General features: G+C 35.2%; 3 protein-coding genes and 5 long non-coding RNA genes across 19 annotated transcripts; 4 read left to right on the forward strand and 4 right to left on the reverse strand.

Annotated features, from left to right (window-relative positions):
- Window positions 1–6,603: 6,603 nt before the first annotated feature.
- LOC147391177 (uncharacterized) lies at window positions 6,604–29,401 on the reverse strand. 2 transcript variants are annotated; one of them, XR_015182885.1, is made up of 5 exons: window positions 29,166–29,401; window positions 7,405–27,495; window positions 7,227–7,306; window positions 7,039–7,116; window positions 6,604–6,918 (listed from the first exon to the last, which is right to left on the reverse strand). It is a non-coding gene; the product is annotated as an uncharacterized LOC147391177 (long non-coding RNA). The 2 variants fall into 2 exon arrangements; XR_015182884.1 differs by having other exon boundaries at window positions 7,039–7,125.
- A 17,508-nt stretch (window positions 29,402–46,909) lies between these two features.
- Window positions 46,910–95,513, reverse strand: LOC147391178 (uncharacterized). Of its 3 annotated transcripts, XR_015182603.1 has the most exons (11): window positions 94,559–95,421; window positions 93,899–93,955; window positions 93,275–93,519; window positions 91,340–91,409; window positions 90,260–91,055; window positions 89,730–89,808; window positions 66,781–66,926; window positions 50,248–50,353; window positions 49,968–50,122; window positions 48,166–48,292; window positions 46,910–47,294 (listed from the first exon to the last, which is right to left on the reverse strand). It is a non-coding gene; the product is annotated as an uncharacterized LOC147391178 (long non-coding RNA). The 3 variants fall into 3 exon arrangements; XR_015182602.1 differs by lacking the exon at window positions 94,559–95,421 and adding an exon at window positions 95,474–95,513 and having other exon boundaries at window positions 46,911–47,294; window positions 49,968–50,353; XR_015182604.1 differs by lacking the exons at window positions 66,781–66,926; window positions 89,730–89,808; window positions 90,260–91,055; ... (2 more) ...; window positions 93,899–93,955; window positions 94,559–95,421 and adding an exon at window positions 50,510–51,607 and having other exon boundaries at window positions 46,945–47,294; window positions 49,968–50,353.
- On the forward strand, window positions 53,126–58,075 carry LOC147391179 (uncharacterized). 2 transcript variants are annotated; one of them, XR_015182606.1, is made up of 4 exons: window positions 53,126–55,832; window positions 56,476–56,599; window positions 57,431–57,855; window positions 57,929–58,075. It is a non-coding gene; the product is annotated as an uncharacterized LOC147391179 (long non-coding RNA). The 2 variants fall into 2 exon arrangements; XR_015182605.1 differs by having other exon boundaries at window positions 53,138–55,832; window positions 57,431–58,037.
- Window positions 58,835–66,256, reverse strand: LOC147391180 (uncharacterized). Its single transcript, XR_015182607.1, has 5 exons — window positions 65,651–66,256; window positions 65,500–65,561; window positions 65,232–65,331; window positions 59,524–59,587; window positions 58,835–59,063 (listed from the first exon to the last, which is right to left on the reverse strand). It is a non-coding gene; the product is annotated as an uncharacterized LOC147391180 (long non-coding RNA).
- Window positions 68,941–78,248, forward strand: LOC147391181 (uncharacterized). 4 transcript variants are annotated; one of them, XR_015183142.1, is made up of 6 exons: window positions 68,941–69,290; window positions 72,305–72,477; window positions 77,307–77,419; window positions 77,516–77,766; window positions 77,856–78,062; window positions 78,156–78,248. XR_015183142.1 is itself a non-coding variant. In XM_086459694.1 (5 exons), the coding sequence occupies exons 1-3, from the start codon at window positions 75,725–75,727 to the stop codon at window positions 77,626–77,628; spliced, it is 309 nt and encodes a 102-aa protein (XP_086315820.1). In that variant the 5' UTR covers window positions 75,643–75,724; the 3' UTR covers window positions 77,629–77,766; window positions 77,856–78,062; window positions 78,156–78,248. The 4 variants fall into 4 exon arrangements, 1 of the variants encoding a protein (XP_086315820.1); XR_015183143.1 differs by lacking the exon at window positions 72,305–72,477; XM_086459694.1 differs by lacking the exons at window positions 68,941–69,290; window positions 72,305–72,477 and adding an exon at window positions 75,643–75,807.
- On the forward strand, window positions 78,377–79,321 carry LOC147391182 (uncharacterized). The gene is made up of 3 exons (XM_086417188.1): window positions 78,377–78,393; window positions 78,544–78,906; window positions 78,993–79,321. The coding sequence occupies exons 2-3, from the start codon at window positions 78,550–78,552 to the stop codon at window positions 79,032–79,034; spliced, it is 399 nt and encodes a 132-aa protein (XP_086273314.1). The 5' UTR covers window positions 78,377–78,393; window positions 78,544–78,549; the 3' UTR covers window positions 79,035–79,321.
- On the forward strand, window positions 79,465–88,863 carry LOC147391183 (uncharacterized). Of its 2 annotated transcripts, none has more exons than XR_015183146.1 (6): window positions 79,465–81,706; window positions 83,466–83,524; window positions 84,538–84,599; window positions 86,045–86,125; window positions 86,429–86,527; window positions 88,503–88,863. It is a non-coding gene; the product is annotated as an uncharacterized LOC147391183 (long non-coding RNA). The 2 variants fall into 2 exon arrangements; XR_015183145.1 differs by lacking the exon at window positions 83,466–83,524 and having other exon boundaries at window positions 79,465–81,491; window positions 81,637–81,706; window positions 88,503–88,854.
- Window positions 95,514–110,408: 14,895 nt separating the features above from the next.
- On the reverse strand, window positions 110,409–127,315 carry LOC147391184 (uncharacterized). Of its 4 annotated transcripts, none has more exons than XR_015170322.1 (3): window positions 127,155–127,315; window positions 126,008–126,054; window positions 110,409–110,940 (listed from the first exon to the last, which is right to left on the reverse strand). XR_015170322.1 is itself a non-coding variant. In XM_086417388.1 (3 exons), the coding sequence occupies exons 1-3, from the start codon at window positions 127,269–127,271 to the stop codon at window positions 119,429–119,431; spliced, it is 357 nt and encodes a 118-aa protein (XP_086273514.1). In that variant the 5' UTR covers window positions 127,272–127,315; the 3' UTR covers window positions 118,057–119,428. The 4 variants fall into 4 exon arrangements, 1 of the variants encoding a protein (XP_086273514.1); XR_015170321.1 differs by lacking the exon at window positions 110,409–110,940 and adding an exon at window positions 118,057–119,948; XM_086417388.1 differs by lacking the exon at window positions 110,409–110,940 and adding an exon at window positions 118,057–119,621.
- Between the last annotated feature and the right edge of the window lie 16,864 nt (window positions 127,316–144,179).

The raw sequence follows: 144,179 nt of genomic DNA on the forward strand, positions 1-144,179 counted from the left end.
AGTAGAAGAAGAAGAAGTTGTAATTTTCTCCATGAAATGAAGAAAAGTTCTTTCATCTCTTTTCTTCCCTTTCTTGCAATGACATTAGGCTAAGTTCCCCTCCATTGGAGAGTGAAAAAGCCTAGAGCAAGTTCTTGTGTTATTTCTAATTTTATGCCTTTCTGTTATTTAAAATGCTTATGAATTCTCTTTAAGTTTCTTGCACCTTTTATTCTTAATATAGATACTTTATGCTTAGATTAGATCAAGATAAAGTATGCTTAAATTAGATAATTTGTAGTAAGAAATTTTCAAAGAATTCTACTTTGTTTTTGTTCCCTTAGTTCATTTTATTTGTAAAATTTTTCGATCTAAGGAGCTAACACCAAGCCCTTATGATTGAGTTATAAAAAGGCTAGAGACTAAGAATTGCTCATTAACATGTTTTAGGTAGATCCACAACCAATGGTGTTTTAATTCATAAGTTTACTTGCTTTTAATTTCATTTACTTTAGTTTATTTTCTAGTAATTTTACATCTTCTTATAAGTTCAAAAATACAAAGAAAAACAGTTTTAATTCCTTTTAGTTAATTTGGATTTTATATTCTTAGCTTAGCTCTATTCCTCCTTTCTCTTGGGTTCGATCCCCTACTTGCCCCACAAGTAAGGTAAAAGTAAGATTATTATTAACTCCGGTGAGAAGAACAACGATAGTCTCATGAAATAGATATACTTGAGGCCAAGTAAGTAAAAAACCTATTTTCTTTTCATTTCAAAAGTTTCACATCACAAAAAGAAAATACAAAAATATATGGTGCCAATCACACGTCTCGATCAAATATCTCTTTCAAAGCACGAATTCAGATAGCTTACCCCATCATCACCACCTTGGCGTCCGAAGCATCACGACTCACTAGGTAAGACACGAAGACATCGAAGCAAGGACCTTAAGCAAGTCCCTCCTGAGATCACTCTCCGGGCTTATTGAGGTAGATAAACCATTGATTATCGAACTTACAGTTGCAGCAATAGAAGAGCTTATAAGAATGGCCCAACTAGAAGAACCGTTGTGGGTGCATGGCCTTGATCATGCTTATGAGATTCTAAGTGAAGATGAGTACATGGAAACATTCCCAAGGGGAATAGGGCCAAAACCATTTGGATTGAAGTTAGAAACTTCTCGAGAAATTGCCATTGTTATCATGAATCACATTAACCTTGTTGAGGTCCTCATGGATGTGAATCAATGATCGAATATATTTTCTAACATTATTTTAAGAACCATGACTCTAGAAGTCCTATCAACCAGCGTAGCAGGAAACTATAATGGAGTTCTTCAAGTGATGACAACAGAATTTCAAGTCCCTTCACCTCTAGTTCCGACTCGAGAGAGTTTCTTTGTAAGGTATTGTAAAGAAACATGCCAGGATTTGGGTGGTGGTCGATGTTTCCTTGGATCATCTGCGTCCTAGCCCGATATTGAGATGTCGAAGAAAGCCATTAGGCTGTTTAATCCAAGAAATGCCAAATGGTTACTCTAAGGTCATATGGGTCGACCATGTAGAAGTGGATGACAAAGCAGTTCACAGTATATATAGAACACTGGTTAACTCTGACCATGGATTTGGAGCAAAGCGATGAGTTGCTACCTTAGATCGACAGGGCGAACGCCTTACAAGTGTTATGTCTAGTAACATGTCAACTAGAGATATTGATATGATAATGAATCAAAAAGGGTGAAAGAATATGTTGATATGGCAAGAGAGTAGCATCGATACAACAGGCTATTTCATAGTTTATGCTCCGATTGATATTGTTGCAATGAATGGGGTTCTAAATGGGGGTGACTCAGACTATGTAGTTCTCCTGCATTCAGATCTTGGTTGATTCAACTCCAATAGCAAAACTCTCTTTTGGATTTGCGACAACTATTAACAACCTTATTGCTTGCACCATTGAAAGGATCAAAGGCGTTATTACAAGGTACAATGCATGAATTGAGAGGGTTAACTTATGGTAGAAATAGAGTAAAAAAAAAAATTTCAAAAAACCTTTCGAGTTGCACTCAACTCCGATTTGTCAAAACACGACCGGAGAAATAGTCGAATTTTAAAACTCATCAAATTTTCATCAAATCCAAGATCTCACACAAGCTCCGCTCCATCGAGATCAAGGAATTAATAAAGAAAAACTCTGTTAGACCCCGTGCTTGGGTCGCCATTTTTTATAAAATTCATCAATTCAATCGGTAATTCGAATTCATGTTTTTTATAAAAAAATTTCGGTCCGTACAAATAGGGGTTTAATCTATTATTTGCTGTTATTTGCACGCAATTCCTGCATAGAAAGGCAGCAGTAGACACCCAAATTTGAACGGGTCCCCACTCGAAAGGGCCCAAAAAATAACAAACTTTCAATAAAATTGGTCAACGGGCCTCAAGAGCTCGAATCACTCAAATATGACATTTTGATCGAACCGAAGCCCTTAAGACCTCCAATGGTCTAGCGGGCCTACCAAAAAGAATTGGCGCACCCCCACCTTCACCGCTCCACGCCTAAAGCCCAAATCTTCAAAAAACTCCATTTCTTTCAATAAATGGCCTAAGGTTTTCCGCATGGCCCATGGATCCCAATTCCTCACTACCTTTCTATACTCTTCAACCCATTCAACATAAGCCCAATTATTCTACCCATTACTTAAGCCCATTCAACTCAACCCATATCTATTCCTATTCAACCCACAACCTAATCCCAACACCACACTATACCCAATCCCAACTCATTGCCCAAGCCCAATTCTCAACCTAACCCAACATCACAACCAATCAACACAATCATCAAGGTGCGACACATGTCACCACTTCAACTCACCTCCCTAATCCCACTAACCATACTATCACCTTTTCTTTACACATCATCTACCCACACCCCAACCTATACCTACCCTAATCTACCCACATCAACCCATCACCTTTTCTCTAAAAAAATCTAATCTACCCATACCCCTAACCTATATTTCCCCCTAATTTACACTTATCATTTCTTACAAAACCCATACCTACAATCTAAATTCACACCCCTCCTCTAAAATAAAACACTCATACTCTCCCATCAATTCATCTCAACCCTTCATTTCCACCCATTTTAACACATGGCATCATCTCCCACACCCTCTCAAAATATTATCAACCACCCTCTTACACAACCCTTCTTTTAATTAAAATCGCATCCCCTTAACTCACTTCACCAATTAATTACTCTCTTACACAATCCCATCCTCTTAATCACTCTTATTTATTTTATTCCATCTAATACTCAACCCAAATGGGTTGAAAGATCCAACCCATTTGGATTGTAAAACAACCCATTTACCCTTCTTACACAAATGCCCTTCAATCATCTCTAATTTACCCCCACCTTTCTCTTAAATCCAACACCATTCTACCACTTCTCTTCATTTCATCCCATCTTACACCTAAAAATAACTCCCAAACTCATAAAACTCCCCTCATTCTCAACTCTCATTACCTAATGAAAATTTGAGAAAAATACCCTCTAAAAAAAATTCCTATACTCACCTCACTACTCTCAACTCACTTCCATTAACATCAACTCTCAACTTCTTCTCAAGCAAATTTAAGAAGGTAAAAGGGATTCATCAAGAAAAGATAAAGAAAGTCAACAAAGGAGCATGGTGGGTTTGGAAAAAAGAACACCCCTTCCAACACCCATTTTCTACTTATCCCTTTCTTCATACCTTCACACATACCACCATGGTTTGAACTATCAAAGGGCTCATTTTTCAATAAGGGTGTCCACAATGGGTTGAACCAAAATCAAAGCCACTCATACTTGAGGGCACATATCGTATTTTTTGATTCTTTTCATATTTTATTTTTATTTTCAAGATGGACCGAGTTCGAGGTTACCACCAATGGTAGATGGAGTAGGGTGCTTAATACCTTCCCTACTCCATAAAATGGACCCCTTACCTTGAATCAAAAGTTGGACCAAATGAGCCATATCCGTACGAGAGTCATCAAATGCCAAAAAACATGATTTTCAAGAAAATGCAATCCGGGTGACCATTCACACCCATTTCAAATATGAATGGTGACGACTCCAAAATCCCCCAAAGTGGATGATATATTCAAAATTTAATAAATCACGTGTCCACACTTATCATCATTTCTCTCTTGCATATCATGCATTTTCTATAGCCATCTCATCCATTGCAGAACTTTAATGCTTTCGTCAAGCTATCACTAATCTTAAATGATGTGAGACTATGGCTAATGAGATTAATGCTTTCGAGGCCAACAATACTTGGACCCTCACTTTAATTCCTCGTAATAAGCAACCCATTGGTTGTAAATGGGTCTACAAAATAAAGTTCAATTGTGATGGTTCCATTGAAAGGTACAAAGCCCGCTTGGTTGCTAAAGGATATAGCCAACAAGAAAGTTTAGATCCTATTGCCAAACTAACAACTGTATGTGTCCTATTAGATATTGCTGCAATTAAACACTAGCATCTACATCAATTGGATGTCAACAATGCTTTTTTGCTTGGAGATTTAAAGGAGGAAGCTTATATGCAACTTCCTCCCGGTTTTGCTCGAAAGGGGAAGACTCGTGTATGCAAATTGAACAAATCATTGTATGGGTTAAAGCAAGCTTCCCACCAATGGTTCACCAAATTTTCACCTACTTTGCTTGATGCAGGTTTTCTTCGATCTAAGGTTGACCACTGCCTTATCATTCGATCTGTTGGTTAAACATTCACTGATGTGCTTGTTGTGTGGATGACATCATTGTCACAAGCAATGATCTTTCCACCATTACTACCCTCAAAACCTTTCTTCATAATTCTTTTAAATTGAAGGATCTTAGCCATCTCAAATATTTTTTGGGATTAGAAATGGCTCAGTCTAAGAGTGGTATTTATTTGTCTCAATGCAGGTATGCCCTTAAAATTTTAGAAGACACTGGCTTTATCTCATCATGCTTGGGAATATCTCCTATTGCTGTGAAGTCAAGTGGTTACTTTACCAGTTACGTGATTTCTCACCCCAAACTGATCTCCTTATTTTGTGATAACAAGGCTACATTACATATCTTGGCTAATCCAGTCTTCCACGAACATGCCAAACACATTAAGATCGATTGTCATATCATTCGTGAGAAGTTTCAAAACAGCATCATTCGAATTACTCACATTTCATCTGTACTCTAGCCTGCTAACATCTTCACCAAACCACTTGGTGGTTCCCATTTCTATGAATTCACTCGCAAGTTGGGTGTTCATAATATTCACCTTCCAACTTGAGGAGTATTAGGAAGTTACCATGTATATCTTACCTCTACAGATCTGTATAGTATATCTTATCTCTACATATCTATACAGCTTGTATAGCTTGTACATATCCCTTCAAATCTCTTGAGATCTCTACAAGAACATTTTTGTTTTTCTTTCTTTTTACCTAAGATCCCCATGATACATTATGTAATCTATATAAAGACATCATATACAACGACCTTTAAATTAATAAAAATTTTAAATCTATTCAAAGATTTATTAAACAATAGAGAAATTTAAAAAGTGAATTCAATGTTAAGGTTAATGGCTTCTTCTTCTCTCCATCTTTCCCAATGTTGAGAGATTGAGAGATAACTTTGAGAGATCAGAGACAGAGACAGAGACAGAGACAGAGAGAGTGTGAGTTTCGCACGTAGCATAATGTATTTTGAGGGAAAAAAACAAATAAATTTGTGGGCCAATGACCACGGAATCAGGGGTTCTAAAATTCGTTGGACCAAGCCCAACAAAAAATTTCATCCATTTTTGCATTTTTCACATAGTGCAAGCTTCATAAATACCTTCCATATATATATATATATATATATATACAAAACTCAAATCTCCATCTTAGCCTCCTCAAGCTTCCTCTTAGCCCTCTACTCCTCATATATCTCTATCTCTTTATTCATCCTTGCCCCTTCATGTTTTGAAATTGATGACAAACCTTTCTAAATTTTGGACACAATTCGGATGCTCCCTTGATGACAGTCTTCTATTTTAGAGACTACCAAAAAAGATTGAAATACCCTCACCTTCAATCTCTCTCTAAGAACCTAATTTCTTTCACCAATACCCTTCTTTAACAATGGGTTATTGTTTTAGATATCTTCTTAATAAGTGGCGAGAAAATAAGTAGGGAATCTTCCATCACGGCATTCTTGAGGTCTTCAAATTCCTCTTGGCATCGGTCCGACCAAGACCATGCAATGTCTTTCTTCAACAAGTCAGTAAGAGGATATACATTAAAGCAAGGTTTAAAGACAGGGCATTCTTTGGGAATGAGCAAGTCCTAGAGTAAGCCATAAAATTCAGAAAGCATTTTTATTCCCATAATAAAAGAAAGAACATAATACTAATGGCTCAATAAAAAATTTAAATTGTATTACTACTTGCTTTCTTATCAAGCCAAACAACTATATATTGATGTATGAAATCAAAAATGTAATGCTAAAGTAGATAATGGACAAACATATAACTACGAGTAGAAAATTTTAAAAAAATAATATAACAAATAGTAAAGAAAAATTTATTCACCTCATTGAAAGTTTTATTGAGGGAGTAGATCATTATAGTGTAATGTTCCTACATAATCAATAAAAAAAAAGTTCCTACATCAAAACAAAGACAAATGACAAAAACAAATCACATCTTTTAAATGTCTTTCAATCACATCTTATACATAAATGTCTTTCAATCTGCTATATTACATCTTTTACATTACTATTTCCACTTAAAATCTACTATAGATGTGAAAGTTTAAAAGAAATCTTCATGATCAAGAGAAAATCCTGCCATTATTGGGGCTATTCGTGGGTCAATCGACATGTCCGTATCAATTCTCAGCACGCCTCGGCCTTCTACTAACCAAAATATTTCACACAATAAGTTATATTTGATTAATATGCAATATCCGGACAAACCAAGAAAAATAATAATAAATAATTGTTTTATTTATTTAAAAAAGAAAGAGCTGCTACCTTATAGTTGCTAAATGACCAACTTGGTATCTGTTGCAGCATTGTCCATGATGAGTCATCATAACCAAGCATTTTTCTCTGTAATTACTATAATTAAAGTTATTAAGTCATACATTTATCAAAAGAGTCTAAAATGTTAATTTTGTCATGGATTATTGAATTAATGGTATCAAAACATTGTAAACTACCTTAACTCTATTTAAGGAGCTTGCCAGATTCCCTAGATACTGATTTCACTAAATCGGTCCAGTACCAGTACTTGCCGTTCCTTGTTGTTATGATAATTACGATCGATAGTTAGAACCAATATCCGATTTAATGAAAAATTTCTTAATTATGCAGAATTAATTAGAATAAATTTTGTACCTGAAGTTGCTGGTATGATGGTGTCATCTGTTGCATAGAGAATCGAGATGGGCTGTCCATTGGATTCCGAGCCGCCAAGGTGTTGAATAAGCTCCAAATCAAGTATGCATTGTTAACTGTAGTTTAGTGAAAATCTAGTTATTCGTGTTATGTAACATACTAACTATAGATATGCATGCTTCGAAGCCTTTGAAGGTTTCAGCTTATCTATTTGGGTTTTGGAGTCGCCACCATTCAATTAAAGTGTAAATGGATATCTTTCAAAATATGTTTTCTTTGGCTTGTAGTGACTCTCATATCCTAAAGGATAGGGGGTTATGTCTTCCTAGAGATTCTAAGTAAGGAAGGTGTTAGGCACCTTTTCCCTCACATCCTCAATGGTTGCCATGGATTGACCATAAATTAAACATTTAAATTTTTTTTTATGGTTTTGAAAATAAAGGGAACTTTCTGGATATAAAGTAGAGAATTTTAAGAAAAGTTGCCTATAGTTTAATTTTAGAAAATGGACAAATTAAGATAATGACCAAGTTAAAAAGAAAAGGTGGCTTGTTGGAAATTTTTTGTGAGCCTAGGATTTTGGTGGGAATCCATATGGATTCCACCATTTTAGAATAAAAGGCTCTTTTGGAGACTTATGTGCTCACTTGGGAATAAATTTTTTTTAGTTTAACCTTTAGGAGGTGCATTAATTGAACACCGTCATTAAAAAGTCTACATACCTTATGCATGATTTTGTGTCCTCCATAGGACTGTTTTTTGTTGGTTTCGAGGGTTAGGTCAAGATCTAGAGTAATCACCACCTTTTACTCTTAACCCTTTTGAAAAATAGGATGTGGTATGTGCAAATGTATATGCATGGGATGAACTTATCAAGAGAAGATTACCTCCAATAAGGGTTTACTCTCTAGCTCTATTGCCATCAAGAAAGGCATAAAAGAATAAATGTATTCTAGAATTTAAATTTCATGGGATTAAATAAAATAAAACATCATCTATACCATGAAATTTAAGTTACATGGAAAGTCAATGGAATTAAAGACAAAGTAACCTAGAAATTTAAATTTGCATAGAAGTAAAGAATGTAAGAACAAACTGCTCTAATGCTCTCAAAGACCATATTTAGGGCTTATTGGAGGAGATCACCTCAAAGAGAGATTGCTTTCTACCCTCAAGCCTCTAGACTAGAAATAAAAAGATCAACATTATTAAACTAGAAATCATGTAAATAAGGGAAAATTTCTTGAAAGATACAGAAAAGGTAGTGAGAGTAGGGGGAATTAGAAGGGAGTTTGAGCTAGAACTTCTACCCACCTTGGTCTCCTTTTTCTTCTTCTTTCTTCTTAGGGGATAGCTTCTTGAGAGAATAAGTGGCTATTTGGACAGAATTTTGAAAAGGGTTAGGAGCTTTGAGAAGGAATTTTGAGAGAATAGGTCTCTTATTTATAGGATTTTGAGAGACCCAAGAGAATAAATTTGTCTTAAATCTTTAAGTTCTCAATATTTTCACTAATACCTCAATGAGAGAACTAAATTACCTCTCCTCTCTTTGGCTTTGATAATCTTTCATTCACCTACGAGTTTCACCAATCAAGATGATCAAGGGATATATTAATAAAAACCCAATAGTTTCTAGAAAATTCTAAATGAGAGATAGAAGTGTCCTAAGACCTTAGATTTGACTCAAATTCTAAAGACCTAGGTTAGATGGCATGTAAAATGGAGGGGTGTTTTTGGCCATTCCTGACAATTTGCCAGGCTAGCTCTCTAACGACTTGAGGATAGATTGGTCATTAGGCACAAGTTTTAGGGACTTCTCTAGAGTGGACGAAATGGTCATGGCCTCTTGAACATGATCAATCTATATTGAATGCCATGAATTTTTATAGTGAATGCCATGAAATTTATTTGAACATTGAAGGAGGTTAGAAGAGTATGGAGGTGAATTGCTCATAATGGTTCTCAACAAATTGGGGTTAGAAGAATAATTCACCTTAGGTGGCAACCAAGAAGGAAATTAGGTCAAGTTTAAGAGACAAGGGAGATTACTAAAAGAACCTAGGTGAGGTAGAATTATGAGGTTTAAGGTATGGGTACTTAGGGAATCAAGATGAGATTAAAAGAGGGAAAATCTCAATGAGGTCATTTCTTAATTGAATTGAATGTATGCTAGGTAAGGCCAAAAAGAACTTAGCTTTGCTTTTCTTGAGGAAAAGACAATGCAAGTTGTACTTGCACACATCAACAAGACAAGTCAACATAAAAATTGGCTTGGCCATATGCAGCAAACGGCCAAATAAAGCTATGCTTAGCCATTTAGCTCATATGGCCTAGCAAAACTTGTTTTATGAAGATCCTAATTGATCATCTCTTATTGATCTAAGTGGGTTCTACTTTTTTATCGAAATTGTCTCGATTTGATTCTTTATGCTAGGTTCAAACGAGTTCTTGGTTTTGTTCGATCAAATTGAGGTGTCTATACTAATAATATTCTTCGTAAGCTTATTTTTGTGCTCCATGGCTAAGTAGAAAACTTGGTCATGAATGGGATGAGGAACCTAATTATAAAGAAAAGGAATCTAAAATAACATTGAAAGATAAACAAGAAAGGAATTCGTATTACCAAGGCCATCTTTACTATTTCCTATGTCATAGGAACAGTAAGCAATTTTGAATTTTGATATGTTTGGGGTCAATTTGGTTTATTTCAGTTGGCGATTAGTATAACACAGGAATCCTTGCGTATTGAAATATTTTAGGGAAATAATTATTTAATTTAGAGGTACTTATGGAGTTTCATCAAGATAATTCATGGATTGGAGAAACACAACCCCTTTCATTATATTGATTGAAAAAAATATTGATTTTCTTTGAGTAATTTCGTACTTATAAATTTAGTAGAAAGTGTTGACAAGGTCATTGCTAAGATCAAAGGTTCCATGGTAAGGACTATATTGTCTTCAATGATTTCCCATCCCAAATGAATATTTGTTCAAGATAGATTGGTTTTGGAACTCAACATAACGGCTAATGTAGAACAAGAGGTTTCAATTTGAGGCAACTATTCCAATGGTCATACAAGAAAATAAATCTGTTTGCGAGGGTAAGGGGTATCCCCTACCTATGTACTTTAACAAATTAGCTTTGTAATTGGAATGGAAAAATATGATATTGTACCCTTAAGTGTAAAGGGACATTAATTTTGGCCTAGATCACGAGGATTTCATCATTGAAAAATGAATCCTAATCCATGTCTTGCCTTAAAGTTACGATTTTGAAAAGTCTAGGATTTTCTTGTAATGGGCCCATTTTTATTGAAAAAGAGTCCCAAATACATTTAACCTTAAAATCATTTTATGTGGTGGGTGCAAAGTGTGTATGGTTTAAGGAAAATATGATTTTTGAAAAGGACTCCAATCCCTATCCTTTCAACAGAGTTGAAGCCCAATTGATTAGGTGTAGGAGAGGGTATTCATAACATATTAAGGTTTTTCTAAACAAAAATTAAAGAAGGAGGGGGGCATAGACCAGACAAATAGAAGAGGCAAAGGGGAGTAATTGGACCACTCTTTTCCTTGACCCTACCTTTTTCTTGTCTTTCTTCTCTTCTTAAAGTCTTCTTGTTAGTCATCAAAGTAAGGCTTCTTGATCTTGAATTTAAGTGTAAAGACTTACGGTTGAGGGTTGAGAGGGTTTTAGTGTAGGGATTTGAGATTTGATATGGTTAGTTTAGGGATTTGGGATTGAGAAAGAGAAAGAGAATTGATGAGATTTGAGGCTTGAGAGAAGGAGTCCAAGCATGAGATTAGTGTGGAAAGAGGGTGGGTTTTTATAAAGTTTTGAGATATCTTTTAGGGTCAAAAATGTCCCAAAATAAGGTTTAAAGGAAAATGGCATGAGGTTGGGGGATTTGAGGTTAATGGTCGGTAAAAATGGTGTATGGATCTCTTTTTGACCCATTTCAATTGGTATGATCCAAATGGCTTGGGTATTGCAACCCATAACTCAGGTGAGTTTAGGTCAAGTTAAGAATAGGGTAGGGTAGTTGATTGAAAGAATGGATAAGGTAATGTGGTTAGGTGATTTTATTTTGGCAGGGTGAAGGAGAGATTGATAAGTGACAAATTCGTAGGGTGATTTGTTAGGAAGTGTTGCTTTTTGGAGGATTTAGGTGAGTTGATTAAGGGAATATGGTGTGGTGTAGTATAAGGGTGACTTTTGAGACATTTTTATGTTTATAGAAAATGATGGTATTAGGTGATGATATGTAGTATGGTTGATGCATGGTTTGGGTAATGATGACACTGCTTTTGATAGGGCTAAAGTGGTGATGACATCCTTTTGTGGATCTTGACCTTGCAACATGATTCTTTGAAACTTTAACACTCAAGTAATTTTCTTTTCAATTACAGACAATATTGTATACTTTTTTACATAAAGCTTATAATTAATTTAAATATTAAAATTCGTTTTTCTAAAACCATTTGAGAAAAATGATGCAAAACGATAAAATTTGGGTTTCTAAGCTTATTCACATAAGGTCGGACGAGCAAACCCGAGAAATGTTGAACTATCATTATTTATATGGGGCTCTAGGTGGGTCGATCGAGGGTAAAAAGTAGCTCAACCGAGCTTGTTGGGTTGACCAATTTTGTTGGGTCGATTGAACCTGAAAGTTGCATCACTTTCCAGTTCTTCATGGGACGAATGGTCGATCAACCGAGATGGGAGGTTGGTCGACTGAAGTTTCATTGATTGGTCAATGGAACTTTCGTTAGTCGACCAAGTAGAAAGGATTTTGTTATCTTCCTCAACGTTCTTGCCCCAAATTCGTCTAACTCTTCAAAAATCAATTTCAAAACAATATTCAAAAAAAAAAAAACACATCGAGCCACCAATTCTAAACATGAATTTTGAAAAAAATAATTTTTCCCTAATCTAAAACAAAAATATGGGATTTTGAATTGAAAATTGATATTCATTGAAAACTATGACCATCACGAAGATCTAAAAGTGCCCTACCTTAGATCCAAGCTATAAAGTCCACAAAGAATGTAAGAGATCGAGTTGAATCAAATGTTTCACTCCCGAAAGTAATGAAAGGCTCTACTTCTTCGATTATCCTCAAAGTTTGCGACTAGTCGATCGATTTTCTATTTTACGTTGAAACCTAATGGAACCTCTAAGTAGATAAAAATCGAAGTAGAAGGTAGAGGTGGCTAGGTTTTTCTCTAGGATTTATTTTTCGAGAAGAAAATATAAACCTATAAATTTTATCTAATTTTAGTATTTATAGTAACCTATGGATGTAAGAGCCATTTTCAAATTTGTTTTTCCTTTAATTTGAAAATGCCATCTCCCAAGTTTCAACTTAATGAACTTATAGTATATTTTGGGTCTTTTTCAATACCAATGCATGTTAAATTTCTAGTTCATTACAAGTCCATAGGTAAGTTAGCTTAGGTTTTAAATGAATGGGCTTTTCTAGGTTGGGTATAGAAGTTGGCTATGGTTAAGATTAGAAAATGGTTAAAGTATTGGAATGGATAAGGATTGGGAACTTGGCTATGGAATTAGTTTTGGAATTGAATTGGAAAAGTTTTGGGAGTGATGGAGGGGTAGTTTAGAAATTGATGCAATGATTATGCTTGGAAGCAAATGAGAAATTAAAAATAAAAAACCAGTCCACAGGCCAATTAAAAACCTTGGATCATTTTATTAAAACAAAAGGTGGAATTTTGAAAAGTTGGGCCCTTAGGCCTTGTTGCTCATATTTTTCTTCTTCTTTTTTTAGCAAGTTATGAATTCCATGTACTTTATGCTCATGCAGTTTATGCCCTTACTAAAGAATAATATACAATATTGGATCTTGTTGAAATGCAACATCCAATTTAAATTCTTGCTAATGATTAACAGGTAATTTAAGCTCTTACTAATGAGCAATATGCAGTTTAGGCTATTCTTAAGGTGTAATACATAGTTTAGACTCTTGCTGAGGAGAATTATATAGTTTTGTCTCTTATTGAGGATAAATATGGAATTTAAACTCTTGCTAAGGAGTAACATGCAGTTTAAGTTTTACTAAGGAGAAACATGCAATTTAGGCTCTTAATAAGGACCATCATGTAGTTTAGGCTATTACTAAAGAGTAATACAAAGTTTAAGTTCTTACTAAGGAACAACATGCTAAGAGAGTGTTCCTACAAAAGTAGTTTTGATAATTATTGGCCTCAAGTAATTCAATATTTTTTCAAAGAAAAAATTGAATTTTTCATCACATGCCTAAAATACTAGTAGGAAGGCATTTTTTAGTAATTTGACAATTTCTTTTTTAATTTAATAATTTTTTTAATGAAAATTATCCCTTTAGTATGAGACAAATGAACAGATCAAGAACTCAACATTGTTGAATACTGACAGGGGTGTGCTTGACAAATAGAGAGTAGTTTTCCTCTGTTCTTTCTACGTTCTTTTAGAGTCATCTTTGCCATCAGATATTGACAAGAGGATTGAAAAGGATTGGATGGTGTTTAATCATGCTATAAAGTGTTGTGTGATGATTGGTGATTGATGGTAAGCTTTAGAATTTACTCGAGATATAGAGGGATTGTAGACACTTAATAAGTGTGTAAATTTCCAAACTTTCACCAAGTCTTAATCTGCAATTTTTGCGAATCAACATCTTTCTAGTTTTTTATCATGCCTATGGTTTTTCATCATTCCATGATTTGATTCTTTTACCAACATTTCGGAATTGTTAATTCCATATTTTGTCAACTACAAGACATATGTTGAGTGTCGGATCGATTTACCATTGAAGACTAATGAAGACTCCGGTAAAACTTCTCAACTGCACGTGGCTCGACAAAAAACCTCTATTGTGTGTACAAGAAGCCCAAAAGGTAATGAGACCACTCAAGACCGTTTTCCCACATTTAGATGAATGATAGGTCGACCCATAATTATTAGGGAAAATCGTTTTTTAACCCATTCCATCATCGGACTTTTCGGGATCCAAATGGCCAGAGAGGGGACATTAAAGATTTGACCACCCTAAACCCATTTTATATCCTTGGTACTTTATATGTGTTATTATATAGGTAATACCTAGCACACCTTCGAACCATTTCAGCACCAACCTTCTCGATAGCTCGATTTGACCCAAAAAGGTAAAAAGGCTTTTTCGAGAACCGAAAAGGGCTACAGAGGGGACATTAACGATTTAACCATCCTAATACCATTTTCTGACCTTGTTGCTTTTTAGGTGATATTATATAGATAATATCTAGTACACCTTCGAACCGTTTCTGCACCGACTTTCCCGAAAGCCCAATTTGACCCAAGAAGGTAAAAAGGGTATTTTGGTCATTTCACTCATTATTCTTAGATCTTATCCTTTCTTTCAGTGTGGGGATGTTCTACATAGTAATCTCTATCACTTCGCCGTACGGCATGCAAAACGGACTTACCGTTTGGAAGTTATGGCCAAAACACCCCTCCAATGGCATTTCTGTAATTTTCACGGTGGTATTATTCATTAGGCACGGTGGCACCAGCAGCAACTGCCATTTGAGCACGGTAGAACACTGTTGGAGCACGGTTCCACTGAAAGAGCCGTTGGAACTTCAAAAATGACTTTAAAAAGGCATTTTTGGCTCATTTCTCTCATGGTTCTAGCCCTAGAGAAAGCTCACACTTCATATCTACATCCTCATGCTCTCTTAAGCTTGAATAGGCTACATACTTAATTGAACAACCTTAATCCAAGCCTATTCAATGGTGAACCTCTTCATCTGACCATACCCTTGCTTGTAGACATATTTGGTGAACCCAAAAGGAAGCTTGAAGCATCTCTTTGAAGCAAGGAGTACAACAAGATGAAGATGTCACTTTCAAGGACATGAAAGAACACAATGCTACATCGTGGTAGATCGATCCATTGAGTCGAGTCCTTGTGAGTATGATTTGTTGTTGTTAGATTTGTTTTTCTTTCTTCAACCAAAAAGAAGTTTCTTGGTTTCATCCTAAAACCAAGCTCTTGAGAAGAGTTGAGGACTCTACTCAAGAGAATAAGATTCTAAGTTTTCCAAAGAACAAAACTTAGTGTTTGGATGAGGTGGTACCTTATTTGAACAAATCGGTTTGAGGATTCTACCGATAGAAAAATCCCATTTCGAGATAAAGTCATGTTCTTGATCTTAAGGTTTAGAATTTATCCTAGGCTTAAAAAATTTTGTGTAAGGTTTCGAGGTGAACCATAAACCTCCATTTTGATAGTGGAACTCAAGACCCGAGAGTAGGGTACTTGGTAGTAGATGTAAGCAAGTTGTCGAACCACTATAAATCATGTGTTTCCTTTACGATTATGCTCTAAGCGTTAATTTATATGAATGCAACTACTTGTTCATCAAATGCTTGATAAAATGCTTATCTTGTGATGTATGATGTATGATGTAGGCTTTAGCTCATAAGATATGATTTTTGTTCATTTTAAGTTGTATACATTTTAGTATAATCGAGAAACTTGAAACTTCGTGGGTGATTTGTAAACTTAAATTTTAATTAACCTATTCACCCCCCCTCTAGGTTTAAACACGATACAAAGCCCGTAATTTCAATTGGTATCAGAACGGGTTGCTCTTGAAAGGTCTAACAACCTTGAGTTGATCCTATTGGCTTTGAATCATGTCTAAGTCCGAGAAATGGAACTCCTCTCGACCTCCCATGTTTGATGGTTTTAAATAACAACCTTGAGTTGATCCTATTGGCTTTGAATCATGTCTAAGTCCGAGAAATGGAACTCCTCTCGACCTCCCATGTTTGATGGTTTTAAATATGCCTTCTGAAAAAATAAAATGATGATATACATCAACTCCCTAAGTAGGGATGTATGGAACATGATTGAGGAAGGTTGGGAACCTCCTATGGACACCATAGAAGTTAATGGTATCTCTACTACTGTTCCAAGACCATCAAAGAATTAGTCTGAACAAGACAAATTTGACAGTAGTAATAACTTTAAAGCACTTAATTCTATAACTAGTGCTATTTCCGATGATGAGTATCAAAGGATATGCACGTGTTTATCGGCCAAACAAGCTTGGAAAATCTTAGAGGCCGCACACGAAGGAACTAGTATAATTAAAAAGTCCAAACTCCAACTCCTCCGAACTAAATTTGAAAACATTAAGATGGAGGAAAGTGAGACTGTCCAGGAATTCTATGCACGGTTAAGTGACATATGCAATTCCATGTTTTATGTGGGAGAGTCTGTCCCACAGGGTAGGATATGTGCCAAAATTCTTAGATCCCTACCCAAGAGGTTCGTCTCTAAAGTTACCTCAATCGAGGAATACCGAGATGTGGAAACCATGACTATTGAGGAACTCATGGGTTTACTCACAACCTTTGAACTCCATCTTGAAGGTCCTCCCTCTAAAGGGAAGACATCGATCCTCAAGACCTCTTCATCCAAGGATCCATCTAAACGGTTTTCTCATCATTCTATCGAATCCTCCTCCTAAGACAATAGTAAAGTCGTGTATGAGGAAGATGACGAGAGTGACCTTGAAGAAGAGGACTTGGCCTTGCTTGCCTCAAAATTTAATAAATTTTTCAAGAGGAAAGGATCCCATAGCACTAGTAGAAAGAGTCATCCGGTGGATAGACGACCAACAATAGGAAAATCTTCGTCTAAATCCAAGGAAGATACCGAGTGCTTCAACTGTGGTGGAAAAGGGCATTATTCCACTGTTTGTCCCTCCAAACCAAAATCTAAAGGTACACAAAGACCTAAGTCTAAGGGAAAAACCATGGCTGCAAAAGCCACGTGGGATGATGACTCAGATGAGTCAGAAAATGAGGAACAAAAATCATCAGATTCTGAAGACTATAAAACTCTTCGAATCCTTATGGCCTCCACCACAGTCTCCATCCCAGATGAGAATGAAATTGAAGAGGGACTGGATTCTAGAAATCAGAATCACCCTCAAGATGCCTCTTCCTTTGATGAGGAAAGAGAAGATGAGGATGACGATGAACTCGAACTTCAATCAGCATTTGATCAACTGTTCATCAGTCATGTAAAACTGACCAAGAAACACGGTCAAGAAAAACTCCAAAAAGAATAGTGGCAGATTAAATATGATCATGTCTGTGAGGAAAAATGCTCCCTAGGACTTCAATTAGAAGAATTAAGATTCAACTCGCAACAGCCTTGGAAAGACAGTTTAGCATGCTCTCTATGTCTGAGACAACCTCGAATGAGAAGGATGAGAAGCTCAAAAATCTTCAACATGTCAATAATCTTATTTCCATGGCCAACTCCACAATAGCCCGTCAAAACTTAGAATTAGCAAATCTTCGTGATGACAACAAAGTTCTTAAATTTGACATCAGTGAACTGTAAAATCAAAAGACTAGACTTGAGTATAACTACACTCACGGAAGCTTGGAGTTACAAAAACTTTTAGGAGTTCAAAAATCCTATGGGGACAAAGAAGGCCTGGGCTATGATAGGTATACTTCTACATCACCTCCATCTCCCACTGTGTTTGTTCATGGAGAGTCATCAAACATTAAGAAAAACTCCAAGAAAGTTATCACATGCAACTTCTGTGGTGGAATGGGTCACATGAAATTTGAATGCATCGAGTTCAAGACCATCTACCAAACAACCTCACAGACCCCTATTGGCAAATCATTATCGGTTGAAAAGAAGAAACATGATAAAGGAATGTCTCCTCTGCAAAACCAAGTTGAAAATGTTAAGAAAGAAAAGTTTCCAAAGTGGAAGGGAGTAAAGAATCCATCACCTCCCAAACAAAATAACAATATTGGGGAACTCTTCAAATAGATTGCTCGCCTGAACCTAAAAGCTAAAGAACTTCCTGAATCAAGTAGAGGCAATCAAGGTGGAAGAAGGTATCCAAAGAAAAATTCACCTTCGAGATCACCCAAGAAGAGTAGGTCCCCTAAGAAGAACTCACCTATTCAGGAGAAAACTGAGTCGAAGAGAAAAATTCCTTCCCCTCCTAAATGTAATCCTCAACCCCCCCAAGATGACCTTACAATGGAAAGTCAAAAATGCGGATAACAAGTGCCTTGTAATTCACACAACCCTCAAGGCTGGAAATCTTTCGCGATGGTACCTTGATAGTAGTTGTTCCCGACACATGACAGGTGACCGAAGTCAATTTAGCCACTTGGTTGATTTTGACGGAGGGTCAGTCACCTTTGGTGATGGTAGCACAACTAGGATTATTGGGCGAGGAACTGGCAGTAGTCTTGGATTGCCCATGGTGGAAAATGTGTTGTGCGTTGATGGTTTGAAACATAATCTTCTTAGCATATCCCAAATATGCGACAAAGACCACCGGGTGAGTTTCAATCGTGAAGTCTGCGAGATCTCTACCCCTAATGGTAAAATTATTATGAGAGGCCTTCGCACTTCTGATAACTGTTATGTTATCGAAAACACAAGAGAAAGCACCGTCTCCTGTGTGAGCAACGTGGCTCAAGTTGATGAATCCAGTTATGGGATCAACAACTCGGTCAACTTACCTCAAAAGGCTTAGTTAGAGGATTACCTAAGTTGGGTAAACAAGCAAGAGATGTCTGTGGGGAGTGTTAAATTGGTAAACAAATTCGAAGAACTCACAAAAAGACAACGACTCTTGCAACCTCAAAACCCCTAGTTCTTTTACACATGGACCTTGTAGGCCCCACTAAAGTACGAAGTCTAGGTGGTAAGAGACATTTCTTGGTGATAGTAGATGATTACTCGAGATTCACCTGGGTTACTTTCTTAAGAGAAAAATCAGATACTTTTGATGAATTCAAAAAGATTATTAAGCGTATCCAAACAGAAAAAGAATCTGTCATAGGTAGAATTAGAAGTGATCATGGTGGAGAGTTTGAGGATAGTCGGTTTACACAATTCTATGATGGAAATGGAATCCGACATGAATTCTCAGCTCCTAAAACCCCTCAGCAAAATGGAGTTGCTGAGAGGAAAAATCGCGTTCTTCAGGAAATGACCACAATTATGTTGCATAGTAAAAATCTTCCCAAAAGTCTGTGGGCTGAAGCTGTAATTATTGCCTGCCACATTATTAATCGAGTGTATCTTCGAGCAGGCTTAAATAAAATAGCTTACGAACTGTGGAACGGCAAAACTCCCAGTGTCAAGCACTTCAGAGTCTTTGACAGTAAATGTTATATCTTAAAAGACCGTGAACACTTGGGAAAGTTTGATTCAAAGAGCGACCAAGCAATCTTTCTGGGATATTCTTCAAATAGTCGTGCTTTTCGAGTCTTTAATCAAAGGACCTCCTCCATCCAAGAATCCATAAATGTGGTAATCGATGATCAACCCATCAAAGACAATGGTCCTTTTGATCTAGAGGTTGAGGACGAGGGTGTATTCCCAACTCCATCCACACCTCCCTCAATATCTCAGGTTCCGGAAACATTACCTGTAATCAAGGATCATCCCGCCAGTCAAATCCTTGGAGATCCTAAAATAGGTGTTAAGACCCGGAGACAACTTGACATGTTGAACAGTCATCTCTGCTTCACATCCAAGATGGAGCCAAAAAATGTTGATGAAACCCTCACTAATGAATATTGGTTTCATGCCATGCAGGAGGAACTTCTTCAGTTTACTAGAAATCAAGTGTGGTACTTAGTACCAAGGCCAACTAACAAGAATGTTATCGGAACCAAATGGATATACAAGAATAAATCTAATGAACTTGGCAATGTTGTCCGAAACAAAGCTCGTCTAGTGGCTCAAGGATATTCTCAGATTGAGGGTGTTGATTTTGATGAAATATTTGCCTCTGTTGCTAGACTAGAGTCGATTCGGATTTTGATGTCCATAGCGTGCTCCATGAAATTTAAACTATTTCAGATGGATGTCAAGAGTGCGTTTCTGAACGGCATTTTAAATGAGGAAGTATATGTTGAACAACCCAAGGGTTTCATTGAACCTAAGCATCCTCACAAAGTTTTCAGACTAAAGAAGGCACTCTACTGCCTTAAACAAGCCCCTTGAGCTTGGTATGAACGGTTGACTCAATTCTTGATCAACCATAACTATACTAGGGGTAGTGTTGATCAAACACTATTTGTTCAAAAGGTCAAGGGTCACATCCTTATTGCCCAGATCTATGTGGACGACATCGTGTTCGGATCTACAAATGAAGAGATGGCTCACAAGTTTGCCCATTTGATGCAATCTGAATTTGAAATGAGTATGGTGGGTGAGCTCAATTTCTTCTTGGGGTTGCAGGTCAAACAGCTCAAGGATGTTTGTGTCACAGACTAAGTATGCACGAGAATTGGTAGATCACTTTGGTCTTGAGTCTGGATGAATTCACCACACCCCTATGAGCATTACACTTAAACTTTCTAAAGATCTATCTGGTAAATGTGTGGATCAGCACCTCTACAGGAGTATGATTGGCAGTCTCCTCTACTTAACAGCCAGTCGACCGGACATTTCCTATTCTGTTGGAGCCTGTGCCCATTTTCAAGCCGATCCTAAGGAATCACATCTCACGGCTGTCAAACGGATCATTCGCTATATAGCTGGCACCTCCGAGTATGGTCTCTGGTACCCTTTTGATTCATCCTCTATTATAGCTGGGTACTCTAATGCCGATTGGGCCGGAAATGTTGATGATTGAAAATCCACTAGTGGTGGTTGTTTTTATGTTGGTAACTGTCTCGTTGCTTGGCAAAGCAAGAAACAGAATTCCATTTCTCTATCCACCGCTGAGGCTGAGTACATTGCTGCCGGAAGCTGTTGTGCACAACTTCTGTGGATGAAGCAAATGCTTTCGGACTATGAGTTACCTCAAGATATAATGAGCTTGTTTTGTGACAACACTAGTGCTATCAATATTTCTCGGAACCCTGTCCAACACTCTCGGACTAATCATATCGACATTCGTCATCACTTCATACGTGAATTTGTTGAAGATCACGTTATATCTCTCGAATATGTTCCAACCGAGCGTCAACTTGCTGATATTCTCACAAAACCTTTTGGATTCGATGCGGTTTGAACACCTTCGAAATTCCATTGGGGTGTGCTCCCTGTGAGCCCCTGATTCAAGATTTTGGCAGAGTGCTTGATAGCACTCCCAAAAATTCAAATTTTGAATTTTCACCCACTATGGGCACTTTTGAGTCCTATGACTCATTTTTGAGGCTTACTAGTTACATCCGAGGTTTTTGACCTCTCCTTGTCGCCCACATACTTTTTGGTAGTGTCGGTCAGACAAAGGCACCGTCGCTTGAATCTTCACAAAATTATGAAAATTGGTATATTTGGGTTCCTAGACCCATCATAAGTTGGTTCTTCCACCTTTGTCGTCTTCCTTGAAAATTATCTTGCAAATTCTTTATCTTTCAAATTTTTGACCGAATCTCATCGTGCGACATTTTTGTAAAAATTCTCTAGCCTTAACGAACGAGAGTTGGGGGACGTACAATACTTTTTTCTCTAAGTAAACACCTTGGGAAATTAAAAAAAAATTACAAAATTTGGGCAATTTTTTTTCACCTCGGCAGGACAGTGCCCATGCATGGCGGCTCACGGTGGCACCGTGCTACAGTGACGGTGGCACCAACAACACTCTATAAAGTGCCTCTTTTGCTGTTTTTTCTTCATTTTTTCTTGCTCAACTTCCTCTCCACTCCTCCTTCTTAGCTACTCTCTTTAGGTATCATCTTTCTCTCTCTCTCTATCCATTTTCATCATTTCCCTCTTCTCCATCATCATATTCACATCTTTTGGTTATGTTTCGTGCGCAATGGATCGATTCTTTACATATCATTTTTTTGTGCACACACATATGCATGTTTTGACACGACTCTATCTAGTTATATATGTTTTTTTTTTGTGTGTCATTTATCATGCCATGCCCATGCTTCAGAATCATACTATCTTTGGCATTTCTATATGTGCTTCCGCCATGCATCTTGCTCTGATAGTCATATTAATTGCATGCATGTGTATTTTTCCCCTGTGCTTATTGGTATATATTTTGTATCGGCATTGGGTTGATTATGCCCTTTGTCAAATACTGACAAAAAGGGAGAAAATATTATTTCCACCCGTGTGTACTGTCTCAATTGACTTTTATAGGTAAAACATTCAGGGGGAGCAGTACCAAAGGGGGCGCGAAGCAGTTAGAATCTTACGTTTTTATTTTTAAACACTTTTGTAAGATTTTAATCGGGTGTAAGTCGTGTTGGTGAATCTGGGAATGTTTCCCAGTCTTTTTGGTCTACTTTAAGTTTTGTCTCATAATTGACAAAGGGGGAGATTGTTAATTCCACATTTTGTCAATTACAAGACATATGTTGAGTGTCAGATCGATTTACCATTGAAGACTAATGAAGACTCTGGTAAAGCTTCTCAACCGCACGTGGCTCGACAAAAAACCTTCATTGTGTGTACAAAAAGCCCAAAAGGTAATGAGACAACCCAAGACCATTTTCCAACATTTAGATGAATGATAGGTCGACCCATAACTATTAGGGAAACTCGTTCTTTGACCCATTCCATCATCGGACTTTTCGGGATCTAAATGGCTAGAGAGGGGACATTAAAGATTTGACCACCCTAAACCCATTTTCTATCCTTGGTGTTTTATATGTGTCATTATATAGGTAATAACTAGCACACCTTCGAACCGTTTCAGCACCAACCTTCCCGATAGCTCGATTTGACTCAAAAAGTTAAAAAGGCATTTTTGAGAATCGAAAAGGGCTACAGAGGGGACATTAACGATTTAACCATCCTAATCCCATTTTATGACCTTGGTACTTTTTAGGTGTTATTATATAGATATCTAGTGCACCTTCGAACCGTTTCTGCACCGACTTTCTTGAAAGTCAAATTTGACCCAAAAAGGTATTGGGGATGTTCTACATAGTAATATCTATCACCTCCCCGAACGGCATGCAAAACGGACTTACCGTTTGGAAGTTATGGTCAAAATACCCCTCCAATGGCATTTCTGTAATTTTCACGGTGGCACTGTTCATTAAGCATGGTGGCACTGGCAGCAACTGCCATTTGAGTACTGTTCCACCGAAAGAGCCGTTGGAACTTTGAAAATGACTTTAAAAAGGCATTTTTGGCTCATTTCTCTCATGGTTCTAGCCCTAGAGAAAGCTCACACTTCATATCTACATCCTCATGCTCTCTCTAAGCTTGAATAGACTACATAATAAGTTGAACAACCTTAATCTCAGCCTATTCAATGGTGAACCTCTTCATCTAACCACACCTTGCTTACCTTGCTTGTACACACATTGGTGAACCCAAAAGGAAGCTTGAAGCATCTCTTTGAAGCAAAGAGTACAAGAAGATGAAGATGTCACTCTCAAGGACATTAAAGAACACAACGCTACATCGTGGTAGATCGATCTATTGAGTCGAGTCCTTGTGAGTATGATTTGTTGTTGTTAGATTTCTTTTTCTTTCTTCAACCAAAAAGAAGTTTCTTGGTTTCATCCTAAAATCAAGCTCTTGAGAAGAGTTGAGGACTTTACTCAAGAGAATAAGTTTCTAAGTTTTCCAAAGAACAAAACTTAGTGTTTGGATGAGGTGGTACCTCATTTGAACAAATCGATTTGAGGATTCTACTGATAGAAAAATCCCATTTCGAGAGAAAGTCATTTTCTCGATCTTAAAGTTTAGAATTTGTCCTAGGCTTAAAAAATTCTGTGTAAGGTTTCGAGGTGAACCATAAACCTCCATTTTGATAGTGGAACCCAAGACCCGAGAGTAGGGTACTTGGTAGTGGATGTAGGTAAGTTGCCGAACCACTATAAATCGTGTGTTTCCTTTACAATTATGCTCTAAGCGTTAATTTATATGAATGCAACTACTTGCTCATCAAATGCTTAATAAAATGCTTATCTTGTGATGTATGATGTATGATGTAGGCCTTAACTCATAAGATATGATTCTTGTTCATCTCTAAGTTGTATATATTTTAGTATAATCAAGAAACTTGAAACTTCGTGGGTGATTTGCAGACTTAAATTTTAATTAACCTATTCACCCCCTCTCTAGGTTTAGACATGGTACAAAGCCCGTAATTTCAGTCTTAATCCGCAATTTTTGCGAATCAACATCCTTCTAGTTTTTTATCGTGCCTATGGTTTTTCATCATTCCATGATTTGATTATTTTACTCACAGCACCTTTGCAAGTTTTCATTATGCCCTTTTAAATCATAATACATTTCTTGTAAATTTCTCACGAATAGTCATTCCACCATGGTTGACGAGAATTTATAATAAAAAAAAAATTTCAAATCATTTTTTATTAAAGAATGCTTAATTTTAGGGCGAAACATGGATATGGTTTAGGTTCATGCATAAATGGTATAGGCTCAAAATATAGAATCTAATATGATAAAATTGGTTGAACTTGTGGTTTGCCATTTATTCTATTTTTTGTCAAAAGAAAGTACATCTCCCTTCTTGCACGAGCTAGAAAGAACTTGTTGAACGACTGAGAGCATCGAGTGGGAGGATGGATATTGTAGAAGTCATTGCCCAAGCACCATATTTGAGATGATTTAACATCTTTGAATTCCTTGATTTTGTGGCATGGAGCTATTTTGAAATCTTGGATTTAATGAAATTCGATGATAAATGTTTTTAACCATACTTCGACAAGTCGGACTTGCATTGTCTCTAGAAATCTTTTTTTTTTTTAAGGAGAAGAATAATAGAACTTTGACGTTTCAAAGTCGTAAGCCTATTTTGGGTGGTTCAAGGCTCTCAATTTAGAGTTGCCCCTGTGCGTTTGTTTAGCCTCCCTATTTTTGTTTCAGGATTGTTCAAGGCTCTGAATTGAAGCTGTCACTGTGCACTTGTTATTCTTCTCTTTCTATTTAGAGATTGTTCAAGGCTCTCAATTGGAGCACCATTTTATGATAAATTATGATTCATTTTCCTTTCTCATCGACTCTTTTCGAAATGATTTTTCTTTTCTTTTTTACTTTTTAAAAACGACCCTAGTGTGGAGTTGCATACCCCGGTTCTACGTTATTGAAGGATGATGAATGCTCGAATGGGTTGACTAGAGCTAAATATATTAAGATAGTAAAAGGAAGGACTCCCTTGATTTTGAGATTTGATTTTTCAAGAATAACATATTTTGACGACTTATGATATTTATCGACTCAAGATAAGATAGTTTGTAGGCTCGAACCTTTGAATATGATAAATCCTTTGTGGTTAGACTAGAATTTCTCTTAGAATCTTCTTGTAGACAGAACATTTTTTTCTCGTATTCTATTATGTTCTATATTTTTTCATGATCCTCTTGGGTGTGCTTTCCAAGAACGCCTCAAATTTTCTTTTTTAGATTTTCCCTTGAATTGGTGCAAATATTTTTCCATTCTCATCTCAGGTCAAGGCTTGGAAGAAATCATGTTGACATAAGCTTCTTTTTCAATTTGTGACATTCACTTGAAAATTGGACTTTAACGATGATCGAAAATGGAGTTGGTATTTTTAGAAGAAAGGCTTTCTATCGATGAATGAGATTTTTGATTGCCCTGGACTGAAAAATATTGGAATTTCCCTAGTTATGGCATGAAATTTTCTTTTATTGTTTTTATTTTTCACAATTTATACCAATGTGAACCAAAAGTATTCAAAAGATATTGGAAGAGGATAAGAGGAAATCTTTAAGATTTTTGGGTTATCTATATTCCTTCGATCGAACTGAGCCTAGCTTTTCAATATTTTATATGACACCCATGTCATTTATTGACTCCAATATTCTTTGTGGTCATCAAGCTCATATTTGCAGGATGTTTAAAAAACAAAAAATTGAATTTTTTAATTGTTGTAAACTTTTGATTTATTTTTCAAATTTTAATCATTTTTATTTTTAATTTTATTCTTGTAGTGGACCTTATAAATTAACTTCCTTCCCGAGGATGAAGACCTGATAAATATTCCCAGGAAGGGATGCAACTTTTTATTTTTGAAGTTGTATTTTTTTTATAATTTTTTATGGTGGACCTTCAAATTAATACATTTATTGAGGACGAAGGTTCAATAAATATTCATTGGAAAGAATGTAAGTTTCTTTTTTAAGATTTTTTAGTTTTGTTGAATGTTGATTTTTGTAGGTGGACCATCTGGCTTCTTTTGCGTAAATCATCATGCTAATGTTTCCAAGCTTGCAAAATCAAAGATCAAATCAATTCAGAGCCTATCCTCTGCCCGGTCTTCCAGTTGGACTAATGGTGAGGAATTGGTAGTTGTGTGACCCCCAAGATAAGTGTAGAATGAGTGCTCCACTGTCAAGACAAATGTGGTGTTTATCTCTTGGCCATGGATTTGTGACTTAACTTGAGAGACAAACTCTCGCCATCTTTAGGCATACTTCATTACACTTTCTTGTGGCATTTTGGTTATTATTTCCATGTTGTTTCTATTTAGCCCAATGTTTGTATTGAACTTGTAATTGGTTAGATGTTCGGATTTTTTGTTTTCAGTTTTCTCTGAGTTTGTTTCAGAGTAAGCTTTGATGTTAGTATGAGGTTTCACCATCTTTATTTATTGGTAGATTTTCTTTGAGTTCTAGTTTACATTTCAGTTATTTTGTAGTATTAAGATATTTATATGTTAGACTTGTGAAACTTTTGCTACAATACTATTATTTATCACCATACTTCTTTATTTATGTTATTATCATTGTGGGAGTGTTGTTTTAGTGCCTTGAGTTCTGATATGTAATCAAGGAGATTCGTGTTAAAATTTGGGGGGGCCACATAGAGATTATGTTTTACCTCACCCTTGCTTTCGTAGGTTTCGGCCCCCAAGAATTTGGGGTGTGAATTGTCTTATTGTATACTTGCTTTCTTATCAAATCGAGGAACTCTTGATATACAAATACAAAGTATAAAGTAAACAAATAATAACAAGTACAAATAAAATAAAATTAAAGATAAAAAAGATTAAAAGAGAGTATATATTCACCTCATTTGGTGGCATTTCTAAATATTATACTGAGGGTGTAGATCATTATAGTAAATTGTTCCTACATATCAAAAGCCAACATGAAGTAAGAAAACATAAATCACGTCACATAATTTAATAGCATGAAAATAAAATGTATATATTTGTTAATCCATCAAGGTAGAAATTACCAAACAAGTTCAATAAGATGTATCCTTAGAAACTTGTCATTTTAGGAAATCATGTTTTACCTTTTGTCAAGAATACTTAGTTCACTCTAATTCTATTTTAGTGTAAAGAATACTGTTTCTTTTTCTAGGTCAATCTATTAAAGAATTTATCACCAAAAAAAATCTCCCAAAGTAATATATGTCTATGAGAGTGTGTGTGGTAATATTTAGGTAGTTAGAACAATTACAAATTTGCTTAAATTAACCAAGTTATAAACACCTTTGTAAAGGGAAGTGATTGGAGGAACAAGAATTGTACAACTAACCCCCAATTAATTTGTAGGATAAGGCTTTAATAATGATAATTATAAAGTTAATATGGTAATTAATATGATCTAATGGAGTTATTTTTTCTCTCTAAAAGGATACTTATGGAGTTGATCTAGTCATATTATCTATTCTTTCCTTCTTCCATTATTAGTTATCTAGGTAAAAAGGTAACAAAGATAGAACAAAAAAATAAATATCAAAACCCTCATTGAATTTGATGATTCCACTATGAACCTGAAAATAAATGCATAAAATATATCAAGTTACAAATATATTTTATTGATATGGACACTTCGAAGATCCAACCTCCATACATCTAGCCTCTTGGATGGGGCAAAATCTCCTAAAGGATTTCACCCAAATACTAGTAATTTCTTCTCTCTTCTCAACCTAAATCCCTAAACCTTATAGCCTACTTCCTAAATATAACATTACAAAGTAAATCAATCACATCCTTAATCAAATCTATGAAAATCATAATCAAATGTAGCTGTCTAAGCATATTATAATATATATTGCTTAGCGAAAGAAATATATTGATTAATCTTATAATTACTCCAAGTTTTATTTAAGTTACTAAGAAGTGACTATAAAAAGTTCTTCAGAAAAAAGTCCGATAATTTTGAAAATTTTAAGAGATGGATTTTCAACAAATTGATATTTCTTGCTGAAAAGATTGATGTTCACCATTTAACACAACCATTATTTTAGTGTTGTTGGATCCAAGTTCTCAAAGAAAGAACGGTTGGAAAGCACAAATAACTATCAAACAACGGGAGCATTAAAAGAAATTCGATGAACCCATTCCTCAATCAAATCTTTAAGATTCGCAATGAAAAACAATCGGATGATCATATTATAATACGTATTGATAAATCTTAGTTTTATTTAAGTTAATAAATAGGGACTATTTCTTGAGAAAGAATGAAATTCAAAAAGTCAAAAGAAGGATTACGAATCAATTTCTTTATGAAAGGATTGATCAATGTTTACCATTCAGCATGACAATTATTTTAGTGTTTTTTGATCTAAGTTCTCAAAGAAAGAACAGTTGGAAACACAAATAACTATCTCAAGAAATCGAAGAAACAAAATAGCGAATCAAAACGGCATAGAAGCCTACAATTTACATAGAAAAGCATTCTAAATAACATACATCAATAATATTTTCCAAAATTACCATGTATAAAATTAATTTCAAGTGGTACAGTAATAGAAGGAGCGAACAGAATATTAACCTTAACAAATCTACCTTATTGAAAGGAATATCGAAAGAAAAGAGAGAAAATTGAAGATCGCCTGAAGAACTATAAAATCAAGAACCATAGCTTCATCAGTTATAAACATGGAAGTCCCAAGTAAAATCATAAATGTGAGACTAGTTTGAGGCCTCGAACTCCTCCCCAAGACCTCAAGCACAATCTCCAAACAAAATCCCCAAATGCAAGACCTAGGGTTAGCATTTGGGCTTTTTAATATTTTACCTCCTCGAAATCATAAATGAGCGTTTCTTGTTTCATCTCTGGAAAATTAGGGTTTTACTTTCTTTGACATGCAAAAAGACATAAATACCCTTACAAGTAACAGTTTAACTTAGTAGTTCTAACCTTCTTCTCTCTTAGTCTTTAACAAATTTGTCAAATTTCCAGCTTTCCTCCTATTATACATCACTTTGGCCGCACAATTCTAAACAACTTTGTGTTTGGAAATTAGAACCATTTTGGACCATCGGAGCTCCATGAGCAATGGTTGAAGCAATTTTAGTACTTTGAAGGACCCAAATATGAGAAACTAAAGGCATAGACCATAATTTTGAAGGCCAAAATGATAGATGAAAAGGGGACTTAAGTGTTAAAATTTGTTTTATAGCGAATTGAATTCGTTATAAATAAAAAAGCGAGGGAAGATTATTTCCTTTTTAACTTTCTTTTCCCTTCAATTGTAAGGGCCCCACTTTATTCTTCTATAAATAGAGGGGGGCCACCTTGGTTCAAGGATCGAAGTTTGAGAATTCTATAGGGAAACTCAATAAATTTTTCTTTAGAACTTTAATTGAATAAGGAATCAAGAATTTTCTACAACTTTTCTTCGTCTAAGTGATTTGAGTACAAATCTAATTTGGTGAACCATTTTTTTAGTTTATTTATCTAAATAAAGTTTTTTTGGGAGGCATAATTCAAATTCCTTGTAGATCAAGTTAAGGTGATTAGATCCAAAGTGGATTTAACCACATCATCACTTGTCAGACCAAATCCCTGATCTGTTCTCCTTGTGGTGAGAACAAGATAAAATACTCAAGTTTCATCGTCTCCCTCTATGGTATCCCTAGATGTTCCGAAATCAAATTGTTGCGTCGTACCAGTCTCGAATAGAATAGATCCAAAAGAAGAGGAAGAAAATGGTGCTTTCCTTGATTGTGGATTTTGTATTGAATGTATGCAAATTCAGTGTTGTTGGACTTCCTTTTGCTTGCCTTTACTGTTTGAACTTAGGAGCACTTTGTTCTTTTGCAATAACATAAAATTCCAATTTTACCCTTTTGAGGGTATATTTTTTTAGGGTAGCATATGGACCATGGTTCTCATTCCACAACGTGAAAAAAGCCTATATTTGACAACCCAAGGCCATTGCATTTCATAAAATTTGACGGATCAATGCGTCAAAATTTTCATTGTCAAATTCTTTTTTACGGACTGAAACTGTTAAATTCATGGAGGTTGTAAGAAATTTTATGGCTCTAAGCTGTCCAATTGGGGATCATAAAAATTTGCAACGACCATAGGCCATCAAATTTCACTTTCTAAAATTTATGGGCTTTAGCCCATCGAATTTTCTTGTCAAAATTTTCAATTTTCACATAGTGTTCACATGGGTTTGGACAACTTTTGAGAGTTTAAACTCTCTAGGGTGCACTTTACAAGTTGTTTCTACGAATTTTGTTGGGCTGTTTGCCAAGGTTTTTCAATTGTTTTTTGGGTTTCAATTCATTGCTCTTAGCTTTCTTTTACTACTGATTGTTCAAAAAATGTTGGGTTTCATGCTTTGCTTTGAGCTTCACTCGGTAGGTAAGCATCACGGAAAATTTATGTTATATCTCATTTTGGATCCATATTTCTAAACCACTTTGTGTCTAGAAACAAGACACTATTTTGGACAATCAAAGCACCTTGAGAAATAGTTGAAGGATGTTGTGTACTTGTTTGGTGCAGATATTCAGTAAATAAAAATAAGAAAAAAAGAATAAGCCTTGGTAAGCAAGGATCGATCCACAGAGACAAAATTGATCCATAGTTTCTGACTTAAAAAGATGAAGATTTATAAGTAACTAAGAAAACTGAACTAACTTTAAATTAACAAAAATAAATAGGAATTGAAACACAATGTAAAGAATTAGATCGGTCAAATCAACCAAAAACAATATATGTCATAAATTTATTTTTCTTTTTATTAACTTGATCCAATCAACAATCCAATGTTGTTGGATCGGAAGATGAAATCTATTAAACCCAAATATTAAGTCTAAATTCTATGATTAGATTTAATAAGATGAAATCAAAAGATTACATATAAAATCCCTGACAAGGCATAGTTTAACTTGAACTTATCTAAGATAAAATTATCAAAATTATGAAGACAAATAGTAGATTTGATGATCATTACTTAACAAATTGATCTCACAATTAAACAATGAAGCATAGATAAAAACAAATTTAAATGGTTAAGATAATCTTGCTCAGGCTTCATCGACCCTTCTAAGGGAGATCTAGCTATAGATCATTCCAACTATAATAAAATAAAATATTAGAGTAAGGAGAAAAGAGATTGAGAAGAGAATGATGCGTCTTTTATTAATTTTGGCCTGAAACTGGCATAAAACTATTTCTGTTTACAAAGCTTAAAATAGAAAAAAACCTAATAACATAAAAATTGGAAACTAGAAGAAAGGAGGAAAACAAAGAAGATTATCTATGACTTTTGTCCGGTCTCTTATTTATAGAAGCAAGACTAGTGTTTCATAAATTTGGAACACTTTTGTGTTTTACAAGGAGACTAAACTCTACTTTGTTACATCACAAATCATGTCACCATAAAGTTGCACAAATCTTGAGGTAACTCTTGTCGACATTACCGCAGCATGGCTCTTGTTGGTCCAATGGGTTTGGTTTTTGGTCCGTGATCTTATCTTGGGTCCTAGAATATAATATACTTTTCCAATTAACTTATTTTATTCTTTTGGATCTCGTGACTTTGACCTATCACAAATAAATAACCAAATTTAGGCCAAAAAATAATAAATGGATGTCTAATTTAATACTGGTAAAGGACTTTATCTATGATGCTCCAACTTACTCACGTTTTTACCATTGACGACTTTCACTCTGCTAAAACATTGTATTTGACCTCATTGGGCTCTTTTTTGCACTTTTAGTTTTAATATTACTTTGGTCATTTTTGACTTTTTCTATTTTTTCTTTGTCAACTTCTTTTCACAAATCCCCATTTTTTTCAATATAAAATAGGTAGTCGTTTTTCAAGGTATCCAATCTAATCCTATGGATCCTGTTTCAGTCATACTAACTCCAGTTTTGTTTTTCTTCTAACTAGCCAACCAAAGGACAATGAAGTCAAAGGTCATTAGACTTGGTTTTCCCTAACACTCTAAACAGAGATGAGGGTCAACTCTTGTTTAGTGCAGTCTAAATTTTTAAGGGATTTAATCTAAACTGACGTGAATTTTTTTCGAAGTAATTTTTTTCTATGATTTTCTAGCGAGTGAAATCGCCTCAACCCTTCTTCACTAAATAGTGGATAGGGGTCTGATTTATTAATGGGGGACTTTTGAAAAATAGGAGTCGCCACCTAGTTTAGGTCTAGGAACCATAAATAACTCCAAATGGATATGGGTCGATCCACGGATCAAATAAATGGGTAAGGGGTCAGGTTACGGGTTTCGGAAGGTGTTAGGCACCGAACCCGCCCGATCAAGATGATCGGTCTCTACTACAATCCAAAATCACCCTATGGTCAACATACAGAGACTACGGTCAAGGTCACAGTCCAATCATCATCATCATCATCAATTTATGTTGGGCTTTCCAACCAAATCCTATGGCTAAAAAATTATCCCAATCATCACATGGTTCTTTCTTGAATTCCACAAAATGTAGAAGGGTTTGAAAAAGCCTTAATTGACTCCATGACCTGTGATCAATTAAGAAACTCCACCTGCAAATATTCCTTAAACTGTCCTAAATAGAAAATCATGAGAATATTCTGAATCGGAAGATTACAAATAGAAACCTGTCAAATTGGGACTTAATATTTTCAAATTAAGAATGTAAAATTTCCTAAATTAGGATTCAAGAGATATATGCTAAACCCCTAAATTAAAAATTTAGAAAGATACATTTTCTAAAATAGAACATTCCAAAAAATGTAAATTTCCAAATTTGAACCTTCTAAATATGATAACGTAAAATCTTTCAAATTGGGAAAATTTTGAAATATGAAACTTCTAAATTAGAAATCTGTGAATGTACATTCTCCTAAAATAGAAAAAAGTCATGCAATCTCATGTTAGAAAGTTTCCGAATACAAATCTTCCAATGATTCACCAATAATTTTCTAAAAGAAGAGTTATAAAAAATGAAGTCCCAAATTTGAAGATCATGAATTTTTCAGGAATCAACAAATTGGAAATTGACAAATATTATTGCAAGAAAAATTTCTAAGTTTAAAAAAAAAAAAAAAAAATCATAAGAAAATTCTCATAGTCATGAATCCCTAGAATAACCAAACGGGCACGCACGCATGATTTTTGACTTGGTCGAAATAGTTATCATTCAATAACATGCATAGCTATCAATTCAAGGAATACATCGATCACATGGAAAAATCTTAAAATAACACAAAGAACTCGAACATCATCATAGACCATGCAAATCCGACTCGATCCTAACAATCATGATAAAAAAAAATCCTATAATCCTACCAACATGCAAAGATAAAAATGAAATACAATAAAAACAAACAAATAATAAAAAAAAAAATTAAGTAATATCAAGCCTAAAAATATCCCCCTAACCTATTAATATGCAAAAACGATACGAATAAAAAAATAAATTAAGCAAATATACACAACGAATACTTGGGAACCCTATTGACATACAAAGATGAATAAATAATGAAAAATAATACAAAAGAGAAAATTCTCCTAATAATAAAAAATGCAAAAAACATAGAGAAGAATAAAAAAACTATCCTAACTTATCAACATAAAAAATATATAAAAAAAAAAACTTCATAGAAAGAAAACCTCCTAGTCCTACCTATAAAAAATATAAAAAAAAAACTAAAACACATAAAATACATATCTCCCTAATCCTATTAAAAAAATATGAAAATAAATAAAAAACATAAAGAAAAGGGAAAAAAGAAAAGATATATAAAAAAAATAATAAGAAAAATGGAGAATACATATATGAAAAGAGGAACAATACAAATAAATAAATATATAAACCAAAACATAAACTTACCTATCGAGCTGAGAACAGTGGGTTAATTCCTTCAGGTATGACCTAAAGACCTGTGAATATTTGTTGTTGTGAGGATGCGAGAGACAAAGGCAGAGAGAAGCGTTATAGCAATGGCATGAAGAGACTGGGTAGCCAAGGGGCTATGTTACAGCGCTATGAATGGCTGTGTTACAATGAAGAATACGATGACTGTGATGGTTGTTGGACGGTGATGTGGATACAGCGAGGCTGTTGAAGGTGTTGTAATGGAATCGATGAAGATGAAAGGGGCTATTGTAGGATAGAGCGTGAAAGAGAGACGAAGGATTGGGCGTTGTAGGTGCTATAATGGACAAACTACAGCACAGTGGTGTGACAGATTCAGCCACAGAAGAAGGTGAAGGAGCTGTTGAAGGGTAGAACGTGAAGGAGAGGGGACTGTGTTGAAGGCTGTGCAGAACGTGAGAAAGAGGGGGCTGTATTGAAGGGACTACAAGGGAGTGTTGCAGCAATGTTAGAGGGATTTGGGGTGTTGGGGCAGCCAAAAGAGGAAGATGTGTGGGGGTAGCAAGCTTGGGTCGTCCAATAGTGAGATAAGAAGAAGAGATGCAGCAAGGGCTGCTGTGGGTGATGCTGGAGAGGAAACGTGGACTGTAGAAGATGTGAACTATGAGGGCTGTTGCAGACAATATGGGAGATGTTTTAATGGTGTAGCAGGAAGAGAATATAGCAGAGAGAAAGAGGAAGATTGAAGAGAAAGGTTTTCTCCCCAAACGAAGAAGATAGCCGGCTGGGTATGCTGTAGAGGGCCTGTAGAAGACAACGTGGAGAGGGAGAAGGGCAGAGAGAGTCCAAAATCGATGGAGAAGAAGAAGGTGTTAAGGAAGAAGAAGAAATCCCTTTTTTTTTTTTTTTTTATAGAGAGAGACGTCTCTCTTTAAATAGAACTCAACTTCTATTTCAGTTTCTTTCTAATTCTCTCTTTTACACGTTTTTCACTTTCCTTCTTTTAAGAGAATGGAGGTGGGCTGATCCCCCGTTACTCGTAGCGCATTAGTAGTCCCCCGTTAACGAATGGCGATCGGTAAATCTAATTTTGATTCTAATTGGGTTTTCTTCGACGTTTTGATTTAAGTTTTAATTTGATTTTTCATTTTAGTTGATTATATAATTTTATTTTAAGTTTAATTTTAAATATGAATTTTGAATGAGTCGATTGATTAAAATTTTATTTTGGTTGATCAATTTTAATTTGAAAATTTCTTAGTTGGATTTAATTTATTGATTTGATCGATTGTTTGATTAGTCAATTTCATTTTCGTTGGGTTAATTGATTAGGTTTCGTTTGATTGATTGATTTTGATTGGATTTGATTTTGAATTTTAAATTTGGTTCAATTGATTGATCGATTTTTTAAAATTTTTTGATTGGGTTCAATTTTGAATTTTAACTTTGTTGATTAGATTTCGATTTTATTTTCATTGTTTGTTTTTTTATTTTTAATTTTAATTTTGATTGTTTAATTTTGGTTGATTAATTGTTTAATTTTAATTACTACTTGATATTAATTTTAATTTTTTTTTATTGTTTAATTTTTAATTTGAGTTTGAATTGTTTGGAATTATTTTATTTGAATTGTTTGATTTTTTAATTTAAATTTTAGTTTTTAGTTTAAATTGAATTTTTAATTAGGTTTGAATTTTGTTACATTTTCCTAACGATCGAGGTCTCTAAGTTGAGTTTGGAGGTCGAGGGGCATTTCGGTCATTTTTATGATTTTTCCTAAATTTATCTATTTTCGTCAGTTTGGGTCCCGTTAGACTCGAAATCATATTTTGAATGCAATGGAGGTACTTTCGAGGTCTTTCGGAGGTCCGAAATTTATGAGGGTATTTTCGTCATTTTGTCGATTTTTGCAGATTTTTACGAATTTTAATGTAAGGTTTCTTTCAGTTTCAACGTGATTATTTCTATATTTCAAAGTCGTATTTTCCTAGCATAGCGAGGTCTCTAGGTTATCAAACTGTGTAGCGAACCTAAGCGTACGTGCTTGCTAAATCGGGTGTGACGTATGGCGATCCTAAGCATGCGTACATTTCTATGTCGGGTCGTAACGAGTAGGGGAGATGAAAAGAGTGGAAACGAAGGGAATTAGGGACAGTACTCACAAGCCTTCGAGTTCTTTGTGATCATCATTAGGAATTCACGGTAACCGGAAGACGAATTGTCGAATTAGGTAGATGCAAAAATGGGGTGTCTACAGCGAGGAATACTAATAAGGACTCATGATAAAAAATTGAGGACATGAGACTGAAGTTTGAAATTCATATATAAAAAGTACATACAAAGATTTTGAAAAAAAATATTTTCAAAATTTTTTGTATTTTTTTGATTTTTCATTTTTGGAAACTTGAAAACAACTAAAAATGCAATTGTGAGCTAACCTAATGCCCCCAAACCTAAATTAAATATTTTCCTTAATATGTAAGCAAGAATACAATAGAGAGAAAAATTAAGTCACACCTAAAACGAATTTGGCATTAATGTGGAAAATCTTGTTACAACTTGTGTGGTCAGAATCTGGTGAATGGTGCTGATGGATTTTGCTTCACTGATCTGAAATCGCTCCTATCACCTCCCACCTCATGCTAGCGTGGTACCTGTCAAAATCACTTCGACGCTCAAGTTAGAGAAGTGGAGGAATAGTCTAAAGAACTGGTTAGACCTCCAATCCGCCCAAAAAGATCTTTTCTTTTATGTAACTATGCTATTTATGGACCTTTGTTGTAAATCAGGATTTTACCCTCTCAAGGGCAGTGATCCTGGGAAATCCCTTGATTCTGTGGATCCTCAAATAGAATGGAGATCTTCTAGATTGGTTATACTATATTGGACATCTCCTCTAAGATCTCTGGGCTTGACGTGCGCATATTAGAATTATGATTATTCTATGACTAGGTCTCATTCAATGTTGTACTGCAATTCTAGCCAGACAAGGGGAGATCTCTACTTTGACCTGTCCTGCTAAAGGGTAGCACCCGTATATTGATCTGCGCATAGTACCACTTAATCAGTTTAGACACGTATACAGCTCAGATAATTGCATAGTTATTTCCCTCTATAATTACCCCCTCTCGAGGAGACGCGAAGTCTCTTCGTCTTCTCGAGACACGTAACCACTTTCTTATTGGGTACCTTAATTCTTTATAATTGCCTCTATCCTTAATGAATTGACGCATTTAATGAAATATCATTTCAAATCATCTCTGATGGCTAAGATGAGTCAAAATTCATTTGTGTCTATCCACATGCCCTACTATCATCTGCACTACCCTCGAATTGCAATGTTTAGGTTGTCCTCTCAAGCGTATATACTTATTTACTTTTTCTTATAAATATGAGACTTAGTGCTTATTTACCTTCTTATTGTGATATTGCTCTCTGTGACTTCGTCTCTTTGCATTTTGCGAAAAAATTTCTATATCTTTTTTTCTACTTCACTATTATTATTACCTCTCTCAGACTGAGGTAACTTTCTTTCCTTTTCTTCTCTTTTCTGCACACTTACTTTCTCAATAGCTATTAACATAACCCAGCTTTAGATGAGACTCTATATCCCTGCCTATGTGTCTCTTTAGGTTAGTGATGACCCCAATAACACCGACGAATGTCGTGAGGGAGAAATCTTGGTCTATACCAATCAAATTAAGGCTGGCCTTAGTTTCCCTCTCTCTCCCTTCCTTAGGGGGGTATTGAGTAAGATAAACTGGGCTCTAGGCCAAATGTTTAGGAACTTCTAATATTTGGTGGAGATTGTGGAAAAGATGGGCATAACCCCCAACAACTTCCTCTCCAAATACAATCTGAAAGCCATCTCCTAACGCCCAGGGTACTACTCACTATCCTCCAAGAGTGCAGTAGTGGCACTGGCTCCTTCTCTTCCCAGTACTGACAAAGGATGGTACAAGGAACCCCTTTTTATCTCTGAGAACTAGGAGTTCGCCCCTGGCGTTCCTCATGAAGGACTTAGAGTTCCTCAAACCTTTTAGGCTAAGATCGACTCTTAGGTTTCTGGTTGTTTCTCATTTTTCTATTCTATCTGCAATTTACTCTATTTCTAACTTTTGTTTTCTTTTTTTTCACAGATTCTTTTGTCATTTCTACTACTGAGGCTAAGAAAAAGTAGTATAGAGCATCGAAAGATTGAAGGCTAGTGACAGTTGACCTCCAAGCCAGAGCGGCTGAGGGGGTGGTGATAGAAGATCATATTTGCCTTCTTCCTTCTGGTTTGCAGCCACTTGCACAACGAGTCTCCTTTGATCATGCTGAGCAGATCTCCCTTCTCCTCTTGTCTCTATTTTCCTTTGGCCACCTACACAATGGGCCTTAACTGGTCAGGCTTCCTCTGGTCAGGCCGAACAGATCCTGAAAGATCTTGATCTTTCCTTGGCATCTATTTTTGATCTTTCTTCACCTCCAATTCTACCAGGATCCTCCAACGTCATGAACATTGACCTCTCGGAGTTTCCTTTCTCTTTTTCTCCTACCATCAGGGTTGTTCCTCCCACTGACCCAACCAAGAAGAACAAGAAAAATAGTCTATCCTCTCAAGGTTCTACCCTCACTAAAGAAGCAGGCCAACTGGTCTTAGTGCATAGGGAGCAAGTCGCTTCTATTTTTGCTGGTGCTGGTGTGGTTACTGTTGCTACCGTTGTAGCTGTTACTGTCCCTATTGGGCTTTCTAAGGAGATTTATACTTAGGTAGGGCAGAGCTCTGTCTCCATTAGGAACACAATCGTGTCTTTGATTTCCAGCCGCACAAGACGTGTAAGCTGATCAAGAAGAGTTTAGAAGTTTTTCCTCTTTAGAAGAGTCTGACTAGGAAGATCCCAATCACTGCATGACTCCTCTAGAGGAACCTGCATTCTCCTGGAGGGGTCGTGGGGCCTTCTTCTAGGATGAGAACAAGAATAATATCTTTCAACCACATTTTCACGTATACAATAAGAGCTGCCAGGTAAAGAACCCTATTGTTGCTGCCTCTTTGCTCTCCCAAGTACTTAACAAATTAGTTAGATATAGACCTTATCTCTAAAAGACCTAAGTAAACTCTAATCCCTTCAACAAAGCTCTTTAAAAAAGAGCCTGCACCACCTAATTTCATAGGTATTGAGAAACCCTAGAAAACCTCTTCAAAGCCTTTCCAAAACCTAAAATCTAGAGTCCCAAGTCAATACCTAACACCCAAGCCCTAATTTTCAATCTAAAAACACCCAAAAATCCTAATAAACACCCCACAAAGTAATAAAACTATCTAGATCTAGAAAAAGAAAGTCTCATCTCAAAGATCAGAAGTAGATATAAAAATAAGATAAAGTGAAAAGATTTACCCGTGGAACGCTCACCACCAACTTCTGAGGAAACCGATCACCGTAATCACTCAGGTAAAGAAAATATAATTTTTTATTTATTCTCATTCTGAATTTAGACTATTTTTTACAATGTAAATATCTGAGAGGAGTAAAGACTGATTTTCAGTGGGATAGATTGGTGCCCAATACCTTCCAGTCTTTTAACATGATCCTCGTATCCAAAATCTATTTGTAGTTTAGTATTTTTTATCCATTTAAAATCATCATTGATTCCTTGACCATAAAACTAGACGGCGACTCCCAAGAAAGGAAAAAACGGATCCGTACCCATAGATCGTGGGCGCTTTCAACCAACTTGTAGGTCACATTTGTGATCAAAGTCTACTTTCTTATAACAAGTGGAATTACTTTTACTAGTTCTATTATCAGTAAGATGATAGAATTTCCTATTTTCAGCTTTATCTGAGCCTATTTGAGAGTAGGATTTGGTGTTAATACGAAGTTTTACCATCTTTGTTTACTGGTAGATTTTCATTAAGTTCATGCTTACATTTTGGTTATTTGATTGTTATTTACACACTTATATGTTAGAGTTGCTAAAATTTCCACTGCAATATTATTATTTATCACCATACTTCTTTATTTTTGTTATTATCATTGTGAGAATGTTGTTTTAGTGCCTTGGGTTCTAAAATTTTAGTCAGGAAGATTTGTGTTAGAATTTGGGGGCACTACAACTATGGAAGGAAATACTATTGAAAAGGGACCCACCTAGAGCAAATTATTAAGCCAAAATCTAGCTTCTAATCTCTTTGATAACTCAATAATAAGGACTTGATATTAACTCCTTAGATATAAAGATTTAGCAAGATAAAATCAAATTTAAAGAACATAAAAATAACATTCCTTCACTTTTCTAATATGTGAATCTCTTACTATAAAATATCTAGATTAAGCATGTTATATCTTGATTTAATGTAAGAATGAAACATCTTGGTTAAGCATAAAAGGTGTAAAAGTTCATTTCTATCCTTAATCCATAAGAGTGAACAAGCCTTGGAGAGAACTCGTAAATATTAAAGGAAATTAAGAGGTAAATAAACTAAATATAGCAAAGTAATCTTACTCTAGGCTTCTCCATTATCCAATGGAAGGGAGATTAGCCTAATGTAATTGCAAGTGACAGAGAAAGATAGATGGAGAAGAACAAATCTTATTTTATTGAATAAAGACAGTTACACTGTCTTCTTCACTCTCTCACTTACAAAAATTACTAAATTTTAATGAAAAACCTAAACTAAAAATGGAGAAATTAAAAAAAAGCCAAGGGCCTTAGGTTAAAGGAAGAAGGGCCAAAGAAAGGGTCATTTCTACATTGAGAAATGCTCTATTTATAGAAATCCTAGGTTATATAAGGATTCATTCTTAGCCACCTTAGCTATTGCGGATAAGATCACGTGCGAAGCACACTCACACAATTTTAGGAAGCTCCTATCGAGATCCACCATGCCGTAGTAAAAGTAAAACCTTTCATCTCAAAAATTTTCCAGGATGCTTGAGTGGTTCTCCAGATTGAAATTCAATTTCTAGTTACTGATTTTGGGCCCAAACTTGATGGCCTAATCTTTTATCTGCACAGTAAACACACGTAATCAAGATTTTTCGACAAATACAATTATTTATGCTTATTTATTCTTAATTAGTATGGAAGAATATGCAATGTAATATTTCGAGGCTTAATATGATTATTTACTTCATATAGAAAAATAGGGGCAAAAATCGAGATAAATGCTTGGGAAAAGTGTGGATAAATCAATGTTTTGAGACACTGATCAAGTATCATGTTCCTATTGAAATGAATGATGTTCACGGGGAAAATTTTGATTTGAAGATAAACACATTGGGCTGCATGCAAGGTTTGGTTAGGATCCCTGGGTGTTTTAAACTCCAATTAAAGCGCCCCACATAGACTCCAATTCTATTATATAGGAAATGACACCTTACAAGATCCCGAGTCTTATATAAAAGGTGAAGTCACAAATTATCTAAAGCTAGATGAGTCCAATTAAACCTTGATTGGAAAGTCTTCTAGCTCTATATATAAGGTCATCATGTTGACGGAACAAAAAAATTGTTCCAAGTGAAAATATGAGCATCATTAGATGGGTTTAAAGAAGATCCAATCAATGCTCATCATTGTCCATTTTATATTTTATAACTTCAAATGCTTGAGATGTAGTGATTTCTAGCTACTACACCAAAAATGCCAATTAGGAACTGTTTTTGAGCAGTTCCTTAACAACTCTAAAATGGTTTTTCGACCATTCCTTATAGGGGCGTCACTAACTAATGGAAACGTGAGTTTGGAACAGCCCAAAATTGTATCAAACGTTAAAAGGAAGATTAGGACATTTGTAATTCAGGTACTGTTTAAAACCATTATAGATTTTAAAATTATGAAAAAAATAATTAAATAAAAAATTAGTGGGATGTAAAAGCCCATCAAATTTTGATGATCAATACCTTGATTATGATAACATTTCTCAATGAAGTTACTATTAATTTAATTAACCGATAAAATTCGACCTTTAGACATCTAGGAGAGAACAAAAACTGACCAAAATGCATTTGCTTCCTTTGCTTGAGCATGCAAGGAAACTGCATGTCTCTTCTACCATGCTTCACAGGGAATGTCAAATCCATTAAATTTATTTCCTTTCATAGAATTTGGAGACTCCGAGGAATCTGAACCAGAATCCACGTTTAAATGGGCAGGATCAGTAGGTTCAAGAATAACTATGTTTTCACCATACTCAATGTAGATGCAATTTCTCGCACTTTCTCGAAATCTACACTCCTACCTTGATCTTTATTGTACTGAGCTATAGGGGGTGCCTTCAACACAACCTCTGCAATAATCTAGTTAGAAAAATAAGTAATAAAATACACAGAGTTTCCCTTATATCCCAGAAAAAATGTACCTCTTATTTATAGAGATTTCTCCATGATCTTTTGGATTTCTTTCGATATTCTCTTCCCTAAAATTTGGTGTATTAGTAGGAATGTATTTTCTTCTTTTTTAGGTCTAGATTCACGAAACTTATATTTAATAACGTCTTCCTTAAATCTAGGAAAATCCTTAGTTTTCCATCCCAATAATCCCATATATTTTGGGGTTCGATTTGAGGTTCACCTCCCTAATTCCATGTTCCAATCCAGAACTTGTTTTTTTTTTTAAATCTCTATGACCCGTCAGATTCTCTCAGACTCGTTAGATTGTCTCAAACTCAGATACTTGGATGTCTTTCCATATTCTTGGGATTCGATTCGTATTCATGCCCTATGTCATGATCTCTAGGTTCTACTAGAATGATTGTCAACAATAACCCCTCTCGGGGGTTCTAATTTGATCAAAATCCATGAGATTCGACTTAGTCAATTGAAACATGTGGTGCCCTTCTTTTTATTAGTATGCTTTAATTGTCCCATCGATTCGTCTTCGAGAATTTGAATGACACCATGACAAGCATTTATTGTGGTGATTTAGCAACTGCGTCACTTGCAAAACACAATATCAATGCATTTATTGTATTCCTTGTGGCCTTACTTGATTGATTCTTTGGCATGAGTGTTCGTACTTGTCGCCTCGACTATTATTTTCATTCGATGTGGAGACTACTCATTATTGGCGTGTTCTCCTATGTTGTCCCATCCGTTCATTTCAAATCATGAATCTCGATGTCACTATGTTTATAAATACCCTCAAACTCCTTCCATTCCTTCTCTTTTCATGACCCATTTCACTGTTTTCCTTCTTCTCACTTTCTTCTTTACTAGTTCACTGTCTTCATCTCCATCCAAGCTGAAAAGTGGTTGAAGGACACTCCTCTCCCTTCTCGATCATTTTTTTTGTTAGGTAAGGGCGTTACATTTCATTTGGGGGTTTTTCTTTCTCTTCTTCTCTGTTTCCTTCTTTTCTTCCTCCATGACTAAGGGGAAATCTTATTCCCATTCTTGCCCTCCCATGGATGCAATAAGGGATGCCTACAGTATACCTGACAAAGTTGGGACTTTTTACACTGAGGAATCCCCTTTCTCACAAGATTTTCCTCAAGATATCACTGTGGTATTTTGGGGAAAATTTAAAGATAGTCTCCGAGTTCCGCTCACTCGACTACTTCAGGAGGACCTGCATTACTATAGGAGGGCCCTAGTTCAAATTAGCCGTAACTTCTACGCCTCATGCACACTGTCGAATAAATAATGTTTGGCTGGATGAGGGTGAAAAGCTTTGCTTATTCGATATCCGATCTCACTTCATCCTTAGGAGGTGCCTTGAGAGGAAGGCTTCTTTTACCTAACAAAGAGGAGAGGGAAAGTCCCCTTGTTTGTTCTACCCAACTTGGATAAGGATTGGATCCTGTTTTCAATCAAAATAGTCGGGGAATGGAAGCATGCAGTTGGGGATGTAGGACCCTCTCTCTTCTCAACACCTTCAACCAATCCGATGGGATTTTTGACCTCCGTATACTATTTTTCTATTATTTTGTGTCTCTTTGCTAATCTACTTTCCTCATACCTCTTTCAGATATAACTAAAGGCAAGAGAGTCTAGGACTCATTTATCATCAAAAATCTTTTTGCCGACTGTGCCTTTTACAACAGGGTTACTGACTTCCTATCCATCAAGGTTGATGAGGAGGATGAGGCAGTAAGAAGAAGCTCTCTAAGCCTTTCCCAACGACTTTGCAAGGAAGAAGAATACCTCAACAACATGGGCTTCAGTAAATCCCACATTCCTACTGATGACTCCAACACTGACTCGGATGTTCAAGAGACCAATTCAACCCATTTTTCCACCATTGCCACCGCTGATGCTATTGTAGAGGAGACGTTGTGACGACCCTTCAAGTGGCTTAGGAATGGTGGTTCATTCTCATCCGTCACTACAGAGGCTTCTCCTCCTAGGAAGAAGGAGGGAACCTCGACCTATCCCTAATTTTCATCTGCTCCCCCTTTTGGTGAAAGGTCGGGCCCAAGGGGTTTTGACACATCTAAGACTCCCTGGTTTGTGATCCCGAGGGTTGGTAACCTTCAAGACAACGACCAACAATTTGCCTTCAACAACTCTCAAGTTATGTAGGCAATGATAGAGGCCACTTGCCTTCAGACAGATCTGCCATCATGGGCCAAAGCTGCTTTGACAACCGTACAGGGTTTACCAACAACATTTTTTGAGCTTTGGAGGTGGTAAGGTCTTCTCCATTTTTCATTATTTTTCTATTTTCATTTTTTCAAGCAACTACTAATCCTTCTTTTTTTTCTTTTTGTAGCTCCAACATAGACTCACCAGGCTCAATAAATCCCAAAACAACGTTATTTCGACAAAAGAAAAGGTTGAGGCAACCAGTCTGAAGTTGTAGAAGGAAAGAGATAACCTTTGGACTCAACCGAAGCAACTCAAGAATAATATCGAGACTTCCAAGATCAAGACATTAAGTCAGCATATGCGGGCCAAGGAGGTTGTCAAGGAGGCCTATATTTTGAAGCAAGAGGAGGACTCGACTCAACCCAGACTGGCGGGGATCGTTGCAAAAAAAGAGGAAGATTAAGAAAAAAGCATTAGCCAACCACATCATTGCCCCGGTCGATGCTTTATATGCTTGGTGGGAGAGGGCTATGGACAAAATCAAATCTAGGCTTGCCAAAGCTGCGAAGGCACTTGCTGAAAAAGCATCACTCCCACCCATCCAAGCTACTACACAGGAGACCCCTTCCTTGGTGGTTTTGGACGGGATTGAAAGTGATCGTCCTGCTGCTCCGAAAAATGATGACGCCTTCAAAGACGTACCCAGTCAAGATAGTAGCAACCCCCCAGCCCTTGTAGCTTAGTTTTCCTTTTTTTTTGTTCTTTTGTACTTCTTTGTAATTTTCATTTATGGAAATGAAATTTTCTATTTCCGAGCATTTCCATTGTATGTCTCACTTCTAATTTCTCATTCTAAATTGATCTTGTTTCTTTTATATGCTAAGTCTTCAAATTAATTTGACTTCTACTATCAATTGAACTTGGCTCCCTTTGTGAGCCTTCGATTTGCCCCCTTTAGTGGTTGTGCCTGGCTCTCTTTTGAGAGCCAGGACTTTCATGGTCCGACCCCCTTATGGTCGGGCCTAGTTCCCTTTGCTAGCCAGGGTTTCCGTAGTCCAACCCCTTTATGGCCAGGGCTGGCTCCCTTTGTGAACCAGGGCTTCTGTACGCCACCCATCTTATAGTCGGACCTAGTTAAAAAAATATAGAAACGTACAATAATAATAATATGATCAATCTTTATTAATAGTAATTTTTAAAATTAAATACATTCCAAGGTGAGGAAATAGTCTCTCTAGACACTGATCCCGTACTATGTAAGGTCCTTCTCAATTTGATCCCAGTTTGTTGCTATTGATCTCTTGCATGTTCTGAAATACTTTCCTTGGTACCATATCTTTTGGTTTGAATGTCCTTCCTCGCAGTTGCTGATCATGTGCTCTCTTCAGATAATTATCCCTAAAATGTAATCCAAGATAATAATTTGGGAATGAATATAAAGAAAAAAGAAACTAACAATAAGAAACATTGATATTCCTGATTTGAAATACACATACAAAGTTACAATAGAAAACCACATCCGTATTCCCTTCTCCAACAACAACAAAGGTGGCAATCAATGATGCACCTCCAATTATGCATAGCACAAGCTTCAAAACTGCCGATTGACATATTTGAAACTAGTAAAATTGTCGCAAATACATATAGCGACAGACACTTAGGTCGTCGGTAAAACCTCTGACGTTGTATGTATTATCGACAGCCAACCATTCAGAAACCGTCATTATATATAGGACTTATAGCGACAGCCGCTATAGGGTATTTTAAAAAAAAAAAAATTATTTGGTCTTTAGCTACGGTCACGGCCGTCGCTATAAGAACTTTTGAAAAAAAAATTTTGATTTTACACCTGCCCCTCTCACATGTTGCTGAATATCAAAAATACCCCTATATTTTGAAATTGATGACCTAAACCCCAACTACCAACATGAAAAGACGTTAATGCCCCTCATCTTCAACTTTCATTAATCTAATTGTCAATCCAAATTCTAGTCTACAATTTGAAACTACAAAATGTATTATCATTACTTATTACAATAACTTTACAAAAATATCCTAATATACATTAAGTTGAGAATTTTTCAAACTAAAAATCCTATCTACTTTCACGTCAAGAAGTGCGATATGAGGTTCCGACTTGAGGTAGTGGGTTCAAGTCAAGCTTACCCATCAAAATAAAGAAACAAATAACATATTCATCAATTTACATTAATGTTAATCAACATTTAAACAACTAAGGAGCTCTAGAAGAAGCATTTGCTCACCGAGATCATTTTCACATTCCACTGTTGCACCATTTTTGCAGATTCCACGCTGTCATCTTCAAAACGCATGAAAACCCTATAACTGCATGAGAGATACATTTTAGATCAGTGTATTATTTCTTTTGCCCAAGTCTAATCTCGTCAAACAAGGGATACCATGCACAAAGATAAATGTATCTAATGAACCTCAATGAGCAATTCTTGGGAAAGAATTTATAAACAAAAAGTAAATAACACAAAAAAGAACATGAAAAATTGTAATGCTCCACCATACATGAAAATTTTCTTCCATATACATGACATCAACAATCAAATGATTGATTTAGACAAATTTAAATTTGTACTTGTACCATAGTTGGGAATCTTATTTGATGTTTTGTTTGTTTCCTCGCATGCTTTGTATCTAGACCATGTATCCATGCGTTTAATGGATGAGTGTAAGTCATCCATTCCATTAGGGGGCATAGGGGCACATTGTTTACCCATCCATTTTAAAGTACACTACAGTAAAATAAGGCTGTAGCGACGGCCGTGACCGTCGCTATAGAGACAAATACCATTGTACAAGCATATAGCGACATGTCTAAATGCATTCAGCCAACCCCAAATTTTTGCAATACCCATCTAAACACATTCGTTCTCTATAATAAACTTCTCATAAACTAAAGCATTTGAAAAATATATTTCTCAAAAATATGCAATGAAAACTGGATGTACCAGCATGCCAGGTTTCGTAAGGATCAATGTGAAACTTCTTATCATCATCAGACACAAACCCATGCATCCATGCTTTTTAAATAGGTAACAAAACATTATTAGTAAAGTGGGGCAAGTAACTAGAAAGAAAGCTACAAAGGATACGTCTAATCACTTTGTGCTCCCATGAAAACAATATTTTGTTTTCTCTTCAAATAATTCTTCCTTATAAAAATAAAGAGTTGATCTGTACTTACCATATAAATGAGAAGCAAGACTTCCATTGCTCATGTAAAAGTATATAAGCATATGCTGGCCTCTTTCTGCACAATATCCCACCAAATTCACAAGGTTTTTATGATGTAATATCCCAAGTAACATAACCTGAGAACAAAAGAGAAAATTAATTGTTAAAGCCATTGAAGTTATCATGGGGAAGGATGACTTTAATCTGACAGACTTGAATATGAGAACTTGATATTTTCACAAAAGAAAGCATGCCTTAAGAGAGTAATTGGAGCTTCTAAGCATACCAAAGAGAATAATAGGTGCACAAATTTAAACAATAAAAGGTACAAAAATCGTAATATCAGAGACTCTTAGAAATGGAGAAATTACAGTATGGTCACAGAAGAATACAAACTTTGATTGTAACTTTTCAAAGTAATATGAGGTGATGGAGATAAAAAATGAGAGATTTTTTAATTCCATAAAGTGGTAGCTTGTGTGAAGCAAAGCAAATAATGGTGTAAACATCTAGGAAGGGTCCTAAGGATTTTCCTTCTTTTGTTTTAATGATAAGATGGTATTATTGAGACCTTAAAATATCTCATATATTTTAAATAAAGAAATCATTTGTACATTTCCTTCGGTCAATAGCCTGTACAAAAAAAATTCTCTACCCATGTATTTTAAGGATGTAAACAAGGGAGAGCAAGATTAAAAGGAAAACTTGATGGATTTAAACAAGAATCAGGATCCAGAATGGTGTCCCATTCTTATAATCAGGGTTCACCAAATTTAGTTTGCATTAGAATTTAGGCTAATTCATTTGAAAATGTATTAAAATGGGACTTGTTTAGCGATGAAATGACCTAACTGGCTTAAGCTGATAGTAACTTGAGAAAAAGATTTTGTAGGCAATGAATGCAAGCTTAAGGTATTTTGATATAAATTAAACAACTAATACAGATGTTTTAGAAAAGGGAGTACTTGTAGAAGAGAATTGGCAGTAAAAAAATTATTCCCAAGAGCAAGGAAAAGGTATTAGTAGAAGAAAATTTGTCAAGAAAAAATTATTACCAAGATCAAGGGGGAGAAAAGGGACAGAAAATGTTTTCAGGACATGTGCAATATGGATCTCCTCCAAATTGACAAACATAATGAGAATTAAGAATTCAGCTTTGAGAAATAAAACTAAGCCCAAATTGACAAACATAATGAGAATTAAGAATTCAGCTTTGACATAGGCTATTCATCAACTTCCCAAGGTCAGCTCAACAAAGCCAAGTGCACGCCAATTTTTTCTTGCCAAAACCAAGACAACTCGAGTAGTAAACCAAGTCACTTTCATTAGCACATTAACCATAAAATGCAAAGGAAATTGACCACAACAATACGAATTAAACAACAAGGGCCTGATGTTCAAATGGACTTCCATATTGGGGAAGTTCAGGGATTTCTGGTTTGAATGTTTTGTTTTCAGATGGGATGATATAACTAGAAGATCTTCCTAATCTTTTGCTTGTTCTAGTGCTTGTGAATCTTTGTGAGGCTATCACAATTTCTCCCTCTCATGGATGCTAGGGTTGTTATTTCAACCCCATTCATGAGAAACCACGTTTTACCCGACAAAAGAAAACAAATAAAGATGACAACATATACAGGTCCTATTATTGTCCAAGGAGTCATTGTACAAAGAATATTATTTTCCCTACCCTTAGTGATGGGAACCTTTTTCCCATCTCTCTTCTTTCCTTTGTAAATTTATCAATTTCTTCGTTAATTTTCCCCAAGCATACATCAATATATCAATTTAACAGAGTTAGCGAACATGCACCTTACTAGTAGAAGACTGGGCACTTTTCCTTGCCATATCCTTCGGAAAGAGAATTGTTTGAAGAATACTGCAGCAGGAACTACTTCAGATGAACTTGCATTGGAAGCTTCAAGGTTGGAACCAACAATTTCAACAAGCCACACTAAATGTTGCATCTTGCTTGGCACAAAATGAAAATAAGAAGAATAGTTACATATAATAAATTTGCTTTTTATGGGTTGAAAAAACTTCAAAAGTGCATATATTAAAAACCAACTATTAAAATAAATAAATAAATAACCTTTATTGTATGATGCCATTAGAGGAATTGAATCACTGGTCCAAATTGATCTTTCATCAAAATCCTTCATGGTGCTTAATTGGTCCCTTTCTTCCACAAATATTGGCTGGGAGGGTATACCAAACAACTATTTCAATTGAATGGTTAAAGTGCTTGTAAAAAAAACATACGCATTCGAAGCGATAAACTTAAGTTGGTGGCTTAAGGATACATGTTACAGGAAAATAACAATCACATCTGGAAATCAAACAATGAAGCATACCTGGGGTTCTTCCAAAGGATGTCTCAAAATCAAATGTGAGGACATCTTAGCTATGTCCCCATTGACAATATGATCAAATGAATTGAGTCACTACAAAAACGCTGGCTTATAGAGGCGTTTTTTCTGAGTGGTTTTATGAAACCGCCACCAACTGAGCAGCAACAAGGGTGACTTTAGCCAAAACGCCTCCCAATCAGCGGCGATTCATAGAAAACGCCTCTCACTGCAAAATCTGTAAGTTTTTCGGGGCGAAAATAATCCTCAATTTTGTGAAGTACCGGTAAAAATCCCCAAATAAAGACAGTTTTGTCAAAACGCCATCAGAGAGGTGATGACTATAGGCAGTATTTGCATAAACGCCCTCAATAGATGACTAGCAGAATCAATTCTTGACAAAAACCCGATGAATCTCAATCTATTTTGGCCCCAACGTTTCGTGTTCTTCATTTTCGGCACAATTTTTTTGGGAAGAACCCAAAATTTGTCAATCTCCCTCTCTTCCTCTGTTTCATACTCATACCCTCTCCCTCTCGCACCCTCTCCCTGTGTTTCATTCTCTTTCCTTCTCCCACTCTCTTTTTTGTTGCTGTTAGGGTTTCCATTTCTACAACAGTTGTGGAAGTTCAACTCGTAGCTGATTTTTTGCCCTAGCTCTGCAGATTTGAGGTTTGTGGAGTTTTTATTTTTGTTTTTTTAGAGTCTCATTTACTTTGACATGATTGTTTGCTTGCATGATCTACAACTCTGTGTTCAATCTTTTCACAAAAACAAAATTTCTCTAAATCATGCTTTTTTTTTTTCTTTTAGTGGCATATGAAGCTTACCATTGACCCCTATTTGAAATTTTGTACTGCCCAATTTTCTATTAATAAAGTGCTGTATACAGTCATGTTTGTAGTTGGATTTGCATATATATATATATATATATATATATGTATACAGTATACGGTACTATAGTTAGATGATATAGTTTGACAAGCAAGTTTTATGTTCCTTAGTTATTTTGTTGGGAATTCACTTCAGGATTCAGGCTAATGATGAGGGTGATTATTTGTTGCATGGTTTTGGTTTATGCCTATATTTCAATGGAATCTCTCTTGATGATCAATATAGTCCAACCTTTGCGGTGCAGTTAGTATTAGAATTCTAGATCATTGACCAAATGGTGTCTTGGTTCCCCAATCCATGGATTAGAGCTCTCTTATTATTATATTAAAGTGAGCCAGGGCTTATAATAAAGAGTTTTATAGTGGTGTGTTAGATTTAGAGCCCAATAAGTGAATCCATTAAAATAGAGGAATTGAGCCAACTTATAAGGAAACCCTAATAGGAACTATCTTGAAATATTGATCTACTTTGTTAACCAAACAACTACTCCAAAAGATCAAATTGTTGGAGGGGGTAGAACTATGAATATAAGACGGTTACGAGACTTACTAGGGTGGGTGCTCTACTAGGGGAGGGGGCGATGGTGTGAAAGGGGTGAGTAGTAGTGGTAGATGCCATTGTTCAAGGAGGAGGTTAGATTTCATTACTTTTATTTTTTAGTTTGTTATGTCCAACTGATTTTTTTAATCACTCACTAACAATGTTCTGTGTTTATAGGAAATTGAGGGTGAAGAGAACCATCAAAGTGCCTGCAATGATGGCTTAAATATTAGATTGCATAAATATTAGCTATGTTAAAAAGAAGGGTTACATGTAATGTAATGATAGGTCTCTATTATCAAGATAATTTTCTTATATAAATGTGTTCTCTGTGGGTTTAACTTGATATGTTTGTGTTGGCTTCTATAATTTTTGTATACATTACTTTCTGGGTGTAGTTATTGTGTACTACATGGTTTTTAGCCAAATATCTTCTATAATATTTTGTTGCTTTCAAGAAATGCTTTTGTGTTTTAAAACACCAATATAGTACATCACAACTTTATATGAATTATTTACAAGACATCAATGTGACTATAACGATGTCTAGTTAGAAATGTTACAATGAACTATTCATGATTTTCAACTGTTTGTTCTTCGTAAATATTGAATTGAATTATCATTAGTAGGGCTGATACGTCACTATTTGTTCTTCGTTATTCTAGAATGGTTCTCTTATTACTTGTTTATGTTGATATAATTATTACTAGTAATGATGAAACCTTTCTTCTTCGCTTAATTGAACAATTTAGTTCAAAGTTTGCATGAAAAGATTTTGGTCTTATTCACTTCATCTTAGGAATTGAGTAAAGTCTCTTCAAGAAGGACTATTTTTACCTCAATCAAAGCATGCCAAATGTATTATAGTTGGAACTTTACAATACTTAATGGTGACAAGGTATTTCTGCTACTGCTGAAATCACTTGGATTTTCCCTAACTTATCTGCTGAAATCACTTTGAGCATGTTAAACTCATCAGTGCTTGATTTTTGTTAAAGAAAGTTTTAAAATTTGCAGTCTTTCTTATCATATAAGTTGAAATTTAGGCATTTTAGTCTTTCTTCTCATGTTTGTTTAGAATTTCGAACTTATCTGGATTTTATCCTCAGCTCTGAATCTTAATTCTCAACTCAATTATTGAATATCTATATAAGAAACACTCAATATTTCCATCGGTTTAATTGCTAAATGGGTCAAATGTTCGATTGATGAGAACTTAATCAACTTACATTTATTTGTTACTGAAATTGAGCATTTATAGCATTTAAAATTGTTGATTAGAACTTAATCATTTTGAGAATTTTGGTTCATGAGATGTTCCATTATTAGTCATAGAGATTAATTAGCCCGCCCTTCATTCTTTGTAAATTTTACTATTATTTACATTAACTCCTCAGTCCTCCCTTCTTTAGAAAATTAGGAAAAAAAGAAGTTTATTTGATTAATTTGAGTAAGTAAGGGTTATCAAAGGTCCAAATGGATATAGGTTGATGGAGCACCACGTAGAAAAATAATAATAATAACTCAGTCTTCTAAGGACTCAGGTTGTTGATTAGATCTAAAATAAAATGAAAAAAAAAAGATTCCTTTGGGCTGGCTAATCAAAGGCTTGACATCAGGAGCAGAGCCAGGATTTTCTTGTAGTGGGGGCAAAATATGATTAGTTGTATAGTTGAAGAACTTGAATGGAGGGAGGTGAGGGTGTGGGAGCAAATGGGGAGAGAGGTGAGGGTGTGGGAGCAAATGGGGCATGTAATTAGTTGAAAATATAGGGGTGTCTCAAAGTTCTGTGGGGGCAATTGCCCCCACCAGCTCCTTACTAGCTCCACCCCTGCTTGACATGGACATTTAAAATGTGAAATTTTGCTATCTTGATATGTGTGGTGCTCTCTCAATTGTTGAAAAGGCAAAAAACATGATAGAGGATCTTCTCCCAATGATTCCTTCCCCTCAATCCTCATTCTCATTACCTCAATAAAGTTTATTTTAATGTTTTGATGTATGTAACATTAGCTTTATTTATTTTTAACCTTTGGTGATAACTGCACTCATGTTGTTCATGAAAGTCTCTTGCTGTGCAACCCATTGAGGTGGGTGCTGGAATTTATGGTAACATGGTATAGGTTGAGAACATAAATAAAAGCACAACTATGAAAAAATCTAACAAATGTGATCACGGGGGATGGGAAGTAATTTTATTCGTTTTACTTCAAATAACCTTGATAATAATAAAGATTATATATATAAATGTGAAAGCATTATGGTCTTCACCTAAAACATCTCCTTTTTAAATTCCCTTGGGATCAAGGCGTACGTGGCATGTGTTGAGGTGAGGGAGGAGGGTTTCAATCCTAAAACATCTCCTTTTAAAATTCCCTTGGGATCATGGTGTACATGGCATGTGTTGAGGTGTGGGAGGAGGGTTTCAATCAACCACCCTTGGTGCATTGCACATGCCAACACCTACCAGTAATTATTAAAAGTTGAATAATGCTGAAGTGACTTCAAATATTGATTTCATATTGTACTTTGCTGACTAGGAAGTGTTTGTGAACTATAAATGCTTTCCATCAAGATATGAGTGAAAGGCATCTATGGCTCTGGTTGGCAAGGTTGTGCAAGGGCTTAGCCCAAGTCCAAGCTAGATTTTGATCGAGCTATTAATCAGAAATTAATAGAACATATATTGTATCTTAGTTTTGAAGCATCGATTGAATGATACATAGTAATACATTTTTGCTCCCTTTTAATGGTGGAGATGGTTTGTGTTCCACATATTATATTATGTAATATTATAATTATCTTTATTTATTCAATCTGGAAAATTTACTGATACCTAATAAGCCATGCATGATGGGCATCGACAAAGCTGGAAGAGGACCTGTTTTAGGTAATAGTTAGGTATTAACAGAGCAAGATCCAATCTTTAATAGTTAGGTATGTATGTTTGTATTTCTAATTTTTTCACTTGTTTCAGGTCCCACGGTTTATGGATGCTTGTATTGCTCTCTCTCCTATCAGACCACTCTTTCTTCCTTGATGTGATGCTTTTAGTGAACTAAAAGCTTCAATGAAGGTGTTGGAGGTCTTTTGGTCAATGGAAACACAGAAAAGGTGACAAAGCCCAACTGAGAGTGTTTGCAACAGAATGACCCAATCTTGTGTTTCTTTGCTCATCTATGAGAAACAAGCTTAGTTTAAAACAAAGAAAATTCACTCTCAAATTATATTAGAGTATCATTTAATGCAGCCCAACTGGAGTTGGCACAGATCCAGTAGAGATTGGGTGGGACCTGTAGCTCAGAGGATTGGAGCACGTGGCCATGAACCATGGTGTCGGAGGTTCAAATCCCTCCTCACCCACGACCTGTCCCAAAGGGAAGGACTTTTTCTACTAAAATGTTGCACAAATAGGGTATAGTTTAAATCCATAATGCTAGAAATGAGTACCCACTTTGGAAGAGACACTTGTCTATCTAGTAAACTATCCTAACTACCAACTTAGCCCAATCCAGGATAATGATTTTCTGTATCACAATACACCTTATTATAATAAATCACCTCACAATACACTCTAATATTTAGATCTCTAAATTGCTTTTCATTCCTACCTTTTCTTAGGTATATTCTTATTAATCATTGACCCTTTATATTTCTTTATGACACTGGTTCCAATTTTAACATTGATCTTTTATTTTATTACGAGCTGGTCAATTTCATGAAAGCTTCTGCAACCTTTTCATCTGTTTATGATAAAGATGACTAAGTTTCTTAAATAATAACATGTGTAGTGGTCCTAACAAGGCAGTTTTGATCTTTGTGGAAGGTTCATTTCAATTTTTGTGGTGGTGGCCCCGAATTCCAAATGCCGCCTCCTTGTTCTGTTGTTATTCAGGTTAGAATCACTTCAGCCCTGTCTTTATTTTCTGTTTCTGAATGCAAGAAGATATTCAAAAAAAAATAAAGCATGAAATCCTCTTTTGGAATGCCTGTCATCAGTGTTTGTAAAAGTGTACTAGCGCTTACATAACCTGTGAGACATTGTTCTTGCTTGGGGCATGCGTCTCAGTGCTAATCTTTTTTTTTTTTTTTTTTTTTTTTTTTAAATTTTTTTTATCGTTTAGTCTGTTTGATGTATAAGGTGCAATATCATTGAAAGATTTTTTTTTTTTTTTTTTTTTAAATGAAAGAAAAACGTGAGGAGACAAGAAAAGACAACACACACACGAAAGGGCTTAGAGATGCCTCACAGAAGGCCATCATCACCATCGATGCCTTCAATGTCACCTAATGTGTCTAGAAGAGAATAAAGGTGGGAGATGAGGCATATCACCCCTCGAGGTTCACACATCTCAAAATATCAATCCCTCTTGCCTCTACTTTTTAAAACATTATATTGTGATAAAGTATGTTTAACCAGTTGGAATTATGTAATACTCATGAATTTTTCTTTAAGCTAATCAAGTTTGGTTTTTTTTTGCTAGGTAAGTTTGTTTATAACCGTTTGTTTCCTTTCTTTTTTTTTTTTTTAAATACAGGAATCAGAGAGAGGACATTGGCATGTTCCCATTGTCTCAGAACATGATTCTGAAAGGGAAAGAACTTGGTTATGCATAACACGAGTTGTTGTGGATAGGCAAGATTCTACCACAAGACATGAAGGTAATCTACTGAGAAAATTTTAATTATAACATGTTTTTCTATAATTCCAAGTAGATAAATTTGGTTGTCTTTTACTCGTAATCTATGATAATTAAAAAAGATTGTTTGTGTCAAATATTGTGAACCTGGCTAATGCAATAAGTAAACTCTATGATGATAGTATTATGAAGATTGGTAATTATTATCAATTTTGTAATTCTGTCTGCCATGCATGTTTGAATAATGTTATATGGTTATATCTAAAATTGATCTTTTAGGGAGACTTAAAAGGAACCCAGATAGCTTTTCGCTGTAATTGATTTAATATGTATATATCTTCTCGATTTACTTTCTTCAAAGTAAAATTATGGTGCAGTATAATAAGTTACACTGTGATACACCAAATTGTTATCTTAGATTACGATTGAATTAAGTAGTTAGGATAGTTATGAAAGTACCTATAATTACATAGATTTCGTAATCTCACGGGAGATCATATTTCTCCCTCTCGATTATTAAGTTTACAAATTCAATCAAGCTATAAACAGGTAAACAATTACAAGATTCAGCTGATACTACATACATATTGCACACACAACATTTGTTCACATACATTCATCCATGCAAGCATGTATATATTTTTCCAGAATAATTTATTTTTTGCACGTTTTATCTTAAACTAATAATAGAAAACTTTGTTTTCCGTTGACAGAACCTCAGGTATACATAATGGCATATTGCTTTTTATTGTAATTTTCTAGTTCATGTAGAAAATGACTTTGCTTTTTATATTTGTTAGTTATTTGGTAACTGTGATCTCCCTCAGCTTAATTTCATTTTTTTCTCGTGAAGTATTTTTAATCGTAGATTCCCATTCATCCAATCAACCACATTAGAAGAGGTCCAATCCAGTGGAGACCTCATCAATATGAGAATCAAGAGCCATTTGAATACCCCGAAGAACTTCCCACAGTTTCACCAAGCAGGGTATACCCATGGCACAATTTTCAAGGAGTTGCATTACTCCCTATTTATATCACAATGAAGCCTACAAGCTTTTAGGCGTGGAATCGTATTCATCCACTTCCTTAAGCAATAGATGCTAATCAATCACGTAACTTCTCACGTGTTTCATGTGTTCTAATTGTTCTTTGTGTGCCTTTAACCACTAACACTCTTTGCTCTTTTTGCTTGACAAAATTTTCTTTTTACCACCAGAGATGAAGATGCTTCGATGAAGCTTATTGATTTTGGTCTTTCTGAATTTATCAAGCCAGGTAACAATTGATTGTTGTGTTGAAATTTGTTATCATTAGTCCTTAATTGAACGTTGTATTTTGCTAAATTCAGCAAGGTAAATCATTGGAAAAGAAGATCAATTATGCTTTCATTTATCCTAATGTGGAGTTGCTATCTTAGTATTTTTTTCCCCATCTTTCTTTGATCTTGCAAATAAAAACTATTTTTAATTTCATGTAAATATACTAGAAGTATATCCTTAAACATTGATGGAAAGTTCGTATTTGTGTAAGTTATTTTTTGTACCATTTAATTACAATTTATTTATTTGTTTAATAATGTTATTGTTATCTATAATAAAATAATACTATTGTCATCAAACGTGATGACAGAACTCAGGTCTGTCATCTTTGAGGAATCCTAAACATGTTTGGTAAAATATTCATTTACAGGTTGTGGCATATTTTTATAAACATGTAATAAGTGAAATTTGGGGTGCCAATTGCAGCTCTTTTTCTTTATATAATTGCAGAATTTATTTTGGAATGAATATTTTATTAAATTTTTATTACAACATTAGAGGCAGTTTTGAACTGCCTCTAATGTTGTTTTTTTTTTAAATTAAATTTATTATTAGGGGCGGTTTTTAAACTTCCTCTAAAGTATAAGAACCGCCCTTAAATCATAGTTTGTAGAGGCGGTTTTAAAATTGCCCTTAAATCATTATTATTAGAGGCGGTTTTCAAATAGCCTCTAAAATATAATAACCGCCCTTAAATCATATTCTTTAGAGGCGGTTTTTAAACCGTCATTAAATTATTATTATTAGAGGTGGTTTTCAAATAGTCTCTAAAAATATAAAAAACGCCCTTAAATCATTATTTAAAGGCGATTTTAGAACCGCCCTTAGTTGGCCACTAAAAGGAATCAGCGATGCTACTATAGTGGGCGGTTTGACTAAACTGCCCTTAAATATATTGGAGGCGGTTTAGTCGAAATTGGAGGCAGTTTAAAACAGCCTCTAAATACCTCATATTTTGTAGTGAGTGCATTGAGATTGTGTTGTGGACTGTACCCAAGTTCTCTTTTTGGCCGGGATAAATCACATATAGTTAATAATGGGCTTGAAGTTGAAAAGAGCACATAGGTTGGATGATTTCCCCCAGCTGCCTTTTGGAGAAGTAAACCAATGGAAGAGGCCAGATTGATGTGATATTATGAGGGAGCGGAATACATACTACGTCACCTACAAAAAATTAAATGTATTAATAAATAATTTTGAAAAAAAAAAAAACTGATTCAAGCTTCAAAGTACATGATCGACAACAATGGTTATAAGATGTAGTTGATACAATGAAAGTTGTTCTTTTAATGCGAATAAACATTAAAATGAGATTCATATATGATCTTCAGACTTAATATACCAACCAATAAACTAAAAGAGGGATGAGAGATTAATTACAAGTCTACTCACTAGACATATTGTATATGGTCAAAGTGTCAACTTGTAAAACACAAAGAAGCAATTCTGACATGGTACCCAGATGACACCAGCACGCTTAAAATTTAAATTTCAGTATTCATCAGAACAATTCACAAGTTTCATAATTAGATCTATATATTTCTCAGAATGCATAATCTGGAAATTTCACTGCAGAATTCAAATACAGTAAAAAATTGTTATGTATTATATGAAATAAAGATACCATAGTGACTGAAGACGATGACGTGTATCGCTTAAGAACTTGTGTGCCAGCACTCCATATTATCCTGTTACGAAGGAATTGAGAGTATTAAATTAGAAGATGGTCCATAATCGATACCAAAAAGAAATTTTGGCTATTATGAAAATACTGTTATAGCTCAACTGGAATGGAAATTTAATTATGGAAAAAATCCAAGCTATTAGCCATGGACCCATTATTTCATTAATTTTATCTCAGTCTGAGTGGAGATCACCTGAAACTATTTTACACAATAATGAAGATTAATCCTTGTTAGCTTACATGATTAAGGACCCAAGGCCACAAAGATTAACAACTATTACCATAAAAATTTGTCCAAAAGGGGTTTTTGAAGAAACACCTCCAAATCTTCTAATGAAATCAGAAAGGTTCATTTGTTTGAATTTGTAACAATGCTAAATAAAAGAGAAGAGAAAGAAGGAGAAGAAGAAGAAAGATAGGCCTATTCGAGTTGGCTGAACTCCTTAACTAAATAACATTTTTATTCTCCCCTAATTACAGAACTTCCAACTCCTTTTATCCTAATCATCTCTAACTAGAATAAGAATTCTATGCCTATAAAATGGCAACAGAAAAACAGAAAATAGAAAGATTAGATTCAAATCTGTTCTCCCCAGCAGATCTATGCAAATCTATCCACATCAGCGCCACCTAATCGACCTTGAGAGTCGCAACACTCCTGCCCGCTTGAAATCAACCTTGTCCCCAAGGTTGAAACGAAGGAAATTCACGTTGCAACCTCGTCCATGGTACCCAAGTAGCATCTTCCATAGGTAAGTTGCGCCATTGGATTAATAATTCGGTAATGGTTTGATTATTACGCTTCACCATGCGTCTATCCAAGACCTTGTCGGGTAAGAGTGATATTTGTCCAGAATCAGCAATAGGTGGTAGCACCACGGAAACAGGAACGGAGTTGCCGAGTCGTTTCTTTAAGCAAGATACATGGAAGACCGAATGTATCTTAGAATCTGGGGGCAGGTCCAAGCGATATGCAACTAGCCCAATTTTTTCAACAATTTGGTAAGGGCCAAAATATCGCGGTGCAAGCTTGTTGGATTGTCTAGTTACGAGGGAGTTTTGACGATAAGGCTGCAATTGTAAGAACACTAACTCACCTACTTGAAGTTGGTGTTCCGTTCAATGTTTGTCGGCTTGAGTTTTCATGCGCTCTTGAGCTATTTCAAGGTTGTATTTCAGAAGCCGCAAAACATGATCTCGGTTGAGTAACTCTTCCTCTACATGTTGTACCTCAGCTGTTCCTTTAATGTAACGATCAATAGAGGGAGGTTTTTGTCCATAGACTACCTCATAAGGTGTGGTTTTTGTTGCCTCATGAAACGAGGTATTATACCACCATTCTGCCCACGGAAGCCAACGAACCCATTGTTCTGGTTGTAGACCAATAACACAACGTAAATAAGTTTCCAAGCATCTATTAACGCGCTCTGTTTGACCATCGGTTTGCGGAACTCATGAGAAGGTTGGTACCTTGTAGGCGGAAGAATTCTTGCCAAAAATAACTGATGAACACAACATCTCGATCACTAACAATAGTTTCTGGCATTCCATGAAGCTTGAGGACATAGTCGACAAAAGCTTGAGCAACGTGGACTGCTGTGTATGGGTGTGCTAATGTAATGAAGTGAGCTGCTTTTGACAGCTGATCGACCACAACCCAAATGACACTTTTCCCGTGAGAGATAGGTAGACCGTCAATAAAATCCATAGAGATATCAGTCCATACCTTGGTAGGGATTGGCAAGGGTTGTAAGAGACCCGGAGGAGCCACTGATTCTGTCTTGTTACGCTGACAAACATCACATTCTCTTACATGTTTCTTGACATCATTTTTTATACCTGCCCAATAAAAATGATGTCGAATGCGCTTATATGTCTTCAAAAACCCCGAATGTCCCCCTTCCGGTCCATCATGCAATAAGTTTAATATCAATTGCTTGTTGGAATTAATCGGGTTTATCACGAAGCGCCCTTTGTAAAAAAGGCAATTACTGGCCAAGGAGTATTTAGGAACCGAATTGGGATCGTTCTTGAGGCGATTGACAATGGACTGGAGACGGGGATCATCCATCTGATTTGCCCGAAGTTGCTCTAACCAAGTATGAACTGGGGTGGAAATCGCTATTAGTGACGAGTCTTTCGTCCGCCTAGATAGTGCATCTGCAACTTTGTTATCTACACCTTTCTTGAAAACCAACTCATAATCAAACCCAATGAGTTTAGAGATCCATTTTTGTTGAGCAGGTGTAGACACATGTTGTTCCAACATAGATTTCAAGCTTTGATGGTCTGTGCGGATGACAAAGCGTCGACCAATTAAGTAAGGTCGCCATTTACGAACCGCGTAGATAATAGCTGCCATCTCCTTCTCATAAGTAGACAATCCGCGATCTCTATTGGTAACTGCTTTACTTATGTAGGCTAGTGGTCTTCCTCCCTGCATCAAAACAGCCCCAAACCCGACGTCCGAGGCGTCACTCTCAATCACGAATTTATTGGTAAAATCTGGCAGTGCCAAGACCAGTGTGGTAGATATGGCATTCTTGAGGGTGTTGAAGGCATTTTCTGCATCGACATTCCACTTGAATCCATCCTTCTTGAGTAAGGCAGTTAAAGGTGCACTGATTACCCCATAGTTTTGGATGAACTTTCGGTAGTAGCCTATAAGACCAAGGAACCCTCGTAAAGCTCGGACTGATTTTGGAATTGGCCAATCAAGCATACAAGCTACCATATTAGGATCGGTTGCAACTCCATTGCGAGATATGACATGCCCAAGATACTCGATCTCCTTAGATCCAAAGACGCATTTAGATTTTTTGACGTACAACTTAAGATCTTGTAGCCTAGCTAGAACAACGCGAACATGCTCCACGTGGTCGAACCAAGATTTGCTATAAATCAAGATGTCATCAAAAAATACTAGGACGAACCGGCGAAGGTACTTGCGGAACACGTCATTCATCATACTCTGAAATGTTGAGGGAGCATTAGACAAACCGAAAGGCATCACCAAGAATTCAAAGTGGCCATCATGAGTCCTGAAAGCTGTTTTGTGTATATCTTCCTGTCGGACCCTAATTTGATGAAAGCCTGATCGTAAGTCTAATTTAGAGAAAAAGGCAGCCCCATGTAGTTCATCCAAAAGCTCATCGATTACGGGTATTGGATACCGGTCCTTTACAGTAATATCATTTAGGGCACGATAATCAACGCAAAAACGCCAACTTCCATCTTTTTTACGAACTAATATCACCGGGGAAGAGAATGGACTATTGCTTGGTCGAATAATGCCTGATGATAGCATCTCTTGGACTATCCTTTTAATTTCACGCTTTTGATAGTGTGGATATCGATAGGGCCTTACATTAGTTGGCCCGCTTCCCGGTGTGAGATTAATACAATGTTCATGCGACCGTGATGGCGGCAGGCCCATTGATGCTTCAAACACAATGCTATGGTCGTCCAATACTTGTTGTAAGTCGGAGGGAATGGAAGCATCGGTTGAATTTGTTGTTGCTAAACTCATATAAAGAAGGGCGGAAGCCTCCCCTACTTGTAGAGATCTCAAAACAGCAGATGGATCCATTGCGTGTGCCTTTAGGGAAGAGTCCCCTTGAAGTTCAATCAATTTCTTATCCACATGAAATTGCATACCCAATTTGTTATAATCAAAAGTTACGGGACCCAATGCTCATAACCATTCAACACCTAACACCATATCGCAGCCTCCAATATCCAAGAGGTAGACATCTGCATAAAATACATGGTTTTGAATTGAGATTGGAAGTTGGGAGCACATGCCGGAAGTGATCATACGATGACCATTAGCTACCGTAACATTTAGATCATCACCCTTGTGTACTGGAAATCCGAGCCTCCGTCCGAGTCGATAATTAATGAAGTTGTGTGTACTTCCTCCATCGATGAGAATATTGATGAGCTGCTTCTTCACAAAACCCTGTACACGAAAAGTGCGTGGTGTTTGCTGTCCCCCCAACGCATGAACAAAGATCTCGGCTAAAAGAGGTGGAATGGATTCATCAATGTTTTCTATGTCTTCCTCAGGTTCCCCAGCTGATTCAGTTGTGCTGACCTCATCTGTCATAACCTCTCCAATGCAACAAAACTATTGAGCTTTGCAACGATGGTTGGGCCCAAACTTCTCATCACAGTTATAACAAAGGCCTTTAGATCGCCTTTCTTGCATTTCAACAATGGTCAACCTCTTGAAGTTGGGATTTGGAGGAGGTTTGATTTTGGCTAGAGGACTAGGTAGGATTGGGTTAGTTGTTGATTTTTGCCCCAACTTAGATCGACATCGTTGGGAACCCAACTTCTCATCAAATAGTCGAGCAAAAGCTATCGCTTGGACCAATGTGAGAGGTTGTTGACCAACTACATCATATCGAATATCATCATGAAGTCCACTTAGGAATGTCTCCACCAGATTAGTTTGCGAGATTCTGATAACATGACAAGATAGCCTCTCAAACTCTCGCTGATACTCATCCAATGATCCGGTTTGTTTAAGCTTAGTGAGCTCGCCAAAATAGCTGACGAACTTGGTGGGTCCAAATCTTGCCAGGAGGGCATCTTTGAATGCCGGCCACAGAAGGTATCCCACATGGTGCAACAACCATTCATGCCATTCGAAGGCTTCTCCTTCGAGGTGGAAGCTTGCGATTTCCATCTTCATTTCTTCAGGGATTTTGTGAAAGCGCATATAGCGCTGTACTCGAGCTAGCCATATGGATGGTTGTGTTCCATCAAATGTGGGAAAATCCAGCTTCATTCCTTTGGAATACATGGGATCGATATACTGGAAGACCTTTTGAGGACGAGGGTAAGCCGGCGGCTATGGGTTTTGATCACGAACCACTTCCACAGATTAAGATCGAGTATCCTGATTGGATCCGATCTCTAGTGATTCCAACGAAACTGTTGGTGCCTTGCCCTTGTCTTGTTCCATCATTCCTTGAATGAGGCCTTGCAACACCATCATTTGTGCCCTGATTTCTGTGAAGTTTTGTGTGGTCTGTGTGTGTTGATCTTCCATCCTTTCCTTGAATGATGAGAGTTCTGTTTCCAATCGCTCAAACCTCTCTTGCTTTTCTTGCCCACGAGTGGTCATTGCGGATCGTAACGCTCTGATACCATTTGTAACAATGCTAAATAAAAGAGAAGAGAAAGATAGGCCTATTCGAGTTGGCTGAACTCCTTAACTAAATAACATTTTTATTCTCCCCTAATTACAGAACTTCCGACTCCTTTTATCCTAATCATCTCTAACTAGAATAAGAATTCTATGCCTATAAAATAGCAACAAAAAAATAGAAAATAGAAAGATTAGATTCAAATCTGTTCTCCCCAGCAGATCTATGCAAATCTATCCACATCAGCACCACCTAATTGACCTTGAGAGTCGCAACAGAATTCGATTGGAAGAGATCCAAGTTCAAAAAATTCACTAGAAATTTGTCCAAAACTCACCAGATAAAGTTTGTAAATGGCAGGAGATCAGAGTTTACAAATATTTAATACATTAATTGGTGTTTTCTGCATCTACATTTATTTCTTGATCTATGAGGAGAAAGAAATATAGTTTTCAATAACTCACACAGATCCTCGCAAATAAGAATTCTTACCTTTCGATCACGAACAATCTTCAGTGAACTTTCCATAGTTTGCTTAAGATCGCGCAGTTCGTGGATGGTCAAATCGTTCAGATCTTCCCCAATCCTCTGCCTATCAAATAATACCTAATTAACTCATCAATACTACAAAAACCCTGCTTAGTTAACCTCATCAATACTACAGAAACCATAATTAAAACCATCAAAGCTATAATAAATAAAAAAATCCCCAAATTTATCTTTTTTTTCTTACAATTTGTGAAAAAAGCCTTCGGATTACCTAATTTCTCTCCAGAGTTTATTATTAATCTCCTTCTACTTGTTCAAGTTATCTTGCATTCTCTGCAAATCCACAGATAAACTCATTCTTAGATCAAAGATGATCAAATCGAGAGAGAGAGAGAGAGAGAGAGAGAGTGAGAGAGATTCACCTCGTAATGAGGTTGCCATATATTGATCCCCGAAACTCTCTGATACTGATTCGCGAAAATAAATACCCTATACCGACGGTTAAACTTTGACCGTCTCTAAAAGTTGTTGTTGTAGCTAATTTTTCATGTAGTAAAGAAAATAAAAATAACAAGGAAGAAACTAAGCTATTGTGCAAGGCAATGACTTGTCCACATAATGTATACCAGCCAAAGACCCAAAATAACTTCAGAGTTCCCAATTGTAACAATAAGGCATATCGATGGGTAGAAAAAAGTACTTACAAAAGACACTAACTCTAGTGCAATAAAACTACGGAATTTTGCAAGTCTAGTAACTTTTTTGTGACATATGCCACGCATTATCATCGTGAAGATTTCATGAATGAGTGCCTGTAGGATTATTAAGAATCTAATAAAACTAATACAACTAATATCAACTCCGGACCACAATAAAGAACCCTTTCAAAATATAATTTATAGGTTCATACTTGAGAAAGATTTTTGGGGAAAAAACCCCTCTAAACATGATACCCCCACTGAGAGTCTGCAGCTTAACTGAGACTAGAAATGAGTTTGGATTGGAAACTAAAATCCCATATAGAACAGTTTGTTACAAAGAAAAAATATAAAAAAAGATACATACATACATACATACATATAATTATGAGGACAGACTTGTTTGAGTGCCTTAAATATTTTTTGTGTTCAACTTATAGAAGCCATGAGTAGAAGTGTGCATTTTGGTAAACACTTTCTTACATACACAATGATCTAAAATTTATTCAAATGTGCACTAAGACATAGAAGCCCATTGGGATTTCCAAAATGGTTGGAGATCACTAAAGTGTGTCAACAATCAGAAGCTCCCAACTTGGCTCAACACATTATATGGCACTGAATGTAAACAAGTCAGAACTTTATCCCCAATAACAGCTAAAATTACTAGCTAAAATGTGAAATGTTTGTATATACTTTAACAAGCAGAAGTATATGCTACATGTCAAACCTTACTTATTCTGGATGATAGAGCATACCAAGATCTAGTGTTCCCTATATAAGATGATCAGACATAAACAATGCACGAGAGGTTTCCTTTTCATTACAAATGAACACATTACCACGATCCTCACCATCATCATCATTAGATGGAAACCCTTTTGGACCATGTGTCGCAGCATACGTTGATGTTGTGAGAAACACACCTTCCCATTCGTTTCCACGGCTAGAAGTTTTCTCTACTACCTTCTCATCATCCATGATCCAAGACCTAGTGTTCCTTATATTTTAATAAAAAGCTCAAAAGTCCGCCAACCAATTCCAAATGTTAGAAATAAAATACAAAATTAAAATAAATTCTTAATGTACCAAGAACTAGATAAGGTACTGAATCATAAAGTATCCATTTCTAAATAGCTAACCATCCCTTGACACTACAACATTTTTTATCTATAGCAGCGGATTTTTTTGCCGCTATAAGGTATTTTTTCCGTCGGTAAAAGCTATAGCGGCGATGAGTAGCAGAACCAGAATCCGTCGTTATTGTCTTGGTCGCTAAATGTAGCAGCAGATATCCTATTCCGCTATTGCAGGTACTATCTTTAGTAGTGGATATAAATATCCGCTGCCATAGGTCAATTTATTAACACAAAAAATATAATACATATAGCGGCGGATATTAATGTCCACTGCCATAGGTCAATTTCAAAAAAAAATTAAATATACTACATATAGCAGCGGATATTATCCGCTGCAATAGTTCAATTTTTAACAAATAAAAATATACTACATATAGCAGCGGATATTAAAAACCGTTGCAATATGTCATTTAAAAACAAAATTATAACACATTTAGCGGCGGATATTAAAATCCGCTGCTACACGCTTTTTTTTAAAAAAAAAAAAAATTATTATATATCCCTCAAAAACAATATATAAAGGTGGACTTTGTATCAATCGCTGTAATTTTTTTTTCATATATATATATATTACATTTAATATGTGTGCTCCAACCTGCACACATTGAAAACTTTAAAATAAATAATAAAAGAGAGTTGTTATTGCCATACTAACTTTTACTAATCCCACACCAATGCATAAGTAAATCACCAAAGAACTGCACATGTTTATAGTTTAAACTAACATCTTTATTCAAGAGTCAAGACTATATTAACAAAAAGGAAAGGTAGTTTTCATGGTAACAACACTACAACAAATCTGATGTACAGCGGCGGTTTATAACAGCGGATGGTCTCATCCGCCGCTATATATTAATATGTTACAGCGGATAATATCATCCGTCCTTATAGGTATATTTTTTGCAGCGGATAATTACATCCGCCACTATAGGGACCAAACACATCTCCACCCTTAGCGGTAGCTGGTTATTCAGGGCATATAGCTGCCGATAAATATATCCATCGCTAAAAAAAATTTATTATTTTTTTTAGAAAAAATTCGGTTTAGTGAGTTCTCTTTGCCAAAAAAAATTTTAAATTCAATATAGCAGCGGAAGAGTACATCCGCCACTAAAAAAATAATTTTTTTTAAATATAAAAAATTCTATTTACTGAGTTCTCTTTATGAATTTTTTTTTTAAAATTAAATATCGTAGCGGATTAATATATCCGCTACTATAAAATCAATTTTTTATATATAAATGTTTTTATTTTTAAAGTGAATATAGCAGCGGATTAATATATCCACTACTATTAATTAATTTTTTTAATATATAAAAAATTGTATTTACCGAGTTCGCTTTATCAATTTTTTTAATTGAATATTGCAGCGGATTAATATATCCGTCACTAAAAATTCTAAATTTTTTTAAATTATTACATATAGCAGCGGATTAATATATCCGCTACTATAAATCAATTTTTTTTAATATATAAAAAGTTTAGTGAATACGTTTTATCAATTTTTATAATTGAATATGGCAGCGGATTAATATATCCGCCACTAAAAATTAATTTTTTTATATAGTTAGTTCTTTTTATCAATAATTTTTTAAATTACATATAGCAGCGGATATATTTATCGGCTACTAAAAATCAAATATTAATATATATATACATTTCAAAAAATTAAATAGAACAGCGGATATATTTATCCGTCACTAAAAATCATATTATATATATATATATATATATATATATATATTATAAAAAATTAAATATAGCAGCGGATATATTTATCCGCCACTAAAAATGAAATTTTAATATATATAAAAAGTTATATTTTTGTGAGTTGGCCTGGTCGGGGTTTTTTTAAGTGAATATAGCAGCGGAGGAGCGTTTCCGCAGCTGTAGATTTCCAAATCAAAATTAAACCCCGCACACTCCATTCGCGCAAATTTTTCACGGGGATTTTAGAGAAGCTTCGTTCTCATTCTCTCTCTGTCATTTTCTCTCCTCTTCTTCGCATTCTCTCTGTCTCTTTGAAATCCCTAGAGTTTTAACGATTTGTGCTAATCGTTTGAGTCTTGGTTGGAGTTTCGATTAACCCTTCTGTTTAGAAGTTTTGTTCGGCCCCTGATTGCATCGTCTTGTGTAACACCTGCTTCGTGGTGGCTGTTGTAAGGGTTGACGAGGGAGATTCCCTGATCCAAGTCGACATTTTTCGCCACCCTAAACCTCAGCTGGTAACTCTCTCTTTCTCTTTGTTTATCTTTCTCTCTATGAATATATATCCACATGTGTGGTCGAGTCACCACATCCTCTCCTCATTAATGGCGGATTTGGTGAGGAATGAGAGTTGAAGAGTTTTATTTTTCTTTTCATGTATAAATTTTTTTGGGTTTTAGATGATTTTGTTTAGATTACAAGTTTGTAATGGTAAGTATTCTTACAAGTTCAAGAAATTGGTTTGTTTAGGGTTTGGATTGACCATTTACGTTTTTTATCTGATGTCTTCGGATTTGGATTGATGATTTAGGTTTTTAGATGTGATTCTCTGTTCTCTCATGGCAAGGTCATCATTTTAAGAGAGGTTTTCTTTATGTTTAGGAATAATTTCATCTTTTATTAATAGTTTCTACTTCAATTTATTTTTTGTTATTCATGGTTTTTTTTTTAATGTACTTGTTGAAAATTTTAGGATTTTAGATTTCAAAAGTTTTTTTTTCTCAATAAATAAATAAAAATAAATAGAAGATGATCTTTTTTCAATTGGATTTATGTGCTTTCTTCATGTATTGGAATAAAATGTGGCAATCTGATCTATATATGTTTTTAGATTTATGTGATTTCTACTTCCATTTTAAGTGCACTGAAATTACTTCGATAGGGTCGAGCTAAATTCTGAATGGGGCCTCATTGAGTTAATCAATCAGTTCAAACACATACTGATACCCATATCTTTGAATTAGTAATTGAGTCTTGGATGTACTAAAGCCATTGCTCCTTGAGGCTCTCTATCCATAATCTTACTTTGATTTCTTCGTATCTTTTTTTAAAATTTTTATTTTTTATGCCTCTTCAATAAATCTTTCTACTGATAAAGAAATTTTCCATAAGAGCAACTCGAGAATAAGAGTGATAGATTTTAAGTTGAGGGATTGATTTTTTAGTGATATTTTAACCACCTTATATGACTTTAAAAAACATCAATAGAGGCAACATGTGCTGATATTTTATTGTAGTGAACAGAATTGTACTTTTGGCTCACGTAAACAGTAACTATAATTCAATATGTGTTACTCGGTGTACTAGAAATTCAATTCTTATTTCTTAGTAATTCCACATTTACCTTATATTGAATTCACAAGGTTTCTCTTTCCAATGCTCACTAGGCCAACTCAGAACCAACTTATATGTTTTTGACTTATTTTAGTCATTGTTAATAATTTTTCTGTTTGGGAGCCCCCAAACTTGAATTGAATGAGTTTGGTTTCATCCAGCAAATTTACCATGAATTGAACTTGGCACGTCTTGGCTATTTGTTTTTCAATTTCGTTCAATGTTGATTATGGTTGTTACATCACTTTTTATGAGGTCATGAATTCCAATTGAATGCCAACATGGATATCCTTATAAACAAACTCGAATTCATTAAAAGATCAGTTCCATCTTCATTTTAGAGCTCTTTGAAAAGTTTGACATTGGAGAAATATTTCCCCGTAGTCATATTTTCAGCTTTATGTATTGTAGTATGTCAATGTGATCCTAACTGTATATCTTTGGTATTTCTTTAATAAAAGACCATCAATGTTGCTAGGGTGACCTAAAGACCCCAAAACAAACATGGGCGGTAAAGGGATCAGTTCCTTCAATTGATGAAGAAGGTGACTGTAGTCCATAAGAGCTTGCCATTTTATAGCATGTGTAACATAAAAGACCATCAATGTGGCTCCTTTTCCTTTTTTTGAATTTTGTTCAGAAAATCACTTCAACTACTGCTTAAGTGCTAACTATATAAAAAACATTATTAATACTAATTTGGTTTTAAGTCTCTGAGATTGGTACTGCGATCTGTGTTCATAAACCACCTTCACCAACTAATTACTAACCAATAATCTTGCTTACCTATGAAAAAAAGTTCAGAAATGATGTGAGGAATTAGGTGGAGAGAGGAGATGGTTATAGATCTCTACAGTTTCAGGAAATAAAAGAAGACTGACTGGGGATTCAAGGATTTATAAGCAAATGGTTTTCATATAAGAGGTTGAAGGAATTGTAAAGAGAGTGTTGAAGATGGGAAACTTGTGAGGAAGGAAAGACAGAGAACTAGAGAGCATTAAGCTAATGTGGGATAGATTAGAAGAATACTTGAAACTACCTTGTGGAGTTGCACGTTAAGCCATCCACCCCCCATATTTATCATATAGTCCATAGGATTAGTGGGTTTGTTTCTTTGTATATGTTACTGATTTTCTGAGGTTTGATCCTGAGGTCAGTTCAACATTATCCAATATAAAATTGGTTTATGATTTGTGAAATTATCCTTTGCGTAGAATCCAAATGAAATTTTAACATCTTGCATGCTTTTAATTTAAGGTAATTGGTTAAATTAAAACACTGTTAATTCATTAAGTACTTTTATCATTGCATTACCAAAACAGAATTTTCTTGTTTAAAAGTACTATTGCAAAAGTTTTTCTCAACCATCTACTTTTTTTGTCAAGTTCTTGCTAAAGTCTACAATAATATTTCAATGTTCCGCAAAATCTCTTTTTTTTGCCATCACGCTTGTAGATGTAGGAGTCTTCGGTTCCTTATAGCCTCAAGCTTATTTTACTTTTCTGAAAGAGGATACACATAAAAATACATAAATTAGTCTATAAAATACTCTAAACTGCATGCTTTAAATAACAACATTTTAAAACAAGCAAATGGAGTTGAGAATTGAAGATTAAAATAACCACAACCACAGAAAAACCTACTGCAGTGGTTGCTCTTTAGCCACCCACTAATCAATTTTAAGCTATTGTAGTAACAGAGTCACCGTATGTTACATTATTAAAGTATTTTGAAAAAAGAAAAAGAAAATAAAAATTCAAGGTATGCTTGATTGCGTGGAAAGTGACTTTCCATGGAAAAATGGGTATGGTTGGAAAGTGACTTTCAAATCTCCATTTTTTCTTTTAATTTCTTTACAAATAGTTTCATTTGAAGTAGAATAGATGAAGGAGTTTTTGTTGTCTCTTTTGAATCTTAGGAACTATGGTGAGCTGAGGAGATTCATCTAAAGCAAGGATTTTGAACACTCAGAGAAAGAGCGGGAGTTGTAGTAAGGAAAGGGTTGAAAATAATTAAAAAATAGGAAATTTTTTTAGAGTACGGTTGGAGTCCCAGTGGTGTTCAATTGAAGATCGATTCACCGCAAACTAGGTATAACATTCGCTTATTATTTTTGTTTCCTTCCTCATGCATTTATTTTCATTGGGACCAAATTTGCCTTGGATTTGGTTTGAAGGATTATTAATCTTATATGGTTGTTTAGAAAATAAATTTGAAAATTATTTTCCTTACCCCTTATAATATTTGGACCAGTGGCTCCACCCTCGTACCCTTGGGAAAGGGTGCTACCCACTTCACCCCCTCATGTTGCTCGGTCAATGGGACTCTTAAAACTCTGCATATTGCAATAGTGACATATGTATATCTTATAATAAAAAAAGATTGAATTGTGTCAAATATACATATTTTGTGATTATTATGAGCTATTACTTAGGTTTCTATTGTATATGCCTTGGGTTAGCGAAGTAAAATTAACCATGAAAAGATTTATGGATTGGTTAGGTTATGCAATCAAAATTAACCCAATGGCTTGTTGGATGGCCTGCCCAACGGCCTGTCGATGGTCCGTTGGATGGTCTACCCAATGGCTTGTTGGATGACTTGTCCAATGGCTTGTTGGATGACCTGCCCAATGGCTTGTTGGATGACCTATCGGATGGCTTGCCCAATGTCCTGTCGGATGGCTTGCAGGATGTTTGTTTACTTGGGGTATAAGTAGTAATAGCTGGCTTGCCAATATTACCTATTTTTAGAAATTTTCAAAATAATTGGGACAAACTTTGAATGATAAACATCATTCTCTTATCTTCCCTCCTCGTATCTCTACTTTTGGAGATAACCAAATTTGACATTTTTTCCCTTTTCGTCCCTCTACTTTTCTTCTCTTCTCTCCCCACTTAACAATCCAAATAGGAGAAAAGAAGATAAAATTGCATATTTTCTCTTCTCATCTCTTATCTTCTCTCAATCTAAATGGATTGTATAGAAAACCTCACATTTGTTACAGTCTTTATAGTATTGTTTTTTATAGTAATTTTTGAATTTAGGTGTTGAAGGAAGTGATGGATAAGAGTTGGATGAAAAAGTCGAGGTAAACTCATCTAGTTATGATTCGTTGTCAATGTTTATAACTCAATGGGATTTGTTTTTAAAAAATCTCCTACATTATTTTCTAATGTAGGGTGAGTGGCGAATATATAAACGGTGTTAATAAATTTCTCGACTTCGCATTTGCCAATACATCAACCGGCCTCATCCCATGTGCATATAAGAAATGTGTCAACTTTAAGCTCTTGAAACAAGATGTTATCCAGGAGCATCTCATCATTTATGGAATTATGGAGCATTACACACTATGGAAATATCACGGGGAAACTTCTTCCACATCCACACCCACTATTCCATGTGATGATGCTCTAGGTGGTGTTGACATGAATGGAATGTTGCACGATGCTTTTGGTATGTCGGGTGTGGACAATGATGTACCTGATAGAGCAAGTGTTCCTACACAAGGACGCAATGCCGAAGCAGAAAACTTCTTCAGGTTGCTTCAAGATGCAGATAGAGAGTTGTATCCCGGATGTACCAAGTTCACAAAGCTCTCTTTCATTGTTCGACTATATCACATAAAGTGTTTGTCTGGATGGAACAACAAGTCTTTCGACATGTTGCTTACGTTTTTTAAGGAGGCATTACCCGAGGGAGAGTTGTTGTCAAAGTTTTTTTATGATGCGAAGAAGATCATTAGGGACTTGGGACTTAATTACAATAAAATTGATGCATGCCCCAATGAATGTATGTTATATTGGAAGGACACAACCAATGATCAATTATGCAAGGTGTGCGGTACTTCGAGATGGTAGCAAGTTGAACATAAAGAGAATTATGAGAATATTTCTCCAAGGACAAAAGAAAGAAAGATTCCTGCTAAAATATTGCGTTATTTTTCATTGGTTCCAAGGCTTCAAAGGTTATTCATGTCAACGAAAACCGCATCATTCATGCGATGGCATGACGAGAATCGGACCAAAGATGGGTCTTTGAGGCATCCAGCCGACTTTCTTGCCTGGAAAGATTTTGACATTAAACATCGATCATTTTCTTCAGACAGTCGCAATGTTAGACTTGGGTTGGCAACCGATGGCTTTAATCCATTTAGGATGATGAGTATTTCTCATAGTACATGGCCTGTCATTCTAACAGTATACAACTTGCCACCATGGATGTGCATGAAGCAGCCTTATCTCATGTTATCATTATTGATTCCAGGTCCATGTGGACCCGATAATGATATCGATGTGTATTTGCAACCATTGATAGATGATTTGAGACAACTATGGGAGTTTGGCATAGACACATATGATGCACATAGCAATCAAATCTTTCAAATGAAAGCTGCACTATTATGGACGATTAGCGACTTTCCAGGATACGCTATGTTGTCTGGATGGAGCACCAAAGGGCGTCTTGCTTGTCCTTGTTGCAATAAGGACACTTGCTCTCGATGTTTGAAGCATGGCAGAAAATTTTGTTACCTAGGTCACCGTCGATTTTTGCCGACTGACCATAGGTTTAAATTTGACAAGAGATGTTTCGATGGAGAACAAGAACATCGAATTATGCCAATCCCGCCATCTGGTTATGAGGTTTTGGAACAAGTAGAGGGTATGAACATCACTTTCGGAAAGATTTCTAAGATTGCAAAAGGTCGCAAGAGAAGGCGAGAAGATGATGCGAGAGATTTTTACAATTGGAAGAAGAAAAACATTTTCTTTGACTTACCTTATTGGAAACAAAATTTGTTGCGGCATAGTTTGGATGTCATGCACATTGAAAAAAATGTGTGTGATAATGTCATTGGGACATTGTTGAATATCGAAAGAAAGACAAAGGATAATTTAAAGGCTCGTCTAGATTTGCAAGAAATGAAAATACGAAATAAACTTCATCCAATTAGTATAGGAAATAAGACATATTATCCCCCCGCGTGTTTTACAATGAGCAATATTGAAAAAGATAAATTTTTAATGTGTTGAATAATGTTAAGGTTCCAGATGGTTATACAGCGAATATTTCACGATGTGTACACCCCAAAAAACATAAGATTTCAAGACTCAAGAGTCATGATTGTCATGTGTTGATGCAACAACTACTCCCGATAGCCTTGCGAGATACATTGGTTAAGCATGTAAGCGCAAACCTAACTGAGTTGTGCACATTCTTTAGGGAATTGTGTTCTAAGGTTGCACGGGTAGATTACTTTGAAAGGTTGCAGTCTCGGATTGTATTAACATTATGCCACTTAGAGAAGATTTTTCCCCCAACGTTCTTTGATGTTATGGTGTATTTACCAGTTCATTTGGCTACCGAGGCACGAATCGCTGGACCAGTACATTATCGATGGATGTACCCTATCGAAAGGTATGCATTAATTTTTGTATTCTTTTTGTTTTAGTTTCACATGCACCACACTATTCAATCTCATAGTCAAATTATCTCTATGCATGGTCATAGGTACCTTCTCACACTTAAATCGTATGTGCGTAATCGAAGTCGACCAGAAGGTTTTATCGCAGAAGGGTACCTCGCAGAAGAATGTTTGACATTTTGCTCGAGGTACTTTGATAGTGTGGAGACAAGGTTTAATCGACCAATAAGAAATGATGATTTTGGTAACACTATCTCACGTCGACCATTGGGGAAAGAACAAGTGTTTACTCTAGATGAAATATCATAGAGACAAGCAAATCGATACATGCTCTTCAACTCTGAGACACTTGTCCCATACTTCCAGTAAGAATGCATATTTATTTTAAGTTTTACCATGCATGTTGAATGTAATATATCCATAGTTAATCATATCTCTTGAACTCAAACATATACAGAAAACACAAGAATGAACTTATGCAGAAGCATCGTCGGATTAGTCATTTTGAAATTGATAGGCTTCATGCCAAAGAATTTGATGATTGACTTTTTAACAAGTCCTCCCATTCAGAGAATTTTGCACTTTCAGATGAAGTTAGAAATTAGCAAAGGGTCCTGATCGTGTTGTAAAAAGATTCAATACATACATCATTAATGGGTTCAGATTTCGCACCAAAGGTAGTGAAAGTAAGAGAAAAATTCAAAACAGCGGAGTTGTCATAATTGCTAATACATCAAGTTTCGCAAGTGTTAGTGATAGAAGCCCAATTCAAGAAGACATTACCTATTATGGTGTATTAACCGATATTATAGAGCTCAATTATTATGGATGGAAACGTGTTGTATTGTTTAAGTGTGAATGGGTTGATGTTAGAAGAGGAATTAAAAAAAGATGACTTGGGATTTACGCTCGTGAATTTCACATACTTATCCAATACTGGAGCAAATGTTTACGATGAACCATTTGTACTAGCATCTCAAGCCACACAAGTATTCTACGTCAAGGACTCTATGGATTCAAATTGGTATACTGCTATACAATCAAAATCAAAAGACTTGTTTGAAATGGGAGGAAATGGTACAGTAGAGGATATCGATGATTACTTGCAAAGCTTGCCTTGCAATGATCAAAATATGATGGATACTTTGATCGCCTCTGATGATAACGTAACATGGGATAGGTCAGATATGCCAGGAATAACGATCAATGCACCTCTAATTACTACAACACCTTTAACTGCCACAGATGAAATTAGGGAGGATGACATTGATGAGTCAGATTTTAATAGTATTGATGGGGATGAGTTAGAGTCCAGTGATGCTGTTTGAAATTATTCATGTACAATGATGCAATTCCAAGTTCAATATATCATTTGACATAGATAATTCAAAAAACTCATTGGTAAATTTTTGAATTAACCATTATCATTAACTTAATAACATTTCTTATAAGTTTTTAAAATAACTAATCATTTTCTTGATCTTTATTATAGGATGCATCGTCACGATTCACAACCTCCCCAACATGGGGATGAGACGGTAAATTTGGGGCCCACACAGATCGACATGACTGTCCCTTCCGATCAGGCATCTGATTCAACATCCAGTAAGATGGAGTAATTGTTTTTAAGATTTTGCATTTTTGTATGTATATGTAAGTTAATTGAATGATAATCAATTTTTTGTACATGATTTTCTACAGGGTCTACCAAGATGCATAAAAAACGTATGCGAGGCAATACACGTCTTGAATCACTTTGGAACATTGGCCCACAAGATTTAAAAACACGTGTTCGGAAAAATAACTACAAGTAGCCTATTGGCAATGGGGCCAAGTTACTTGGGCAGTTCTTAGGTACCGCGGTATGGAAGCCACGGTTCATATCTTTCATGTATTCAGATTGGAGGCGAGTGCCAATTGAAGCTAAAGAAAACATTTGGCAAACTGTTCAGGTAATCTGAAAAATAAATCAATTAAACTACATCGACTGTTTATATTTATCCATAAACTTTACTCCTATGTTTTTTTAAATGTGATGTAGGGGGTTTTTGATATCGATGCCGACTTGAAGAGTTGGGTTCTTGAATCCTTTAATAAAAAATGGAAAGACCGCAAATCCCTCTTGAAAACAAAATACTATTTAGACTTTGTGGGTGCTCCAGATGAAGCAAAAAAGAACCTCCCACCTTTTATGGATCAAGTAGAGTAGGATTGGCTTGTTCAATTTTGGGAAAACGAAGTTGGTAAGGTATGAGTAACAACCATAGTTACATATAAATTCATTTAATTAAATATTGGTAAGGTTTGAATATTATCTAATTTTTTATGATTTATTTTGTAGATACGTGAAAGGAAAAACAAAGCCAATCGTAAGAACCAAAAAATATACCACACATCTGGCACAAAGAGCTTCGCAAGAAAATTCGATGAGGAGGTAAAATCAAAATAATCATTGAGCCTATTTAGTACAAGATTGCAATAATATTTATTGACTTATTATGCCTTATTTGTTAATAGACAGAAAAAAATAATGGGATAGAGCCATCCCGGATGCAAATGCAGAGACAACGAAAGTTATTGTAAGTATATATTTCCAACCTATTCTATTAGAAAATTTTATTTATCAAAATTATCTATCTTATAAAAATGTTTTTAAGTTACAATAGTTTTTTTATGTCTTTTTTTTTTTCTAAATCATGTACGTATTGATTGTATTTAATTTATTTTAGGATGAGATGAGACAAAAAGAGAATGAGTCCCAATTGTCAGATAGTTCCCAAAGCAACACAGGTAGGAATGACATCTTCTCTCAAGTCATGGGAGAAGATGGTCATGGTCGTGTCAGGCAGATGGGGTTGGGAGTGAGACCCTCAGCGTTATTCGGACCCAAATCGACCGGTCAAGAGTGTATCTCACAGGCCGTTGAGGCAAATCGTCGTGCTGATGAGGCATGCCGAGAAGCCGTTGTAACACGTCGAGAAATGAATGAATTTCAGACAAACATGTTGATGCAATTTGAAGCACTGATGTCATTTATGAGTCAACAACTTGGCCGTACTGTAAATATGGCTGAAGTACTTCGGGGTACACAGGTAATAATTTGTTATTCCGTCTTCTTAAACAAAAAAGTTTTAATTGTATTTTCTTGTACTAATAGTTAAAATAATATTGTTTGTAGGCTTCCAATGGCAACGATCCACAAACCTCTGTTGTACAGTAATAGTTTGATCTGCAAGTTTTTTTGACAATGATCGGTGATCAGTTTTTTGTTTTGCAAGTTTCATTACTAGCAACAACTTGAGAAACAACCTTTTGTTAAATAGATATCAATGATCAATTTTTTGTTTTCAAGTTTTGTTAATAGTAATAGTTGGATCCATAAATTTGTATTTATCAGGTCAGAATGATCAATTTTTTGTATTGCAACTTTCATTAGTGATAGTTGAAGATGTTACAATTGTTCAGTTCCATGTAAAGATAAAAATTAGACAAAAACTTGATCTTAAATGTGTGTATCGTTTCCTATATATATGGATTGATATCTAACACTTATTTGGTCAAACTTTTTTAACTCTTTGCATGTATTAGGTAAAACCTTTTTAAAATCTACATGTATTAGGTAAAACCTTTTTAACTTCGCCAATGTAAAATTAACGTTTTACATTGCCGGTCCCAAGCCCGGATAAAGGAGGAGGGAGAAGGTATGCTATTGATTCATTACTATGAGTTTATTTGCACATGCTATTTTAACTTTTCTATCTTTCTTTCTATTTTTATGATTTTGTGGTAATGTGTGTTCTCTTTAGGTTGATGCATTTGATAAACTTCAAATTGACTTCTCTCTATATGTAGGGTGTTGTTGGATTTGGTATCGGTCTTATGGCAATGGTGTGTTTGTGCATGTTGCTTATATGTTATATTAGATTTTTCTATAAAACTTTCATACTACATTTTTTATTTCTTTCTTGTATTAGTTTTAAGTTTTGAGTTTTATTTAACATGATAGGGAAATTGAGCTATTGCTGAAATTCAATTTGCAGATTATATTTTTTCGACTTTTGATTAGGCATGCTCTCTGAAATTGAATTCTCTCATGCCCACACATTTTTGCATCTTGTTGATATAATTTCTACTCTGTAGATTGTCAATAAAAGTGATGTTTTATTAACTTCTAAGCACATATCTATATGCCATCCAGATTAACAGGAATCTGGTTAGATCCTTACTAAACAAACATTTGTTGTAAGACTTTGATGATGATGGTGGTGATGGTTAGGAGGTCCTTAACTCTTTTTAACTGCCTTCACATTCTTACTTTGCAAAGAAACATGATATGTATGCTCAGAGATACTATGTACAAATGTGTGCCAAACACATGCACATACAAACACACACAATTACAAAATGGGCAAGAGGTGGATTAATTAGGAAATCAACTCAACTTCGGGCAGCCAAACAAAATTTTAAAGACCTTATACCAGGTTAGATTAGATAATCTAGAGACCCAATTCTGCACCTAACACTCAACTACTGAGATATCTACCTTCCTAGAGAATGGCTGATAAGGTCTATAAGATTTGAAGGGGATGGGACTGATATGGGTTGAGTTCATGAGAGAGCGAGTTTTGGTTAATATGGAAGACAGGCTGGATGGATGCTTGAGGATACCAAACCTTAAGGAAAGTGGAGTAGATGATTATTTGTAAAGTGGAGGGTGGCACATGGCAGATCATCTACTCACTCTTGCTCTATGTTGAGATGGTAGGCGTTAGATGGGATGCCTATGAGAGAAATGTATTTCACTTTGAAGCAGTCATGCAATTCTTTAGAAGTAACAAGATCTATTGGCATTATTTACACATATAACATTGTGTCACCTGACATATATCAGTACTACCACTTGCCAATACTGTGAGTGGTACTGACACTTGAATCTTGGATCAAACTCAGCTCCTAACCTCTAGTCTTTTGACCCTTAGACACTTCTACTAAAAATTATTTTACAAATGAAGTCCTAAAAGACAACACCCTATTTACTGTTTTTTACTTAAACTTGTTCTTTCTCCTTGTTTGCAAGATGTAGTTATGTATACAAGGATGTGTAGTTACCTTGGACACTGCTGCCTATGCAGCTAGACCAAGTGCAGTAGCAGGCAATCCTTCAATATCCTTCTTATTAATGTGTTCAACCTGATCAGCATGCATTTTCCTCACAAATGACTTATAGGTAAGTAGTTTATATTGGAAAGACAGACTTATAGGATTACATCTGTCACCACAGTTAACGAACTGATAGTTAACAATGAGGTGGCCTCGGGCATTGCCTTGTCCATTGGTGTCAAGTTGCTGAAATCCAGTCCTCCGTTGCTGCATTGATCCACTATCCTTACCGTTGTTTGAGCACCAGTCCCAGTGTTTGTCACCTACATGTCATAGAGAAATCCGAGTCAGTTTTTATGTAACAAATACACAACACTTATATTATTTTGGCCGTGCCAAAGATCTATCGACACATTCACTACGAGACACACATGTAAAGCAAAACATTTTGCTTTAACTCTTGGTAGTTGCTTGCACGTACATGGTAGTTACCTGATGTAGTGTTAGTAGCTGCTACTAGCAGTGGGAAGCCAATCCACCTATGACTGCCGGAAACACCACCGCTGCCATTGGCAAGGTAATGCTTCTCTGCCCGTGCTTCTCTGCTATTTACGTGATACTATGGACAACCTTTCTTTCTCTCGCGCTGTTCAAGATAGTACGAGTAGATGTTAGTTGGAGTAAGTTGTTAACTTCTCTCTCTCTCTATCTCTCTGTGACAGCTCTTCAAGGTGGGAAACTTGAAGTATTGGACTCTCAAGAAAAACATCAATTGAAATCCAAAATTTGTTGGTAAGTTTCTCAATTTGTAATATTTAATATAAATAAAGATTTCCTTTCTTATTTTCTTTTAGAAGTGTCATTGCCTATATAAATATTAATTTCTATGCTTTAATATTTTGAATTCATGGGGAAAAAATTCCCAAAACAGTAGAACATTCATTTTAGAGAAATTCACAATTGAAGCACATTTTGAGGTTTGTGCCATCACTGTCAGTGTGGTTGGGGACATATGCAAGGCATTGGAAGAGGTGTTGCCTTACTGTGGTTGGTTCCCACTCATTTTTTCGTAGTTGAGATGAGGTAGTGAGGATGCTCTAACATTCTAAACAATTGCATTCATCATAATAAAGATTGTTTGCATTCCCTAGTGACACTGCAAGATCTTGTTTGCTTCAATGATCTATGAAAAATTTATAAAAAAATTGCTTACTTCAATGCTTTCATACTTATTTCTTGTGGAGATTTTAATCCCATGTTGGGTAGGAAAAGAGCTGGTGTGTGACTTATATATGTTATTAATGTGAGAACTCATACCTCAACAAGAGTGTTCTGTGTTTTTTAGATCATTAAAACTCTTCTGACCTTCACATGTACTGAGGAGGAATACATTAGGCTGTCAATGTTGGCCACTGATATAGATGTTCTAACAACAGAAATGTTTTTTGATAATGCCAATGTACTCGTTGGGGTTCATTTTTTAAAATTGGTTGAGCTGGTTTATATGGTAAACAATGCTTAGAAACATATGATTGAGAGGGACAACTTCTTCCATCCAGTATAATTAGAAACTTCAAGGTATCCCAGATATTTTATCCTTGATTTTGAGAACTCTCATAGAAGAATTCATGTCCAAAACAATGATTTTCAAGACGTTTATTCGACCAATGGTCCGAACAATCCAGGCCTCACTACTTGCTCAATTTGTTGAATCAGAGTCTTGACTCCGAAGACAATCCTATGGGCATTTATCTTAAGATCTAATCAGTGATCCATACTTGGCTTTGATTGATCCAATTCAGTTTTATGTGACTAGGCTTATAGTGTTCACTCTTTTGCTTCTCCTTGTGTAGTTGTTGCTCTAAACTCCTTGAAGGATGTATGGGAGAACACTCCACCAAATTGGGTGGGTTTTCCCAATTGGACGGTCCACGATTTTTCAACTTGTAAACATGGGGTTAGAAGTTTTGGAATGGGCTGGTGAGGATGATCTTCTAACCATAGAGATCATCTTTACCAAACATCAGCTCATTCCAAAACTTCTAACCCATGTAGGACAAAACATGTTGGGCAAATGGTTGGGTAAATGGTTGGGTGCTCAACATTTCCCTATATATATAATTTTTTTTTTTAATTTTTTATTATTTTCCTTTTCTCCCAAACTTTTTGTTTGTATAGTAAAAACAGTGAGTGGGATTCCTGGTTAGTTTTCACCACTGTTATTAATATCCAACACAGGCCACAGTTCTCATATTGGTTGTATTTCCTGATTGACAAGTGCAATTTATTGTTACGACATTAATAATTTAAATGTCATTGTTGGAAGCCTGTTAGAGATAGGTTAGGGTGTATTCTTGTTGCAATCATCTTTTTTTTTCTTCTTAAAAACTGATTACTTGTATTAGACTATGAGTTATAATGCAATAAAATTCTGCAGTATTTTGCTCAACATATTAACAAGTTGTCCTGTTTTATGGTTATGGGTGAGCATGATCTTGTTGGTATATCCCAAGTGTTGTGCTCATAACTTATCTAACATTTTTTTTGAAAGGTAATCGGGGCTTTAAGCAGGCCCCCAACCGACAATAAGAGGGTTACATTCTTACATAGGTGAGACCACTTGCATCCTCATCCACAATACATGACTTATATAACTTATTGGGCCTGCAGAGCAAGGTGCATAAGGATTTTTCTTTTGGAAAAACCCTACTGGCCCAAGAGGTCATGATGGAGAATGTTGAGAGAATGTGTTTGTTACACCCACCCGATAACTCAGATGTTGGTGTGTACACAAGTGGGAGGTAATGGGTTCAATCCTTGACCCACATGTTTCATCAATGGATTGAAATTTCCCAATGCCAAATGGGTTAGGTATGGTGTTTATTTCCCCATAGTGAGCCTTGGTCTGGATCGGTATCTCCTTGTAGTTTGAGCCCTGTCGAATCTAATCGAATTTCTATATCATTATAATGGATTTAGATGTTTCAAAAATAGCTTTTTTGCATGCAAATTTTTTTAAAAATTATGTAATACCGTTAAGTCTTATTTTGCTTGTTGAAAATCTTTTTGTTGTAACGTGCCTAAAACTGAATATAAAATCTTGGATAGTCTTTGTCCTAGTAATGAGTAAAAAATTATAGGGTGTTCTAAAATTTAGAAAGCTTGCAAGGAACATTTACAGAGGTGTCAATGAAGATGCTGATTCATTGGGCAACGAAGGTATATTTAAGCAATTCTTGTTAGGTTTGGTTGGGTTAGATGGTTGGCTAGATAGGCACCACTACCCTTGCTGCCACAACCTTCTGTTTTGCCACTACTACTAATAGCCACCACTTACTCTATAATCTTCACTACTGCCCCAAAATCCTCTTAGTATTCTTTATTATCTCCACCCGTGCATAATCAATAATATGCTAATACTATTGTGTTGAAAGTTGAAATGTGATAAAATATTACATTGTGATCTTGTATTGCTGATCAATTTGGTCTGTTTTATCCAATACTTATTGATCTAGTCTAAACTAAGTCGTTGAATAACTATATCTATGGAACCTTTATTCTTTTATTTCCTTTTGTCCCTACAAACTAATTTCATCATTTGGTTTTCTTAATTTGTTTCACAGTATGTACTCTGTATGGAGCATTGTTGATCAGCCTAGATTCTCTTATCGTGGACTTCTAATCGGTGAGATGCTTTTTGTGCACCAATTATTACATGAGACATTAATTTCAGTTTCCTTCTTATATTTCCCTCTCTTATGCACGGAAACAGATTTCTCATGTATATTGGATAGATTATTTGTAGCTTAGGATTTCCATCTAATGCAGAATTCTTAATGGATTGACGAGAAGTCGGTACCTTGTTATCCATCACAAGTTAATTGAACAGTAAAGAAAAATCAAACAAAGATGACAATTTCAGTATATTCTTGTCTGAAAATTTATCATCACTTGAAAATAGTATAGGTCTGGATCATCATCAAGACCAACACCTTATCTTCTAGTGATGAATGTTTTAAATTTAATTAGTAATTGATTATGAGGGATGTATTGCACACTAGAAAACTATTATTACACACTTATACACAATTTGGGGGTTAGGGAAGAGTGAAATTTAACATGAAAGCTTCTAGAATAATCTTTACTCGTATGAACCAGACTTCCTTTCTTCCTTGCATCAGTTTTAATGTTGTTTGGATCTATGGATACACATAGATCCAAACAACACGAAAACTTATTTTTTCCATCTTCCAAGGAATTTATAATGTAAGAATTTATGAACCATGGGCAAACAAGTAAAGATCAAAGCTGGAATGAACCAATCAGAGCTCTGTGTCAGTAACGTTCACTGCAGAAACTTAACCAAATTCACTTGTGTACATAAACTAGTTTGATTTGAATGAAAGATTATTTGACTAAAACTGAATTTTCACTGAAGAAACATGGTTGGGCAAACTACTAAAGATCAAAGCCGGAATGAACCAAGATCAAAATGTGCAAGTTGATTAATATGTAGTTCGTAAACTGTATACAAGAAAGCATGTAATCCAAACGAATTGAAAGTTTACGCTTCTAACAGCTACCCAATGATGATCACTCAAGACAGGTTCATGTCAGTTAAAAGAGTTCATTCAGAGGCTGGTTTGGCTATCTGCCAATACACACTCTGGTACCCGGCAAAAGAAACACAAGAATTTTTTATTTTTAAATTAGTACTAAAGGATGTAATTTGAGCACTGGAACAAATGTTTTATGAGAGGAAGAGAACACAAATCTTACCTGCATTTGCATCTCCTTCTCCATATCAAGATTGTGGTGCAACTCTCTGGTTTTTGCACGCTCAAGCTCCAACAGTCGTTGTCTCTCAATCTCGTGCTCCACTTCACTTGTTCTCTCCCTAAGTTTCCATAACATGCACTAAGTACCAACAATACACAAACTTTATATCCTTTAGAAACACTTTTTTATTTTTCATGAATACTTTTGAGTAGATCACTTTGTTTCTCCATTTTAGTATACATTTATGAATAAAATAAGATTCAGATTATGGTTTACAGATTGTAAAAAACAGAGGGTTGTATATTAGAATTCAAAATAACTTATTTCTGTACTTATTTCTCCATCTTGCAGATTCCAATTCGAATATTTGGGATAGATGAAGATGTCGAATCCTTGGAGAGGGCTACAATCTGTTTGAAGAAGCTGATAGAGGTATGAGCTACTTCTAGTTAATTTTTTATTTGCTAATGTTCGCAACAAAGATCATCCATCAATTACATGCCAACATATGGTGTCTTAATTTTTTACTTGCTCATTTAATACACGAGGTTTCATGACTAGTAGCAAAACTTAAATTGACTAAATCTGATTTTGATTGATGATCTCATTTTGCAAAGATGGTCATATGTAGTCTTATCCTCTTATATGTAAGGCAGTGTACATTCAGATTACTTTCAAAGATAGGATTCCTTTTGGCTTGATTGCTTGATGTTTGGTTTCTTATATCTGTTGCAGTTGAAGGATCTTTAGATTTTCACTATTGGGCGTGTTATCTTCCAACTTGCTAAAGAGATCCCTTGCATTTTCGCAGTTGCAGTTGCTTTACTTTCTAAGGTATGCCTATCAAACAAATCTTCATGCTTTGTAAGATCTTTAGCATGTCTATTTCATATATATGCATTTTTGTGGACATGAAATGGTATAATGAATGGAAAATAAGTGGGACAGTGATTTGGTAGTTGCTACTGTTGTGGTATAAGTAAGAGATGGCTTTGAACTTGCCGCCTTACTACAGCAGTGATCCATGTACCGATTCTATTTGCATTGCAGTAATTGCCACTTGAGAGATTAAATTTGTGTATGTTGGAGTTGTCCTGAAGAAACAGAACCTTGTCTACAAAATCCATGAATCCATCTTTATTATAAACTGTCTCTTGATTTTGTTTCTTTGTATTAAGTTTATTCCACAAAAGATTATCATAGTTGAGACATGGAACAGATATCCATTTATATCTCCATCTTCTTGGAAGAAGGCTTGTGTGAACTACCTCTTTCATATCGATGAATGAGAGTATGTGATAGAGAATAGGGTTAGGTAAATCACTGATTCTGTCTTCATCACCCATACTCGGGCTTCCTTCCATGCTTGTTGCTTTTCTCTTTTCAATCACCCATCCCAATTCCAATTCAAACAACAGAACCCTTTGTAAAAGACTTTCTATAAATCTTATAAACTCAAGAGAACGCTAAACCAGAGTTAATCTGAGTGAAAATAAATAATAAAATAATAAAATAATAAAATGTTTCTGTGCTACATAATGAGTCTATGAAATCCTGTATCCAGATTCAAGGTCTTCCAAAACCAGTAACCAATCTCTTTCTGCGGCTATCAATCTTCTCTGGGCTTGATAATCCAGTCTTATCTTCATACTTTTTTTCTAAGGCCTGTAAATAATATGACCAGCATGATAAGCAAAACTGACATATTTTCCATAGTAGTGCCAAGATAAACCAAAAGAAAATTATATTGAAACAGAAATTTCTAGTTTTAAAGGCTTTATGGCATTAATTAAGGAAATTAATACGCATCATTCCCTGATCATAAGCTGAACAGTATTTATGAGGAGAAGACCCTTTGAGTTGCAATAGACTTCAATTAAAAAGAATGATAAAAACTCTTCTTCTTAATCTCCTTTTTATTTTAATAAAAAACGAAGTTATAAAAAATGATAAAAAGTACTAATTTATTGTCCCCAGAACATCATTGTAAGTTATCATTTTGCAAATTAAGCAATTGACAACTTGTTTCCATGGACTAGAGAAAGGAATAGAACATCAGGGACAAACCTAATTCTTTTGTTTCTATAGAACATCACGTCGGGAAATAATCATCAAGAATCTCAGAAATGGCCAAATTAATGTTCTTCTGATAAGAAATCTATTCCTTGGAATTATTAAATGTCCAAGCAACATTACAGAAAAGTAGTTATTGTGAGAACAGCTATATTTCACAAAGGAAGCGACAAGATGCTTTAGGGGAGAACAACACATCTGTTTGATCCATGGTTTCAGATTCTTCCAATGCACGCTTTTGATAAATCCCACTTCCTATGCCCATATGAACATATGGTTCGATGGTATGGAATCCAACAATTAAGAGATGCTTATTTGAAAGAGAGATTTAAGAGTGCACTGTTCTTTTAGTTGCCTTGATGAGGCATTCATTCTCATAACATCTGAACATATGATCCATAAGATGAGTTCTCGATTTCTTATTAAAAAAACCAGCTGGTTCTTGATTCCTTTTACTTTGAAGGAGTAGTGACCAATCAACAACTTTTTGTTCTAGCATTCATGATAATTTTTTAAGAAATCTTTCATATCATGAATGCTTTTGTTTTCTCATTTATGACTCATGTGAGAATGTTGAACCTTATATTGACTCAACTTAACAACTTGACAAATTTTTCTCTTTGGTAGTTTGGTAAGTTGAAAGCATATTGTCATGCACGTATTTGCTTAGAAGCATTCAATAGTGTTTCTATTGAGTGTTTGGACTTTTGTTTTCTTTTTTCCTTCTATATTGTAGATAAGGAACACTAGAGGCTTCTTGCTTGGAAGTCAATAATTGAAAAACAAAGGAAGAATAAAGAGCGTCAAATGTTGGAAATGGTAATTCTGTGCTAACGTGAACAACAGGTATGTTTTGTGCCCTTTTCGATTGGTCTCATTGCTTAATTTACCCCATACACCTCATAAATGAAGAAGAATGATCTTTTTGTCCATAAAATTTTCACTGTTTGGTTCAAATTTTGCCTGTGTTAGTGCGGGATTAATCAAAGTTAGTGTGGCAATAGCAACTCTCTTATATTATTTATTTTAAAGTTTTCAATCTGTACAGGTTGGAGGATACAGGTTAAATGTATATATATATATATATATGAAAAAAAATTACAGCAGTGGATACAAATTCCGTCTTGATATATTGTTTTTGAAGGATATATAATAATTAAAAAAAAAAAAAAAAGCGTATAGCAGCGGATTTTAATATCCGCCACTATATGTGTTATATTTTTTTATTTAAAAAAACTGACCTATGGCATCGGATCTTAATCTCCGCCGCTATATGTGTTATATTCTTTATTTAAAAAAATTGACCTATGGCAACGGATCTTAATATCCACCGCTATATGTGATATATTTTTTTATTTTAAAAAAAATTAACCTATTCCAGCGGATCTTACTATCCGCCTCTATATGCATTATATTTTATTTAATAAAAAATTGATCTATTGCAGCGGATCTTAATATCCGCTGCTATATGTATTATATTGCATTTGTTAAAATCTACCTATTGCAGCGGATATTAAAATCCGCCGCTAAAAGTAATACTTGCAACAGCAGACTACATTATCCGCTGCTATAGTTAGCGACGGAGGAAATAAAGACTGATCTTTGTTTCCGCTGCTCATCGCCGCAATATCTTTTACCGGAGGAAAAATTACCTTGTAGCAGCGGAAAAATCCGCCGCTGTAGGTTAAAAATGTTGTAGTGCAAGTTATGCACAGAATGCTGAAACTAAAAAGCAATATTTTGCATGAATTTTCTAAAAGTTCAAGAGATTTTTTGTGAACTTGGTCCGATGGAAATAGATCTTCCGTATATCAAGAATCATTTCACCAAGTAAAGAAAATATTAGACATCTTGTTGCAAATTGATCTTCTTTTCGAATGATTTACCTTGTTGAATATATTAAAATACAACGTTCAATCAAGGACTAATGGTAACAAATTTCAACACATCAATCAATTGTTACCTTGATTGATAAAGTCAGAAGGGCCAAAGTCAATAAGCTTCATCGAAGCATCTTCATCTCTGGTGGTAAAAAGAAAATTCTGTCAAGCAGAAAGAGCAAAGAGTGTTAGTGGTAAATGGCACACAAAGAATAATTAGAACACATGAAACGTGTGAGAAGTTACGTGATTGATTAACATCTATTGCATAAGGAAGTGGATGAATACGATTCCACACCTAAAAGCTTGTAGGCTTCATTGTGATATAAATAGGGAGTAATGCAACTCCTTGAAAATTGCACTATGGGTATACCCTGCTTGGTGAAACTGTGGGAAGTTCTTCGGGGCATTCAAATGGCTCTTGATTCTCATATTGATGAGGTCTCCACTGGACTAGACCTCTTCTAACGTGGTTGATTGGATGAATGGAAGAATTGAGAAACATAGAGAGTATTGGTAGTATCAATATCATTACAAGTTTACAAGTTTACTTGTTTACTATTATGTATGATATGATAGCTATAGATTTTTCATGTAAAAAATGTGGGCTTACCTCAAAATATTCAATAAGCTTACTTGAATGCTGACCCAAGTGTCCAGTATAGATTACCTGTCCTCCCCTTTTCATTAGAATCAATTGTGCATAAAAAAATACACATGTTTCTATTATTGACTTATATTGTGCCACATCTGCGTAATGGGACAATAAAGAAGATAATTGAAGTTTCTATGATGTCTACCAATAGAATAGAAAAGTTATGATGACAATCAGAGAACAGAAACTGGAATTACACTTTCTATTATGTTGAAATAAGTTGTTCTCCCTAACAAATACATCAATAATATATTGTTTGTTGTTGTATTACCTCCTCAAATACTTCAAAAACATGTGTAAAATATAAGTAGATATTTCACTCAAGATAAATAAAAACAAAAATATAAGTACAAAAACATGGAGATTGAATTTTTGACTGCCTCCTTATTAAATAGAAAAATAGTGAATCAGTCTAAATAAAGGGTGAACAGTCCTACAATGTAAATTTTGGTCAAACAATGTGAAGTGCTCATGAACCATCAAACCTCATCTTGTAATTGTTACCTACATAAAGTTGGAAATGTTGGTTTATATGCAAACCGATCACTTATTTTTAGTGGCATTACCTATACAGAGTTGAAAATGTAGCTTTATTTGCAAACCAATCACTTCTTTTTAGTGGCAGTCCCTCATGTAAGCTGACCTTTGGTTCCCATCCTAGCAACTCCTTAGCCTTCATGATGTCTGGCTTCCTTCAGCAAGGATCATCTGACGTGTTCTCCACAATTTTGATTTCTAACTCATGATCAATTAGCTGCAACCCACATTATCAAGTATTAGAGTTATCAAATCAAAAATAGTTGTAAACCGACAAGAGTTAAGATCGCAACCTATAAGATGCCTGAGAATTGCTCCAAATGAATTCATAAACAAAATAAAAAAAATAGAAGTATATTAACATATAATAAAATCATGTAGACAGAAAGAAATCTACTAAGTGTGCCTCAATCTTAACCAATCAAATGGGAATACTTACACATATCACTACATAAAAAGGATAAGGGAAGGAATTTCTTAGAAGCATTTATCAGAACTTACAGTTATTGCAATAGGTTGTCCCACGGGAACATTCTTTGAACCTTCAGGTACAAGTATTTTTGTCAAGAACCTGTAGAGAATGTTCCAACAGAAAATCAAGGAAAATGATTCAAGGATATTACAAACATTCATCAATAAAGTAAATAGTTTATTTTCAGAAATATCATCATCAGTTAGTAGTCCTACAAAATACATGAGTTACACATAGATATCATGAAGTACACTGGCATTCTAGATCAATATGATACTCCAGAACCATATCTCTTCTCCCATCTCATACTCTTGTTCATATTGTGTCAGATTGATGTGAGTTCTTTTCTTGTTGGTTACATTTCGGATCTTCAAAGAGTGGATCTCTTCCAAACTCAAGCGTTGGGAGTCTACAAGACCTACCTCTTATAAAACAATTTCATAGGTGCAATTTTTCTCAAAAAATAAAAATAGATCAACAGATATGGACGAAAAATAGAACTAAATGATCCTCTAACCAACTAACCAAGATAAGCATCTCTAAGAGAAATACAATTCTAGTAAATGAAAAATATCGATATCTAAAACAAAGTTCTCATCAATTCATTAACAACTGCAAGTTATTATAAAGCTTATAAAAATATGCTCACCTCACTCTCCCTTAGTTTTAATGCTTGAAGACGATCTTGGAAGGTACACTTCTCTCTCATATCCTTGCTTGCTTGGTAATTCATCTATTTTGGTCGAGTAGAGTAAGGGGCCTTGCTACTGGTTGGCACGCTACAGTTGCTTTTAAACTTCCTCCTTAATATTGTAAGTTAGTTTTGGCGTATACCTCTTTGTTAGTTTTCTAGCTTTTGAGTTTCTAGGGTTGTTAAATGGTAAGAAGACTGCCTTTCACTCTTAAGCCATTCTAGGCACTCGTGCTTCCCTCTCTTTTTAGTTGATCTCACCTATCGACATCCTGAAGTTTAAAATCAAGGGCTCATCGATTGAGCCTTTATAGCTTTCGAGGGTTAGGATCAAGGGTTGCTTAGATTCGCCAACTCAACTTATCGCTTTCTTCACTTCTAAACCTATATGTACCCTGGTAACATTATCTCAATTGTAAAATTATTGTGTTAAATGTTCGCTAGAAACTAATAGGTAAGAAGATTTTATATATATATATATCAAAATATACCATTTTCTATATCTCAAAGCACATACTTCATCAAAAAATAGAAATCCATTTAGAATTTGCTTCAAAACTGTCTACCCGTCATCAGTTTCCACCAGAACTAAGTACCCATCAACCATTCAAATAAAAATACTCTTTGAATTTAGATGAACACATATTTCATAGGGTGTTTTAGAAAAATGGGAGAGTATTTGGCAGAAATTACCAAACAATCATATGTCAAAAATTGAATATACTCATTTGTGTGCGTGTGTGTGTGATCCCAAACAAGTTTTTAAATCATATATAAAGAATTGAATATACTCATTTTTTTATTTACGTGAAGTTTGTAATGATTCAAACACAAACTAGCATCCCCCACGCCAATTACATTTCCAAGTCATAACAAGAATCATACTTATGAATAACAAGCACCAGCAACATTAAAACAGGGCGATAACTCCTAAAAAAATCAGCACACACTAATTCCATCTTTAACTGCTAACACAATAAATAGGGCAATAACCCCACAAGTTTTAGCTCACAAATGCTTGACCTTGGAAGGTTTCCTTCAAATAAAATGTCTAAATTTGTTGAGTTAACAGAAGAGTGGTCCAACAAGGAAGCAAAGTATCATAAAAGAAACACTATATAAGCAGAATTCATCAGTAGTATTTAATGCGCTTACTTCTCATCAGTCATAAACATTTTTTTTCTGCATCAATTCATAAGAACAATTTCAAACTTCAACATTAACTTCAGCCAACACAACATTCTTGTTATCAAGATATCCAAGGAAAACTTACATGTCTGTCAAATCTGCCTGGCCTTGTTAAAGCAGGATCAAGAATATCGGGTAAGTTTGTCGCACCCATCAATATTATGCCTACATAAGAAGATTTAACTGGATTTAGAAATAAGCAAATAAACTCATACAACTAATTTTGTGAGCATATCCAAATGTACCCCATTGTATTCAAACCCTTCCATCTCAACAAGCAGCTAATGCAATGTTTTCTTTGTATGCCCTTCCCATTACTTTCAAGTGGATCTATTTCATCAATGAAAATATTCGGTGAGGGCTAGTTAAGTTAATTTGAATAATTCTGCAAAAAATTGGGATAATTTTGGGGATTTTGCAAATTATGTTTTAGAGTTTCTTCCCAAAAATCCATCATCTTCAACCTCCCTAAAAACCCTATCCTGTTCTTGAGATTTGAAGGTTGAAGAAGATAGAATGTTGAGGTTGAAAGGTTAAAATTACTTTTTTTTTCAAGAAAAAAGGTTCAAAGATTAAAATTTTACCCTAGAGGTCAAAGACAATGGGTTTTTAGGAAAAAATCAAGGTTCTTATTTTGGAAATTCTAGAGAGTGTACTCTTCACAAGATTTAGAGCTCAATAGTTGTAGCACCACACAAGATATACCTACTTGGATTTGTATCGACTCCTCGGGCGTTAGGAGCATTGGCTTTCCATCAATAGGTGACTGAAATTAAGGAAATGAAAATTTCATTCACAAATATGGATATTAAAATACTACTGTATTCCATTACCATAAGAAATGAAATAGAAAAAAAATCAAGAAAGATATTCAACACTATGTAGGCCTATGCACAAAGTAAAACTAATTGTAAAAAAATATAATTAAGAGTTCGAAAAAGCAATTTCAATTCAACCAATAAAACCATTGCATTGCTACGAGAAGATGAAAAACTTTAACAAATGGATGGACGTAGTTCAAGTCTTCAAGAAGTAAGACAACGTTCCCAATTCCCAAAACAATTATCACAAGAGGATCCAACCTATAGTAATCTAAAGTGAGGTCTGAGAGATCAAAAGAAATTATAGCCATGCTTGTCCTCTTATTCATCCCCTACTACATCATTGTTAGGCAGAAAAGCAAATCTAAGTGGCAAGGCCTAATCGATGAATTAAAGAACTAGTATTGTTTGCTTTCATGAACTAAAATTGCAGTGATTATTAGTTGATTCACTTGAAAAGGATGTTTATTTTAATTATGATTAGAAATATAAGAAATGCAAGTAAGATGCCACCTTAATGAAAGTGTTAACTTTGCGAAGGGTAATACTTGAGACTTGGGATTAGAATTTCAGCTTCACTTGCTTACCTATCCAATTTTTTCCCCCATTAACAAAGAGGCCGAACCTCTATATCCATAAACTATTTCTGGTTGAGTTGAAGTCTAAAGGGTGTGGGACTTCGGCTTCAAATGCCGTCTCAATGATTGGGAATTGAGGAACATTGAGCGTTTACGAAAGGCAGTTGATATGGGGACTTTTTCTTTACAGTGCGGTCTATGTATCTGGTTTGCCTATCACTACTTCCTCTGTTTTTCCAGCATTAGTCATTTGGGGTGCCAAGGTCCCCTCCAAAGTCTCTGTTCTCGCGTGGCAGGCTGCATTGGGGAGGTTAACCATGATGGATCGACCAATAAAGAGAAGCCTCATTCCTCCTCACTATCGCACCTTTTGCTTGAAAAACCAAGAGACGGCTGATCATCAAAATTGTTTTAGGGCTGATCGTAAAAATTATTTTAGGCCCAGAAACACAGGAAATGAGTGAGTTGATTGTAGAAGATGTTTGAGGTGAAAAATCTCCTACACCATATTTCAAGAAAGCTGATTAGATTCATACACCTATCACAAATAACCTAATGAGATTCATGTTTTGGATGATTCCACAAAGTCACAATTTAACCATTTAGAATGTCCAATGTTCTAAAGTTAATGCTGTTAGAAGTCTTTGCTTCTCTCTTTAAAAAAATATCTGCCCCTGTAAAACTATTAGGAACCTAAAATTTTTCAGAATTCCCGTATCACAATAACCCTCACACCTTTCCTTTAGTGAAAATGATAAATAATATAACTCTAGAAATATCTCGCTATATTATTGACATTGACATATACATCTATACTCCATTCACAGAACTATGCTCATTTCTGTGTGTCTATAATTTCAGAGAGAGAGAGAGAGAGAGACTCACCAGTAAAAGTGCGCGGTATCGGTGAAGTCGCATGGAGATGAGAAGAGAAAATGAAAGAGAGAGTGAGGGAGTTTCGAACTTTCTGTAAAATTCCCGCGGAAGAGAGAATGTGAGGGAGTTTTGCTTTAAAAAAAATTTCGAACAGCTGCGCAAACTTTAATCTGCAGCTATATTAAGTTTAGCGAAACTGTGCAGCGTTTAATTTCTTTACAATAAAAAAAAAACACGCTCTACAGTTGCGGAAACTTCAATCCGTTGCTATATATAGTTTTATTCTTTTTTTTTAAGGAACAGTGTTCTACAACTGCGGAAAATCTAATCCGCTGTTATATTAGATTAAAAAAAATTGATACAGAAAAAAATTCAATAAATCAAATTTTGTTATTTAAAAAATTGATTTTTAGTGACGGATAAACATATCCGCTGCAAAAAACATTTCAATGTGTTCCCTATAGCGGCGGATAAAAATATCCGTCGCAAAAAATTACTTTTATTTTTTTTAATTTTTGGTATGAATGGTCCCCTATAGCGGCGGATAAAATTATCCGCTGCAACAAATATTTCAATGTGTTCCCTATGGCGGCGGATAAAATTATCCACTGCAAAAAATTGATTGTTTTTTAATTTTTGGTATGAATGATCCCTATAACGGCGGATAAAAATATCAGCTCCAAAAAATTGATTTTTTTTTTAAATTTTTGGTATGAATGGTCCCCTATAGTGGCGGATAAAAATATCCGCTGCAAAAAAATTGATTGTTTTTTAATTTTTGGTATGAATGGTCCCCTATAGCGGCAGATAAAAATATCCGCTGCAAAAAATCGATTCTAAAATGTTTCTTTGTAGGAAGCTGGTATGAATGTGTCCCTGTAGCGGCGGATAAAATTATCCGCTGCAAAAAACGTACCATATTGCAGCTGAAACATCCATCCGCTGCTATAAATCGACGTTATACATCAAAAATGTTGTAGTGTCATATGAAAATCTTTTACGGCTAGAAACAAAGGGTATAGGGAAAGTCTGATTGAATTGGTTTGGGCATATTAGAAAAAATGGGTAATTGATTCTGAAATATCAAACATATCCAGATGACAGAGTTTCCCACTGAATTGAACAACTTCTAGCATAAATTAAATGAAGAAAGTTCAAGTATAGCAGTAAATGTAATAAAAAAATGTCTACAACATTCAATTCCACATGAATTACAAACAGTAGAACATTACATTTTAAACGAAAACTCATCCAGACAAAGAAGCAAAAGAAATATTTATAATTTTAGCTCTAAGAACAATTCTTTGAGAATAGGGTTGAAACGAGCTTCACCTTCTAGATTCTTCACAGATAAATTTTACTGTAACTTTTGCAATCACGAATTTACTTTCATTGCAAAACTACCACCTCTCTCAGGCCACATATGATTAAATTCTCACTCTAAATATAAAACTCTATGAAATTGGTTTGAAATCATTATATAGAAAACAAGGATCATAGGTTTAATTTCTTCAGTTGAATCAGTTATTGTTACAAATACTCAAAGTCAGAAGATCAAATAAGGAAATTTTTAAATATTTTTCCATTCCAACATGCTATAAGGTAAGTGAAACACCATTCTTCATGACATTTTTAGAAAAACTAAGAAACTGAAGAGCGGAAAGCACTGCTAGATAAACATACCTCAGCCCACTCACCAACAAGTCTAAGACCTCCTACATGATTAAACCTCTCAAGAACATTAAAACAAATTGCAGAAGTGCAAATTGTTAGGCCTATGATCCATGTGGCCCATGGAATTTCTTGTGTTTTAGAAATTTTACACCATCAAATAAAAGAAAGCCAATAATTAAAGAAATCGTAATTTTGTTACAATTATGAAAGGGGATCTCTCTTTAAAGGGTTTAGAAAGTAACCTTGATGGATAGGAAAAAATCTTGTTGGTTAGGTAACTTTCTTATAGAGAAACTGTGAAGGCAAAATTATACCCTATGATTTGAAGACACAAGGCACAATTCGAACCCAGGAATTCTTTCTAGACATTTCTTTCATGAGTTATTGCTTGACTTGAGCATCAAAAGTGTTGCAGGGACAAACAAATCCACATCCAAGCTCAGAAAGAACCAGTGGAAGTCGGATAAACAAAAATTTACCTTTACAAAAATTCTAGGTCCTCTTACTCTCATCTATAAGTGGGAACGGCTCTACCTTATGAAGGGGGTTTTGAATGGAGAAACTAAATGAACTCAAATTAGAAAAATAGTGGAAGAAAGATTAAATACATGAGAAAATGATCAATTAAAATATTTTAAATGATCATTCAATATAGAAAATTCTACTTTGGTCAACCTCGCTTTTACTAGTCTATTCAATTCTCCTTATAAATCTTACAAGTTTGTTTTGTTAAACAAGTAGAAATGGAATCCAAAGAAGAGAACATGTGTTCCTCTCTAAAAAGGAAAAGAAGAAAAAGAGAGATTGAAAAGAGTGAGAAGAAGAACCAAAGAGAGAGTCCTAAAGTAAGAAATTTTTAGCGACAGTTTTGGTTTGACCACTGTTAATAGACAAATTTAGTGGAGGCCCATTCAAAATCTCCTTTGGCAATTTTTAATTAATCTTGTGTGAATGTAAATATTTCTATTAATCACCCTAAATGTAAATATTTATTAGTTGTTGCTCTCTTTGACCACAACTAAAAGCCTACATTTTTGTAATGATGAAGCTATTATCAAAATAACATTGTTTTGAGAAATCCAAATGACCCACAAAATGATCCAAGGAGCTATCTTCCCCACCAAATCTACTCCCTTGTTCAAGATTTAATCCAACAAAATAGAACAATCCCACACCTTTCAAGAAAATTTACATTGGAAAATTTTGATTGATTGAATCCATCTTCTTGAAGCACATCGAAAATTGGGATGCCATTTGCAAACACCTTTTCATTTGAACTACAGCTGCAAACCAATTAATTCTTTTAGTAGAAATAACTGAGTCTCAAACATCTCTCCAATAATTTTGACTATAATCTTCCCTTCTTTATGAATAAAATTTTATGCCAATGATGAACTAAAATTTTCAGTTGTAGTTGATCCGACGTCCCTTCATACGAAATCTAGATCTATAAACTTTTTTGTAATCTCTTGTCCAAAATTGTTAAAGTTCATAACCCTAACCCTGATTAAATTTCACTTCAATTGATTTTGTGGGAAGTATGCTTGCAGTCCATCTCTTGAAAAAAAATGCTACCAAGTAACTAGGCCTCACTATCATCTATTTTCTTTTTTCTTTTGTTTTTTGTTGCTATTTACCCTCTATCACTCACTATTTTTCATTCCCAACTATCATCTATCATACCTTTCTTAAGCACCATCTCTTATCATAGTATCTCCTATTAGGGGTGCAACTTTGTCTAGCTTACTCCAAAAATTGAACCAAACTGATAGTGTAGACACCCAATTTTTGCCTATGTCGAGCGTATGAGCATCAAAAACATTTCAAAAATGGGCTCGCACCCATGGTTTGTTTCAGGAAGGCGTTAGAGCCCATCATTTGAGTAGCCCTAAGGCCCAAAGGCCATTTTAAGTTTGGATTCTAAGTTTGGTCATGGCTGAACTTAGGCTAGGTCATGTGATCAGGTTCTAGAAAGTGGTTTCTAGAGCCTTAATTGCATAGACTTTACGAGTAAATTATAAACTAAACCCTCTAATTAGATATAATTCATTGTTAGTCCATAGTTATTATTGATTTCAAACAAATGGTGTGTTTAGGATGTAATTACAATTATTTTGGTGTAATAGGAAAAGTCACAAAGTTCCGGAAAAGAATCAACAGAATCCAAAACATCCATTGTGATCTAGGATCTGAACCAAAGTTACAGACCAAAATCCAAATCCTTTGGGCCCACATGGACAGTGGCACCTTGGTCAACTTGGGCAGCACGATAGTGTCGATGGAGAATGCCTTGAGATTTGCATAGAAAATTGGTGGCTATAGATATTTCGTATTGAAGTAGGATTTTGAAATTATTTTGTTTATGAAAGGTTTCCCCCTTAAAGCCCTAATCTGATCTCTATAAATGGGGACCAGACCATAGATTAAAAAAGATTTATAAATGTATATCTAGATCATCAGAATTAGGTTTAGAGAATTAGGGTTTTTATATTTATATTCTTTCTTTTCTTAATTTCTATTTTTGTAAGGATATGCTACCAGATTCAGTTCCAAGATCAATAAAATATAACCTTTCTTTTCTCATCTATCTTTTTTTTATTTTATTTTTCTATTATTATTCTTGCAATGTTTTTGAGCTAAACCTCCGTTAGAGAGGTCAATGAAGCCAAAGTAACATATAATGAATGATCTTGTTCTGAATCTATCTTATTTAATGTTCTTAGTGATTTACTTTTTGTTCATAAGTATTAAAAATCTATTTTAAATTATCGAGAGTTCTGATGGATTAATCTTAGATAAGGTCAAGTTAAATCATGCTTAGTTCCGATAGTTTGATTTTGATTTTGATATTTATTTATTTAAGAAGGGAATCATACATTTTAATTATTATATGTGTAACTAGATTTACTTTCCGATCTACGGGCATTAATTTTGTTTGAGCAGATTGAGATAAAAAGATTCGAACTTGTTTATTTACTATATTTTCTAGGGTGGATTTGACTAATCTAAACTTTTCTCTTATAGTTTTATTCTTTACTTTTCTATTAAATTAATTGATAGATACTTCTAAATTAGTTTTTTTACTGGTTACTCATAATCTTTAGTTGCTTTTAAGTTAGAAAGATAATTGGATAACTTTGTCTCTATGGATCGACCCTTACTTACTAAGGTTTTATTTAATTTTTGTTATACTATTTTTTATTGATTTAATACTCAACAAACAAATTGGTGCCGTTGCCAAGGACAACAATTTTATCCAATACCTTTCTAACAAAATTCTAAATAGGAATTCTGCGAATCAGAGCTTTATTTTCCAAAAAATTTGGAAAAAAAAATTTCATTGTATTTCTGAGTCACGTGTGAGAAAAACCTTAATTTTTTTTTATTTTTGTCCGAATTTCACCACAGCTCCTTGGTCAACCTAGGCGACATGGTCAAATTTTGAGATTCTGTAAATTCTAGGAATTTAATGAACTAATATTTTTCTGGATTTTTGACTTAGATTTGTCTTCTATTTTCAGCTGAAGGATTTGACGAGGAGCAACATGGTTGGAGAATTTATTTGACTATCCGGATCTAGTTCTTTGACAAAAAAAAACTTTTCTTTTCTTTTATTTATTTATAGATTAAACTTGTAGTAGGTTTCAATTTTACAAAGAGAAGGCTCAAGTTGTAATAGATTTAGGAAAGGAGAAGGCTCAAGTTGTAATAGATTTGGGACGTAATTGTCACGGTTATCCGGGTTCATACATCCAAACAAGTATCGATGGCTCAAGTCGACTCAGCTCGTTCATTCCTTATCAAGTACGGGAAGTAAGATTCGAAACCCCCCGTAACTCTTGTTAGTGGGTTTCTATATTGCTTTTGGGTGAATAATCTATAGACTCTGGATTTGCACTTAGTTAAAAGTGCCCCCTTATGAGAATGACACTATAAGATAAGAATCAGATTTCATCACCGAATTCTTGTCTATTAGAAAATTGAATTCACAATAAGTCAAAATTAATTCAAATCTGGTTAGACTTAATCATAGGTCCCATCGAGTTCAATAGACAAAGCTAATTTGAGTTGTACAAAATGCACTTCTTGAATAAGGTCAATGCTTAAGCAAGATCCTACCTTATTGTATCTTGATGTATTACAACTGTACTAGAGGGATAGATTACATCTATTCTAGATGAAGAGGTGATTTCAATGAGCCCGCGCTCAAGCATTATGCGTCACCTCTTATCTCAAGATTAAACTGGACGACTTTGATTTTATCAAACTGGGTTGGAAACTCAGATTATTCCTTTGAAACAATTAGGAGCTGTCTAGTCTATAGAACCCATAAAACACTATGTGAATTCCTCCCTACTTTCTGTATGAGTCCGTAGTGTATGTTAAAATAGATACAGAACCTCAAGCAGATTTATATTGTCATGGAGTTTAGGAGATAATTATGGATCCCGTGTGTCCTATGTAATAATTTTAGTCATTCTCCCGAGTATTGCCCAAGTCTATCCATGCTCTGTACTACGCATACCGATATGCATAATTCTCAAAATTCTTATTGGATGCCGACATCTAGTTCGTTCAACCAACCATACCACATTGATAATTGATTTTTCTTAAATACTATACCTGGACAAAACGAGTTCACTCAAGGTAGTCACTTTGTTAACTATGAAGATTTATATATACATGACACCTCGATAATGAATCCAACCATAATTCTCCAACAATCTTATGATTCTCAACAGTTCTTTGATTATAGAGTTACAGAGCCAGAGTCAACATTCAATCACTTTTATTTGTCCTCCCCTCTATTTTCGTCATTAGAGTCCTTGATGACTGAGTTGTTGAATCAACAACAATAGGACATTGGTCATGCCTTAGTCAAAATGGAGATTCAATTCTATCACCAAACACTATCTTTAAATGAAGGGAAAATTGATAAATTCAAAACTGAGGATATTTCAATCTCAGAAAATGCACAATTCTTTCAAAATACCATTAACGACCGATTTCATTCTTTTAAGGAATTCAATGATTGCCTATTAATGACTGATAACCTTTTATCAATTGAAGTCCAAACACAAATCAATAGGTTTTAGATCCAATCATAACATTGATTGAATTCCAACTAGGCAGCTAACAGTGTCCTTAGAATAAAGAGAATATAAACTTTCGAATGAGATAGCCCCCGAGAGCCAACCCGTGTTTCAAATTCCCAATGATTGTACAAGTATGGCTAAGGAAAGTGATCCACCATCAAAGGAGAATGTTGTCCAAGAGGAATCAAGGAACAACTCTGAAAATCTGACCATTACCAAGTGTGAAACTTCTTTAAAGGTCGGTACAGAAAATCAAACTTCGTATCCCATCCAGCCTATAGTTCTACAAGATTGCCAAGACCCAATTTGTCTTACAATCTTTGTTTTCTTAAGGAACACGATAGTTGAGATCACCAAAAATAAAAAGGTCCCGAAATTAAAACGTCAAAATTTAATTAAACAAATTTAATCAAACCAGTCAAACCATTCGGCGCATTAAAATCCATTGATTGGTCAACATTAGTAAAAAAAATGTTTTCTATTCCAATGTATGCACGAAGCATAGGATCAATTCTCATAAATCAATATCCTACGTGTTTGGAAAAAATAAAAAAAAAAAAAAAAAAAAAAAAACAAAAAAAAAAAAACGCAGTTGAAGAAGATCCAAAAAGAAAAAGAAAAAGAGAAAAAAAAGAGAAAAGATAAAGGAGAAAGGAAAGAAGGAAAACTCACCTTCTCCTCCAGCAACCATTATCATCTTCATTCCATTATCTTCTTCTTCACCACCATCACCTTCTCCTTCTTCGTTCCAACCCAACCAGCACCTCCACCTCCATTCACCTTCTTCTTCAAGCTGCAAGCAGCCACTTCATCTCCCATCTTCTTCACACCAATTTCCCCCCAACAAACCTCTTCACCTTGGTTTTCTTCAGCCCACAGCACCATTTGGCCACACTTCACAACACCCCCTCCATAGTCCAACTACTTCAGTTTAGGTTCCCTAAACACTTCTCTTCCACTTGGTTTACCCACCCTCTCCTCATTCCATTAATGCCTTAACGGAAGCACCATCTCACCCATAACAACCCCACTTATCTCAGATCTAGCATCCATTCTTAGACCTCTCCATCTTTCACTCAAATTAGTCCCCCCACTTCTCTCTTTTAACTCACGTTTCCAACCCTCACAGAACACCTCTCATCCATCACTTCTTTTTTTAGTCATTAACCATCTCCATCACTTCATTTTTCAGCTCATAGATCACCCTTGTTCATCCACTCGACAGTGTCCTCTCACAACAGCTACCTCACAACCTCCCTTCTCCCATACGTCTCTCACTCATTCTCAAAATTTCATCTCCATCCATAGATTTTTGTCTCACCATTGTCTCTCTCTTTGTTCCACAGAAGTTGGAGAAAATCTATATGTGAGATTAATCCATATAAAATAACAGAAATCCTTCATCTTCTTCGTCTGCTGTGCATGGAGGTTGTTCATTCGTGAATGGGTTAAGTTCTGAAGGAACGTCCCAGCAACCAAACCTTCATCGAGGTGAGTCGACATATTTTTCTTATTATTTTGATTTTTAGTTCTTGTTTATTAGGGAGAATCAAGTCGTTTCAGGGTTTTAGGGCCATTTTAGGTATTTTTTATGGTTTCGATTTCATGGTATTAGGTTGAACTAATATGATTTTTTAAAAATAAAATATGATTTTATTTTGAGTCGACTCACCTTTTTGAAAATGCATGTTTTGAAATTAAAAAAAAAAAAAATTTTATGGGCTGACTCGATTTTTATCAAGGGTAGAAGATATCATGATTTAGCCTATAAATAGGCATCAGATCAGCTATCAAAAGGACACAATTCCAATCCAGGAATTCTTTCTAGACATTTCTTTCATGAACTATTACTTGATTTGAGCATCATAGGCGTTGCAAGGACGAACAGGTCCACATCCAAGCTTAGAAAGTATTAGTGGAGGTCGGATAAAAAAAAAATTACCTCTACAAAACTCTAGGTCCTCTTACTCTCATCTATAAGTGGGAACAACTCTACCGTATGAAGGGGGTTTTGAATGGAGAAATTAAATGAACTCAAATTAGAAAAAAGAGGGGAAGAAAGATTAAATATCTAAGAAATTGATCAATTAAAATGTCTTCATTCAATAATGAAAACAGAGAGATGAAGAACCAAAGAGAGAGTCCGAAAGTAATAAATTTTAGCCACAGTTTTTGTCTGACCACTGCTAATAAACATATTTAGTAGAAATAACCGAAGACTGGGATGCCATTTCCAAATGCCTTTTCATTTGAACTTCATCTTCCAAAACTCGTACTATAATCTTCCCTTCTTTATGAATAGAATTCTATGCCGGTGACTAACTAAAATTTTGAGATGTAGTAGATCCGACATCCCTTCGTACGAAATCTAGACTATAAATTTTTTGCAATCTCTTGTCCAAAATTGTTGAAGGTCATAACCCTAACCCTGATTGAATTTCACTTCAATTGATGTTGTGGGAAGTATGCTTGCAATCCATCTCCTAAAAAAATTGCTACCAAATAACCAGGCCTCACTATCATCTTCTTTCTTTCCTCTTTTGTTTGTTGTTACTTTGTATCCTAAATCACTCACTATTTACCATTCTCAACTATCATCCATCATAACTTTCTTACACACCATCGTTTATCATAGTATCTCCTAATAGGGGTGCAACTTGATCTAGTTCAAACTGAAAATCGAACCAAACTGATAGCTTTAGGCTGGTTTGGTTCAGTTTCGAATAAGTTGTGACTCGGTTCTGGGTTAATAAAATGGCGAACCGACCAATTCAGTTCAGTTCTCGATTCAAGGCTTGTATATAATCAAACCAAATTGAAAATCAAGCTCTTAATGACTTGGGAATAATGACTTCTCTTTTATGGATAGATTAGCAATTTATTTTTTATGGATTGATTAATGACTTATTATAATAAAATTTCATGGTCACAATTTATTTTTTTATTTTCATCTTAAATATTTTGCTTCCAAGAAGTTTTATAGGATATTGGCAACCCATAGAACCAAATTGACCTGAGTTCGGCTCAATGGGCTATTCAATTCGGTTCTACTAGTTCTTATTTAGTGGAACTGACCTATGTTGGTTCGGTTCTGATTTAGTCCCAAATCAAACCATACTAATCCAAGTTGCACACCTATCTCCTGTCCATCAATTTCACTATCTATATAACTACCTTTCATCCCAAAAACCTTCATCATTTACCTCCAACCTACCCAAAACCTAATCCATTCTACCAAAACATTACTTCTAACCTGCACAATACTACGTGAAAAAAGGCTATATTTGACGGTCCAAGATCATCGAATTTTGTAAAATTTGACGGACCAACTTGTCAATTTTTTTGATGTAGAATACACTTTTGGACGGTTTCGAGCCGTCAAATTAAGCGTTGAATTCACTGCTGAAAACTGACATAAATTCACCAAAAAATAAATATCTATTTGCACCCCAACTTTTCTGTATTACATCCATTTCTTAAATTATTTACCACACCCTAATTAAAGATTAAAACACACCTGAAAATGTTAGAGCTGCTACTTGCACCCCAACTTTTACTTATTACATCTCATTTCTTAAATTATTTAGCACAACCTAATTAATGGTTAGAACACACCATCAAACATAACAAAACTTCAACAGTGATCTACAATCAAGTCATTACTCAACATTACAAAGCATTAAAGCTGTTACAAATACAAGTTTACAATACTTACATCAACCAATCTCAAATAGTTACAAATATAAGAAAATGGAAAGGAACTTGCTTCCCATGTTTTTGATCATTTGAACTTTAAAGCTTCTTTGGGCCTCCCCATAAGAGACAATATTGTTGAAAAAATATGCCTTGAAGACAACCCTGCCTCTTCAATCTGATCTTTGGGTGATCCATGTTTAATGTATCTATCTGGAAGCATCATTGCTCTTAATTGCATAGTACCAAATAGAATTAGAATCGAGACAAAAAAAAAATCATTTTGATCTTGAAAAATGGAAGGAAAAAAATTACCTTCAGGGGTTCATCTAGAAAACCATTTAAGCTTAGGAAGTGTCATATGTGAGACCCAAAAATTCCAATGACTCCTTCATCCACTATTATTAGGATCTCATGTTCCCTGTTAATCTTTTGATGAGCTCTACATCCAAAGGTTTGTAGAACCGAGCATCTACAACCATAACATCAATATTGCAGGATCTAAGCATGATTGTAGCTTTCATACATTGCTGAACTACATAAGCAAACCAAAGAATTGCAACTCCGTTGCCTTCCATCAATATTCTTCCCTTACCAATCTGTTAAAACAACAAATAAGTAAAAGATGGTTTTAAAGTTCATATTTACAATCTTAAGAAGGTCTAAATGTTTCACATCTTTTGTAACTTTTTCAAGGGAACTACAATTGGTATACATAGAAGAAGGTATTGTAGGTTACCTTTTGTGGGTTGTTTTCAAGTATATCTTGTGTAATTCAAGCTGCATGGAAAAGATGGGTATTGTTCCTCCAAATCTCTAATATTTTTCCTCAAAAACTTTTATTTTTTTAAGTGGAACAGTTTTTACCATTGTTCTTTCTCTGTGGAATTTCTACAACCCAAGTTTGTATGATGAGATGGAAAACAAGGATAGATTTAAGACCTAAAAATAGAATTAACAAACGAATTACACCATAGATAGTTTTCAGTACTCAAAAAAAAAAAAAGTAGAATATATGAAGAGTAAACCAATATAACTACTTAATATATTAGACTAATAATATCAAACAATATATGTATTTTACTTTTTGTGTTTGGTTTGCAACTACATTTTTCTCAACAACTTTATGTTGGACATATATCACACTAGCTAGTCCAACACAACAAAATACCTTAAAACTGTTGTGGCTTTACAGAATAATAGAAAAATAGGCGATAGGTAAATGCATACGTTATCTCAGCTGAATTTGCATTATAAACCAGAACATATTGCAGTCTTGTTGGTCCAAAATTATACTTTGGATGTTATTGAAATCGCTTTGACCCCCTTTATCCGCTAAATAGCAAATAGGGGTCCGATTATGCAAATCGGGGATTTTTAAAGAATAGGGAGTCGTCACCTAGTTTAGGTCTAGGAACCACAGATAACTCCAAAATGGATCGGGTTAGTCCACAAGTAAGAGAAATGGATAAGTGGTCAGATTACGGATTGCGGAAGGTGTTAGGCACCGAACCTGCCTTATCGATATAATCGGTTTCTACTACGATTTAAAAATATCCCATGGTCAACATTCAAAGACTAAAGGTTAAACCAGGGTTCAATCATCATCAAATTGCATCAGATTTACTAAACAAATCTTATGGTTAAAGTAATTGCATGATTTCTCGAATTTCGCATGATGGAATCCCATGATTTAATAAAGCTTACGTGGCACTAAAAAATTAATGGATCAATTCAGTCACATTTTGAAAAGTATGAATTCGATCTTTAATGCCATGTGCGAAAAAAATAGTGAGTCGACTCATCAATTTTAATCAAAGAAATTTGATTTTTTTGAATTATCACATGCATCAAAATCAGTTAGTTAACCCATAAATTATTAATCAAAGAAATTTAATTTTTTAATCACCATGTGCCCTAAATTAGTGAGTTGACCCACACATTTGTTATCAAAGAAATTCGAGTTTTGAATCGTCACGTGCATTAAAATCAATGAGTTGACTCACATGTCCAATTTCATAGAAAATTTTGTTTTAAAATTTTCAATGTACACAAAATCAGTGAGTCAACTCAATAATTTTAATCAATGAAATTTGATTTTTTAAATCGCCACGTACATCCTAAATCAGTGAGTCGACTTACGTGTCTAATTTCATAGACAATTTCGATTTGGAATTTTCAATGCACACAAAAATCAGTGAATCGACTCGTTGATTTTTATTCAGATAATTGATTTTTATTTTTATTTTTCATGTACACTAAAAAGCTTATGAGTAGATTAATATCAACATTAATGAGTTGACCTAATAACATAAAAAATCGACGAATTGACCCGATAAATATCAACACCCAATGAGTCGGTCCACCGACTTAATATTAGCAAGTTAACCAATCAATTTATCAACAAAAAAATGGGGGGCGAATCGATCCAATAATATTTCGGAATCGTAAAGATTGCCATAGTGCCACGCATATCCCAAAAAATCGGTGAATTGATTCAAATGCATACGAAATCAAGAAACAGTAAGAATAAAATAAAAAATTTACCTCACTGAATAATTTCGGAGGCGTGAATTCCTTCAAAAAAGAACCTTGGAATATCTTGTGAGTTGTGCTGTGTGGCTGTGGCTGTGATATTTGTTATGGATATTGGAACTTGGTGAAGAGAAAGGAAAGCAAAGAGGGTGAGAGAGAGAGACATTGGAGAAGAGAGAATGAGAGAGAAACGTGGGAGAAGAATTTAACGGCAGAAAACATGATGAACATGCGACTGTTTGGAGAAGAAGTTAATGGCGACAAACGTGATAAATGGGAGCTGCTGCCAAAACGTGACAGATAAGGGAGATGAGGGCTATTGGGTGTTAATGAAGAAGAGATTGCTGATTTTTAATGGTGAAGAGATTGCTGATTTTTAATGGTGAAGAGGGTGATGGAAAAGAAGATGTGGCTGTTGAGAATGTTAATGGAGAAAAGATTGCTGATTTTAATGGTGAAGAGGATGATGGAGAATGTAGTGAAGAGGGTGCTGATTTTTAATGGTGAAGAGGGTGATGGAGAAAAAGATGTGGCTGTTAAGATTGTTAATGGTGAAGAAGAAGCTGCAGATTTTTAAATGGAGAATTGAAAGAGGGCAGCAAGGTGAAGATGGCTGGAGAGGGGCTGGAATAATGTTGTAGCAAGGGAGGAACGTAGTGGGGAGAGAGAGAGGTAGGTGGCCGGGCGTTGGGCAGCAATGGGGAAGGAGGATGTTGCAGGTTTAATGGAAGAGAGGTAGTCGAAACGTTTTTTTAGAGAGCAGCCCCCAAAGAACGTTTTTAAAAACGTTTTTTCTTCCTTGCTGTTATATGATAGTTTTCCAAAAACGTGAGGGAGGGAGAGATGGGAGAGAGGAGAGAATGAGAGAGAAAGGAGTTGCAGGTTTTTTAATGGAAGTTTTTTTTTTTTTTTTTTGTGGAAGAAGATGATGGAGCAGTTTTTTTTTCTAGAGAGCAGTCCCCAAAATCCCCCCTTTCAATGGTTGCTTTTTCTTATGTTTTATAATGATCTTCCCCAACCAAAACGTGAGAGAGGGAGAGGGGAGAGATGGGAGAGTTGTGTGGGCAGTTATGGAGAGATGGGAGAGAAGACGTGGTTTTAGGAGTGTTGGAGACATTGGTGTTAGAGGAGAAGAAGAAGAAAAAGAAAACGTGGGTTATTTTTTATTTTATTTATTTTATTTATTTATTTATTTTATTTTAAGAGAATGGGAGAGGGATCCCACGCTACTCACTTCATTAATGATTCCTTGTCAATGAGTTGCCATTGGTCGATAATTTGATTTTGATTATAATCGGTTGATTTCAATTAAATTCTTTATTTGAGTCGACATTTTGATTTGAATTTTAATTTGATGTTTTAAATTAAATTTGAATTTGTGTTTGATTTTAAATTTTGATTATTTCATTAATTTCAATTTGGTTTTAATTTTTATTATTGGTTGTTAGTCAATTTGATTTTATTTTGATTGGTTGATCGATTCGATTTAATTTTACTTTTTAAATGATCTTCAACTTGATTTTCAATTTGATTTTGACTTTGAATTTTAATTTAAACTTAATTTTTATTTTGTATTTTAATTGAAATTTAATTTGATTTTCGATTTTAAATTGATGTTAATTTTTAAATTTTAATTGCATCTTGGTTAAATTTTAGTTCAATTTTCAATTTTAATTTTATTTTGATTTTTGGTTTGAATTTGATTTGAATTTTAAATTGATTTTTTTTGTTGAATTTTAGTTTGATTTTCGATTTGAATTTTATTTTCCTAGGGATTAATCATTTTCTTAAATTTTCATGAATTTTCTTAAATTTCTTTGTTTTCATCTATTTGGTTCCCATTAGACTCGAAATCACATTCTGAGTGCAATGGAGGTACTTTTGAGATTTTTCGGGGGTCCAAAATTTATGAGGGGTATTTTCATTATTTTTGTGATTTTTACAGATTTTTCTTGAATTTCTCTGTTTTCATTGATTTGAGTCCCGTTAAATTCGAAATCACAGATTTTTACGAATTTTAACGTGAGGCTTCTTTCAGTCTCTGTGTGGCTATTTCTAAGTCTCGAGGTTGCAATTTCTTAGTGTAGCGTGGTCTCTAAGTTATCGAACTGTGTAACGAACCTATGCATACGTGTTTGCTAAGTCGAGCGTAAGATGTAGCGATCCTAAGCATACGTAAACTTCTATGTCGATTCGTGACGAGTAGGGGGATGAAAAACTAGAAATAGAAGGAATCAAGAATAGAACTCACAAGCCTTCGAGTTATTTTATGCTCATCATTAGGAATCCACAGCAACCAGGTGACGAATTGTCAAATTAGGCAGATGCAAAAATGGGGTGTCGACAATTATAAATCAGATTTGACCCATTATTTCTTCTATCTCACTAACTCATTATTAGAAATTTGGGTTTGCATAAATAATCTCACCTGACCCGTTCGGTTGATATAAATAGATACAATGTTCCAATGAAGATCACCTGCAAATTCAAATTATAAAAAGAGAGATTTAATGCACCTAATCATATAAAACATGTACATGTCAATAACATAAGATGTAGGGGAATACATTCCAACTATAAAGTGAATAAGACGTTAGGATATAGTGATACACACACACCCACATTTAGATACTTGGGCTTCGACCTTAAGGATTTGAACTCATCTACACGGGTTTAAGAGTCGCCATCATTCAATTAAGGTGTGAATAGGCATCATAAAAAGTTTTTTTAAATCTGTTTTTCTTGGCTTGTGGTGACTCTCATATCCAAAAGATAGGGAAAAATTGTTCCTAGATATATTTTATGGTAAGGGAGCTCGGTTGAGGGACAAGGAAAATGTTAGGCATCTTCTCCTTCCTATCCGAAGATGGTTACCGTTGATTGAATAAAGGAGAGAATAGAAACTCATTTTTTGGCTGTTTAAAGATAGAGGAAGTTATAGAAAATTTTAAGAAAATTCACCATAGCCTAGTGATAGAAAACTAAGAAACTCCATGACTGAGTAAGCTAGAAACAGAAAATGTTGTTTGCTGGAATTTTTTATGAGCCTGGAATTTTTGTGAAAATCCACATGGACTTTACTTTCTTGTTTCCCAAGACTCTTTTGAAAGCTTAAGGCATGTTTGGATTGACTTCTCCAAGTACTTCTGACTCTTGCGGGGAGTCAGAAGTAATTTATTTGCATTTGGATGGTTGACTACTTCACAAAACTACTCTACCTAAGAGTCGAAAAGAGGATTTTTGGTGGGCACCAAAATAGGTTCTTCTCAAAAATGTAATTACAGGGAGCACTTCAACTATGCTAAAACAGTGGCTTTGGGTCAAATATGCCCCTTAAAAATTTTAAAAATTACATTCAATGTCCCCGATTGAATCTCTCTTCTTCTTTCTCTTACTCAATGCACAATCTCTCTTCTTCTTTCTCTTACTCAATGCACAACAACATATTTGATCTATTCTATAGCATACGTTTGGAGTAGCTTTAGCTACTGCGATCTCTACTACGTCTTCAGATCTTAGAAGGTCTTCCCAGTTTTTTCTCAAATCCTTTATCTTCGAGCTCTTCCCAGAAAACCTAACCCCCAAAACAAACGGACAATGCAAGGACGAGGAGATCTTCTTCTTCGTTGGCAAGGTAAACCAAATTCGAGAGAAATGGTTGATTCAATTTCTTAACTACGTTCTTGATAATTTTCTCCACGAAACAAAGGTGGTCTCTCCATGTCTGAGCTCCACAGTAAATCTCTGCCTGTCCTTGGTTGCAAAGATGGATGGAACGAAAGAAGAAGAAATCCTAGATGAGCTATCTACACCTCCACCGATCATCTCCTCCTATTCCTTCATGAAATTGAATGGGGTCTAGCTAGGGCAGTGAAATTGGATTCTCTGTAAACAGCATTCAGAGTCTCTCTAAATAAAAAATTATTGTAATTTTTGGAGTGCTTTTTCTTTCTAAAACTAATCTCTCTCTCACACACACAAATTGAAGGACCTTTGATTGTGTGAATCATCCTAAAATTTAGTCATTATTTTTTTCGTGAAAGAACCTTTTTTGGGCAAGATTTGCAAATGCAACCTCTTCACTTCTATGTTGAAAATTTGTTGGATCTACTAGCCATGATTTGCATGCAGTAAGTTGGACCTCTACTGCATCTGCTAGTCATGATTTGGCTAGATCAAACCCTTTATTGTAAGATGAGCATTAACCTTTTGTTTGGGTAGGTTTGATTATTATTGAGATGTTTTTTTTTTTTTATTGTTGTTGCTTGGTAAAGGATAAGACAAAGTCTTGTTTGGAGATTTGCTATTCGTTTAGGTGTTTGAGAAGAAGACAAACCATTATTGGTGGTGTTGCCTTTATTGTGTGTGATGTCAGAATACAATTAAACAATGACGACAGACCATTAGCTATTGGTTTAGGTGTGTGGAAAGAATACAAGTCATTGTTGGTTGTGTTACCTTTATTGTGTGTGGTGGCAACATACAACTAAACAATGACTAAAACAATTAATGTCATTCAAATCAAATTAAATGGGAATTTTTTTCATCTGATCCTACAATATTCGTCATCTCGTAATTAGAAAGGAACTATGGGGATATACATGTTTTATTATATGATAGTTGTCATATTTTTATATAGGTTTTATTTTTCATGTCCAATATTTAGGGGAGGTTCTATCGATTTAAAAAAAAAAAAAAAAGAAGTACATTTTGAGTTTAAAATGATGTTATAATTTTTTTATTGAATAAAAATAATAACTAATAAAGAGAATATTACACCACCAAAGTGTGGGATTACTCTTTAGCTCTTCCACCATTAAAAGTAAAGAATCAATTATCACTAGGAATTTAAAGTGCATAGAAATAAAATAAACTAACCTATTCTTGATGGAAATTAAAATTCTGACAAGGAGCTTATAGAGGGCTTATAGGGGGAAATTACCTCTCAAAGAGGAATTTCTCTCTCCCTATGCCTCAAACTAAGAAACTTTAGATTTACATTATATAAAAATAGAAGAACATAAAATAAAACTACTTGAAAAGGATTAAATAGAAGTGAGGATTACATAATGAAAAACTAAAAAATAAACCTTTTCCCCACCTTGGTCTCTTCTTCTTCTTCTTCTTCTTGGTTAGAGCTTCTTGGGTGTTTGAGAAAGGATTTAAATATAGTTTGAGTAGACTAGAGGCTTTTGAAGAGAGAAAATGATAAAATTTTAGATCACTAGAGCTCCTCCCCCTTTGCTTTGGATGAGGATCCTATTTATAGGATTTTGGGAGACACTTAAGGATAAACTTATCCTAAATCATAAAGTTCCCAATATTTACATTAAAACCTCTATAAAAAATCTAAATTACCTCTCCTCACCTTGCCTTGATGATCTTTCACTGACCTATAGGGTCTCACTAATCATGATGATCAAAAGATATGTTAGTAAAAGCTAATAGTTTCAAGAGAATTTTTTGGGAGGGGTAGAGTGGTCCTAAGACTTTGGCTTTGAGTAAATTGTGAGGGAACTAACCAAATGACATGTAATTAGTTGATAAGTTTTTAATTTCTTTAATCACTTCCCTTAGGAGAGTCTCAATAAACTAGGGATAAGTTAGTCATTAGATAGAAGTCTTAGAGAATTCTCTAGGGTGGACAAAAGTGTCATGGGTCCTTGAACTTGGTAAAATCATATTAAATGCCACAGAAACTCTTTCAATTTTGAAGAACATGGGAAGGGTAGAAGTGGGAATCCACTCTAATGAGTCTTAACAAACTTGGGTTATGTAGGTAATTATCCTTGATTGGGGACGAACAAGGACTTAGAGTCTTTCTAAGAAGATTTGGGAAATTACGAGAAGACCAAAGTAGTGAAATTTATTGAAGAATTGAAAAGGGGTAAAAGAGTAAAAGAAGATGGATTTCTTGAGAGAAAAACTACTAAGAAGGAATTAGGGGGTCATTTTTCCTAAGAAAATTTAAATGCATATGGGTTTCAAATTGTTTTAACTATCTTGGTAGAACTTAAGGTTCGGCTAGGCTTAAATTAACCTTAGCTGAACCTTAGATTCAACCAAGCTAAATTTATCCTTGGTTGAACCTTAAGTTCGGCCAGGCTTAAATTAGTTTGGTTGAACCTCCTAAACTTGGGTCCTCGTTTCTTGGTCTTCGGATTCTAATCACTAGAACTCTAATCGATCAAAATAGAAAGGAAAGAGAAGGTGAGTCTAGAACTAAAGGAACTTATGATTTGGGGTTCGAGCACTTCGTCAAACAAGTGAATTGCAAAAGGCACACTTCCAACAAATTATTGAATCAACGATATTATTATGACACAAGATAAGTACCCTAACGTCGATTTTTAGTAATATGAATAGTATTCTTAAGACATGTGTGTGTTTCTAGATCCTATTGGGAGTAATAAATTAATAGTTATGTTAAAGATTTTATATGCTTAAAGTCAAACAGATATTGCTTAGAGCATTTCTCTCTCTCTCTCTCTCTCTCTTTTATTTTTAATTTTTTTAATTTTATTTATTTAATTTATTTCCTGGGGGGGGGGGGGGGGAGGGGGCTCTTGAATGAAAAATGTTGACAACCAACCAAGAAAGAAAAAGGTGTTAAACCCAGGAAAATTTAGTGGTCATTCATCTAGTTTTAAGTTATATGCACTCCAAACAAGACAAACTAAAAAGAGATTGCTTCAATTTACTAAGTTATAAAATAGTACAAGATAATTAAGACACCTTATGAAACAAGGTGCCAAACTTCAATGGGCCAAAGATGCAGAAGCTGTAGCCAATTCAAATAGATAGGATTCTAGCAACCGTTCATCACCAACAAATGCCAACTTTGTTCTTTCCCCATCACTAGTAAAACTCCATTTTACCTTTTTTGGGAAAGTCAAAGATTGAAGCCTGTTTTTCTGCCCTCTTGATGTTCCAATTAGATCCACTTTGTTCACATCAATCGAAACTATCCAAAGCCTATAAAAGTAATACAACCACATGTAGTTAAAAACAATAGGTTATTATCTAGCTCACCTAAACGTTAGCTTTCGCATTCTTTCCCTTCTCCCTAGATGAACGACTTCCAGTTTTCAAGTAAAGGTACACCTCTTTCAATGACCTAAATTTGTGGCCTTCAATTGAATCATGATAAAACTGCGCACAATATTATAGACATTTCCTATGATTCTTAACAATGTTAACCATTACATATAAATAACTTTCAAGGAAAATTATATAAGATTTGAACATTTCTAAAGTCTCAAATGTGATAATAATTTCAGATAAACAATTCTCAAGGGAAAAAGGACAAAAGTTGATAACATTTTCTATATGATTCTAATAAAATTAGTTAAAAAAAGTCAGGGGAGGGTTCCTCAATCACCTCTAAGTTATGAGTATATTATTTATTATTCTACTGCAATTCAATAGGCATTTTTAAAAGTTTGACATTGCCCCTTGTTAGCAATTCGAAATACGACAAAACGTCGATTCATGAAAAATTTGAGTTCTCTCCGATTTTGAATTGCAATAATCCAGTCTAAAATTCGATAAATGGAAAATACACGGCATATGCTTCACACGTGTATTATCCGTTTCATTTCAAAAGTTCGAAAAACAAAAATTTGGTCAGGTGATAATGATGGTGATGATGAAATTGGTGATGGTGGTGATAATGAGGACATTGAGGTTATTGTTCCATTTATTTTTGAAAGAAGACCAAAGTCAAGGGAAAAATCATCAATTTGAGAAATTAAGGTGTAAACAAATAAATGTAGAGGGCCATGTCATTATTTTTTTTTAAGATAAAAGGGACATTTTTCACGTAAGAAGGTGGATTCCTCCAAAATTTCGAAGCATGGCTGCTTCAATGTCGACTTGAACAAGTTATAGTAGCATTTTTTTCCAGTGAGTTCTATAAAAGTTTGTTAAAGTCATAATATTCGTAAAAAAACATGTTTTATTCTATTCAAACTTAAAATCCGTGAATTATTCAGAATAGTTCAATAATTCGGAGAATAATACTTCCATTGAAAAAAACAACAAATTCGTGAATTTTTCAAGAATTAACCAAGAGATTGCTAACAAGGCACTATTCTCAGGTTATCCTCTTAGGTATTCAAGTGGCAAAGTAAACCCTTTAATACTTAGGGATATATATATATATATATATATGGGAAATGTTCAGCACCCTAAGTTTTACCACACACTTTAACAAACGTTTTTTTTCCTACATGGGTTAGAAGTTTTGGAATGGGCTGATTTTTGGTGAGGATGATCTCTATGATTAGAAGATCATCCTCCCCAAAAATCAGCCCATTCCGAAATGTTTAGCCCCATGTTTACACGTTGAAAAATCGTGGACCGTCCATTTTTTGTAAATCATTTTTGATGGGGTTAGAAGTTTTGGAATGAGCTGATTTTTGATGAGGATGATCTCCTCACCATAGAGATCATCCTCACCAAAAATCAGCCTATTCCAAAACTTCTAATCCATGTAAGACAAAACACGTTTGTTAAAGTGTGTGGTAAAACTTAGGGTGCTGAACGGGACCCTATATATATATATATATTCACTAGGTCAATACTCAGTTGACATGTTAAGGACACGAAACCATAGATCTATTTCCTAGGGATACATAAATGCACATCTTTTATGGGGATTTACATTTGTGTATTCCAAGGAAACATATCTATGGTTTTGTGCCATAACACATCAACCAAGTATTGATGGAGTGAAGACTTTAAAGTTAGTATATCAGCACTCAAGTAGAAAATCTAAGATTTTTTTTTTCTTCCAAAAAACCGAAGGGGTCTTATCATAGAGGGATCTAAGTAGAAAATCTAAAAAACACATTTTTTAAATTGTTTGTCAACTTCAGGTACTGAACTTGTATATGTTGCCATCTTCATCGTTACAAGAAGCTACATAATTAGCTCTGTTCACACTCACAATTGAATCAAATTAGTTGATATAATGTCTAACAACAAGGCTGAGAGAGAGAGAGAGAGAGAGAGAGAATACCCATTAGATGAAAATTGAAAATTTTGAAAGAAAAAATTGAAGGGCCAAGGCCTACGGACTTTAGAAATTGAATTTCGACAATTTAGGATGGTCGAAATCCTTGATGTTCCCAGATTTGACGGCTTAGAGTTGTTGAATTTCTCCCATCCTTGAACCACTCAATTTACTAATTTAAGAAAATAGAAGGTACTAATCATCATCATCTGCTACAAAATCTGAAGTTATTAGAGGCGGTTTTAAACTGCCTCCTAAACCATGAAAATCACCTCCAATAGAAATAAGGGTGGTTTAGTTATACACCGACTATAGAGGTGTTGCCAATAACTTTTAGCGGCCAAGTAATGGCGGTTACAAAACCACCCCTAATTCTAGCCATTTAACGGCTATTTTAAAACCGTGCCTCTAATGTATGTTATCTAAGGGCGGTTTTCAACCATTAATAGCTATTGTCTACAAGACTCTTCTTATATTTTTAGAGGTGGTTTATAACCGCCTCCAATTGTGTTTTTAAAATTAAAAAAGATAAAGAATACCCGACGGTTTAGAACTACCCCAAATCTCATTTTATTATTAAAAAAGAAATCATATTTTAAGCGGTTAAAAACCGTCCCTAATGTTTTTTTTTTATTAAATTTTCATTTCAAAATAAAACCTACACACATATAAAGAAAAAGGAGCTGCTATTGGCATCCCACATTTTACTTATTACAGTTCAATTAATTATCACACCATAATTAAAATAAAATATAGCATTCACATTACAAAACATTATCATACTCTGTTCAAACAATTTCACTAGCTAATTTTAGATAACCACACTATGTCAACTAGATGCACTTTTGAGTTTTCACAGTAAAAGCATATAAAAGAATTAATTTCCAGCAAAAAATACAATTATTAATGCCATCTCAACCCAGATTCCTAAACTATTTACCTAAAAATCAAAAGGATTTTTTACTTCCACCTAAATACAAGCTATTTAGCATGATTGAGGCTTGTAGAGCCTACACGATTCCAAGCATTATTTGTGTCAGAAGTAACATTTGAAAATTAAGATCTATTGATCTTTGATCAATCCAATGCTGACGAATTCCAACCGATAGCAATCGCTCAATAAGTCAAAAGAAATGTGCATGGAAATAGTACAATCAATGGGTTATGACTGGAAAGATCGCTTTATACTTTATCTTGTAGATGCATTATATATAATTGATCACTTTGAAGAAATCAGAGAGTGTAGATGACTTAAATGGATAATCAACAAAACTGAAAATGAGTTATACACTCGTTATCAAGATAATTAAGAGAAGTATTTTGATATATATATGACTCCTTAATTGTATCCATAATACAATTGTATAAATGTTTTGACCATTTCAAGAAATATTAATTCTTTCAAAAACATCTCATACTCAAGCAATTATAAGGGGGAATAGAAATTGCATCAAAGACCATATATTGCATCTCAAGAAGAAAGTTCACTAACTGTGTTTCTTGTCATTACCTCTAATATTCTCTTTCTCGACTTCCTTGAGCTAAAGAACTTGTTCAAGGTATACAAAATCAATCAACATGGTAATTCCTCTTTTTAAATCTACTAATAACCATAGAGTGGAAGAACTTTAGTACCTTTACTTTGAAGAAATCAAAAGGCATTGTGGATTGAAAAATAATTGTCCCTATGTTGGAAAAAAGTGGTACACTGAAACTACCAACATGAGAAGTATTTTTTCACCAACGATTCAGTGTTTTCATAGATTAGTTGAAAGAAAATTTTCAATCGTAAGGAATAGTAATTATTTTTTACAAAGATCAGTGAATCCGTTGCATTATCATCACCTCAAAAATAATATAAATGCTCTCTCAAATACTATTTTGAATGGTTAGCAATTAGGTGATCAGTCTTCTTACCATTTATTAGGCGATCAGTCTTCTTACCATTTATTAGGCTTTCCAAACGAAGCAATCAGATGATGGGGTAGACATAACATCGGAGAGCATTACATTCCCACCAATAAACTGCATTAACTCCATTTCCTTGTAATTACCTTTAAGATTTCTTACTTCAACTTCCTTGAGGCGAAGTCGAAAATAATCCCAAGAAAAATGAGTCCATTCGGCATAAAAATTCTTCCATCTGTAAAGAGTCACTCATGGGTTGAAACTGAATGGAAAAATGATAGAAAAATTTAATTATAATAGACTCTAAATCCTAAATTCCTCATATTAAGTCTAAAATAGTGCATAATGTGACGACTTTTCTAAGAAGAAACTTGTACCTTGAAGTTAATTTTGAGGTAACCCAAGACTAATGTGAGAGTCTCTAGATGAGCTGAAAGACTTAATGATCTGATTAAACCATCTCTATAGCTCATCATTTTCCTTATTGTATGGAGCTTCAAATGCTTCAGATGAGTAGTGGGGGTAGATTATTTTCTAGTAATTCCTTTGGTAGAAGGATGATCTTCTCATATCACAAGCAATTACTACATGTTATTAGAGAAGAGTGACTTGAGAGCATATTTCATAGTAACAATTTGTACATTAATTTTATGAATTAGTTTAACTTAGGCTAACTCAAATAGAAATAAATTCATCTTTGTAAAAACTTATAAAATTTCTAAATTCTTGTAAAGAGCCTAAGAACATATATGACATTTATTTATAAACCCTAGGGCTGCTACCACAACCTCTTTCTAACCACACATGATGAAATTGTCATTCTAAATATAAAAAAGGGATATTTAAGAAAAAGGGATCCACTTTTGACGAGTTTGCAATTTCAACTTACTGTTCATTTTAATTACCAAAACGTGAACGATAACGAATTTGGAGGCTTATAAAGTGACTATTTCGCAAGTTTAAAGTGACAATTTTCCAGTTTTAAAGTGACTTATTGGAAATAGTTACTTTAAACTTGCGAAATTGTCACTTTAAACTTGTGAAGTAGTCACTTTAAAACTGCAAAAATTCGTTATTGTTATGAATTTTTTTTAACGAAAACATGATCACTCATGGTTTGGTTATTAAAATGAACAGTTAGCCATAATCCTAAATAAGTCATTTTCATCTCATGAAATGGTAATTCACCATAAAAAAAGAAGGATTTGGTATGAAATAAAAATGAAAAAACAAACATTGTACATAGGTTCAATTTCTTTAGTAATGGCCATAAGTCAGAAATCGAAGAAGAAAGCTTATATTTTCCCTATTTGATTCAATCATGCTATAATGTAAGTGAAATAACATTATATTTTCCTTGATTCTTAAAATGGAAAAGCGTTGAGAGAGATTAAAGCTAGTGTTCATATAGGGAATGGCATCTTAGAAATTTCCTCACATCAAAATGCTACCAAAGATCATCTAATTGATTCAATAGTTTAAAATCTGAGGATTCAACATCTTCTTTTAGAGAATTGAATTTTAATGAAAGCTAATCAAGTGCCAAAAAAGAAGTAAGGAAATTATTCAAATGTTTCCACAGCAATACTTAGGCATTACCTATGTACAATCTCCTGTAATTGTTTACCTAACTTGGTAAGCTAAAATACATGGTACAAGCCAAACAAAAAGCTGAGAAATACGGGGTTTACTTTCACAATAAGAATCATTGAGAGCAATCATGCTAGAAAAATTTTTAAAAAAAAACCATAAAAGGCCAAAATTATCAAAGGAATCCTAAATATAACCCTCAGTTAAGAAAAGAGTTCAATTTCAATCGCATGGATCTTTATCTTAATAATACACAACAAAAGATGACTTTTTTTTAGTAAAACACGGCTTTAGTGAGGTATTAGAACTATTCAGAAATCGGGAAAATGAAACCCTGCAAGAATATTCTACTATAGCCTTTAACAATTAAACTTTAACTTCTTAACTCCTCAAACAGCCCTACAACCCATGAATATAAACTAGTTCTTGATTTTTAACAAATTTCGTTCCTTCTAAGTACAAAACTCTTGAACCTAACTTCCTGGTACTTGGACAGGATGGAGATTCAAAGTTAAGGCAATGTGAAGAAGCAAAAAATCTAAAATCAATATCTGTACCACTTTAGATCATTCAACAAAGATATTCCCCAAGTTGTTCTTTGTCTTGCCTACTTTCTACAACATCAACGCTTAAAAAAATTCAGAGATTGAAGAGTTTGAATGAGCTCTAGAGCCGCTAAAGAAAGAAATTTTTCCCTTCGTTTTATATACAGATTAAACAAGCAATAATTTCTAAAAATCTCACCAAAGAAGATCTACTTAAGTCCAAGGACAAAGAAAAAAATGGTGAGAAAAAATTCAGATCTAACAATATCGAAACACTCGGATCAATAAATCATTTGGATATATAATCAACTTTTATTTATTCTTAAGTTTTGTTTCATCATGCAAAATTAGCACTTTTAGGATGCAAAAAACCAAAACTAATATATTTTGTGAAATCAAAAACCCTAGATCTCATCTTTAACAATCTGAATAGTGTTATGGATCCACCAACCTGAGAAAGAGACAGACTCACCTTAAAAAACTATCAGTGCCAATGTATGTAGTTGAGGCATTGGGCCTTCTACTGTTAAACTTCCTGATGGACACCATGCCTCAGTTACATACATTGACACAATTGCATTAACCATTGATTCTTCATGATATTATTTTTCTGCTTTCTTTTAACTTCAACCTCATTTCAGTTAGCAAGCTTGCCCGTGCATCAAACTGCTCACTAATTTTCTCCTCCCATTCTTGTATCATTCAAGACCTTTCCTCGAGGATGATGATTGGAGTGGGTAAAGAGCGGGAAGGCCTATACTAGTTCTTGGGTCCTATTGCTTCTACAGTTTTAGTGGTTCTACATCTCCCACTTATCATTGGCATTTTCGTTTAGGCCGTTTATCTATTAAGAGCCTAAATTTTTTATGACATGAAATTTCTGGTATATGTATTGCGGACTTTCATCATTGTTTTAATCGTTCACTTGCTAAATAAGCTAACTTACCATCTCCATTATGTTGTATTACCACAACTCCTTTTGATTTAATCCATTGTGACATATGGGGTCCTGATCATATAGTATCCCTTACTAGAGCACGTTTTTTTCTTACCATTGTTGATGACTTTACCCGAAGAACATGGGTTTACATAATGACCCACAAATCTGAAACTCAATTTCTTCTGCAATCCTTCATTAAATTGATTGCCAATCAATTTGATAAATGGGTAAAACAGATTCGGACTGACAAAGCACTAGAATTCAAAATGACATCTTTTTTTTTTTTTTTCTTTCAGGAATAGGGTATTATCCATCAACATAGCTGTGTTGCAATCCCACAACAAAATGGAGTGGTGGAGCGCAAACATAGACATCTTCCTAATGTTGCCCGAGCCTTATTTTTTCAAGCCAACTTACCAATTAAATTCTTAGGAGCATGTGTTCTAACTACGGCAAATTTAATTAATCATACTCCCACAACTCTCCCTTAATGCTAAACCCTCATTTGTAAGTTTTTGGTTGCCTTTGCTATGCCTACACACATTCTCTTGCATGAACCTAGTTTGATCCACGTGCAAAACAATGCATTTTCATAGGGTACCCATATGGTAAAAAAGGTTACAAAGAATATGATCTACATACCCAATCCATTATCTCCTAATGTCATTTTTCACAAGGCTATCTTTCCAATCCAACATCCATATTATCATTCTCCTTCTTCTGTCGTTTTGCCTCTCCCTAATATAAATCCTACCAAGTCGAGCCTACTTTTACTATATCCAATTCTAACCCATCCTCATTTTCCAATCCCTCAGGCGATCTAGCTAACACTGCTGCACCCACACCACAAGGTTCCATTCACACATCAAAACCCCGCATATCTCATAGACTATCATTGTGGTCAGGCCGAGCAACCCCTCCCAGCTTCATCTCATCCACCGACGACCAATATATCAATAAGATTTCCTTATCCTTTATCAAATTTTCTTTCCTATCATCATTTATCTCTTGTTGTCTTGCATTTTCTATAGCCATCTCATCCATTGCAGAACCTAAATCCTTTCGACAAGCTATCACTGATCCTAACTGATGTGAAGCTATGGCTAATGAGATTAGTGCTCTCGAGGCCAACAATACTTGGACCCTCACTTTAATTCCTCCCAATAAGCAGCCCATTGGTTGTAAATGGGTCTACAAGATAAATTTCAATTTTGATGGTTCCATTGAAAGGTACAAAGCCTACTTCATTGCTAAAGGATATAGCCAGGAATAAGGTTTAGATCCTGTTGCCAAACTACCAATTGTATGTGTCCTATTAGATATTGCTACAATTAAACATTGGCATCTAAATCAATTGGATGTCAACAATGTTTTTCTGCTTTGAGACTTAAAGGAGGAAGTTTATATGCAACTTCCTCCAGGTTTTGCTCGAAAGGGGAAGACTCGTGTATGCAAACTGAACAAATCATTGTATGGGTTAAATCAAGCTTCTCACCAATGGTTTACCAAAATTTTAGCTACTTTTCTTGATGCTGGTTTCCTTCAATCCAAGGTTGACCACTCCCTTTTCATTCGATCTTCTGGTTCTACATTCACCGTTATGCTTGTTGGTGTGGATGACATCATTGTCACAAGCAATGATCTTTCCACCATTACTACCCTCAAAACCTTTCTTCATAATTGTTTTAAATTGACGGATCTTAGCCATCCCAAATATTTTTTGGGACTAGAAATGGCTCATTCTAAGAGTGGTATTTATTTGTCTCAACGTAAGTATGCCCTTAAAATTTTAGAAGACACTAGCTTTATTCCATCATTCTTGGATATCACCATTCCTTGGAAGTCCAAGAAATAGAACAGTCTCTCGATTATCAGTTGAAACTAAATACCGTGTGATGGTTACCAATTGTTGTGAAGTCACATGGTTACTCTGCCTCTTAGGTGATTTCGGTATTTCTCACCCCAAACTGATCTCCTTATTCTGTGATAACAAGGCTGCATTCACATCTCATCTAATCCAGTCTTCCAGGAACATACCAAACACATTGAGATCGATTGTCATATCATTCGTGAGAAGCTTTAAAACAACATCATTCGAACTTCTCACATTTCATATGTACTCTAGCCTACTGACATCTTCACCAAACCACTTGGTGGTTCCCATTTCTATGAATTGACTTGGAAGTTGGGTGTTCATAATATTCAGCTTCCAACTTGAGGAGTATTAGGAAGTTACCATGTATATCTTACCTCTACAGATCTGTACTGTATATCTAATCTCTATAGATCTGTAGAACTTGTATATCTTGTACATATCCCTTCAAATATTTAGAGATCTTTACAAGAACATTTTTATTTTTCTTTCTTTTTAGCTAAGATCCCCAAGATACACTATGTAATCTATATAAAGACATCATGTATAGTAGCCTTTAAATTAATAAAAAGTTCAAATCTATTTAAAGATTTACTAAACAACATAGAAATTTCAAGAGTGAATTCAATGTTAAGGTTAATGGCTTCTTCTTCCCTTCATTGTTTCCAATGTTACTGAGAGTTCAAGAGATCAGACACAGAGAGCAATCGGCGATCATATATCTATATATATATATGGAGAGAGAGAGTAAGTGAGATACAGGAGGGAGTTTCTCATGTCACATAATGTGTTTTGAGGGAAAAAACAAAGAAATTTGTGGTTCAATGACCACGGAATTCGGGGTTCTAAAATTCGTTGGGCCATGCCCAACAAAAAATTTCGCCCATTTTTCCCTTTTTCACATAGTACAACCTTCATAAATACCTTCCATATATGTATATATATATATATATATATATATATATATTTATATATTCAAATCTTTATCTACAAAACCCAAATCTTCAATATCTATATCTCCATCTTAGCATCCTCAAGGTTCCTTTTAGCCCTCTACACCTCATATCTCTCTATCTCTTATTCATCCTTGCCCCTTCATGTTCTGAAATTGATGACAAACCTTTCTATATTTTGGACACAATTCGGATGCCCCCTTGTGTTCTCAAACTAATAACAAGCGCACTTAGATCACAATCTTCTATTTTAAAGACTACCAAAAAAGATTGAAATACCCTCACCTTCAACAATGGGTTATTGTTTTAGTGGGAAGAAAATAAGTAGGGAATCTTCCATCACGGCATTCTTGAGGTTTTAAAATGCCACTTGGCACTGGTCTGACCAGGACCATGCAATGTCTTTCTTCAATAGGTCAATGAGAGGACGTACATTAAAGCAAGGTTTAAAGACAAGGCATTCTTTGGGAATGAGCAAGCCATAGAATTTAGGAAGCATTTTTGTACCCATAATAAAAGAAAGAACATAATACTATGGGCTCAATAGAAATTTTGAATTGTAGTATTACTTGCTTTCTTATCAAGCCAAACAATTAAAATTATATATTGATGTATGAATACAAAAATGTAATGCTAAAGTGAATAATGGACAAGCAAATAACTTCGAGTAGAAAATTTAATGAAAATCATATAACAAATAGCAAAGAAAAATTTATTCACCTCGTTGAAACTTTACTGAGGGAGTAGATCATTATAGTGAAATGTTCCTAAATCAAAACAAAGACAAATGACAGAAACAAATCACATCACATCAATTAATAGCATGAAAAAAAAATTTGACTATTAACTAAGTCAAAAACTCAACTTAGATGTGTGCATAGAAACTTGTCATTTAGTGAATTCATATTTCAATTATTCATGAAGACTAATTAGTTCACAAAACTAATTTCTAAATTAGAGTACAATATTTTCTTTTCATTTATTTTGTTGGTTATTAATTGAAGAAATTTATCAGAAGGAACTCTCTAAAAAGTGAAACATATGTTTTAATAGTAATATTTAGATAGTGAGAACAGATAGTAATATCCTTATATTAACAGAAAATACTACTATAAACAGAAGTGAATGGAGAAACATCAATTGTAGAACTAAACCCTAATTTATAGGATGGGGCTTTGATGATGATAATGATAAACTTTGTAATCATTTCTAAGGGTGATTATTTTTGTCTCTTAAGGATTTCTCCTAAACACATGTTCTTCTCTTCTTTCAACTTATATCCCCAAACCCTTATACCCTACTTCAAAAGATATGATTTCAATGTAAAATATTCATGCCCTTGAATCTTTAAGAATCTTAATCAAATACAACCAGATCCTATTGTATAATATATATCTCAAGAACTCTTATTATAACTACTAATTATATTTAAGTTACTAAATAGGGATCGTAATAGGTGCATGAGAAAGAATCCAACTAAATAAAAATTCAAGTGATGGATTATCCATGAATCAGCATTTCTTTTAGATAAGTCAGTGTTAACTATAAAGCAATGGGAGACTTATTGGTGAAAATTCGACTAACCAATTAAAAAAGAAGACTTCATAAAACATCTCAAGAAATTGAAGAAATAAAGAGCGGATCAAAATAAGTTAGAAATCTTGAATTTACATAGAAAAGGATGTCTTAAACCTTTATCTATCAAGAAATATCAAAGATATATTCTTAATAAAAAAAAATCACATATAGATTGAATTTCATACTCACGTGATACAAGAGAAAAATGAGCCAATAAAACATGAACTTTAACAAACCCAACTTCTCAAAAGGAATATCGATTGAAAAGAGAAAGATAAATGAAGATCACCTGATCAACTATGAAGACAACAATCATGGCTCCGTCACCTATAAACATGGAAGTCCCAAGTAGAGTGATAAAGCTTAGACTAGTTTGAGGCCACCAACTCTTTTCCAAGACCTCCATCGCTATGTCCAATCTAAATTCCCAAATGCATTGTTTAGGGTTAGGGTTTGAGCATTTTAATATTTTTCCTCCTCAAAATCATAAATGAGCATTTCGTGTTTTATACATTGAAAATTAGGGTTTTTCTTTCTATAACAAGCAAAAAGACATAACTACCCTTAAAAGTAAATTTTAACTTGTTAGTTGTAGCCTTCTTCTCTCTTACTCTCGTCAAATTTTGACTTTCTTTTCACTACTCCCTAAAAATAGCTTTTACCCACTTTTTGCTCATTTTATTCTTCAACTTATCAACTACTACATCAAGTCTTTGGTTTTTGGCATATTTTCCCCTTGTGAATTTTTTTTCATATTAATTTTCTCCATTAATAAATAATATTTCTTCGCTAACGATATCTTTAAATTAATCTAGGTGCTCAACAAAGGTTTGATGTCATGTCAAACATGAACTTAAACAAGGTGCAACTCTTGTAACCTTCTTATGAACAAAATGGAACACCATGGGAATCAAAGGAATAAAGGTCAATTCAACAAAATTACTATATAAAAGATAATTATGTTCATCCCATTAATTCAAAAATTGGTATATGCATGTTTTATAAATATTTTAAAAGCATAACTGGTCTAGGAATTTCTGCAAGATATTGATTGATTTAGTACTTTCCCCCCATCAGATGTTAATGTTATTTTAAGAATCAAGCTAGTAATTGTAACAAAGCTTTTCTCAAAGTTGTCAGACCATGTTGGAGAACCACACGGTTATATCCAACTATGCTTCAAGTTAAATTTCTTGATCTAGAAGATTGTAGATAAGCATCCTTATTGTACATGATTTTAGATTAGGATCTAGATTGTTCTTCTAGCTGTAAATTAAGTTTTTTTCCTTTCCTTAAATTATGGGATCTCAGCTCCCAAAACTTGTCACTAATACCGAAACGACTTTAGAAATCACTTTTTAAGTTTTATCTATGAAAGTGATGTTTATTCTTCGAATGAAAAAAGTGCACAAAAAGGGGGTTTTATACATCGGATTTTCAAAAATAAACGTCTAAAGTCATTCACATTTTGACGTTATCCTTCCACCTACGCAAACTGTACTTTAGATGTCATTTTTAAAATAAAATAAAAAGTAATGCTTATTTCATAAAATAAAATAAAAAAAGGATGTCTAAATTCTTTTTTTGTAGTAGTGCATGTATATATGTATTTTATCCACTATAATGGAAATACGAAAAATCTGCTATCTATTTTTGCATTTCTTTCAAATCTGATCACTATGTTATCATAGTATTAGAGCTTATTGGTTCTAATTTTTCTTATAATAACTTTAAGAGTTGTTAAATTTATTTAACTTTCTTTGGGACATCATTTTTCATTATTGTAAAGGGAAATAACCATACGATTATTTAAGCCGTACACGTGTCCAAACCAATTAAGTGGTACCGTGCACAAATCAGCATACGAGCATTACTCAGTATATGGTAGGTCAAAGTAGAGATCTCCCTAGCCTTGCTAGAAGGGCAGCACAACACTGAATAAGACCTGGTTTGCCAAACATGGGAGACCTTGTCAAAAAATACCCGTAATTCTAATATGCGCACATCAAGCCCAGAAATCTCGGATGAGATCTTCCCAGTATAGTATGACCAATCCTGAAAGTCCCCGTTCCATTTGAGGATCCACAAAATCAAGGAATTCCCCGAGATCACCTCCTATGAGAGAGGGGAAACACTGATTCACAACAAGGATCCATAAATAGCACAATTAGCATAGAAGAATAGATCTTTTGGACAGATTGGAGTTCTAACAAATTTCTTAGACTATTTCTCTGTTTCTCTAACTCGAGCATCGGAATGATTTTGGTAGGTACCACATCAACACAAGGAGAGAGGTGACAAGAGCAACTTCAAATCAATGAAGTAGAGTCTATCAGTACTATTCACCGGATTCTGACCACATGGAACTAGTATCGTCCGTAGGAACACAAATAGCATATTAATTTCAATAAAAACAATGGTGAGATCCACAAGAACCACCAAAGTCAATGCACCCCCACCCATGGCACTAGCCGTAGATGTTTAACTCTTGACAATATTAGAGGCCATGAGTAAGCAACAAGAAGAGATGCAGAAGAAGATGGATGACTTATCCGAATAGAATAGGAATTTTAGTCAGTGTCTCGATAACCAACAATTGACAAGAAAAGATCTCCCACCGAGAGATCCTTAACCTCTTGTTAAAGATTATGGCACTTCGAATATAGAAGGAAGTACTTAACTGTTGATCCCAACGAGAAAAGGAAAAACAAAAGTTGCTGCTGCAACTACTCGAGTAGAGCCCGCAATGGGTCTAACTCGATAGGAGATCAAAAAGATGATCAGAAAAGGGAATGAGACGATGAAAAGTGTTGATATTGGCACAACGATAGTGCAAGCTGTCCGGGGGATTCAGAAGTCTCCCTTTACAATAGAGATCTTGGTAGAAGAAGTTTAAACTACCACATTTAACCCCCTATTTAGGGATGAAAGACCCGGTGGAGCATCTTTTCCACTTCCGACAAATGCTTACCTTGTAGAAAGGAAATGAATGACTAATGTGCAGATTGTTCCCTTCAAGTTTGTAGGGGAACACATTAACATGGTTCCACAAGTTGCCATGTGGATATATAGCTTCTTTGGATGAGTTTTGTACTGCTTTTGTAACACGTTACATTGGCAACAAAAAGAGTGATGGAGACGTAGATGCTTTGCTCAACATGAGAATGCAATCTGGGAAAATCCTCAGAGAGTTCACAGGGAGATTCAGGAAAAAAGTAATGTACCTAGAAAGCTATGATGAGAGATCAGGTTTGTACAAGTCTATTGTGAAGAAAAAACCAGAAGCATTAAGAGAACTATTCAAAAGAACAGAAAAGTATATTTTCTTAGAAGATGATCATCAGAATTCAATTGGGAAGAAAAAAGTAATACATGTTGCGGTGAAGCCCAGCAAGTAGCACCAACCATAACAGCAGAGCAGAAAGAGACCACTCGAGCAAGATAGAGGGCGGAGGAGTGAGGGCACATATTTTTCTATGCCCTCTAGTAAGATTTTTTCGTTCATCGTGAATAAGCTTTATTTTCAATGGCCAGCACGACTTCCTTGAGATCAGATAAATCAAAATAAACGATACTGCAAGTATTAAAAGGTGCAGGCACACACCACTAATAGATGCCAGTCCTTCAGAAGGTTTCTATAGAGGTTGGTAGAGTAAGGCAGACTGAGAGACCTAGCCAAAAGATAGAGGGAGAATGCACCCCGAGATAGGAACTAGAGGTCTGATTAGCTACCTTTTAAAGGGCAGTATGGAAGGGCATCAGTGATACATGTTATCTTTAAGTAGGAAAACAGAAGGCCAGGCCAGAGCAGAGCTAACGAAAGAGTCAAGAAACGGTGAGTAGAGCACCTTGCTCTCATTCACATAGCAATAAGCGGGCCTACAGAGAAGATAAAGCCTTACGAAAAGCAAATCGTGGCTTTCACGAATAAGGACCTAGAGGGGGTAGTGAGGTTTTATTACAATGCACTAGTGGTAACCCTCTAAGTTTCACTCTAAAGAGGGTGTTGATCGACAGTGGCAGTTCTATCGACATTCTGTATGCTTCAACCTTTCTGAAGATGGATCTTAGTAGAAATGTGCTTACCCCAATAGGAGCACTTTTGATTGGGTTCGATGGGAGAACCAACCAACCCTGGGGGGAGATAGTCTTACCCGTACAGGTAGAGCCAACGACCTTGATGACCAGATTCATGGTTGTCGAGGCAAGCTCTCCATACAATGCCATCTTGAACAGATGGTAGACACATGAGATGAGGGTTGTTCCCTCTACATACTACCAGGTCCTAAGGTTCCCAACGCCACGCAAGTGATGTGGGAAATAAAAGGGGATTAGGTAACACCCCAAGTATATACGCTGGAATAGGAGGAGCCCTCCCAAGATAATGTCCAGTAATAACATTTACAGTGGGGGGAAATGAACCTGGAGAACCCCCATGTTTAGAGAACATCTAAATGGTGGATGTAAGGGAAGGTAGGCAGATCAGAGTAGAAGAAAAATTGGCATTTGAATATATAAAAGAGCTAACAAATTACCTAAGTAGAAATTGGGATATTTTTTCCTGGTCCATAGAAGAAATGTCGAGGATCAGCCTAGAAATGATCTACTAGCACTTGAACATGAAATCATCTATCAAACAAGTAAAACATAAGCCAAGGAGATTAATACCATGAGTTAAAGAAGCAATAAATGAATGAAGAGATTAGCAAACAGATTAGAGTAGGGTTCATCAAGGAACTATAGTTTCCTAATTAGATAGTGAATATCATGGTAGTAATAAAAAAGAATGGGAAGGTTAGAATCATATGACTTTACAAGCCTAAATAAGGCATGCCCTAAGGATAGTTTTCCTATGCTGAGGATAAACCAGTGGGTAGATGCAACTTTAAGCCACAAAAGGTTGTCCTTCATGGATAGTTATTTTGACTACAATCAAATACAACTTAACCCAACAAATCAAGAGAATACAGCCTTTATCACTAAGCAATGGCTCTACTCCTACAAACTTATACCTTTCGAGTTGAAAAATGCAGGGGCGACTTATCAAAAGTTGGTAATAGAACTTTTCAAGGATTTTTCATGCAAGACTACAAAAGTCTACATTGATGATCTGTTGATAAAGAGTAAGAAGAAGGAAAATCATGTAAAAATTGGGATGAAGCTCAACCTAGAGAAATGTACTTTCGTATTAACTTAGGGGAAGTTCATGGGTGAAAGCACCCTCGATCCGCGGGGTGCGCGGATCCACTTTTGACCCTTGAGGTTTGGGAGTCGCCACCTAGTTATTGTGGTCTAGGAACCATACTGACTCTAACATGGATAAAAAGAACTAATCTACCACAAAAAATCTGAATTCGGGGATCATGTTACGGGGTTGGAAGGTGTTAGGCACCAACCCCGCCCGGCCAATGCCGGTCTCTACTTATCCCAAATAAATCTACATCGCTAATGACAAACCTAGATTAAAAAAATAATAAAAAAACTTACCTTCGATTACAAAAGTGTTATTCCCTCAGATCTGGTGAAAACGGCTCCTTGTACCGTATTCCTTACTTCGTTCTATCTCCGGATCTGATTCCTGATCTCCGAGGTAAGGTATCTCCTTCTTGGATCTGGGTGCTTTGAATTTGTTGTGGATTTTTGGGATGTTCTTGAGAGGTTTTTGGGTGTTTTTTAGGCTAAAATCGGAGTAGGGGTGTTAGGGAAGGAGTTAGGACTCCAAAATTAGGATTTTGGGGAGGTTGTGGAGGCTTTTTCACCTACTTTTTCTAGGATTTTTTCTTTGATACGAAAATAGGGTGTGGAGGCTCCTATTTGTAAAGTTTTTAAAAGCATTAGGGTTTGATTAGGGTTTCTTTTAGGGTTTCAATTAGGGTTTTGACTTAGTCTTTAGGGTTTTAGGGTTTTGACTTTAGTCTTATGAGATTGACTTGATTAGTTTAGATTAGGGTTTTGATTTAGGGTTTTGACCTTAGTCTTATGAGATTGACTTGATTAGTTTAGATTAGGGTTTTGATTTTAGTCTTATGAGATTGACTTGATTAGTTTAGATTAGGATTTTGATTTAGGGTTTTGACTTTAGTCTTATGAGATTGACTTTAATACTTGACTCTAGTCTTACTTAATTGACTTTAATTTTGACTTTGGTCTTATTTGATTGACTTTAGTATCTTGACTTTAGTCTTGCTTGGTTGACTTTAAATTTTTGGAGAACCCCCCTCTATTATATCTTTGATTCTTTGGACCCCCAAATGGAGGGGTCCTTAAAGAAATATCTTGCGAACCATCAACAATTTTTCTTGAAAGCTTGATTGATCAATTTTTTGGTTTAAATTTTATAATTAATTTTATTAATGTTTCACTTTACATTATTTAATGATTTATTTATTAATTTCGAAATTTTTAATTATTAAAATTGTGAAATTACCATTTTGTCCTCGGAGAGGAGTTTTTACGTTTTAAGTCGTTTTTTAATGTTCCAGGATGTTTTGAAATCAGTTTTTCGTAAGGAATTCAATGGGAATATTGGTTTTTGTCATTTATGAAGTTTTTTGTATGAAATGATCGTGAACTTTATGAGGGGTATTTTCGTAATTTTGTCAAATTTTGTGAAAATTGGCGAAGTGGTTTACTTGGTTTCGATTTGTTGTTTTATGTGTTTGAACGGATTTTCCTAAGCGTAATGTAGGCTCTAAGGTTGTTTTGATGTTAGGGGTATTTTGGTAATTTGGTCATTTTTAGTGATTTTTATCGTGAAGCTTTTTTTTGGTTTGCAGGATGATGATTTCTATGTTTCTAGGAGAGTATTTTCCTAGCGTAGCGTGGTTTCTAAGTTTTGTCAGTTCGAGATACCTCATCCGGATTTCTGAAACATATCTGGTAACAAAATAAAGCATTGGAATAGACATCCATCATAGGGAACCTTTGCGATCGGGTTGACGACTTGATTAATCAGGCGGATGCAAAAAATGGGGTGTCTACAGATGCCCCTCTTTGGCAGAGGGTTGAAGCAAACTAGATAGCAAATCTATTTTGGTAGATAGTGCGATATCCGAATGCCAAAGCTAGTGACAGTTCATTTTGCAGCCTGATTTAGCAATTCGTTGGGGTGTTCGGATCCTTAAGCGTAAAACTCTCCCCGAACTAGAAAAATGTCAAGTCCTTGAGCGCGAGCTCTCACTGGCAGTGTCAGATCCTTGAATTTTAGAAAATTCTCCTTGACTGATGTAACAACTGTGCAAGTGTGTGGGCTCAAAATCTGAGATAGATTTCAAAGAGTTTGAGTTGGAAATGAGTCAAATCTGAGCATGAAGTAAATATAAACTGAGCATAATTCCAAGAAAACCCTTGGCGGCATCTGAGCATAATTCCGAGAAAACCCTCGGCGGTAACTGAACATAGTTCCGAGAATACCCTCGGCGGTAACTAAGCATAGTTCCAAGAAAACCCTTGGCGGCAACTGAGCAAAATTCCAAGAAAACCCTTGGCGGCATCTGAGCATCGTTCTGAGAAAACCCTCGGCGGCATCTGAGCATAATTCCAAGAAAACCCTTGGCGGCATCTGAGCATAGTTCCGAGAAAACCCTCGGCGGCATCTGAGCATAATTCCAAGAAAACCCTTGGCGGCATCTGAGCATAGTTCGGAGAAAACCCTCGGCAGTATCTGAGCATAATTCCAAGAAAACCCTTGGCGGCATCTGAGCATAATTCCAAGAAAACCCTTGGCGGCATCTGAGCATAGTTCCGAGAAAACCCTCGGCGGTATCTGAGCATAATTCCAAGAAAACCCTTGGCGGCATCTGAGCATAGTTCCGAGAAAACCCTCGGCGGCATCTGAGCATAATTCCAAGAAAACCCTTGGCGGCATCTGAGCATAATTCCAAGAAAACCCTTGGCGGCATCTGAGCATAGTTCCGAGAAAACCCTCGGCGGCATCTGAGCATAATTCCAAGAAAACCCTTGGCGGCATCTGAGCATAGTTTCGAGAAAACCCTCGGCGGCATCTGAGCATAATTCCGAGAAAACCCTCGGCGGCATCTGAGCATAATTCAAGAAAACCCTTGGCGGCATCTGAGCATAGTTCCGAGAAAACCCTCGGCGGCATCTGAGCATAGTTCCAAGAAAACCCTCGGCGGCATCTGAGCATAATTCCAAGAAAACCCTTGGCGGCATCTGAGCATAGTTCCGAGAAAACCCTCGGCGGCATCTGAGCATAATTCCAAGAAAACCCTTGGCGGCATCTGAGCATAGTTCCGAGAAAACCCTCGGCGGCATCTGAGCATAATTCCAAGAAAACCCTTGGCGGCATCTGAGCATAGTTCCGAGAAAACCCTCGGCGGCATCTGAGCATAATTCCAAGAAAACCCTTGGCGGCATCTGAGCATAGTTCCGAGAAAACCCTCGGCGGTAACTGAGCAAAATCCAAGATAACCCTTGGTGGAGACTGAGCAAAATCCAAGATAACCCTTGGCAGAAACTGAGCAAAATCTTAGATAACCCTTGACGGCAACTGAGCAAAATCCAAGTTAACCCTTGGCGGCAACTGAGCAAAATTGGCGAAGGAATGAAAGACTTTTGGGAAAGAATGAATGAATTTGGAAAAGACTGATCAGAGTGATTTGAACAAATCTGGAAGATACTGAATCTGGAAGATAAATGATCGAATCCAGGAATGATTGGATCTGGGAATACCATATTAGTTGATCTCTGGACACAGTCAAATGTGAGATCCGAAGTGCTTTTGTTTGAACCTCAAGGATTTATCCAAAAGTTTTATAAATTTAAAACCTGAGTTTGAACCTCAAGAGTTTTTCGAAAAACTGCTATCAAGAGGGTAACATTAAGTTTGGAGTTCTCATTATCTTTTAGGATTAACATTGCTCAAAAACAAAAATGTCCCTAGTTTGACAATAAACATGACATTGAACACATCATTAAAAAATGCCCCTAGTATAAGGGGGAGAATTACATATTTAGAGGAAAAAGAAAAATGCCCCTTGTATGAAGGTTTGAAATATTTGATTACCACAAGCGCAATAAAGATCCAACTTTTAATTTTGATTAATTTTATTGAAGATTTTGAGTCAGGCTCAAAAAGACAAAATATTTCCTTTTGAGACTCATTATAGAATTCACTCTGCTCTCCATTGGTTCACTTGGGGAAGTAAGAATTTTCAGATCTATCGTAGACAAGATACTTGTGACTTCTGAATCTATGCCTGGTTTAAGCTGAGTATTGAACTTGATTATTCGGATTTCTGATGTTTCAGCTCGAACTGCTCTCAGCTTGGGATTTTCTTCTTTTTTTTTTTGTATTGCTCTAACTTTTGCCTAGATCGCCTTTCCAGGTTTTCAATCTATCGAGCTTGCTCTAACTTTTGCATAGATCGCCTTTTCAGGTTTTCGATCTAGCGAGCTTTTTCTTTTTTCTTGGCTCTGATTGTTGCCAAAGTTGTCCTTTCAGATTTTCAACCTTGCGAGCTTGTCTTAATTTTTGCCTAAGTCACCCTTTCCGGGTTTTCAACTTAGCAGGCTTCTTCATTTTTTTTTTATTTTTTATCTTTTTCTTCTCCTCTGAAGTTCTAGAATTACTGTCTGATCATGCTTCGCTACCCTCCTTGACTTTTTCACACGGTACTTAGGAGGACTTTTATAGGTAGGCTTGGGACTAGGCATAAAAAGAAAGGAATTTTGAGACTCAAAAACCCAAATGCCCCTTGTGTGGCATTTTATTTAAAATTTTTTCTTGAACTTTCTTCCCCATTTTGGATGATATTTCTTTTTTTTTTGAATTTTTTTTCTTTTTAGATTTTTCCTTTGTCGGGGAATCTATATATATTTTTTTATTTTGATGTGGTCGGGCCTGAAGTAACTTCTCAGGTTGCCTACGTACCCCAAATTTTTGGAATCAGACCAAAACGTAGTTCAGATTTTCCCTCCCCTAGGTTAGGTGATCGGGCTGAGAAAGAAAAGACACAATTTTTCTCTTTTTGAACAGGCTGCAAAAGGGGTTGAGAAAGGAGAATAAAGAACTAGGTAATAGGAAAATTGATTCGGCCAAAAATGGCCTTCTTAAATGTAGTACCGTTTGATTTGGTCAAGGTTAGTTGGTTCTGGTAACTCGATTCCATCATGATCTTGAAGTCTGACAGCTTTTCCTGACAGTATTTCCTTAATGAATGAATTTTTCCAATTGGGTTCAGACTTTCTCCTATAGTCGAGGAGGAGTGTTCAATTTTCTTTGAAGTCTGATAGTTAAATCCTTGACTTGTAAATGAGGAGCTTTGACCTTTTTGTCAAATACACGGGTGACTCTTCTTAGATAAGCTTGCACATGGTACAGGGCTTTAACTCGTTTTCTTCGATCAAGTTTAATTCTTCATACTGCTGTCGAACCCAATCTGTTTCTAACAAATGATTTTCCAACAAGACCCTGAGAGACGAAATTTCCATTTCAACTGGCAAGACTACTTCCATGCCATACACTAAGGAGTAGGGAGTAGCTCCAGTAAAGGATCGAATTGAAGTTCGATATGTCCATAGCGTGAATGATAATTTTTCTAACCAATCTCGATGTGATTGACATATTTTCCTGATGATAGTCTTGAGACTCTTAATAACTGCTTCAACCGTTCCATTGATCTGAGGATGGTAGGGGGATGATTTGTGCTTCCGGATCTTCAACTTTAAACATAGAGTAATGATTTATGCTTTGAAGTACGACCCATTATCAGAGATCAGTTCAAAATGTACCCCTATATCGACTGATAATATGTGATTTGAAACTCAAGATGTAGTAAGGATAGTGCTGATACATTTTATAACATCTTCTTTGATTCCATCGATATAGACGAGTATCTATTCCGTGTTGAACAACACCCAACCTTGTACCTAACATACCCTCATATGATCACACGAACAAGTCTATTGAAATTTCTGAGTAAATTCATTATCCCCTCGTGTTCCTTTAGGGATAAGATGGTTTCTATTTGAATCTCTTTAGGAATTATTTTTTTGTTTCGAGGTCAAAGACCTTCCTTTCTCGATTAAAGGTTGAGCCCGACTCTTATCTTCTTGTTCAGAAACGAAATCTATTAAATTATTAGTTAATTCGTTAATGCGCTCGAGGTATTCAAAAATTTCCTTTATCCGATCAATTTCAGATGGGGCAACAGACACCTATAGACTCGATGAACTAACCTGACTCAATAGGAAAGAGTAGACTCAATCTAAGGAAAAAGACTCGAGCTAACCCAAATGACTCATGAAAACTCAAGACAAGTACCCACACGAGTTTGATTAGGACTGAGGACTGAGATATTGCTTATAACCGGTAGGATTGAAGCACTATGATCTTCAAAGAACAACTGGACGATGTTTGAGAAATTTTGAGGTCATTTCTGACTATTGATTTGATATTGACGTTTACTCTAACTGACCGGATTTACAGTCCTAGCTAGACGATGGACGATTGAGCTTACATACAATGATAACCCTTAAAACCTCTTTGAAGGTGAATTTAACCAATTTCAGTGTCACCCCCTTGATAACATTTTAAATGAACCCTGAGATTTTATAGAATTTTGTACACCAATCCGTTAAACAATTCATCCATTCAATGATTATTCAGAAGAAAAATAATTTTATTGCACTCTTGAAAATAATGTTTTTATTGAATGACAATTTTCACAATACTGATTATTTTTTGCAATCATTTTCTTTTCAGAAAAACATATTTTGATAATTTTATAAGGTCAATGCAAAAAATAGATTTTTGGTAAAAAACATATTTCAAAAAAATTTCATGCAAACATAGATCTTTTGTAAATCATTTTCTTTTCTTTTGGAAAATATTTTCTTCTGAAAAATAGTTTTTTATTTGGAAATCATTTTCTCTTGGAAAATCTTGTTCTTATGAAAAATATTTTTTGGAAAACGTTTTTTCTTAGAAAATATTTTTTCTAGAGAATAACACTTTTTCTGGAAAACACTTCTTTTGGAAAATATTTTTTTTTTCTGGGAAATATTTTGCATTTGTAAACTATTTTTCTTCTTTGAAAATTTGATTTCTATTTCGATTTAAATGGCCCGGTCCATCAAGACTGTTGGATCGGGATGGACTGGGTCATTATTATAAAAGAATGGATTCTTTATTGGGTCGGTGCACCCATTTTGATTTTCAAAAAAAATATTTTTGATCCTTGAGGACAATCATACACTCTGATCTCACCATTCACATCACTCACATACATTCATCAATCAACGGACTCCATTCAATAAACAACCCGGGAACACCCACGATAAGTTCGAGTTGTGACCTACTGGGAAGGTTTCTAGACTCTAAGCTTACTACGTGCAATGCATTTTTATCTAGCCACCCTTGCCCAAGCACACCTATATACCTTTCGATACGTGGTGACTTGGTTTGATATACCTTATAGGTGATAATCTAAAACCTCAATTCACTTCTCTGAAGCCAAAAATAGCCAGTTTGATCTCCAGTTGAGAGGTGGCGCACAATGCTGAGCAAGGGCCCACTTAAATACCTCTCGTCTAGAATAGACGTAGTCTATCCCCCTCGTACAGTAGGGTACAGCGGGGCAAGATCTGCTTAGGCACCGATTTTGACCAAGAAGTGCAATTGATACACTTAGATTATCTTTTATACCTACGGGTACGAGTCAAGGGTTGTAGCTTTCATAAATGGTTTGGCATCCCACGAGGGGACCGACCACGTACTAGTACTACGTTGGCAATCGGGACATGTGACTGTGTGGCTCACAATAGGTCAAAGGCTCAGGTCGCTCCAGCCTGGGTGCATCAATATACCTCTCAGAATCACCTGATCAGACGGTATTGATGCCCCCAGTTTGATATACCCTAAGGTACGTGACTGGAGTTGTGGGTTTCATGAATGACGTCGCATCTCCGAGGAGACCGGGCCACGCACTAGTACCACGTTGGCTAAATGGGACGTGTAAGTGCTCAAAACAGTAAACGTGCTTGTGGTGTGTGCAAAACAGGGTGGGGTGTGCCCGGGGCCTTTTTCAAACACGTGGGCCCATGGGCCAGATTATGTCATCACATATGGATATCAAATGAATATTGATCAAGAAAATAATCCAAAACCCATCACATCGAAATTAAGATGAAATCAAACCCATCACAAATATATCTTCAAGATCATGGCAAATCAATTAATGAGCATGGCATATAATAATTGATCAAACAAACATTGCAATAGGCATAATTTTTATAATTTTTAAGGTCCAATCAATGATCACTTTTGGGTGATCCAAAATAAATCGAGATTCCAATAGGTGTTACATTGATGATAGAATGACAATGGTTGAGATGAGCTCACTCTCAAGAACATTAATTGTGCCAACATTAGATAAATTCAGATTTTCTGTGAATTAGGAAAATACAATCTGAACTTGCATCGATGATATCTAAGGCTCCCGATAATGAAATCGAGTGAACTCAAGTTCTAAATTAATCTACTCGATGAGATCTACATTTTATTAATAGGTGTCCAGACTTAGTTCTCACCAGAATGTTCTGTAAAAACGTTTTAACGTTGCTGTCCCAACTTTCATTCAGAAATAATTCCAGATTTACAGATTGAACTTGCATCGATGATATCTAAGGCTTCCGATAACGAAATTGAGTGAACTCAAGTTCTAAATTAATCTACTCGATGAGATCTACGTTTTATTAATAGGTTCCCAGACTTAATTCTCACTAGAATGTTTTGTAAAAAAGTTTTAACGTTGCTGTCCCAACTTTCATTCAGAAATAATTCCAGATTTACAGATTGAACTTGCATCGATGATATCTAAGGCTTCCGATAACGAAATTGAGTGAACTCAGATTCTAAATTAATCTACTCGACGAGATCTATGTTTTATTAAGAGACTCCTAGACTTAATTCTCAATAGAATACTCTCTAAAAACGTTTTAATATTTCTGTCCAACCTTCATCATTCCATCATTTTCATAGGTCAATTTGAATCTTTCATTATTTAGGGGTCATCAAAAAGTGATCCTTAATTGGAAAAAAAAATGCAATACCCAAAATCATCTACAATCAAGATAAAAAATAAATAAATAGAAAAAATAAATAAAATAAATCCAACTAAATAATAATAAAAAAAAACTAGGTCATCTTGGCAATGCTCCCATACTTGGGGTTTTTCAAGTTTGATCCTCAATAGTCCCCAGCGGAGTCCCCACTGAAAGCGCCCTCGATCCGCGGGGTGCGCGGATCCACTTTTGACCCTTGAGGTTTGGGAGTCGCCACCTAGTTATTGTGGTCTAGGAACCATACTGACTCTAACATGGATAAAAAGAACTAATCTACCACAAAAAATCTGAATTCGGGGATCATGTTACGGGGTTGGAAGGTGTTAGGCACCAACCCCGCCCGGCCAATGCCGGTCTCTACTTATCCCAAATAAATCTACATCGCTAATGACAAACCTAGATTAAAAAAATAATAAAAAAACTTACCTTCGATCTGCAAAAGTGTTATTCCCTCAGATCTGGTGAAAACGGCTCCTTGTACCGTATTCCTTACTTCGTTCTATCTCCGGATCTGATTCCTGATCTCCGAGGTAAAGTATCTCCTTCTTGGATCTGGGTGCTTTGAATTTGTTATGAATTTTTGGGATGTTCTTGAGAGGTTTTTGGGTATTTTTTAGGCTAAAATCGGAGTAGGGGTGTTAGGGAAGGAGTTAGGGCTCCAAAATTAGGATTTTGGGCAGGTTGTGGAGGCTTCTTCACCTACTTTTTCTAGGGTTTTTTCTTTGATACGAAAATAGGGTGTGGAGGCTCCTATTTGTAAAGTTTTTAAAAGCATTAGGGTTTGATTAGGGTTTCTTTTAGGGTTTCAATTAGGGTTTTGACTTAGTCTTTAGGGTTTTAGGGTTTTGACTTTAGTCTTATGAGATTGACTTGATTAGTTTAGATTAGGGTTTTGATTTAGGGTTTTGACCTTAGTCTTATGAGATTGCTTGATTAGTTTAGATTAGGGTTTTGATTTTAGTCTTATGAGATTGACTTGATTAGTTTAGATTAGGGTTTTGATTTAGGGTTTGGACTTTAGTCTTATGAGATTGACTTTAATACTTGACTCTAGTCTTACTTAATTGACTTTAATTTTGACTTTGGTCTTATTTGATTGACTTTAGTATCTTGACTTTAGTCTTGCTTGGTTGACTTTAAATTTTTGGAGAACCCCCCTCTATTATATCTTTGATTCTTTGGACCCCCAAATGGAGGGGTCCTTAAAGAAATATCTTGCGAACCATCAACAATTTTTCTTGAAAACTTGATTGATCAATTTTTTGGTTTAAATTTTATAATTAATTTTATTAATGTTTCACTTTACATTATTTAATGATTTATTTATTAATTTCGAAATTTTTAATTATTAAAATTGTGAAATTACCATTTTGTCCTCGGAGAGGAGTTTTTACGTTTTAAGTCGTTTTTTAATGTTCCAGGATGTTTTGAAATCAGTTTTTCGTAAGGAATTCAATGGGAATGTTGGTTTTTGTCATTTATGAAGTTTTTTGTATGAAATGGTCGTGAACTTTATGAGGGGTATTTTCGTAATTTTGTCAAATTTTATGAAAATTGGCGAAGTGGTTTACTTGGTTTCGATTTGTTGTTTTATGTGTTTGAACGGATTTTCCTAAGCGTAATGTAGGCTCTAAGGTTGTTTTGATGTTAGGGGTATTTTGGTAATTTGGTCATTTTTAGTGATTTTTATCGTGAAGCTTTTTTTTAGTTTGCAGGATGATGATTTCTATGTTTCTGGGGGAGTATTTTCCTAGCGTAGCGTTGTTTCTAAGTTTTGTCAGTTCGAGATACCTCATCCGGATTTCTGAAACATATCTGGTAACAAAATAAAGCATTGGAATAGACATCCATCATTGGGAACCTTTGCGATCGGGTTGACGACTTGATTAATCAGGCGGATGCAAAAAATGGGGTGTCTACAATGGGCTACCTGGTCATGAAGAGAGGTATAGAAGCCTACATAGACCAGATCAAAGCACTACTAGAGATGTCCTCCCCAAAAATGCAAAAGTAAGTCTATAAGTTAACAGAAAGAGTAGCAGCCCTTAATCGAGGCAATTGTACCAGCTACTGTAGAAGAACACCAAGTTTGAATGGACAGAGGAGTATGTGAGCAAGCCTTCGCAGAGCTCAAAAAATATCTGGGCAGACTACTTATAGTCTCCAAGTCGAAAGTAGGAGAAGAACTAGGGTTGTACCTAGTTATTTTAGAATGTGTACTCAGTTTAGTCTTGGTCAGGGTTGGGGTAGCGATAAAGCAGCCTATCTACTTCTTAAGAAAGACTTTCACTAATGCCAAGATAAGATATTCCAAACCTGAGAAGATGGGGATTAGCTCTAGTTTACATAGCATTGCACCTAAGATCGTATTTTCAAGTGCTCAGAGTGCAGGTCATCACACAGTACCCCTTAAAATCTATCTTGGGATAGATGGAAGGATCAGGCAGAATGGCAAAATGGGTTGTATAGCAAGTAGAGTTTGGACTTGTGTATAAGCCTAGAGTTTTAATAAAAGGCCAAGCAGTGGAAAATTTCTTAGTAGACTTTCTAGTGGAGGAAAAAATAGATTTATTAGTAGATTAACTAGAACATATAGAAGAATGAAAGAAAAAACAACCATCCAAGAAGGAAAGTCTACATGGATGGATTTTTCGAACTTGGAAGGATCAGGAATAGGAGTGGTACTGATCAGTTCTAACGGCTCCAGGATAAAGAAGACAGTTAGGCTAGGATTTAGGGCATCAAACAATGAAGTAGAATATGAGGCAATATTTCTTGCCTCAATTTATTGGCAGGACTTGGAGTAATTGAGGCGACAATCTTCAGTGACTCGCAGCTAGTAGTTAATCATGTTAACAGGACGTTTGAATCATGAGATCCCAGGATACAGCTCTACTTAAAGAAAATTAGGTGTACCATACTTCAAGCTAGGGAAATTAGAGTAGAGCACATACCGTGGACAGACAACAGGCATGCAGATGCTTTAGCCTACATAGCCTCAATGTTGGTAGGACAATAGAAGATAACTGCCATTTGGCTACTAAGAAAGTCTTGTGATGGACGAGCTAGAATTAGTTAGGATGGTAGTTGCAATAGGAGATCAAGGGTAGCTGAGTCATATTCTTACCATCCTGAAGCAAGGGAAGTTGGCCAACTGTCCAAAGGAGGCCAGATGAGTCAAGAGCAGAGCAAAAAAGTATATTATCCTGGATGAAATTCTATTCAGGAA

The sequence above is a fragment of the Akebia trifoliata genome, chromosome 11 (genome assembly GCF_017979445.1).
Source record: "Akebia trifoliata isolate Shusen 1 chromosome 11, ASM1797944v1, whole genome shotgun sequence".
Lineage (NCBI taxonomy): Eukaryota > Viridiplantae > Streptophyta > Magnoliopsida > Ranunculales > Lardizabalaceae > Akebia > Akebia trifoliata.

What these genes read in the sequence shown, in the direction of transcription:
- LOC147391181 (XM_086459694.1), top strand. Translation starts at nt 75,725, where the DNA reads ATGGTGTATTTACCAGTTCATTTGGCTACCGAGGCACGAATCGCTGGA. An exon ending in TGGATGTACCCTATCGAAAG is followed by an intron (nt 75,808 to 77,306) that starts GTATGCATTAAT and finishes TCTTTATTATAG; the next exon opens with GATGCATCGTCACGATTCAC. An exon ending in GGCATCTGATTCAACATCCA is followed by an intron (nt 77,420 to 77,515) that starts GTAAGATGGAGT and finishes GATTTTCTACAG; the next exon opens with GGTCTACCAAGATGCATAAA.
- LOC147391182 (XM_086417188.1), top strand. Translation starts at nt 78,550, where the DNA reads ATGAGACAAAAAGAGAATGAGTCCCAATTGTCAGATAGTTCCCAAAGC. An exon ending in AAGTACTTCGGGGTACACAG is followed by an intron (nt 78,907 to 78,992) that starts GTAATAATTTGT and finishes TATTGTTTGTAG; the next exon opens with GCTTCCAATGGCAACGATCC.
- LOC147391184 (XM_086417388.1), bottom strand. Translation starts at nt 127,271, where the DNA reads ATGGAGGTCTTGGAAAAGAGTTGGTGGCCTCAAACTAGTCTAAGCTTT. An exon ending in TTGTCTTCATAGTTGATCAG is followed by an intron (nt 126,055 to 127,154) that starts GTGATCTTCATT and finishes GTTTTGATTTAG; the next exon opens with GAACATTTCACTATAATGAT. An exon ending in CTCAGTAAAGTTTCAACGAG is followed by an intron (nt 119,622 to 126,007) that starts GTGAATAAATTT and finishes GACTCTTTACAG; the next exon opens with ATGGAAGAATTTTTATGCCG.